General features: G+C 37.4%; 21 protein-coding genes across 31 annotated transcripts in view; 10 read left to right on the top strand and 11 right to left on the bottom strand.

Annotated features, from left to right (window-relative positions):
* LOC137717565 (large ribosomal subunit protein bL21c-like) overlaps positions 1–2,251 on the bottom strand; it is a 2,750-nt gene extending 499 nt beyond the window's left edge. The window contains exons 1-4 of the mRNA XM_068456971.1: positions 1,820–2,251; positions 1,511–1,591; positions 604–705; positions 393–467 (exon numbers count right to left, since the gene is read on the bottom strand). Coding sequence (XP_068313072.1) covers positions 393–467; positions 604–705; positions 1,511–1,591; positions 1,820–2,155 — 594 coding nt within the window. The 5' untranslated portion in view covers positions 2,156–2,251. The remainder of the gene's footprint in view (positions 1–392; positions 468–603; positions 706–1,510; positions 1,592–1,819) is intronic.
* A 3,100-nt stretch (positions 2,252–5,351) lies between these two features.
* On the top strand, positions 5,352–13,662 carry LOC137717535 (auxin response factor 1). 2 transcript variants are annotated; one of them, XM_068456931.1, is made up of 15 exons: positions 5,352–5,503; positions 6,211–6,299; positions 7,234–7,349; positions 8,674–8,769; positions 8,881–8,937; positions 9,104–9,256; positions 9,413–9,497; positions 10,065–10,155; positions 10,260–10,424; positions 11,182–11,301; positions 11,377–11,452; positions 11,717–11,882; positions 11,968–12,470; positions 12,884–13,074; positions 13,481–13,662. In XM_068456931.1, exons 2-15 carry the CDS (start codon positions 6,254–6,256, stop codon positions 13,647–13,649), a joined length of 2,034 nt encoding a protein of 677 aa, XP_068313032.1. In that variant the 5' UTR covers positions 5,352–5,503; positions 6,211–6,253; the 3' UTR covers positions 13,650–13,662. The 2 variants fall into 2 exon arrangements, with proteins under 2 accessions (XP_068313032.1, XP_068313031.1); XM_068456930.1 differs by having other exon boundaries at positions 5,365–5,508.
* Positions 13,663–14,968: 1,306 nt separating this feature from the next.
* On the top strand, positions 14,969–15,523 carry LOC137717224 (vegetative cell wall protein gp1). Its single transcript, XM_068456517.1, has one exon. The coding sequence runs from the start codon at positions 14,969–14,971 to the stop codon at positions 15,521–15,523; it is 555 nt and encodes a 184-aa protein (XP_068312618.1).
* Positions 15,190–22,456, bottom strand: LOC137717420 (DExH-box ATP-dependent RNA helicase DExH9). The gene is made up of 13 exons (XM_068456786.1): positions 22,037–22,456; positions 21,713–21,913; positions 21,059–21,616; positions 20,537–20,641; positions 19,942–20,052; positions 19,308–19,558; positions 19,059–19,182; positions 18,594–18,876; positions 18,361–18,515; positions 17,945–18,094; positions 17,616–17,848; positions 17,210–17,474; positions 15,190–16,206 (listed from the first exon to the last, which is right to left on the bottom strand). The coding sequence occupies exons 1-13, from the start codon at positions 22,322–22,324 to the stop codon at positions 15,928–15,930; spliced, it is 3,003 nt and encodes a 1,000-aa protein (XP_068312887.1). The 5' UTR covers positions 22,325–22,456; the 3' UTR covers positions 15,190–15,927.
* Positions 22,457–22,460: 4 nt separating this feature from the next.
* On the top strand, positions 22,461–25,338 carry LOC137717421 (NADPH-dependent pterin aldehyde reductase). Its single transcript, XM_068456787.1, has 2 exons — positions 22,461–22,835; positions 24,494–25,338. Exons 1-2 carry the CDS (start codon positions 22,623–22,625, stop codon positions 25,016–25,018), a joined length of 738 nt encoding a protein of 245 aa, XP_068312888.1. The 5' UTR covers positions 22,461–22,622; the 3' UTR covers positions 25,019–25,338.
* Positions 25,339–28,867: 3,529 nt separating this feature from the next.
* LOC137717940 (uncharacterized) lies at positions 28,868–34,634 on the top strand. Its single transcript, XM_068457450.1, has 12 exons — positions 28,868–29,004; positions 29,327–29,473; positions 29,582–29,758; positions 29,923–30,005; positions 30,141–30,339; positions 31,008–31,129; positions 31,675–31,741; positions 32,669–32,719; positions 33,159–33,211; positions 33,384–33,594; positions 33,960–34,130; positions 34,332–34,634. Exons 1-12 carry the CDS (start codon positions 28,933–28,935, stop codon positions 34,389–34,391), a joined length of 1,413 nt encoding a protein of 470 aa, XP_068313551.1. The 5' UTR covers positions 28,868–28,932; the 3' UTR covers positions 34,392–34,634.
* Positions 34,635–36,741: 2,107 nt separating this feature from the next.
* On the top strand, positions 36,742–39,352 carry LOC137718420 (probable small nuclear ribonucleoprotein F). Its single transcript, XM_068457967.1, has 5 exons — positions 36,742–36,836; positions 37,542–37,629; positions 37,743–37,780; positions 37,915–37,979; positions 39,068–39,352. Exons 1-5 carry the CDS (start codon positions 36,831–36,833, stop codon positions 39,135–39,137), a joined length of 267 nt encoding a protein of 88 aa, XP_068314068.1. The 5' UTR covers positions 36,742–36,830; the 3' UTR covers positions 39,138–39,352.
* Positions 39,353–39,798: 446 nt separating this feature from the next.
* LOC137717886 (chloride channel protein CLC-c) lies at positions 39,799–44,872 on the bottom strand. 2 transcript variants are annotated; one of them, XM_068457386.1, is made up of 8 exons: positions 44,660–44,872; positions 43,693–43,893; positions 43,198–43,375; positions 42,418–42,680; positions 41,987–42,256; positions 40,599–41,727; positions 40,344–40,447; positions 39,800–40,146 (listed from the first exon to the last, which is right to left on the bottom strand). In XM_068457386.1, the coding sequence occupies exons 1-7, from the start codon at positions 44,803–44,805 to the stop codon at positions 40,358–40,360; spliced, it is 2,277 nt and encodes a 758-aa protein (XP_068313487.1). In that variant the 5' UTR covers positions 44,806–44,872; the 3' UTR covers positions 39,800–40,146; positions 40,344–40,357. The 2 variants fall into 2 exon arrangements, with proteins under 2 accessions (XP_068313488.1, XP_068313487.1); XM_068457387.1 differs by lacking the exon at positions 44,660–44,872 and having other exon boundaries at positions 39,799–40,146; positions 43,198–43,380; positions 43,693–43,833.
* A 933-nt stretch (positions 44,873–45,805) lies between these two features.
* LOC137718264 (MLO-like protein 13) lies at positions 45,806–49,859 on the top strand. The gene is made up of 14 exons (XM_068457781.1): positions 45,806–45,994; positions 46,955–47,012; positions 47,157–47,374; positions 47,516–47,632; positions 47,806–47,860; positions 47,958–48,061; positions 48,204–48,278; positions 48,387–48,475; positions 48,650–48,699; positions 48,785–48,825; positions 48,955–49,173; positions 49,263–49,330; positions 49,422–49,482; positions 49,585–49,859. The coding sequence occupies exons 1-14, from the start codon at positions 45,872–45,874 to the stop codon at positions 49,825–49,827; spliced, it is 1,521 nt and encodes a 506-aa protein (XP_068313882.1). The 5' UTR covers positions 45,806–45,871; the 3' UTR covers positions 49,828–49,859.
* A 4,048-nt stretch (positions 49,860–53,907) lies between these two features.
* Positions 53,908–56,968, top strand: LOC137718417 (glycosyltransferase BC10). Its single transcript, XM_068457965.1, has 2 exons — positions 53,908–54,958; positions 56,146–56,968. The coding sequence occupies exons 1-2, from the start codon at positions 54,428–54,430 to the stop codon at positions 56,785–56,787; spliced, it is 1,173 nt and encodes a 390-aa protein (XP_068314066.1). The 5' UTR covers positions 53,908–54,427; the 3' UTR covers positions 56,788–56,968.
* Positions 56,969–57,900: 932 nt separating this feature from the next.
* On the bottom strand, positions 57,901–60,697 carry LOC137718416 (pentatricopeptide repeat-containing protein At1g10270-like). The gene has a single exon (XM_068457964.1). The coding sequence runs from the start codon at positions 60,614–60,616 to the stop codon at positions 58,100–58,102; it is 2,517 nt and encodes an 838-aa protein (XP_068314065.1). The 5' UTR covers positions 60,617–60,697; the 3' UTR covers positions 57,901–58,099.
* A 395-nt stretch (positions 60,698–61,092) lies between these two features.
* On the bottom strand, positions 61,093–68,888 carry LOC137717841 (general transcription and DNA repair factor IIH subunit TFB1-3-like). The gene is made up of 20 exons (XM_068457329.1): positions 68,491–68,888; positions 68,061–68,139; positions 67,773–67,837; positions 67,601–67,664; positions 66,950–67,076; positions 65,772–65,847; positions 65,481–65,576; positions 65,198–65,242; positions 64,994–65,050; positions 64,697–64,852; positions 64,527–64,592; positions 64,087–64,210; positions 63,855–63,911; positions 63,622–63,731; positions 63,322–63,513; positions 63,101–63,214; positions 62,833–62,910; positions 62,651–62,698; positions 61,813–61,872; positions 61,093–61,432 (listed from the first exon to the last, which is right to left on the bottom strand). The coding sequence occupies exons 1-20, from the start codon at positions 68,593–68,595 to the stop codon at positions 61,349–61,351; spliced, it is 1,803 nt and encodes a 600-aa protein (XP_068313430.1). The 5' UTR covers positions 68,596–68,888; the 3' UTR covers positions 61,093–61,348.
* A 158-nt stretch (positions 68,889–69,046) lies between these two features.
* LOC137717560 (membrane-bound O-acyltransferase gup1-like) lies at positions 69,047–78,320 on the top strand. Its single transcript, XM_068456960.1, has 19 exons — positions 69,047–69,335; positions 69,436–69,494; positions 70,200–70,381; positions 70,466–70,514; positions 71,306–71,409; positions 71,511–71,575; positions 72,447–72,517; positions 73,525–73,584; positions 73,715–73,828; positions 74,003–74,127; positions 74,241–74,292; positions 74,958–75,020; positions 75,193–75,302; positions 75,391–75,483; positions 75,604–75,685; positions 76,639–76,716; positions 77,371–77,446; positions 77,531–77,580; positions 78,005–78,320. Exons 1-19 carry the CDS (start codon positions 69,242–69,244, stop codon positions 78,044–78,046), a joined length of 1,569 nt encoding a protein of 522 aa, XP_068313061.1. The 5' UTR covers positions 69,047–69,241; the 3' UTR covers positions 78,047–78,320.
* A 126-nt stretch (positions 78,321–78,446) lies between these two features.
* On the bottom strand, positions 78,447–80,120 carry LOC137717223 (probable xyloglucan galactosyltransferase GT14). Its single transcript, XM_068456515.1, has one exon. The coding sequence runs from the start codon at positions 80,118–80,120 to the stop codon at positions 78,447–78,449; it is 1,674 nt and encodes a 557-aa protein (XP_068312616.1).
* A 6,316-nt stretch (positions 80,121–86,436) lies between these two features.
* On the bottom strand, positions 86,437–91,049 carry LOC137718057 (pentatricopeptide repeat-containing protein At5g65560-like). Its single transcript, XM_068457569.1, has 3 exons — positions 87,911–91,049; positions 87,222–87,471; positions 86,437–86,995 (listed from the first exon to the last, which is right to left on the bottom strand). The coding sequence occupies exon 1, from the start codon at positions 90,911–90,913 to the stop codon at positions 88,196–88,198; it is 2,718 nt and encodes a 905-aa protein (XP_068313670.1). The 5' UTR covers positions 90,914–91,049; the 3' UTR covers positions 86,437–86,995; positions 87,222–87,471; positions 87,911–88,195.
* An 8,144-nt stretch (positions 91,050–99,193) lies between these two features.
* LOC137717571 (protein ETHYLENE INSENSITIVE 3-like) lies at positions 99,194–103,073 on the top strand. 2 transcript variants are annotated; one of them, XM_068456980.1, is made up of 3 exons: positions 99,194–99,332; positions 100,501–102,402; positions 102,520–103,073. In XM_068456980.1, the coding sequence occupies exons 2-3, from the start codon at positions 100,695–100,697 to the stop codon at positions 102,576–102,578; spliced, it is 1,767 nt and encodes a 588-aa protein (XP_068313081.1). In that variant the 5' UTR covers positions 99,194–99,332; positions 100,501–100,694; the 3' UTR covers positions 102,579–103,073. The 2 variants fall into 2 exon arrangements, with proteins under 2 accessions (XP_068313081.1, XP_068313080.1); XM_068456979.1 differs by having other exon boundaries at positions 100,501–103,073.
* A 723-nt stretch (positions 103,074–103,796) lies between these two features.
* Positions 103,797–110,462, bottom strand: LOC137717885 (uncharacterized). 4 transcript variants are annotated; one of them, XM_068457383.1, is made up of 16 exons: positions 110,305–110,462; positions 110,143–110,177; positions 109,541–109,681; positions 109,367–109,426; positions 109,169–109,270; positions 107,902–107,985; positions 107,703–107,821; positions 107,487–107,588; positions 107,067–107,183; positions 105,674–105,739; positions 105,507–105,573; positions 105,170–105,223; positions 104,993–105,082; positions 104,689–104,736; positions 104,542–104,580; positions 103,797–104,395 (listed from the first exon to the last, which is right to left on the bottom strand). In XM_068457383.1, the coding sequence occupies exons 2-16, from the start codon at positions 110,152–110,154 to the stop codon at positions 104,288–104,290; spliced, it is 1,209 nt and encodes a 402-aa protein (XP_068313484.1). In that variant the 5' UTR covers positions 110,155–110,177; positions 110,305–110,462; the 3' UTR covers positions 103,797–104,287. The 4 variants fall into 4 exon arrangements, with proteins under 4 accessions (XP_068313484.1, XP_068313486.1, XP_068313483.1 ...); XM_068457385.1 differs by having other exon boundaries at positions 109,541–109,660; positions 110,305–110,460; XM_068457382.1 differs by lacking the exon at positions 110,305–110,462 and having other exon boundaries at positions 110,143–110,294.
* A 5,164-nt stretch (positions 110,463–115,626) lies between these two features.
* Positions 115,627–116,872, top strand: LOC137717298 (uncharacterized). The gene is made up of 4 exons (XM_068456608.1): positions 115,627–115,711; positions 116,245–116,316; positions 116,419–116,603; positions 116,777–116,872. Exons 1-4 carry the CDS (start codon positions 115,627–115,629, stop codon positions 116,870–116,872), a joined length of 438 nt encoding a protein of 145 aa, XP_068312709.1.
* A 602-nt stretch (positions 116,873–117,474) lies between these two features.
* On the bottom strand, positions 117,475–119,302 carry LOC137718815 (mitogen-activated protein kinase kinase kinase 18-like). The gene has a single exon (XM_068458352.1). The coding sequence runs from the start codon at positions 118,853–118,855 to the stop codon at positions 117,803–117,805; it is 1,053 nt and encodes a 350-aa protein (XP_068314453.1). The 5' UTR covers positions 118,856–119,302; the 3' UTR covers positions 117,475–117,802.
* A 773-nt stretch (positions 119,303–120,075) lies between these two features.
* Positions 120,076–128,229, bottom strand: LOC137718658 (uncharacterized). 2 transcript variants are annotated; one of them, XM_068458209.1, is made up of 20 exons: positions 128,112–128,229; positions 127,013–127,092; positions 126,320–126,424; positions 126,058–126,114; positions 125,872–125,942; positions 125,610–125,709; positions 124,975–125,045; positions 124,770–124,870; positions 124,592–124,695; positions 124,457–124,510; positions 124,270–124,325; positions 124,040–124,078; positions 123,783–123,927; positions 123,433–123,614; positions 123,287–123,354; positions 122,401–122,473; positions 122,270–122,331; positions 121,251–122,178; positions 120,832–121,122; positions 120,076–120,546 (listed from the first exon to the last, which is right to left on the bottom strand). In XM_068458209.1, exons 2-20 carry the CDS (start codon positions 127,085–127,087, stop codon positions 120,270–120,272), a joined length of 2,859 nt encoding a protein of 952 aa, XP_068314310.1. In that variant the 5' UTR covers positions 127,088–127,092; positions 128,112–128,229; the 3' UTR covers positions 120,076–120,269. The 2 variants fall into 2 exon arrangements, with proteins under 2 accessions (XP_068314310.1, XP_068314311.1); XM_068458210.1 differs by lacking the exons at positions 125,610–125,709; positions 125,872–125,942; positions 126,058–126,114; ... (1 more) ...; positions 127,013–127,092; positions 128,112–128,229 and adding an exon at positions 125,378–125,588.
* A 3,440-nt stretch (positions 128,230–131,669) lies between these two features.
* Positions 131,670–135,879, bottom strand: LOC137718250 (uncharacterized protein At5g43822-like). Of its 4 annotated transcripts, XM_068457767.1 has the most exons (9): positions 135,748–135,869; positions 134,633–134,857; positions 134,315–134,433; positions 133,867–134,049; positions 133,488–133,544; positions 132,898–132,962; positions 132,304–132,656; positions 132,133–132,194; positions 131,670–132,030 (listed from the first exon to the last, which is right to left on the bottom strand). In XM_068457767.1, exons 2-7 carry the CDS (start codon positions 134,762–134,764, stop codon positions 132,616–132,618), a joined length of 597 nt encoding a protein of 198 aa, XP_068313868.1. In that variant the 5' UTR covers positions 134,765–134,857; positions 135,748–135,869; the 3' UTR covers positions 131,670–132,030; positions 132,133–132,194; positions 132,304–132,615. The 4 variants fall into 4 exon arrangements, with proteins under 4 accessions (XP_068313868.1, XP_068313867.1, XP_068313869.1 ...); XM_068457766.1 differs by having other exon boundaries at positions 132,133–132,656; positions 134,633–134,860; positions 135,748–135,879; XM_068457768.1 differs by having other exon boundaries at positions 132,133–132,656; positions 132,898–132,956; positions 135,748–135,873.
* Positions 135,880–136,831: the final 952 nt, after the last annotated feature.

The raw sequence follows: 136,831 nt of genomic DNA, 5'->3' as shown, positions 1-136,831 counted from the left end.
CAATGATAAATCGAAACAATTGAGTTTGGTTGGGACACCGGCAAATTACATGTGATGATTCTGCAAGATTCAGTACCTTGTACTACATTTCATGCATAAATTATCCCAGAAAACCTTGTCAGGACACTACAGCGTTCCCAAAGCCTCATTGCTGTAAAATGCATGATGCATATAGCTGTATGCACTAACTTAGTTTCTACCAGCCGTATTAACCCAAGGAAAAGAAAAAAAAGGAATAAAAAGTTAAACAACTGAAACTTATTTTCTTTCCAAGTTTCAATATGTGAAATCAAGTCAACTGGAGTAACTAAACAGATAACACAAAGATAGTCATTGCACTTATGAATAAAATCAACTGTTCTCGTCGGTTCACAAAGAAATGAGGGTAATACCTGTCGGTGACCGATGTTTCTCCTATAATTTTTCTTCTTTTTATACTTGAAGACAACCACTTTGTCATTAAGTCCCTGCACAATGATATACGCAACAATAAGACAGAGAAAATATTAAAAAGATACTAACTAAACGCAAACAAATTTACAATTATATCGACATTCTTTACGATGGTGAAAGGGAAATATTCATTATGGCATAATGAATTACCTGCTCTTCAACGACAGCGTGTACAGCGGCATTTGTCACCACTGGTTTTCCAATGTACGTACTTGTTTTAGTCCCCACCAGCAACACTTTGTTGAGCACAATCTGCATAGGATCAAAATTAAACACCTTGAGGACAAAGCAAGGGTAACTTCTTAGAAAATAAAAGATCCAATACTGATAACTTTCACTGTTTTTATAAATAGAGAGAATAAATGATTTCAAAGCCTTTAAAGGCTAAATTAGAGGCGACCAGACACAGTATTCTCCAATTTTTCATGAAGTCTAGTACAGCAAGAGTACATTTATATAGAGTTAAAAGTACATATGTGCTGAAAGGGAAGTAGGTGAGGAACCGCTTGGCTTGGACAAAAACTAAACTCTTATTCAAGAAGTGATTGATAATTTGAAATCAGAATCCCAAGAATATTATTACGAAAAATTCCTTCATAACCAGCAAAACCAAGAATATTATTACAATTTGTCTTGAAACGACTTTTGTATGCATCATATCAACAATTTGCCTTGAAACGACTTATTGCAGCATTTCCAAACCACATTTTGTTCTAACAATGATTTCTAAATTTCATGACGTGCTGTAAGATTAGCAGGGAGTCACCTAATATCACAGGTTAACTCAACTGATGAGTCGAACATTGGAGGCCTATCGCTGGAAATGGAATGTTTCTCATCCAACCCAAGAAGTTAAAGCATATGAACTTCAACAAGACCATTCCACTCTGGCGATTCTCGTAACAGTGATGCATAAAAATACAACTAAACTAGGCCTTGCACTGGAACTACAATTAACGGCTTGATGAATCCATACAACTAAAACTACAGCCGAAATGGAGCATCAACGACAAGAATTTCAAGCAACGAATAGTGAAGAATACGAAGAATATAATACCTTGTCGTTGACATTAGCGCCTTTCAGCCGCTGAGTATAGATAAATCGTCCAGGAATGACAATGTACTGGCGCCCACCGATCTATTAGACATCATACACAAGCAACCAAGTCGGCAGTCATAAGATTAACAACTTTCGAGCTGATTAGAGAACCCCATCTTCAATTTTTGCTCTTAAATGTAATTACAAATCAAAATATCACCTGGGTAAACTGGTAATCACCACTAAACCACCAAATTAACGATCAAAAACGAAATTTGGCAGCATTCAATCACAAATTCAATCAAAGAAGTAAAATTGAATACATACCATAACAACAGCGAAAAGCTGCTCGCGTTTTGGGGCCTCCGACGAAGGGGTTTCCACGACTTGCAAGGCCGCCGGCTCCGAATCATCGGGTCCAGCCTCCGGCTCGGGAGATTGAAACTCGGCCTCGACGACCACGGCGGAATCCGACTCCGACGACTTGGTCAGAAGCGGGAACGTGGGTCGCCGTGAAGAGCAAGAAGACAGCTTGTGGGAAGAACACAAAGAGAGAGACGGAAAGCTGAAATAGGTTGACGGAGTTTGAAGATTTTGCGAGATTTTGCAATGGGTTGCGAACGAAGAGCATAACGAAAGAGTTGCAGTTGCAGAGGCCGCCATTGTTGCCGTCGTTTCTTTTCAGAGCTCACTCACTACTCGCACTCTGCGTCTCCGACTCACCAGCCAGACTTATCCTATCCGTTGGGGGATTCTATTTCGACCCAGAAATTTGCTACTTGTACCCTGCATCTGCAAACCCGAAAACCCAATTTTGCCCTCTCAGCAAATTTATAATAAAAACAAATTTGTTAATATTTCCCACCGCGCAGTAGGAATCCGTTTGAACCACGGAAAGGCATTACATCCCCTTCTTATAAATACTCCCCCTCTCCGCTCATCGTTTATGTTGCTTCTGTAATTCCTTTGAGATTGCCTTCACAAAACCAACCAACAAGAAGAAGTAGACTACGACACGAAAAAGATGAAACCAACAAAAAGCGAATCGTTGGCATATCTAAGGGAGGTGAAGGAGGTATTTGCAAAGCAAGACAAGATCGAAAACTACCACCACTTTGTTCAGCTCCTCCAAGACTTCCGGACCCAAAAAACTGACACCGAGGCTCTCACTCGCGCCGTCAAACAACTCTTCCAAGGCCACCCTCATCTACTCTTAGGTTTCAATGCCTTCTTGCCCAAGGAACATCAAATTACATCTCAACCCCGCCCTCATCCTCCTCTTGCCTTCCGAAAAGCCATTGATTTCGTCAACAAGGTCAAGACCAGACTGCTAGGCGAAGGCCGAGATGATGATATTGATGTTTATGAGTCTTTTATAAACGTTATGGCTAGTTACAGAACGGTCAGCCGGTCATCCAAACGAAAACGAAACGCTAGTTGTGGTACTAGTAGTTATGAATCCAGAGACGATGACCGCGAGGCTAGTGAAGTAATTTACCACAAGGTTGCAGCTCTTTTCAAAGACCACCCAGATTTACTAGAAGAACTCACTCGCTTTCTGCCCCCTCTTCGTCAAGATTATCACAGTTACCCTGGACCAACAACAGCGGTAAAAGATAAGGGTAACTGCACGCCAAGCTATTGCTTGCTGCCAAAGAATTCCTCATCAACACATTGTGATTCCAGAAGAAGAGGACTTGAGTCTCAAGTACTCAACGACAGTTGCGTACTATGCGTTACTACTACTACTTCCACTTCTGTGCCCAAATCAGAGCACGAACAAAGCCTTTTTCGCTATGAAGACGACATGTATGAGCTTGACATGTTTTTGCAGACGGTGAAATCAACCAGTAAACGTGCAGAACAGTTACTGGACAAGATCAACAACGAAACAGTTCATCAAATCCGTCTCGAAGATCACTTCACAGCGATGAATCTGAGGTGCATTGAACGATTATACGATGACATGGGGCTTGAGGTGCTAGATGTGTTAAGGGAAAATGCTGCGGTGGCTTTGCCGGTTATAATAGCCCGGTTGAAGCAAAAGTGGGAAACATGTCCCGATTTTAATCGGTTTTGGGCTCAACAATCTCAAACGTTGTCAGCAAATTAATGGCTACGTATTTTGTAGTAAATATATAGGAACTATCATTTTTCATGAAGTTTGTGTGACAGTTCTGCAGCAGTGTTTCACGCGAAGAATAACAAAAGATCATCGGGAACCAAACATATGCATATCCATAGCACCTTCTGTATTTACTAATGTGTAGTAGGATCTTATATTTCAAAATAATAGTATCCCTCTTAAACGGGGTTTTATTCAATTGGAATTTTGAGAGACTTTGATGTATTTATAAATGCATAGATTTTGATGGAGTTTAATTGATTTGTAGAGATTTTATGTAAAATTTGAGTGAGTACTCTCAAATTCTCATGAGAGAGATGAAATTTGAGAATACTTAAAATATACTATGAAATCTCTTTAATTCTCCAATTTTTTGAAATCCTTTAAAATCAATTTTTATTTAATACAACTAGAATATTATAAACTTCTTTAAAAAAACATTTTTAGACTCTTGAGAATCCCTTAAAACCTAATTAAATACTCCAAAATTTGTAAAAATAATTAAGATCCCTCAAAATCTCAATTAAATGGATCCCAAACTCTGTAAAGGGAATTAATAAATTTAGTATATTCTCAAATAAAAAAATAAAAAAAAGAAAGAATAGGGAATTAAGAATAATCAATAATAAGAAAACAAGTTCTTTTAATACTAACCATACTTTATACTAAAATAAATTTGAACAGCTACTTAGGTCTAGTGATATTAATTTTCACTTATAAGGTGAGAAGTCTTAAATTTGATTCTCGCCAACGACGAATTTAAATCATATTATTGTTAACCTATTATGGAGCTTACTTATTTAAATAATATCGTTTATTTAAAAAAATAATTTGAAAACAAAACGTAAACCGACGAGTCAACTTCCTTCTTTTTCCCATCAATGTCGGATTAGGACCCATCAAAGAAGATCCTGGTATTCTCTTAGTAAAAAAAGAAAAAGAAAAATCAACCACTCGCTCGGAAAAAGAAGGTTGAATATGAAATGAAAAGTTGAAGGGGATGGGGAAAGAGACGGCAGGGGGTAAAGTTGTACCAATTGTTGTAGGGATTTCAGGGTACCTTGAATTCCTTCATCCATAACCCGTGACTATATATTTTATCTTATTTTTTTATTTTCGTATGAAACAATTTACAAAGAGCGTGCGCATTACGCACCCACCCAACCAACGTCTGTCAGTAAATCCATCGAGTTGTCAACAGCTTCGTCAGTCTCTTTCTCTCTCTTCGTCTGCCGGTAGCCCGTTTCTTTGCCAACCTTGGACAAAACAACTAATTGTAATTAAAACATTAAATTATATAATAATTTATTATTTAAAAGGAATTGCTATTAGCATTTTAAAAGAAAAAAAGATCATCACCGGATCTTTTTCCTAATGATCATCGCCGGATCATTCGCCGGATCATTTTCCTAAGAATACTAGGAATTCCGTGATCATGATCGTTCATTGTACATCATACAGTTAGTTTTTGTTAGGTGTTATTTATGTTTAATTTTAAAATTTAAATTTTAAAATAATTTTTAACTGCACGATGTACAATTAACGGTCACGATTACAAAATTTCTAGAACCTTTAAAAAAAATATGTGACGGAAATAATTGAGATTATTGAAATGCTAATAATAATTATTTATTTAAATAGTAAATGTAAAAGAATAAAATAAAAAAAATAGCCAAGGAGTAAGAGAGAGAAAAGAGGGGCAGCGAAAGGGTGGTGTCGGCTTCGACCAAACACGACCTTAATCTTATCATCCTTCGATCCCAATTCCCAATTCCCAATTCCCAAATTCCCCCACTCCCACTCCCAAATCAAAACCCTAATTTACTTGTTTCAGGTCAGGAGGAGGATTCGTTTCAGCTGATCAGCTCTGCATCTGTTTCTCTGTGGTAAGGTACACTCTTATTACTGCTCGCTAAATCTGTTTCTCTGAATTCTTCAGTTCTTTTTGTACTGGGATTCCAAATCTGTGAGAGATCCAGAGTTTGGGGATCTTAGTTTTGTTTTTGGGAAAATGGTCCAACTCATGATATTAACTGCTTTAATTTTTTTTTTTCCTTTTTTTTGTTTTTTTCAAAAGGGAAAAAATAGTGAAATTTTATTAGAGTTGAAGATGGTACTGAGTTGGGGGTTAAATGAAGTTGCGTTTTTGGATCCGAAAAATTGCGAAATCGATGAAAATGCATTTTCGATATTATACACAATCGAAATCTACAAACATACAAAAGTGCATTTCATGGAATTTGTTCCGTTCTGGCTTTTCTTTCTTCAATTCTGCATTAAAGTGCGTTTCAAATTCTACTTTACTGAAAAAAATTGCCCTTTTTAGGCTAAGAAAGGTTAAGGACCCGAAAAGGTTAGTCATTTAATGCTTTATTGTTCACACAAGGCTAGCTGCTGGCATAGAAAGTGTGTAGATTTTAAGGCTTAATAACTACTAGGCGCTGAAGCTAGTTTTGCATTGATTATGGGTGATCATTAAGGGGATTTACTTATTGGGTTTGTCTTAGTTGGTAGTACTATTAGTTGGACAGCGTTGGGTGGCTTGTTTCTACTTTCTATACAAACAACTTGTTTAACACTTGGGTTTCCGCAGAAAAAAAGCTTCAGGGTTGGGAGAATATTTTCTCAGTTTTGTTATGGCATTCTCAGCTTCCAATCATCCCCAAGGCACTTCCAGGACAGGTTTGATTTTCTCATTTGGTGGAACCTCTTACTAATTTGAAAGTTGTGTTTTGCTTGCTGTTAGTATGCTATACTTAATTCGAAGGTGAATTATTGATGAACCTTATGATCATTAATTTTTACCAAAACATGAAGACATTACTGATTACCATTAAGACCATCTATACAAATCCAACTAAAGGTGCTTATCATATATGTTTTCATATTTTCTAGATCATAGGTGTTTTATAGGATGTCCCAAAGGGACAGATCACAGGTGTTTAATATGCAGAAATTTTGCTTATACCTTGTTACTGATGCATTCGCGTGGAAACAAATCTTATTGAGGCCATGGCTTAGTTAGAATTTAGGGAGTAATCATTTTACAAATGCTTTTACTAAAAATGTTTTCTGAAAATGTTTTACCATAATTGTATTTTACTTTTCTAGAGAAGTTATAAATTCATTGTTGTGCTGGAATGTATTTGAGTTTTTATAGACCTAAGAACTGGCTCACTTTGTAAAAGATCTTTTTAGTTTAAGGATTACCACAGGTCATGACTAACTAAGGGCATTGTTTCTCTTGTAATTTGATAGCCATATCATATGCTACCTAACAGGATACATCCAGGGCATTTATGTAGTTTAAAGTTAGGATGATAAGCTGACAACAAACCGTTGTATCATCTTATAAGCCAAGGAGAAAAGAATTGAAGGAACAACATTTATAGGATGCCTCTGTTACTGCAAATTTGTTTCCTGTTTTTAATACTTGTCTCTGAATTGTATTTTCTTACATCTTGATAATTAATAGATTTCTAATCGCTACAGTGGTTTCGAAGGGGCTAGAAGTATTTGCCTTTGTTTGAGTGGGTTTATTTGATGTCTTCATTTTGTGTCTATAGTACATCTTCCTTCTCCTCATTCGTGTGGCTAAACTTTGTTGATTTTATAGGGACACCTGGTGATGCTTTGTATAAGGAACTATGGCATGCTTGTGCTGGTCCCCTTGTCACCCTTCCACGTGAAGGGGAGCGAGTTTATTACTTTCCACAGGGTCATATGGAACAGGTATGTCCGAGCTTTAAGTTTATCTACAGGTAGCCAGTGGGTTGAATTGGTAACTGCATCTTTTGGAATGATGTTTTACTTAATAATGTCAGAAACCAATTTTGAATTATGTAAGCAATTACCGTTTAATACAAATAGCTGTAGTCAATGGACAACCTGTACAATGAAGAGATATATAGTGAGCTCTAAAGGGAGAGATGATTCTCCTTTACTACAGGTTTAAGGGGTTTTTTATTTTTATTTTAATATTTATTTTATTTTATTAAAACGTTAAGAGAATTGAAGAGAGAAGACAGTAGCTTTAATTGTTCATGCCAAGATCATTCTCAATTTTAGTCTGGATTGCACTATAATGAACTTGGGTTTACTGCTCTAATCGAAAGTGAGGGTTCTATGTTCCAGTCAATTTGGGGTGGGGTATATTCTGGTTGTGACGTCAATTAACGGAGAGGGGACATTGGCACATTTTAAAGGTTTAGGGGGGATCCGAACCAAATGGAAAGTTAAGTGGGAAAACTGGAACAAGACGCATGCTTTTTCCCCTTTGAATTAATATTAAAATATTGAATAGCTAGTCGCTAGTACCCCACCTCTTTTTTTTTTTTACTTCTCTCTAAATTTGGAGCTGCGGTATAACATATGTTGTGTGGACTCAGTCTGGTGTTGGATGTGCTTTGTGATCCTAGTGATGGTACTTACCGAAGTGTTTCCATGAACTTGGAGTCCCTAATATCCATGTAATGTGCTGTTGGTGTTGTCGATTAGTATGATTGCAAGGTCCAGGTTTTGATTGCCTTTGGTTGGATGCTTTAGATTGTCTTTACATGGGATGTGGGTTGTTATATGGTTTGTAGATATTGTGCGTTTTAGGTAAGGTTTTGATTGGTGGGCCTTGGGTCTTTTAGTTTGTGAACTGTACTCCAGCGCCACCTATGTTATATCAGTACTATGAACTTTAGTCCAAAGTTTTATTTTAAAGCTTGGTTCAACCGTGCAACTCACTTTAGATTGTGTATTCTGCTTGGCTTTCATATAATATGTTTTAGTGCATAATTTTAGAATTTTATATTACTTTTGTCTTCCATTTTTGTTTTCTTAATTTTTCAGTTTTACAATTTTTTTCTTGCTCTCATAGAAGTCAATTAGTTGATTTTCTTATTCACCTTTTTCTATAAGAATAATACGTTGTTACTTTTGCTGTTTGGGCCGAATATGACAACTGTATATTCATCGTTATAAAATAAACTGATCTAGAATAGTTTAATTTGCTCTATATGATCTTTGTCTATCTTACTGACTTTACATGTATTTTTCTTTATAATAGCTTGAAGCATCAATGCATCAAGGGTCGGAGCAACAAATGCCTTCATTCAATCTTCCATCCAAAATTCTATGTAAAGTTGTTAATGTTCAGCTTCGGGTGGGTGACCATTTTTTAAGTTTGTTATGGTATTTTTTTTCTTTTTCTTCTTATCGTGCATCAGTTGGCTCTAGTTTGTAGTTGTGTGATTTTTACTTAACGTGAATGTAGGCTGAACCTGAAACAGATGAGGTTTATGCACAAGTTACCCTCCTACCAGAAGCAGATGTGAGTTGTCTTCCCCTAACCTGTAAAAGATTAATTAACCAATTTTGATGAAGTATTTTTCTTTGTAGTTTCTGTTTGTACCTAGATTTATAATTGATTGCAGCCCTTGGCTTCCCCTTTTGCATTTGTGTTGTTTTCCTTAATTTGATTCTTCTTCATGGATCAGCAAAGTGAGGTAACAAGCCCAGATCCTCCACTCCCAGAAACTCCACGGTGTACAGTACATTCATTCTGCAAGACACTTACTGCTTCTGACACCAGCACACATGGTGGATTCTCCGTCCTTCGTAGGCATGCTGATGATTGTCTGCCACCACTGGTTAGTTTATTTTTTAACAAACTTTTAATATTTTTGAGTTTCTACCTTATTTATACCATATGTTTGCTTGTCTTTTTCTCCTATCCTATGCCTTGGGGTGGCCTGGTAGGGGTTGGCTCGTTTCTCTATGCATTGCCTGAATTTCAAATTTTTCAGGATATGTCCCAGCAACCTCCATGGCAAGAATTGGTTGCAACTGATTTGCATGGAAATGAATGGCATTTTCGGCACATATTTCGAGGTTGGCTATATTTTTTGAATGGTTTACTGGATACTCGTGTTTCTTATTGTAACTGCTTTAGCCAGGAATCTTCCTAAAATTGCATTTTGTCTATGTCACATTCATTATGCATTGAGCCACTTTTATGTTTGTAACTTTGTTTTAGTAATTAGTTAATATTTTTTTATTTTGAATGGTGAGTGGGTAGCTTACATGTGCTTGCATAAGTTTTGTTATTTTGGTTGGTCTGGTTGGCAATGCTTTGGACTGGCTTCCCCTTTTTCTTTTGTGGCTCGGCATTCTTTTATCTATTTGCAGTACTTCAGCATCTTTTTATCTTTTTATTGTACTCATTTCTTCCAAAATAGTGCAATACCATGTAGTTTCTCCTTTTCTTGTCTGTGAAACTCATGACTTCAGATCCAGCATCATGTTGTGGAATATTTGTATCCATATATTAGTCATGTTGGCTGGCATTATATGATGTTGTGTTGTTTTGTTGCCTTAATTTTATGCTGTTATCAGCGTGATAGTGAGACCCTACGCTTTTATATTTTTCTACATTTTTCCTCTTCTAAAACAAACCAGGGCAACCAAGGCGCCACTTGCTCACAACTGGATGGAGTGTTTTTGTGAGTTCTAAGAAATTAGTAGCTGGGGATGCATTTATATTCCTAAGGCAAGTCTGTAGTCAATAAAGAGGACTAATTATCTTTTCTTTGTTACCTTAACATTAAGTTGGTGTATTGTTTGCTTATATGTCGTTTTACATGTATGTTCCAGAGGTGAAAATGGAGAGCTGCGTGTTGGAGTAAGGAGACTCATGAGACAACCAAGCAATATGCCGTCTTCTGTTATTTCTAGTCACAGCATGCATCTTGGAGTTTTGGCGACTGCATCTCATGCCATTGCAACTGGGACACTATTTTCTGTATTCTACAAGCCAAGGTCTTGTCTCCTTTGCTTTATATGGAGTCGAATGAGTTCTTATCATATCTTATTTGTTACCAATGCCCTTCTAGTCTTATTATGTGTAATTTCTCAGACTATTTCTTATATATTGCACTCTGATTTTGTACGAGTGAATAATGGTGTTTAGACTAAAATCCTATTTGATAACCATTTCGTTTTTAGTTTTCACTTTTTGTGCTTGAGATATGGGGAAAGTGTATGGAGAAAGGATGGATAAGAAGGATGGATAAGGAGGGAGGGAAAGCAAAAAGAAGAATGAATGAAAACAAATTCTTGAAAGTAAAAACATCTTAAATCAGTTTTTGATTTAGTTTTCATTCTGTGTAACCATCCGTATACATTTCTTCTGCATATGTCCCTCCTTCCTTTCTTCCTCCATTCTTCTATATCTGTCATTCTCTCTTGTATATGCCCTCTATCTAACACAAAAAATGAAAACTAAAAACTAAAAACTAAAAAATGAAAAAGTTATCAAATTGTCCCTAAATATGTTGAAGAGTTTTGTTATTGGTGCTGGCATAATCATTTCTTTTATATTATATTTAAAAAAGTTTGGCAGCCTATTTGGTTGGGTTATTTCTTCTCTTGATGTTACTCTATTAGAATATACTTGCCTTATTGGAGGAATGAGACATCTCTTGATAAGTTAATGGGTAGCTGGGTCATTTGTTTTATTTCTCAAATTTATCCTGATTCCTGACAAAATATTATTTGCTGGGTCCATTTGTGCCAGAACAAGTCGGTCTGAGTTCCTTGTAAGTGTCAACAAGTACATTGAAGCTCGCAGTCAGAAGCTGTCTGTTGGGATGAGGTTTAAGATGAGATTTGAGGGTGAGGAAGTTCCTGAAAGAAGGTATGTTTTCCCTGCTTGGTTTTTCTGAATGGAGTCATTAGCAGTCTGACCTAATCATTTTTTACCACACTACAGGTTCAGTGGTACAATTGTTGGAGTTGGAGATAATACAGCACCTGGATGGGCGAATTCTGAGTGGAGATCACTAAAGGTATTTTTTCCAATTATGTTCCTAAATTGAGTTTTGAGTCAGTCCTACAAGAATCTATTTGACTCTGGCCATAGACATTTGGAGATAAATCACACTATGGTTTTGTGATGGGGAACCACATCTAGAGGCTTTATAATCATTTTTTTTTTTTTCAAGACAAATAACTTTTTCTTTAAGGTGTGTCACATGATTTAAGTCTCGTCAGTTGAAGATGAACTATATAGCAAAGATTTATTTATTTGTCGCGGTGTTTTAACTTTTCAGGTCCAATGGGATGAGCCCTCATCAATATTGCGACCAGATCGAGTATCACCATGGGATTTGGAGCCCCTGGTGGCAACTGCTCCCCAAAACTCCCAACCTGCACTGAGGAATAAGCGGGCTCGGCCTCCTGTTTTACCTTCGCCATCCCCAGACCTTACTGCGCTGGGTATGTTTGTTTACATAGTGACGTGTGATTCCTAATCTGTTTTGACTTTTTTATCCTTAAATCTTGTATGTTCTTTGTTTACTAGGTGAATGGAAATCCAAAGCTGAGTCTCCTTCGGCTTTCTCCTATAGCGACTCACAGCGTGGGCGAGACATTTATCCATCTCCGAAGTATAATTCTGCTTCAAAACCCAATTCTCTGTGCTTTACTGGGAATAATTCTCTTGCTGCTGTTTCTGGGAACTCGATGTTTTGGCCTAATCGAGTTGATGGTGTAACCGAGCCTTTTTCACCTGTTATGAACAAAGATTGTGGGGAAAGGAGACAAAGCACTGGGAATGGCTGTAGGCTGTTCGGAATTCAGCTACTTGAAAATTCTAATTTAGAAGAGACTTCTCCTGTGGTTACGGTGTCTGGAAAGTTGGGGGATACTCTACCAGTTTCATCATTTGATGCAGAATCTGACCAACATTCGGAACCATCAAATCTCAATCGATCTGATCTTCCTTCAGGAAGTTGTGATGCTGAGAAGTCATGTCTGAGATCACCACAGGAATCTCAAAGCAGGCAAATCCGGAGCTGCACAAAGGTAGTTCACGTTGTTTTTATCCCTCAAGCTAATAATATTTTGGGGTGTGATATCCACACACCCCTTTTTACTTTTCACACACCCTTTTAATTTTCAGCCGTCAGATCGGATGAAATGAAGATCAACGGACAGAAATTGACAAGGGGTGTGTGGATAGCACCCCCCTATATTTTCCACCCTTTTACTGCTTTTGTTGCAGTTTCTGGCTCTGTATGGTCTGAACTTGTAAATATCAATGTCTAAATATGACCATGTATTTCTTTTCTGTAGTGCGTTTATTATTACATTACTTTTTGAATTGGACATTGCACTGGTTCATGCCACTTTATTCCTTCTTTTTAAGTAGTCATTGGGCCTTAGGTGTTGGTGGTGACTATCTGACTGAGCTTTTCTTTCTTTTTTAAATGTCTCAGGTTCACATGCAAGGGATTGCTGTTGGAAGGGCTGTAGATTTGACACGGTTTGAGCGGTACGAGGATCTGCTTAAGAAACTAGAAGAGATGTTCGATATTGAAGGTGAACTCTGTGGATCTACAAAGAAATGGCAGGTTGTCTACACCGATGATGAAGATGACATGATGATGGTTGGGGATGATCCATGGCAGTAAGTTCATTTGACCAATTCTTTAATTCCTGATTTGAGTCTCAAACTTGAAAATTAACTGTTTTAAAGTGCTTCAATTGTATCTTATCGTGAATCTAAGAACTAGTAGCAGTCGGCATTAGGAGACCACTGTTCTTAAAAGAAACTTAATGATTAGATGGTGTCGGGACAATATAACTGAGGATTCCTTTTTATTTACATAATTTTTGGGTATCCTTCCCCTTTATGATATTGACCAGAAATAAATAGGATAATGAATCTAAACTTTGTTTGCTCCACGGTTCTTTGTTTGCTCTTGAAAATGAATTTAATTGCTGCAATCTGGTCTATGGATTACAATTTCTTTATCATTTATGTTTTGCCCCTGCGGATTTTCGTCCTGTAAATTCTATGCATCATATTGCAGTGAGTTCTGCAGCATGGTAAGGAAGATTTTTATCTACACATTAGAGGAAGTAAAGAGGTTGTCGCCCAAGATAAAACTTCCGCTGAATGAGGTCAAAGCTGGCCAGCCGGATTCTGAAGCAGCAGTCAACACTGAAGACCGATCATCTATAGTTGGACCTGCATACTGATCTCCCCCCTGCATAAAGAAAAATTGGAAGAAAAAGAAGATGAAATTGGAAGATGGAACTTGACCGTCGCAAGAGACTGAAAAATTGATGCTGTGCCGGCTATGACAAACTAGTCATGTTGGAACACATTGTGTAGTTTCCCTGCATGCTGAAATGGAGCGGGGCCGTAGTCTCTAATGCACATGCAATCCGAAGAATCATTGCTTGCGGCAGAGTTTGGGTGTTGTGGTTATTGTTTGTTCTTTTGTCGAGAGCTCATAGTGCTTGCTTGTTTGGGACCCAACTGGGCTACCAAAGTTTTCTACTGTGTACGGCAGGGTACGTGCTGTTCATCTTCTTTTTTTTCTTTTTTTAAATTTATTATCTACTTTTTGAACCTGTTGAGACATGTTGGATTGAGTTTTTGTACATAAATATATAGCCTTTATCTCTTGCTTGCAAGTGAATTGCGCCGAGTTTTTCGTACAGAAGAAGCTTTGGGTTTTCGGTGTTTACAGCCTTCTCTGTCTCTCATCAAAAGATGTGGCAAATGGCAATAGAAGGTTTTTATACTAGTTGCAATTTTTTTTTTTTTGTGAACAAACGATATTATCTATCGTAAGTGAGTGAGACAGTGAGTTAAGCCTCACAATGAGCTAGCAATTATGTGGCTCAAATTTACCTTGGACGAGAACCGAACTTAAGACCTTTTATTTACATGTGAAGGAGAATGCTATTAAACCGTCCGTAGTAATAGTTGCTGTACCAATTGCATTTGCCCACAAAAAATGTGCTATACCAATTGCATTTGAACCAAAATAACATTTTGGTTTATCCAAACCCATCCACAAAAAACGATTGGATTAAGGTTGGGTTAGTTTGGACTAATTTCAGCTAGTCCAATTAGGTTAAAAATTGGATCGAATGTAGGGAGGTTCAGGTTAACCCAACCTAAGTTGCACCCCTTACGCTTGATGAACCCCTTACGCTCTCATCAAGGAAGTTGTATTTCCGTGTGACGTCTAAGATGCATCCATCAACCGGGTTGATGATGTAATGTTGGGTTTTTAAGTTGGAGATCTGATGCTGACTAGCTACAAGACGACAAAATCAGAGCGCCATGAATGAATGGTGAGTTTGGTTTGAGTGGAAGGACAACGGTAACAAGGTTAGAAAATTAAAAAGCAAACCGAAAGCGAATCCAATGCAATGCAATTCAAAAGCAAATATCTTATAAACTTATCAACTCCTCCGGCTCAAGCTGCTGCTCTCACATCACATCTCTCACCCGTTTCTCCGGAATCCTACCAGCCTTCAACTGCTTCCAGTCCAAAGAGAACATGATCAAAGCTGTTAAGAAGCTCAAGTTTTGGCCAAGAAAGAAGAAGAAAAGGAAGACTCACCACCAACCCTATTGTCCTCATCCGCCACCTCAACGACCGCCGCCACCACCACCCCGCCACTATTACTGCTCATTTTCCTCGTCCTCCTCCTCAACTCAGCCCTCGGCTCCACCTTTACCACCATGGCTGGATGCCGAGTACACCTACGAGACTCCCTTGGCACCTCCACTCCAGCCTGCTCCAGAATTTTCCTATCATCATCATCATGATCCGGTTCCAAGCCAACAGGAAACTGCTTTCAACGACGGCAGCAGCAGCGGCACACAGTATCCCTATCCAATTCCGACCGCATCTTATCAGCAATATACAGATCCAAATCCTGTGTATGGAGTACCAGTTATACATACACAAACGCCCAGAGCAACAACGAAGGAGAGATGTTATGCTGCCGCCTCCGCCACTCGTGTCTTGAATTGCGTTGTTGACTGGGGCATCCGTTTGTTTCACTGCATCTGTCCCTGTCTTCGCATTCGTGAAGTGAACATCCAGTAGTGTAATATCTTACTTAAAGGCAGTGTATGTCAATTTCTGGTACACAATAATGATTCTGCTCATACATGTATGTGAACTTAGAATTATACATGTCACAGAAAGCTCCTGCATAAATTTATATCAGATAATGTTTCGGTCTTGGCAACAATTCTGTGAGTTTTTCCTACTACCGTTACACATCCTCGTACAATAACATAAACAAAATGACGATCAACCCAAAAATAAAAACTAAAAAAATGAGAGACCACGCTATGTTGGAAATAATACGTACATCTTCAGGCCAAAATTTTGTATATGCTCGTTCCAGGACTTAATCGCCAATTGCCATCTCATCTCTCGATTGAAAAATGAAATGCATCCACTTGCAGATCAACTGACAGTACTCTGTATGAACCCATAAAAAATTACAAGTATAGGGAAGCCGCAAAGACAATGTCCCTTTTGATCTTCAAAACGGCCTCCTCAAATTTTGACTCAAGCTCGGTTTCTCCAATAGACTTGGCTGCTTGAATAAGTTGCTGAAGGACTTCCTCTAATCTCCTAATTGCCCTGATCAAGCTGCCCTCAAAAACAGGTGTAGCTGACATGATCTCGTAGAATTTGGACCCTTTTGCCCAAGCATACACAGCCTCCATAATATCAGGCCGAAAAGAACTCACAAAGCTGTCAACATCAATTTCGACCTGCAGTGTATACAATGCAAAAGCATTTCAACGGAAGGTAAAAATCATCTATATAAGAATAGTGTAAACAAATCCGAGCACACAGATGTTCGACAAACAGTTTGGCCAATTTAGACCAATATACCCAGTGGACCAATCAATATATGGACACTGAGCAATGACCATGGATATTTGTATTATTCTTGTCCATAGGCAATAACAAATTCACTTAGTCAATGAATCGTAATTGCTTGGTAGGTTAAATGATACTTTACAAAGAAACGAATCTCAGCGTCTCACACAATTTTACTGCAGAATACGCATGCATATAATATAATGTCTTCGGAAATTTTGCACTCATTCTACTTTATGGAGAAGACGAATCTCTGGTAGACTGATGATATACAAGCTTTATCTGATATTCTGATCAAGTTGATCATAGAAAGACGACTGAATATTCTCACAGAGGCTATCAAATCATAATCAAACTTTCATTAAACTCCTATCCGTATGATACTATGATAGGATATTCCAGTTCCCATAGTAGGTACTTATGCTGCAAAATAGCAATTTGGTCAGGGTTCACAGTTCAGGATAACAAAATGGTAGAATGGGACTATGGATATGAACCTTAAGCTTTGGACAAGGTATAAGATGTCACTTTTCTACATGAACATTATTCAAATGCTTCGCAAAAATACTTTAGGGGCTTCTTGTGTCACATATTCTTCAAAAAAATATTGTTCAATCATTATGGGTCCTGCGTGACTGCGTCACCAGACTAGTTTGGTAAAGTAGTTAGCATTAACTTATGACTGCAATCAGGAAGGGCCAACATAAAATGGGTTTGCCACTTTTTTCGGGCTGTTCTTTATGTTCAAGTGGACATGCACTCAACTTTTCTTTGACTGTGACTTCCAAGTTCCAAGTAAGAAACATTTACGTACGAAATAATGTTCTGTTGTCCATAGTTGATGGAAGTTTCAAATAAATATTCAACTGTACCAGAAAGGAAGTTTTTTACCTTGCACTCGAGCTGAACCTCAGCAACCCTCCGAGCTGTATCTTGTAATTGTGAAAATAGCAGGTCAAGCTCTTCCCTTGGTTTTGTAGCTTCCTTAAGCTTCTCCTGCCACACAAAACATGAGAGAAGAGAAACCATCTCTTCCACGTTTATGTCCTTGAAAGCCCCATTGAACATGAGCTCAGTCAGGGTCAACTCTTCTGCACTACTGATTTCACAAGCAACTTTACCCTTCAACTCCACAACACCATCATTTGTAACATATCTGCATTCCAATCATTTCTAAGGCATCAAAGTGATGGAATTCCCAGTTTAAAACTAAAAGATAGAAAAGAATTTTATGGTTGAAATAGAAAATGACGGAAGGCCAGAAACAGTGAGATGAAAAATAACGAGAATTCATTACCCTAGCCTCCGAAGGACCCGTTTTCTTGCCTTCAGTTCATCTTTAAAAGCTAATGCAGTGGACGAGCGCATTGTTTTCTTGATTGACTTGATCTTGGCAGCCAAATCCTGCTTCATATGAAAAACCTTAAGCTTTTGCTCAATAAGTGGAGTTCTAGCAACTTCATGCCTGTCAAACAGGTTCTCTAACGCCTCGATCCTACGAGACACCTTTTTGTATGAACTACTTTCAATCTGAAGAACAGTAAAGTGCACTTGAAATTAGTGACACAGAATTTTAAAAAGAAAGTAATAAAATAAAAACTAAAAGTTCAAATTGCAGTAGCATACCTTCATATCTTCTTCTGGATCGAGAAGAGGAATCTTTCCTTTATCAAATCTTGACATAGTTTCAAGAACTCTCTTCAGTGTGTTTTCTCGAGCTGGTAGTGGCAAAAGATCCTTAGGAATGACCATACAAAGTCCACTCATACTATTTATCTGTTCAGAAAACATAAGTTAGCAAAATAAGAAGCTTTTGGGTAAGTGATAAACAATTAATACTTTACATAGCACAGAATGGAAAATGATCCCTAAAAGAATTGCCAAAATGACTTGTACACAAACTTAAACCCTATCAAAATAGAAGCGGAAATTTGCAAAAAATATTAATAAGGTCACTTAGATCAGTGAATCACTGCATCAGCAACCTAAGGAACATTGGTTACAGTTCATAATTTTGATGGTTCTCCTGGTAGGGCATTTACCTGAGATATGGAAATGGAGACAACAGCAGGTTCTCCTGCCTCTTTGAGAGGGATAATTTTGATGGTTTTCTTAGCAACTTCATCTGTACTTACCCTGCACCTTGTCAGAACATCCACTGTGTAGTTTGAATCTTCAGGTTTTCTACTTGCATCATCTGGACAACAGAATGGATTGTTTAGAAATTCGAAAACTCAAATCAGAATAAAGACTCTAAGCAATTCAGCATCCTCACCTTCTGAAGCAGTTTTCACCCGTTGAAAATTTAGTATCACTCCCCATGTGACCAGGTCCTCAATGGAAAAAGAAGGGGAACTTTCATCACTTTTAGCACATTGGATTGAGACAAGCCTACCAGGTTTCAGAAATGGTAAGCAGTACTTTGGAGAAAGCACAATATCATGAAGTTCCTGTTTCAAACTCTTGTATTGCTGTAACAGATTGTAATAATTCTTTACACTATCTTCTTCTTCAATTATAATTGAATCCCTCTCTTTCTCAAGATCCTTTGCTTGCTTCTGCAACAATAACATAATTCACAAATCAGAAACACAACAGAAGTGATCGTATACGTAATGTCTTAATAGATTTCTTTAGACTGTGAAGACACTTTCTGAAACACAAATCCCAACCAAGATACGAATAAAAGGCAGTCCAACTGCAATTACAAAATCACTATCCTCTATGGTAGCCAACTAACCTCAAGACTGGGGATGGCACGATCAGCTTGAAATTGATAGAACGAGTTACGAAGCAAATTTTCTGGATTACCATCTTCGCTGCGTAATTGATTCAGAAGCATGTTGTAGCTCAAATGAAAAGCACTGCAAAGCAAGAGAACAAAGGTCAATAGGAGAAAAACCTAACAAAACTAAAAGAGGAAATCTTCTCATTGTTCAAAATATATATTTTTTAATAGAAGTTCAGAGTAAAAGCATAGGGGATACACCTGTTCAAACAATCAGCACTTCCTTTAAGCATCATTTTAGCAGTAGATGGTTCCAGCTTCTCATCTACCATAAGTATACATATTCCACGCTTATCAATACCACGGCGACCAGCACGGCCACTCATTTGTATATACTCTCCACTGGATAGCCATCTGAACTTATCACCATCAAATTTCCGGACATTGGTAAACACAACAGTTTTTGCAGGCATGTTCAATCCTATGCTGAAGGTCTCTGTGGCAAACAAACACTAAAGAAATACAGTTCAATTTTTATACCACTTTGTTAAAAGAAAATATAAGCATAGATATACATAAAAATGTATGTAATTCGGCTGGAAGTGCGAGAAAATGAATGAAAATACAACTTATTGAAAAGCCTTTCTAGGCCAATATGTCTGCAACAGTTTGTCACCAGAAGAAATAGACCAATCTGGAGGTCGCTAAAAGTGGTCATAGTAGTCTAGCCAGAACAAAATCAAGATTTTTGTATGAAAAAAAGGGCCAACTGGCTGGTCAAGATTTGAACACACTGATTGGGATCACATATAAGTCCCAACCAAAGCAATAGTAGCCAATCAAATTTAAAGATTAAGCATACAACAAAATAGATGAAATAGAATTTAGACCCAACCTTGATTAGGCCTTCCTGAAATAATATCTCAATCACTTCCTTTAGAATTGGAAGCAAGCCAGAATGATGCACACCAATTCCACGCTTCAAAAGGGGTAGCATATGTGAAACCTGTTTAAGCAGTATACTAAGGAATGAACATCACTACGAAATAAAGCAAAATTCTGAGCAGCAGTGGGCACATATATAAAAAAAAATAGAAACATTATTTCAGATAAAATTAAACATCAAGTTATTTGAATATCTACTGAGCAAGTAATATTAAGTAACTTCATTGCAACTTTTTTGTTATCCTATTTGACGTTAACCGGAAGAACCCAACCATTAAATGTGTATTAGTTCCACTATGCTTTAACTAAACTGTCAAACCTCCACCTTGCTTACTCAACTTCAAAGTAGTCACGAGATAACACAAATACATGGAGGAAAAGAAAGACATACACACACACATACAAAGTCTAACTCGTGAATGCTTAAACATAGAAAAAAGTTACATCTGGCGTAATACTTGAAAGAGTATAACACTACTTCATGCAAACCAAACACAATGCTTAAACAGACATGCCAGCTTAGAAAGGAAGAAACAAAAGCTTGCCTGAGGTAACTTTTTATCATCATCAGAAAGCATATCCATAGCACTCCAGAAGATGGTTTCTACATTTTCTTTCTCATTGTCCCCATTTAGATCCATTTTTGCCATCTGTGACACCAAAAAGAAAACAAAAAATTGGAACCAAAAAACTGGTGCTGACAAAAAGATAAAGGAACTAAAAAATTACAACAAAAATATTTCTATCAAAACATTCAAATCAACAGTCAGACACAGCCACATTTAATTGGAACATAGTCCACAAGGATTCCCAACCAAGTAGTATCGTTTCGGAATGAATAACTAATACATGTATATTATACTTAATCTTTCATCCAAAAGGTTGACAAGGGTATTGAACAGATACTCAAAACATAGCTCATAATGTCTGAACCACATAGGCAACAGGGTGCAAAAGGTTCACTCTACATTAGACTAACCAATAGTAGTAAGGAAATACATTGGGCGGGAGCTTGGTAGCAGCTAACCTCATTTAAGAAGTATATTTTAAAATAGATAGGTACGTACCTGCATTGCAAGAGATTCGCACTCCCTTTTGCTAAAGCTAAAAAGTATTACAGGATCATACTGACGCTGAATTATCATTTTGACCATCTTGAAGATATCACTTTCCTCAGCAGCCTTGCCCATGATCAAACCCTTTTGCCACTTGCCATTTTCCTTCTTCTTAGCACTATCGGCAGTGGGAGCAAGAGCATTAAGAGCCTTCTGAAAGCTGTCTTCGCGAAATTTCCCTTTTTCATCTACTACCAAGTACAATCCATTCCCTCCAGAAGGAAAAATATAATGCTGCAGAGGAGTTGGCCTATAATCAGTATAGACAATGTGACAAGGCTGACGGTGAATCTTTGCAAGCCAATCAGCAAATTCCTTAGCATTTGGCACAGTTGCTGAGAGGAACACAAACCGAGCATTCTTTGGAGCCATAACAATGCTCTCTTCCCACACCACACCTCTCTCCCTATCACGCATATAGTGCACCTCATCGAAGATAATCCACGCCACCTCACGCGTTATCTCTGACCCTTTGTACTGCATGCTACGCCAGATTTCTGTTGTCATAACCTGAGTGAAATTCAAAAGTATCATCACCAAAAACCCAAAAGGATAAACACCCGAAAATCAAACACAAAAGAAAAGGCGTGCATTGCACTTGCATACCAAGCAGGAAGCATTGGGGTCGATAGTTACATCGCCCGTCATCAAGCCAACGTCGGAAAACTCCTCTTTGAACTCTCTATACTTTTGGTTGCTCAGTGCTTTGATTGGTGAAGTGTATATCACTCTCTGCTTGTTTCTTAGAGACATTGCAATCGCATACGATGCCACCACAGTTTTCCCAGCCGACGTATGAGCAGACACCTATCATAGCATACATTGAATTAAAAAAATGCACCAATTCACAAGTCAAAAACTTTCAATTAAAATAAACTCAATGCTAAAAGTTTCAATTGAAAAAAAAAAACCAGTAACAAATTTACATACCATGACGGACTCGGCTTTTTCGAGGCAGTTTATGGCCTCAGACTGAAAAGGGTCCAGAGGGAAGGGGAATTTCTTGGCAGGTTCAGAAGCTTCTGCTGCAGCTGAAGAAGAAGAAGAAGGGGGAGGAACGACATAGCCCTCAGGATACGACACGTCGTGCAAGCAGGCCACCGCTTCGTCGTCGACGCTTGCCCAACCGTTGTCCCTCTTTTGTTGTTTCTGTGGAGCTTCTTCCAACTCGGCCTCTCCCTCCGACTTCCTCTTCAGGGATGCCGCTTCCGTTTCCATGTTGGGAACCAAAACGCTGCGTTCAGAGGCGTCCTGCTGCTAATTCCTGAAGAATCGCTAGGGTTTGCAGCGTTCTGCTTCGTCTCCGGCGGCGGCTGTGAGCTTGGGGTCCCTAATAGCCAATGTAATGTGCGTTTTAGGCGAGGTTTTGGTTGGTGGGCCCACACATCCAACGTGACTTGCTCACGTGACTTTCTAATATTCACATGTACAAGTCCCGTCCACTTCACATTTTACAGAGAAGAAAGAGGCCACTCGCGGCCGAAACCGAGAGACAGAGAAGAAAGAGCAGAGAGGGATGAACGTGGCGAGCAAGGGAGGCGGAGGAGGCATGGCGGCGTCGCGGATCGTAGTCATAACGGGAGTGAGCAAAGGGCTGGGGCGAGCGCTGGCGGTGGAGATGGCGAAGAGGGGCCACACAGTAATCGGCTGCTCCCGTTCCCAAGATAAGCTCAACGCCCTCCAATCCGAGCTCTCCTCCGACAAACACCTCTTCCTCAACGCCGACGTCGTGAGTTTTCATTTTATTCGTTTAATTCTTTTACTTTAAATAATTACGGTTTCAGTATTATTTATCAGTAATTTGCATTGATTTGTTTGGTTCTTCTGGTGTGCAAATTGTGAATTGGTTTGCTCCGTCTTTCTGCAAAATTATTTCATTTGATATTTAATTTAGAGAAATTTCCATTTGATATTTAAATTAGATTGTTTCATGGTAACAATTATTATCTAAATACTAGACAAGTATCTGGAAAATCACGAAATCAATCACGATTATACTAAGGCATCGTTTAATCTCCATGATTGGATTAGAATGGATAACCAACTATGCTGAAGGTATATTTAAGAAGAGGCGACTCAAGCCAACAAGCTCCCGCTTTGCGAGGGTGAGGAGGTGGTCTGGGGGACGTCTATTTTACGCAGCCTTACCCTTGGTTTGCAAAAATGTCGTCTCTAGGACTATAACCCGTGACCTTTCAGTCACAAAGGAGCAACCTTTCTGTTGCGCCAAGGCTCTTTAAGAAGAAATGAAAAGTTGTGTCAAACTTGAAGGTAGAAGATGGATTATTTATTAAGGAATCCCAATCCCCCTCAAAATGGAGGATTGAAAGGGACAAATTTCCTTCATGTCTAATCCCCTTCTTATTCCCTCAAATTGAAAATTCATTCTCCTGCACCTTTAATATACCTTGAATTGGACAAGTTATCCATTCCAATCCAATCCTAGAGAGCCAACAAGGCCTAAAACCATCCATGACAAGACCACTGCTCAAAGTTCTGAAGCTACAAGCACCTGACAAATAACAGAAAGTATGCCCTCAACAAGAATAAATAAATGAATTAAGAGTAAACGAGTGAAAGAATTGATGAAACCTTACTCAACACATGGGAGCAAGACTAGAAATTGGGGTTGCGAAAAATTCACTATGAGCAGCTTATTCCTCAATGCTATTGCTCCGTTTTTAAAGTCTGAGTATTCTGTTTCTTGATTATTATAATTAATGCATTAGTTGATACTCTAGATCCTTTGACGAAAATACATGTCCAACACATGTTATCTCTTTATTCGATTGACGAGTTCTTCTTTATTTTCCTTTTGCTTCTTTTGTGATTGCTTTATTCTGACGGACTTTCCTTAAGTTCCATCGCATGTTAGTGATTTTGTAGTCTATGGATTGATTCATTGATATATGCAAATTTGAGAGTAATGTTGTTCCTTATTAGCAGACTAAATTTGTGTTAGTGGACATTAGACACTATCCTGTAAAGTATTAAGCTGAATGTCCATGGTATCTGTGGAGGTTTCTCTTAAGTACTAAAAAAGCTTTACTTTATTTTATTTGTATGCTTATAGGTATTGCGTTGTGGTTGAACTTTGAGGACGTGTAAAGGCATTTAGATATGATTGTGCTTAGGGAGAATTCAAGGCATAATAAATAAAATGACTAGTTGGTTTGGAAGTTTATTTCTTTTCGTAGGCCTCTTGCAAGCAAGGCTTTCATCTTGTGATATTAAAAATTTGTGTCAAGTGAGATTATTGGTTGGATTTTAATCTATCATTTGAAGGTTTCACAGTAATTTTTACATGGAAGATTATTTCAATTCCTTTGCGTTTTCTTTTAATCCGGGGAATTTGTTTCTGTTTTTTTTCAATGATATTATTGGCAGAGGTCTAATAACAGCATTGCTGATCTGGCGCGAGTTGTTATGGAAAAGAGGGGAATCCCAGATATTGTAGTGAACAATGCAGGCATGATCAACGACAACAAGAAGCTTTGGGAGGTTCCGGTGGAAGAATTTGACAGCGTGATAGATACCAACGTTAAAGGAGTCGCTAACGTGTTGCGCCACTTCATTCCACTGATGCTGTCGCGGAATGAGGGGAAGAACCCATCCGGAATCATAGTAAACATCTCCTCCGGGTGGGGTCGATCGGGTGCAGCGCACGTGGCACCATACTGTGCGTCAAAATGGGCGGTGGAGGGGTTGACCCGATCAGTGGCGAGGGAGGTACCGAGTGAGATGGCGGTTCTTGCGCTCAGCCCGGGTGTGATACACACGGACATGCTTGAGTCGTGTTTTGGGGAGTCTAGTATGAAGAATTATCCGAAACCTGATGCATGGGCCGTCAGGGCTGCTACCATGATTTTGAATCTTACGGCGGCTGACAACGGCGCTTCTCTTAACGTATGACATGACAACTCCGTTACATAGATGAATCTAGACATTCCTGTAGGATGGAATGGAGGAGTAGTTTTAGTATTAGTGCATGAATGAACAAAACTGAGTCTATTTGACTGTTGTTTAAATGATGCTGTATTATTTCAGTTTCGCTCAAATCTCACTGCTTATGGATTCAATCCACATTTGCTATGATCGATTTGAATCCGAAATCCAAAAAATCTGAAGAGTAAAAAAAATGGGATAGGAATTATGCTATTTTGAGTCTCTGTTCTATTTGATGTATTTTGAATGATGTATGAATCTATAAAAATTGGTTCATTTGAGTTAAATGTAGGGTAGTGTTATCCACACACTCGTTTTTATCTCTCACACACTTCTTGTTAATTTATGTTTTTTATATCTTCTTTAATTCATTTGATCTGACGGTCGGAAATTCAGAGAGGTGTGGGAGGTAAAAAAAAAAAGGTAGATAACATCAAATGTATTGTGTACCAAAAACTTCAAAAGTAATCTGTTTTAAAAATTTTCAAAATTTTTGAATTGGTCCGAGTTTTAAAGCTCCGAACTTGGCATTTTTATTCAATTTCAAAACCTTTTGAATTACAAATGGTAGCATGTGTTTTCGATTGGATCGAATCCAATCGAAAATCAAGCCTAACCATTACTCATACTATGCCACGTGTTACGTGGATTCACGTCGATCCAATCGAAAATCAAGCCTAACCATTACTCATACTATGCCGTGTGTTACGTGGATTCACGTATGCACATATGCGGTAGTAGGGACTTATGACGGCAGCAATACCGATATGGGCTTTGTTACGCAGGAAACTTGAAGTTGAAACTAGTTCAAGTTTTGCAGAATGCTCCCATCGAATATCTAGGATCCGACAAATGAATAGCAAACGTGACACATAAACTGTATATTACAATTTTGACTATTTAACTTGCATGTACAGATGTTCTGATGTCAATTTTGTTGTAATCTATTTTATCTGACAATTGACAAGGGAAAGGGGACCGGCGGCATGTTGATTAAACTTTTGAAACTGTAAATGCAAGCTTGCTGCTAAAGAGGTGGCTAAGAAGCTCTGAAATTCATTTACTTGAATGAGAAAAAATACAACTTAAATAAGAAAACACATCTGCTGCATAACATCCACTTTGTAGATTTTGTGGAACTACATACCACGATTTTTGCAAGTAACGTAAACCCTAACCATGACTCCTACAACTTAGGGGTTCTCCTGTAGACTAGGTAAACAAGTCTCCTAACTACATGTAACCACTTTATTGAAAATAAATAATCTAAAGATAAATCTTAACACCCTCCCTTAAACTGATTTCTGCAGAAAAACAGTTTAGGATTGATCTTCATCTTTCCTTCACTCCTGTGTGAGTCCCTCCCTTGAACAAACTCCAAGCATACTTCTGAGCTTCTCGAATGCTGGTTGTTTGAGAGGTTTTGTCTTGAGATCAGCAACTTGATCTTCACTCTTACAGAACTGCAACTCAATCACACCATCTTTGCATAGATCCCGCAAGAAATGGTATCTAACATTAATATGTTTGCTTCTTCCATGCATAACTGGATTCCTGGAAAGCTTGATTGCTGAAACATTATCACAATAAATTGTTGTTGAATCTTGTTCTGGTTACCAAGAACCTCTAGCATTCTTCTCAACCAAATGGCTTGACAGGAACATGATGCAGCTGCCACGAACTCAGCTTCAGTTGTGGATAATGTCACAATTTGCTGCTTCTTAGAGGACCATGAAATTGCACCTGAACTCATTAAAAACACATTTCCAGAAGTGCTTTTACGATCATCAATATCACCTGCGTAATCACTGTCAGTAAAACCAAGGAAACTTGACTTTCTTCCTTTCTTATAAAAAATCCCAAAATCTGTTGCACCTTTCAAGTAACGAAAGACTCTCTTGGCTGCCTTGAGATGCATCTCAGTGGGATTCTCCATATATCGACTTATCACGCTTACAGAATGCATGATATCAGGCATCGTGGAAGTTAGATACATCAAACTTCCAACTATCTGTTTGAAATAAGTGCTGTCAGTCCTTTCCCCATCAAGATCTTTACTCAACTTTAATCCTACCTCTGCTGGAGTTCCAACTGGATTGCAGTTCAACATCTGAAACCTTTCCAATATTTCAAGAATATATTTCTTTTGACAAATAAAAATACCAGTTGCCGATTGTACTACTTCTATGCCAAGAAAGTAGTGCGTCAGTCCCAAGTCACTCATATCAAATTCTTTCATCATAGACTTCTTAAAATCATCATACATATCAACACCACTTCCAGTATAAATTAGATCATCAACATAAAGGCATACGATGAGCATCTTACCTTCATCACCAACCTTAACGTACAAAGTATGCTCATATGGACACTTTTGGAAGCCTTGTTTGATAAAGTATGCATCTATGCGGCTATACCAAGCTCGTGATGCTTGTTTCAGCCCATAGAGTGCCTTCTTCAACCTTAAAACCTTCTTCTCTTCACCTTGCTGCACATAGCCTGGAGGTTGATCGACAAACACTTGTTCTTGCAATTCACCATGTAAAAAGGCAGATTTTACATCTAATTGGAAAATAGGCCAGGAGTTTTGAGCAGCTAGAGAGATTACCAAACGAATTGTGTCTTGCCTTGCAACTGGGGCAAACACTTCTTTGTAATCGACACCATATTCTTGCTTATATCCTTTTGCTACCAAACGGGCCTTGTGCTTGTCCACCTCGCCTTTCTCATTTAGTTTGGTTTTGAAAACCCACTTCAAACCAATGGTCTTCTGACCTTTAGGCAAATCAGTAAGCTCCCATGTATTATTTTTCTCAATGGACTTAATTTCAGCATTCATTGCGTTTTGCCATTTTAAGTCCTTAACTGCTTCCTCAAAAGTAAGAGGGGTAGAATCTGCAAACAAAGCAAAGTGTGCAGTAGTATCTTCATCAGAGAGTTCATCTCCACTTACATAATCAATCATCCAAGATGCTCTCTTCCTTAGACGTTGAATTTGAGGTGGCTGATCATCTGCAAGTTGAGCATTTTCTGGTGGGATTTCGTCAGGCTCAGGAGACTGCTCAATCCTATCGTCTGTTGCATCAAAGTTAGTTGGAATTTGCTGCTGCTGCTTGCTTTTTCCAGACCAAACCCAAGTCTTTTCTTCATCAAAAACCACATCTCTGCTGGTAATCACCTTCTCAGTAGTTGGGTTGTACAATTTGTAGCCAATTCCACATCTCTGTTGATTAAACTTTTGAAACTGTAAATGCAAGCTTGCTGCTAAAGAGATGGCTAAGAAGCTCTGAAATTCATTTACTTGAATGAGAAAAAATACAACTTAAATAAGAAAACACATCTGCTGCATAACGTCCACTTTGCAGATTTTGTGGAACTACATACCACGATTTCTGCAAGTAACGTAAACCCTAACCATGACTCCTACAACTTAGGGATTCTCCTGTAGACTAGGTAAACAAGTCTCCTAACTACATGTAACCACTTTATTGAAAATAAATAATCTAAAGATAAATCTTAACACGGCAAGGGTAGAGAGATTGAGATAGAGATATCTTTGTAAAATTGTAGGGGAATTGTGTTTAGGATTTGTTATTCTTCTACGCAATGTCTTTATTTATAGAAATAAAAAAGAGAGAAGAAATCCTTCGTCCCCAAGAAATACAAGTCTCTATAGAAAAAATAATTAGAATCAAATCAAATATAGGATTTACACAATTACACTAGGAAAGTTCACAACAAATTTTAATTTTTTTTGGGTTTTTCTTTAATATTGAAAATAAAATTTTGCAACGTGTCATGCAAAAGACCGTTTGCTCCTGAGGTTATCAGAACTTGAGAGACAGTGCTTGAGAACTCAAGTGCGCGGGCGGGGGTCAGCCATGGCAGTCGCTGCAATGAGCTACTGCAGGCCTTCCCCATTTCTGGGCAAATACCCACCTCATTTTCACTTGGTAAGTCACCTTTCTTTCTGTCTCCCAATTTCCTTTTTTTTTTTTCTGTTTTTTTTTTTGGGTTTTTGTATGCAATCATCATCTGGTTGGATTATTTTTGGTTTAATGTTCTGAATCAGTGTGAGGTGACAACTTGGGGTTTCTAGTTTACTGATCAAACCTTATTAAAATTACATTTGAGCTTCTGGGTTTTTGTTATTTTCTGCAGTCTTTCACTTTGTAGTTCAAGTATTGGTTGATGGATTGATTTTGCGATAAGATTATTTGATATTCTTGAATTCTTGGTTTTTTTTTTTTTTTCTTTGTTGGGATTGAATTTTAGGGAAAATCGCAACCCCTGAAAGCTGGTCAGGCATCGAGAATTAGTGCACTATTTTGGGGAGCCAGGAAGTCTGCAGAGCCACAAGAAATAGAGATAAGTCTTTCACTTGGGGATTTCACTTTGACAGCTCCAGGTTCACAGAAAGAGGTGTTTGTTTGTATTCTCTCTTCATTTCGATTGATTAACTTCAAGTGTGCAAGTAATTTAATCATGTGATATCATTGATGAATCTATGTTTGTTGGTTATATTTGCAGGGAATCTCAGGAGTGAAACCGAAAAAGATATCAGTTTCGGTCATTTCATCAATCTCTGAGGTCTCATCCACTGAGTGGGATGCATGCGCTATCGATGTTACAGGCCCTGAAAAATTTAATCCATTTCTTACTCATGCTTTTCTTTCAAGCTTGGAAGAGTCTGCTTCCGCCGTCAGGGTTAGGAATTGAGCTCTTCCTTTCCGTTTGTATTATAAGCTAATACATAATACCATTGTTTGTTTAGATTTTCTATTGTATAAGCAATTGAGATTTCTGGTTCTTTAGCTGTCATGAAGAGTGTCTATCAGTTTCAATGAGCCTGGACTTCCAATATTTTCCAGGAAACCGGATGGACTCCACGCCATGTCATTGCTAAGGATGAAAGTGAAAGTATTGTAGGTGTTGTTCCGCTCTATCTTAAAAGGTTTAGAATCTTCTGAGCTCTTCAGATGCAAGCTCTATTGTCATTTCTCCTAAATTATGTACAAAGGCTTTGACTTCTACTGTTTTTTTTTTTTTTTTTTTTGCTGTGGTCTGACCTTTTTTATTTGGTTTGCAGTCATTCCTATGGTGAATTTGTTTTTGATCATTCTTGGGCTGATGCATATTATAGTTTTGGGGGGAGGTATTATCCAAAATTGCAGTCTTGTGTACCTTTTACTCCAGTAACTGGCCCCAGGATTTTAATTCGTAATACGTCATTCAAAGATCAAGTTTTTGACATCATAGTATCCGCTTTGAAGGAGCTGACTGCCAAGGTATGCAAGTAATCAAATAGTCTTTCTTGTAGCATTTATGACCCTTTTGATCCTCTTGAAATTACTATGCTTGTTACTTAGTCCTAGAGGAGCAGTGTATTTGACCGGGCAATTTTTCATATAAATGCATAAGTGAGATGTATAAAAGTCAACATTCATATAAAAGAAATGATTAGATGTATAATTTTAAGAATTTTCTTTTGTTATGCCTTTTGCTTATAATGCCTTCATCTTATGGATATAAGATTGGAGTTGAGTGAGTTTCACGGACGGACTGGAATCTGTAAACTTCTGGTGTCAAAATCAAAATGGCATAAGCATGACTGGTCCTTGAAGCCAAAAGAAGATTCCTTGAGGGAAGAGTTGAATGAACTCTTAGAATGCTATTGCAGTTTTTGTCATTCTGTTCATTTATAATTTCCAAAGTAGTTAGTGGAAGGAAGGAACTTGCCTTTTCAGATTAATATTGAGGTATTATTTTAGAGTAATATTAAAGTGTTTTAAAGATAATGAAACTTAATTAGCTATGAGGCTGTTGTTATTTTTCATGTCACTTGTCTTGACCATTGGTTCTCTTTTCTGACCTTTTCTTGTTAAGAAGAATAAGACTTGTCCTTTTCTGAATGTCAGCGCCCTTACTACTTATTCTGACTTGTCTGTTTTGACAGTACCGGCTCTCATCACTGCACATTACCTTCCCATCTGAAACGGAGTGGAACAAACTGAGTGAAAGAGGTTTTCTTCAGAGAACTGGAATGCAGTACCATTGGAAAAACCACAACTACAAAAAGTGAGTAATGCATAACCTTTTTCTTATTTACTGGATTAATGTCAAATGTGGAGTATGTTCACATCCGTTGAAGATATAATTTTGATTGGCAATTACATTTGTAATGTATATGTGATAGAAAAGTAATATGTATTTCATAGTTTACTGTCAAGAAAACAGTTTAGTATAGATTGAAATGGCAATTCTTATGTATATGCTATGGTGAATAAATACGTATTTAATGTTCTAAGACTTTATAAACCGCTGGAATATGTTCAAATACCAGCTTTGTACGTATATGTGTATCTGTTTGTGCGTGCCTGGGAATGTATGTTTGTGCACTTGTATACAAATTGTTCGTTATATTTGAGGAACTTATTATCCATCATTGAAGGCTAACACAAGCTACTCTCTGAAACATATTTAAGCAGTAAGGAGGTTCATCATTAGTTTCCAAACCATATTAGACTAATACATTTCAAGCATTATTAGACTACTCTCATTTTGTGATTGAAAATTTGAATAGTTGAACTTGAATCTAGAAAATTCCTTTATTTGTGATACAGTTTTGACGAGTTCTTGATGGACATGAAGCAAAGTAAAAGGAAAAATATACGTCAAGAGCGCAAAAAGGTTGGCCCTTTAAAACATGCTTTCATATATTCCAATTGATATTCAGTTTATCTAGAAAATGAGAAACTAAGTTGTAGAAAATTTTATTTTCTGTAAAATGGATTTCCTGTTAGATTGTTTCATGACAAAAATTCGTTAAACAGAACAATGATGTGGTGTTGCTTGGAACCAAGAAAAGGTTCACGAATATAACAGAAATACAAGAAAAATCACAAAATCAACTAAGATAATGCTAAGGAACAAATGAATGTGTGGAAAATGAGAAGTTATTCTATATAAGAACAAATGAATGAATAAAGGTGAAAGCCATGACTTAAAGAATGGGAGAAACATTGGTCAACTCATGGGAGCAAGACTCCCTAAACCCTAAACCCTAAGTAAATATTGACCCTCTTGTATGTATCTGGAAACTCAAACCATGGAACGGTCTACATTTGACGAATTTCCTTAAGGAACATATTCCTTGATGTTTTGTGTATGACCTCTTCATAATGCCTCCTTTAGTGATCAGTATAATCTTTGAGTTTCTTTTTTTCTTTTTTTTTCTTTTTTTTATTTTTTGACAAATGATAAAATATCTACATTAAACTACGGCGAGGAGATTCGAACATGGGTGCTCGTGTTCAAGGCGAAGCCTCTTAACCAATTGAGCTACAAGCCATTCGCAGTATAATCTTTGAGTTGGCCGGCAGTGTAATGTTTGGCAAAAAGTACTTATAGAATACCTGATTCTCTTTATTTGATTAATGAATACTTCCATTATCTTCTGCTTGCCACTTGTGAGATTATTTTCTTATGATTGAGTTTATGTTCCATCATCCTCTCTCTCTCTCTCTCTCTGTTTGCTGGGTTAAGTCAGGTGGTTTATTATTTTTCTTTTTTTGAGACATGAGGTACCGGTTTTCTAATTGAACACTTGATGTGCAGATTGTGCAGCAGAATTTGACTATGAAACGGCTGCGGGGTAATGAAATAAAGGTATTTGACCGTGTTTCTTCTAATAATTGATAGCTATGATTGTTAATGATTTTTTCCACTTATATGTGATTATACACTCCTTTCAGTTGCTTTTTGCGCTGTTTTACATGATGAATCATCATTTGATATGGTTCAATCCATCAGCGATTCATGTTCTATAAGAACTTCATTCATTTTCAAAACAAATGGGGCCTGCTGAAAGATTTCTTTGGTTAAAATATCTAGTAATACTTGTACAAGTATCTGTTATTTGTGGATCTTTACTGACTCCAGTATGTGTAGTGCTTCCAATGCTACGATAAACTTCTCAAGCAATAGAATCTTGCAAGGCTTGCTGTCTTCTGTTAAGAAATTCTAGTTGGTTTATGACACTTTATGCTACAGAACAGTTAGAACATAAGCCTGACCATCCTCTTCTTTAATGATATTCTGTTGGCAGGCTAGGCACTGGGATTCGTTCTATAACTTCTACCGGAACACCACTGATAACAAGTTGGTTCCTCATAGATCTCTTTCTTAGCCATTTCCTGATGTTTCTGAGTTCGAGATATATGCCATAAATTATATTTTCATACTATAAATTATTGTGAAAACTTTTGAACAGAGAAGTTTGAGTCATTTCTTTTTGTTGTATAGTTGTGTAAAATTTCACTCATATCCACAGGTGGGGTACTCCATACCTGACCAGGGAGTTTTTTCACCAAATGGGCGAAAAGATGGGAGACCAGGTACTACTTGTTGTTGCTGAAGAAGGGGATGAGCTAGTTGCTGGAGCTCTGAATCTTATAGGAGGAGATACGTTATTTGGACGCCTATGGGGAAGTCATCCAAGAGCTTACTATCCAAGTTTGCATTTTGAAGCATGCTATTACCAGGTCTAGTTATATTTATTTTTATTTTTCATTCCTTCTGTCATTTTATTAGCAAATATTTAGACTTTCAACTCTTTATATTTAGCAGACAAATGTTTTAATTGACATATCTATAATATTCGTAAACGTGGAAGCAATTTGAAATGCTGTCATATGCCCTATATGATTAAGTAATTAGGGGCCATATTTTCTGCCCAGTGTCTCTGTACTTCCTTGAATTCCTTGATGGGAAACCGCATCTAAATTTAGATTTGTTCTGTTTTTATTGATTGCACCAAAGAGTAGACGAGCATAAAACTATAAATCAGCACTGTTAAAGGAAATATATACAACAAATATTCATTTCTTATGGTTTTATGACATCGCAGGCAATAGAAGCTGCAATCGAACTTAATCTAAACACAGTAGAGGCAGGAGCTCAGGGCGAACATAAGATTCAGAGAGGTTATCTGCCTGTGACAACCTATAGCTGTCATTACCTGGTGGACGAAGGTTTCAGGAAGGCCATAGAGAACTTTGTAGGGCGTGAATCAACTCAGGTGATTGCATTTATAATTTCTGTATTTATGTGGCAATGGCATCCTGAACTAATTCTTTTTTTTCTGAGGAGTCATTTGGTACTTTGTTACGCCGACTTATTTGTTCTTTGTAATCGTTCTAGTAATTTACCCGTTGTGTCTTTTTAATTCTATTTTTCGCCTCATTTCATTTCATAATAAGTACGTACTTGTTACATGCAGGTTGAGCTCGTCATGAAACTAGTACATGATTCTGGTCCTTTCAAGGAAGGTATACAATAATTTATTGGCAGATTGCCCTTCTAGACTACGAATAGAAGCAGATTGATTTTTTGTAAATTGTGGATGTCATATTTTTTCCTGTTTGTAAATTAAACCTGTGAAGTTTTACTTGAAAAGTATGTACATAATTACAATTACATAGTAAGCTTTATAGCAGAAAATTTCATGTATAATTTGTGAAAATAGCGTGTTCGTGGATCCTTTAAATAAATCAACGGATGAAATGAAACGCCCGGAAACGTTCGATATGGCCTCTCGTTGGCCGTTCCTAACCCATTAACCGATGGTTGATGATCGGTGTGTGTACTCTTCAAATATTGTGGCAATGCATGATGTGGGAATCTGAGTTTGAACTATCCCACAGAAATTTCTTTAGCTCAAAGGACAAGGCCTGATGCATGAATGTTGAAGCAGGAGGGCAGTAGTGGCGAAAGAGGAAGGGTATCAGTCTCCTAATCTAAAGACATCTTCACGTCCCCTTGCAACCACCATCATTATCTCCACCACCCCCATCACCCCACCATTGTCAGTATCACCGCTGTCACCATCATCTCCCACCACCACCACTTCCATCGACTCCGTCACCATCACCCCTACCACTTCGCAATCACCATTGCCACTCACCGCTATCATCAGCATCTCCATTGTCACTCCAACCACCATTGTCACAACGACTGCCGCTATTATTGCTGCCACACCATCCCCTCCCCACCTCCTCTTTCCCTCCTCCCCCACCACCACCACCACCATTGTCACTACTAACACCTTCACCACTGTTGCTGCCACCCAACTCCTCCAAGCTAGTCAGGGGACGAGTTAGGATCTAGTGTGGGCCTAAGTGAAATTCAAATAAATTTATTGCATGTCCAATAAATAAGTGCCATTTACACTAAAAAAAAAAACATATATGTGCACCTCCTCACCAACCCCAACTATTTACCTGGGTTGAAACACCATGGAAATAATGAAGAAATAATGATTCACTAGATACATGACTATACAAATTTGGAAGAGAAAAGTAATATCTTGAGGGATGGAGGAAGATTGTTACTCCTCTGATGAACGTGAAAAGAAATCGGGGGGAGGGTTGGATTCTTGATAACATTTGTTTTTTTATACCACTCACCATCAAATCCATCAAAATCTGCCACCCATTAAAATCCTAACATATCTTTGACATTTTTATTACACCTAGATGTGTGCGGACTTTTAAAAAATTGTAATTGACTACCCTAGATTTTGATGTATTCTTTAAAATCCTAAATCTTAATTTGACTACACTATAATTTTAAAATCTTTCAAAATCCTTTTTTAAAATCTTATTAATTAACTAGTATTCATCTTCACTTGTAAGTGAGAGGTTTTAGGTTAGATTATTGCCAAAGGCGAATTTGAATTACATTATTGCTAGCCCATTATGAAGCTAAGTCCATCCTTCTTTCTTGTAGTGTAGATAATATTGTTTGTTAAAAAAAAAATCTTATTAATTAACTACATTTGAACTTTATAGTCTATTCAAATCCTATAAAATCCTAATTTAAATGCACCTATTAATTTTTAAAAGAATAGTGTTATTCACACTCCCTTTTTACTTCCCACACAATCTTTTTAAATTTTATCAATTAATCTTCTTCAATTTATTCGATACGATAGTCAAAAATTTAGAAGAGTGTGTGAGAGATAAAAATAAATGGACTTTTTAGCCAAAATGGTTCATGGATTTGCATTACTCATCACTTTGGTCCCTGAGATTTGAAATCGATAGAATTGATCCCTGAGTTTATCTACAATCAATTATTTTCGTCATCTGTGCGAAATCTCCATAAAATAAGAACAAAATGACAAAAATACCCTCAACTTTTGTCAACTCATTTTGGCATATTGTTTATTATATTGAGGGTAATTTTCCCATTTGAATCCTTATTTAACATAATTTTTCACCGAATGACCAAAATGATTGATGATGAATAATCTCAATAACTACTTCTATTGATTTCATATCTCATATATCAAAGTGAAGAGTTAAACAAATCTCAATAACCATATTGGCTAAAAAGTTAAATAAATGTGTAGATAACACCACATTTTTCAGATCTCTTTCACCAAGACCACCAGATCAAGTGATCTAGACCTTTGAAATTTTATCTAACAACTCATCAATTTTGATTATTTAAAAGCTATAATAATTTTTTACTCTTGGATGAAATTTTAAAAGTCCGAATCACATAATTCGGTGGCTTTGATGGAAGAAATCCAGAGATCTCTTTCCCCTTTTTAAAATGACCCAAGACAACTCGCAGTCCAAATCTTTAAAAGCAAAAAAAATAAAAAAAAAATAAAATAAAATAAAAAGGTGTAAACCCTAAAACCCCCGTAGAGCGAAGAGAAAAACTTTATCTTTCAGCTTTAGCTTCCCTGAAGCTCTCCTCTCTCTCGCCAATGGCGGTAAGTAATTTATTTTCCATCTATTTTTCTGGGTCATTTTTTATAACTTCTAGCTAATTGGGGCACATACTCTAAAAATTTCTAGTTTCTCTTTAAAATTACGATCTCGACGAGTATTTGTTCGTGCTTTAAATTTCTTCTGTTGGGGGTTTCGGTGCAAGATTTTAACAAGGGGGTTGCGTTTTCCTTTTCTGCAACCAAAAGGTCAAACTCTTCCTTCCCTGATTTAATTTTGGTTAAAATTTGGAGATCTGTTCGGATACTGGATTCTGGATTTTTTTTAACTTTTCGAATGCAACAATATATCTGAGCTAAAAGCTTACCTTAATAATTTGGTATTTGAATGTGCCAGCCAATTTCCAATTACAATTACAAGTGGAGACGAATACCATTAGAACTTAGTGCTAAGTGCATTGCACTTCAAAAGTATTTCGTAGTATGAATGTATGCCCTATATGCATTAGTTTTATTACGTTTGTTTAAAATGCGTGTTTATTTATAAATAGGATTTGCTTCTTGAAATAGCATATCAATACTGAACTTGTAAAAATAGCACAATAATTTTTCTCCCAAGTTTAGTTAGTAGTTGATGAATAACTTCTGAGCTTTCAATCGTCGATTTGATGGGAGATGTAAATTCAGCTGTTGAATAGGTTAGATGGAGTTCTCTGAATTGTAGTACTTTTGTTTTTGTGCAAAATGCAGACAATACCAGTTAACCCCAAACCTTTCTTGAACAATCTGACTGGAAAGACTGTCATTGTGAAACTTAAATGGGGAATGGAGTACAAAGGTATATTTTTATTTACGTTTCTGGGAGAAAAAAAAATTGACTCCTGTGCTTCATAAATTTATTAACATGCCATTGGTGCATTTCTGATCCTCTTTGATCGTGCATCTTTCCAGGCTTCCTTGTCTCAACAGATGCCTATATGAACTTGCAGGTACTACTTTCAAATTTGAACTCTTTTTCTATACAAATTGTGAATAATTATCTTAGCTTCCTTTTTACGTTCTTTTTTTTTCGCGAAGAAAAATTCTGGTATAATGTTTAATGTATGAAATCTTATATGCATAGCTGGCCAACACCGAAGAATATATTGATGGACAATCCACTGGAAATCTGGGAGAGATTTTGATCAGGTGAGTTTTCAGGAATTCTTTGAACCACTTAACTGTAATTTTCCTTTAGAATTCTATTGTTGGAATGTGCCTTATATTTTTCTTTTCATTTACTTTTGCTAGTTTTTTTCTGACACATTTATAAGTTTTTGATTTTCTTGGAAAAGATATGTCCCAACAAATGTCTAGGATCTACATATGGCGTCAGGAGCAAAGTTTTGGGTAAATGTTGTTCTGTGTACTAAAGAGTCTACTGAGATAACTGTGAGCACCCTTGAATTAGGAAGTTGTGACCATATGATGATAGGATATAATGCTATGGAAAAATTTAGGTCGCGCTTGGCTTTGTTTTTTGCAGAAGTGGTTTTACTCTTTTTGACTTTGGCTTTTTTAAAGTTTCACTGAAGGCCTAAGTGATTCTGTTGTATTTCAAATAAAAATCACTTCTAAGGAGAAGCACCTATCATTATTAGTTTTAAACTTTTTCTACACTCTCTAGAAGTGACTTTGGCCAGCCATAATCACTCATAAATGAGCCCCTAACAGGTTCACTCTGACAAAGTTGAGGACCAGAGATTACCGTTTGTAGTTACCCATGGCCCTGAAAAGGTGCAAAAGCCTGGACCCCGTCATTTATTTTTCTAAGGTGATAATATAGATATATAACCAGCGCAACTTGGGCTAAAAGCCTAGAATTTACGAATTTTGAATGCTACTAGAATGTGTTTACTTTTTGGCGCATATGTTGTATAGCTGCAAATGAACTGAATATATAGTATAAATTGGGAACAGCTCCTCGATGGATGCATGCTTTAAATGCTATCTTCTCTATGTCATATTGGAGATTTCTGATTTTTAATTCTTCCTTTTTACTGGGTGGAACTTTTGTGAGTTTGGCGACGAACCACCACACATCAATACACAACAGATTATTCAAGTTCACAGTTTTTCTCTAGTCAATACAATCTGTTTCCTTTCATAAGTTTTTTATATGTTTTGTTGCATAGAAAAATGTTCCAAGCATCACATACCAATGATACCATGTAAACAAACGATGCATTCATTAAGGTAAAATACGAAGCTAACACTTCACCTGCTCTCTTCTACAGGTGTAACAACGTTCTGTATCTTCGTGGGGTGCCAGAGGATGAAGAAATTGAAGACGCTGAACGGGACTGAGACGAGCAGTAAGGGTTGGTTATGAAAACAGATATTTAAGTAATCAAGATTTTATCTCTGCTATTGTTGTTTAGGTGCATTGTATGGAGTGGTAATGCCGGATGTTTGATTTTTGACATATGGTTCGTAAAAGTTGAATGAACCATTCGTTTCATGTAACAAGGCTCGTATCGTTGGAAGTTGGAAACGAAAAACCTTTTTAGTGATTTACTGCACCCAACTGGCGCATTTGGTCGTGTTGATGTTCAGAGTAGCATTAAAATGGCATAATCCACTCTCTTCTTTCTTTGGATTGGAGATGAAGATTCATCCATTAGCAAGAGTGCATCATGGCAGGACAACTACCATTCCAATTAGGGACGGAAATTTAACCGTTAAACCCGTTCCGCGGTAGCTGCCCAGAATGGGACAGCTCCCGTAAAGTGGAAATGGTTATCTCCGCCAAACAACGTTTCCCATGCTTGTAGACCAAACATTGTGAAAAAATCGCATGCTTGCTTGCTGCTCAAGATATATTCCGAAAAACAAATGTCATGCTATCGCCTTTGTTTTGAAAACTGTTAGTCGTTGATGCACGTGGAATCCAAAACACTTGGAAAGAAATATCATCGATCATTCCAACTTCCTATCGAAAATCAAACTTTACTTCCCTGATATTAGGTTATTGATTGAACCAAATTTTCTAGCCAACAAGAATCTTTGCGGTTTGCAAGCGTCCCCAGCAACATCGTACGGAGGCCGAACATTTTTATTCAGTGCCATCCAAGTGCGCTTTCAGAAGGCAACATCGTATTACAATCCGTAAGGAGTTGATATTACACAATAGTTATCAAGCTTCTTGCTTGTCTGTGAGGACTATCTGCATACGTATCTCCAGGTTTGCTTGGTAACGTTGGCGAAAGATGACCTGGTCTGAACTCTGAAACGACGCGCAGATTTTTGAGATTGCAAAATGCCGGTGATGCTTGGACGTTGTTTGAAGGAGTTTTCATAACTAGTAAAGAATTACCTGCATTTCCCAGCTTCAGAAACTCAAAGAGATCTTACATCCTAATAGCAAACTTGTGTATCACAGTAATGCGATTGACTCTTAAAGGTTAAAACTTGATCAAACAAGAATTTGTATACATAAAATAGAAACAGTAATTGCCTATTACAGCATTGCATAAAAAAAACATGAGTTTATGAAAGTTTCAGATTGCTTACGCGGATTGTTACTTTTATTCGTGAGGATTCAACTGCGGAAAAAGTTCCAATATGTGCTCCGGCATGAAATCGTGCCTTGTCAAGATCCCAACAATTGGAGGCCTCTGCAAAATGTAAATGATTTAGAACAATGTTACGACATTATAGGGGAAGCTATGAGTAAGTTGGCATTTCACCTTCTTTTCGCATGAGAAGCAGAAATGGTATGTCAGAAGAATACATATCAGAGAGACAGAGAGAGAGATAGAGATTTACCCCTGGTGTCTTAGGCACCACCAGCAAGTGCCTGAGGCCAAGCGCCCGAAAGAAAATAGCAGCTTTAGCAAGGGACATTGTTTCAACTACGGTGTATGGGGAGGTATTAGTAATGGGATGGAGGTCAAGATACATTTCCATCTCTTCCTCCTGAATGTCCAAATCCTCCAGCTTGATTCCCTTGCCTAATCCTGCCTTTCCAAAATCATGTGCTCTGAACCTACTCGTAACATCTGACCCAATCAACACCCTTTGCTTTGTAAAATTCTTTCGTTTAAGCAATACAAGCAAATGCGATCTCAAAACCAGCCCACACAAGTCTGCAGAATTTGAGAAAGGTGGTTCATCAATCACGGGGAACCCATTATGCGCTGTTGTTTTGAGCTCGTGTAATATATTCCCCACTTTCTCAACCCTGGAAAATGAAATTAAGGGCCAAGAAACAACATCACTTGCAACCAAGTTTCTCATGTATGGTTCTGCATGCGCCTCCATATACGGTAATCCCTTCATTTTTATAATTTGGTCATAGACACCCTTGTTGAAACAATCCGCCACAGATTTCGAAATAAGCAGAACTAGCATCATCAGTGGAAGCATTAGAAGATTATTTGTAAGCTCAAGAAGTATGACACAGAGAGAAACAGTCATTCTCATGGTGCCACCAAGGAAGGATGCCGCTCCAAGGAGTGCAAAGAAACCCCCATCAAGATCAGAGTGAGAACCAAGGAGGGTCCCGACTACACGCCCATAGGATGACCCAGCAAGTATAACAGGGATGAAGAGCCCAGAGGGAACAGCAAGACCATAAGTAACAATGCCCAGGCAGTACACGGTAACAAAGAAAACAATGAGAGTGGAAAGCCGGAACTCCCCATCAGAGCTAGAGCTTAAAAGGTTGCGGATAGCATTATCATTGGTATTGAAGAAGAGTGAAGCAAGGCCATTGTAGTGGTTAGGTGGACACTGAAAATTCTTGTAGTTTCCAGAGCGACCTATGGTGGGGCACTTGTCCTCCAGGTGACGGGGACAAGGAATGCAGTGTGAAAGCCATGGGAGGCCGTAAGAGCAACAAGAAGTCAAAAAGGAAATGGCAACGGCGAGAAGAATTTTACTTGAAGGACCACTCCTGCATATCATTTGCAGTAATCAGAAACAGTAGAAACTACATTTTCATCATTTTAGGTGCATGTAAAGTTCCATCCTATAAAAATATTTGAACAAGTTTGAAAGCTAACATATGTACCACTAAGGAGAAGACAAAATGCAAACCTTTGGGTTATACATGATGTAATTGCTTTGCGCGTAACTTTCTATGTCAGTGAGTCGCTATAGTGTTGTATAGTAAGAAATTTAACGATCTTATAAATTGAGTTTTTAGAGCCTACTTGTTTATGATGCGATAAGTTTGAAGGACTTTGTCCACAAGGAAATTGTAAAGGCTTCCAAATATGCCCCCGATAACTCCAAGGGATATGACTGCCAGTAGATCGCCGCTGCTATAACTGACCTTTGCTGAATTGACATCAAACATTATAAGACCTCCTTCCCCGAATAGCCCACATTTTCCACCCTTGCATAACTGTATGAAGCCTCTTAACAGTACCGCTACTACAGCTGTTGTGAAAAATGCCCTCCACAGAAGAGCACTCCTCCACCTAGAAGTTTTTCATATAAGAAACAAAATTTACTCCTCAACAGAAGGATGAAGAAAACATCAAGTTTTCTACTGAATATATGTATATGAATATTTTATCTATACACACACACACACACACACACACATATGTACATATGAGAGAGAGAGAGAGAGAGAAACCATGAAGCTGCTTCTTCTAGCGCAAAAAGGACCCCACCAACTGGGGCACGGAAGGCAGCTGCAACACCAGCAGCAGCACCGCAGGTAATCAGATCCCTTCGGTCACGGTCATTTTTGTAGAACCTGAGACATTTCCAGGTAAGGTGATACTTGCGAGAGCCACCCTGTCCGAGCAAAGAGGCTATGCAAGCGCCAGAGTGAACCATAGGTCCTTCCTTACCCAAAATAAACCCAGCAGCTACTCCAAATATAGAACCAAAAATCTGCCAAGTTGAGACTAAGTACTTATTACAAAATATAATACCTAAACCATTAGTAAAATTTTACTTTCATTGCATCACATAAAAACAATAACGGATTTAGAAGTAGCTCTCCTTCTGGGTTTCGGTTCACTTCATCAAGAACTTCATATTTGTCCTAGTGATAAAAGAAAGTAGAACATCGCTCTGAGTAGGTAGAACATCTCTCTCATCTTCTAACATTACAAATCCTATATCCATTCAAGAACATTCTACACATGAGTAACGCTAAAGATGGAATCCATTTTGCAAAACCAAATCCCAGATTTTGGTACCAAATAACGTAGTAGTGTCTCATTCACCACATCACTTGATAAGCAAAACTTGGGAAACATTTTGGTAACTAGTTATATCGTTTACATTCTATGAAATGCACTCACACAAACCTTTATCTATCTATTGGATGTAAAAACTGCATCGTAGTGTGAGTGAGAGATTAAAAGAAAGAGCGAAAGAGAGCTGCTTTCAGTCTGCCACTCACCTTTACAAAGAGGGTACTTGGAGCCAATATAGAATGAGCATCGACTCCATTTAGATATGCTTTAACCTCAGGTATGCCAGAGCCTGCTGCTGCCGGGGCAATGTAAACACAAAGAGCTGCAGCAGCAGCAGCCAAGGTCATGTTACAACAAACGAATGCTGCAAATGCCTGATAATACCTGCACTGGAGTTCACATAAAAACGTAGTTACTCAGATATATAAAACATGTATGGAATATCACACACATCAATAAGGCAAGTAATCAGCAAAAGAAACATAAAAATAAACGTAAAGGATACATTTCAGCAGTAACAAATTATGTGAACATTGTCAGGGTCAGATTAACCACAATTAGGGAATCCCAAAAAAAACCCTGTAGATAGGCGCACCTGGAACGATATAAAGACTCTTTTGCAACGAAAAGCAAAAAAAAAAGGAGGGGGATGGGAGTGTGTGAACTCAAATAGTAATCGGGTGAGTAGAAGCCAGGCTTACTTGTCCTGAAGCATGAGGTTGTTGGTTAGCAGAAGTTTGAAACCAGCTATATTCTCGACAGCTAGGTTATTGAAGAAGCCGACTAACCCAGTGCTTAAACCAATAAGCAGCACAAGTGCCCATTTGAGGCAAACGTACTGAAATATCTCACCCTTCGTTCTAGACCTCCAGTCCTGCTTAAAAAGATCATTCTCAATAATCCTACAAGAGTGCGAAGATAAATAAGTGAGGCTCCTCGAGAATACACGATAATTTCAACAATTATGTTTTCAACAAGCCTTTATAATCCACAAATAAGCTCCAACGCAATTTAGTATGGCGTACGTCTATAAAGTTTTAAATGTGAACGAACTAGCACCGTGGCTTACAGGAAACTGTTCTTTGATGAGATGCAAAACGGTTCTTATGGTTGGCACGATGTTTTAATTAATTTAACAAAAACTTCCAGGTGAAATTGAGAATTTCATGCAATTGTTCTTACTTTCACAGTTTCTAGTTTACATACACACTCCAACATACACTGATGTGCTACATTTTCACATCCCTTTCTTTGAAGGTGATCAGCATCGGCATCGTATATTATTTCTTTCATTAATTGGTCATATTTTCAAAACCAACACCAAGGCTCAAAACCAGAATTTTCTGTCTTCTGCCAAGTGCCAACCAACAAAACATGATGAATGAATGTCACCAAAATAAACAAATAAATATATTATGTACAAGTGAAAACGGCAATATATCCCAAAACAGAAGATAGCATTGAAAAAAAAACACAATCCAACTCTATTTGGTTTGTGTTTCGAAACCCGAAACAACGCACAAAAAAAATGTAAGATTCAAAAGTTTGCTTCTTTCCCTTTCTGGAGATTATTTCCTGTCCATTTTCTCCCCTCCTTAACTAATAAAAAATTCTTATTTCCAGAAAACAGAAAGAGAAAGAGAAAGTAAAAAGATAAAAAGAACTCACTCGTAGTCAAGGCTTTCAATGGGAGAGAGATTGGCACCAACAATGGCAAGCTGAGAGGTCGTGTTTCTCCTCCTATTCCTCTCAAGCAGTGGCTCCCTCAACCCCCCTCGTTCTATTTCTATACTCTTTTCCTCCTCCAATTCCATCCTCTCTCTCTCTCTCTCTCTCTCTCTCTCTCTCTCTTCGAACAAGAAATCTCTCTGAGAAATGAAAATACTAGATTTTCTCGAAAATTTGATTAGATTTTGTCACGTAAAAATAAAAAATTGTTAACGTAAACAGACATCCAACATTGAAGAAGATAAGGACAAGGTTTTATGAGGTAACCACGGGACAGCAATGCTATTCCGTCTTTGTCATGGAGTTGCCAACCCTATCTTCTCTCTGTATTTTTTTCATCCGTTTCATTATGGACTGCATGAATCCATTGGCCCACGGAACCGGTGTTTCGTATTAGAATAGTCAAAACATATGAATTTGACAGTCATTGCCGGGATGTTACTTGTTATTCTACCGATGAATTTGTTCGACATACATGAATAACTAAACACTCATTAAATTGAGTAATTTTTTTTTAAATGATGTTAAAAATAATGAACGACAATGATTATCATGTTTGTCAAATAAAATGATGTCAAGTCGTTGTTATAAAGAGGAATGGCTCAAGCCGTTGCCTAATTAAACGATTGTCCTTTATATTAATTTTACTGCACCTAGTTTCGAGCCTCAATTTTAGTTCCAATGCAATTCGATTTTTCTATCATTCATATCACAATGAAGGTTGATATGAAATGATGTCAAATCAAAAGTGATATGTAACACTATTTTTTTCACCCAAAATTTTTCACACGCAAGTTTTTTTTTTTTTTTTTTTAAACAAACGATATTATTTACACTAAGGAGTGAGGGAGTGAGGGAGTGAGCTAAGCCTCACAATGGGCTAATACTAATATGATTCAAATTCTACACATTACTTGAAATGCACGGCCACCTCGAATATGAGTACCCCCAATTTATTTGCTTCTCCCTTTATTCTCTTCTTTTTCCTTTGCTTCGGAAAAGGGTATTCTTTGTCCCCAGAATCAAAGTTTCCCTATATTTACACATTTAAAGTTCGCAATCAATTAAAACAACATTCATTTCCGTCCCAACCTAAAACGCTAACCGCGGCAATCTTTGTTGGTGGATTGTTCATTTTGGTGTGACCAAGCTATGGCACAAGAAGAACTCAACAGCTCTTTAGAGTATGAGCCGACATGGGTGGTTGCATTTGTTTGCTTTGTCATTGTTCTGCTCTCTCTTTGTGCCGAGCGCGCTCTTCATAAACTCGGAAAGGTATCCAAACATTGTTCCCTCCTCTCTTATCATATTTGCAATCATTATAACACTTGAAATCTTTTCGTTTTTTCTCCCTCCCATGCTGGAAAATGCTTTCCACTCCCCATTCCCCCCGGCATGCCACCTCACCTGAACTGTTCACAACAAATCTAACATCACCAACAGTTCCTGAAACTATATTAGCAAATACAATCATTAACAAATCTGATAACTGAATTAGCCTAGATCCTTTAGTATTGGGATCAGTTTGATCACAAGGTTCATGATGATGATGATGATTCAGAAGTAGTGCTAACATCACCTACGTAAAAAGCTCAACATTGCTAGAATTCTACAAGTATTGACAGCTTGAATCAGGCCCCTGGGTAAGGAACATAGGTAATGGGTCAAAAGAAGTAATAGAACGATGATAAATTAGATTTAACTTAAGTGATCCCTAGCAGTAGCGGTGGATGGAGTTTGTCTTTCATTGTTCCCTCATCGGTACTTGGAGAAAAATAACCTTTTGTCATCGGTTCCACAATAATAAGTAATAACAGTAGGCCAGTTCTTCATCGTTTTCAGTCCTCACCATACTGCTCCTTATTCAATCTATAGAATTCTTAGCAGCTGGTGAATATGGAAATATGCGAATAAGCAGGAATGTATTGACAGGGGATAAATGCAATGCATATACGGAGGGCGGGAACTTATTTAATCGATAAATATTTGTCACAAAAGATGCACGTAGCATTGATAAGCTGCGAGACATGTCCAAAATCTTGAAAAATGAGGATTTTTCCTACTTTCAAATTATTGACAGACAGAGTCACAGAGTACTCTTAGCTCTGTTTTTGGAAAGTTGAACTTATCTATAGGACAATTCTTCAAGGGGTTATTTAGGCACATCAAAAAAATTTCAACTAGTTTGCTATTTGGTTTAATGTATTTTTTTTTTTTTTTTGTCTGGAAATTCAGTACTTAAAGCGTGAGAAACAAGATGCGCTGTTTGAAGCCCTACAGAAACTAAAAGAAGGTCTCTCTCCTTCTCTCTCTCTCCCTCCCTCCCAACATATCATTTCATTCTTGTATCTTGACCAATTAGATGTATGGATCATAAATTAAGAATGCCTATATACTTTACTAACACTAATCATTGTGTTTCCTATCATTGAAACAGAGTTGATGCTTTTAGGGTTCATTTCCCTTCTACTAACTGTATCTCAGCGTTCCATAATCCGCATATGCATCCCCTCTAATCTAGCAAATCACATGCTTCCGTGCAAGAGGGAAACTTCTGAGGGAAACAATAATGCACATTACTCTCTTGATCAATCTATAAACAATCGGCGGCGGCTTTTGTCTGCAGATACAAATTCAAACCATTGTCTGCAAAAGGTACCGTATTGTTAGTGCCTTATACATTTTACCACCACTTTTAATGCTTGTAATATGAGTTCGGTGTATGCGCGCGCGCGCATTCCGCTTTTTTGACAGAGAAAGTTACAGGACAATGCATGCTTTTTTCTTTTTCCTTAGGGGAAGGTTCCGTTGTTATCATTGGAAGCACTACATCATCTACACATCTTCATCTTTGTATTGGCAGTTGTGCATGTGATCTTTTGTGTCACAACTATGGTTCTTGGAGGGGCAAGGGTAATGCTTCTTTCAGAATCTTTTTACTATTTGGATGATTATCTAAATGTGCTTGATACAACATGGTGTCCTATTCCAGCTCTTTATGGTTTGGGACCTTTCAGTTTGTATAGTGCTGCAATGGATATGGTTTGTATCTCTACGTTGTAACACATACGGTTTACCATAAGTAGGTACGTCAATGGAAGCACTGGGAGGATTCTGCTAGGCAGGATACTACAAAATCTGGTAAGGGTAACTATGAAATTGGATTCCCAAGTATATTTTAGCCAATCCAAGTGCTTGTATCCGCTTTGTATGATTGAATATACGCTACCCTATGCAGATCCAACTAGTCGTGAAAATGTGCATGCTCAACGCCAACAGCATGAATTCTTCAGTAAACGAGGAGTAGGATATTGGCGAAGAGCAGCTATCATAGGTTGGGTGGTGAGTTTGCTATAGTTTTGTTGTTGGAGATTATGGACTCTTTATGCATGGTTCTCAACATTCCTTGTTGCTTTATATTATTTCCTATATAATATGAAGGATTAAGATACCTGATAACACTCAATTGAATGTACTTTCGTAGATATCATTCTTCAAACAATTTTATGGTTCTGTCACTAAGTCGGACTACATTGCATTGCGACAAGGGTTTATCAAGGTTAATATCTCCTCCTTGTTTCCATGTGGTTCACATATCAAGGTTAAAGTTTCTCCCGTGGGCATGTCATTACGAAAAATGTATGGGACTGACTTGGTTTCGTTTCAGGAGCACTTCCCTCATAATCGTCGATTTGATTTTCACAAATACATGATGCGGACACTTGAAATTGATTTTAGAAAAATTGTTGGGATAAGGTAATGCCTGGCTGTTGAGGTTTTGTTGTTGTTCTTGTTAAGCAGCTCAGCTGCGTATATAGATGAAGATCCTTTTGTGGCCGGAGCTGTGTATTAAGATTAGATGGAATTTGATTGTCGACTAATATAGTAATACATATTCACTCAACCGTATGTATGTGTGTATGTATGTAGCTGGTACCTATGGCTCTTCGTTGTGCTATTTTTGTTGCTGAACGTGGAAGGTAAGCTCTTGTAATAAAATCTCAATTTGAGCTGAATTAAATATCTGAGTGAAGTACTTGACAATCTATATCTTCGAATGTGCAGGATGGCATACCTATTTTTGGTTAGCGTTTTTGCCGCTGATTGTGAGTATTGCCTTAAGGTCCCTTAATTTTAAGTGGAACTGGAAATCAATAATTTCCTATTAATCTTGTTGAGTGACTTGGAGGAGATGATCGCATGTAAAATGATTAATGTTTGATATGGGATGACAGCTTCTGCTTCTTGTGGGCGCTAAGCTAGAACACATAATTATCCGTTTGGCTCAGGAGGTTACGCAAGGGACGAGAGTACAAGATGATCATGAAGCAGCCGCAAGAGTGAAGCCTTCAGACACACACTTTTGGTTTAACAAGCCTCGCATTGTTCTGAATTTGATCCACTTCATATTGTTCCAGAATTCATTTGAGATTGCATTCTTCTTCTGGATCTGGGTATGTGTGCACTATGCAATGCATATATCTTACAATTCTTCAGATTTGGATCTGCGTATGACTGACAGTCAAGATTCACTTGTTTGCAGACCACGTATGGATTTCATTCATGCATCATGGAGAAGTTGGGGTATATCGTGCCGAGACTTATTATGGGGTAATGGAATTCTGTAAGGAAACAATTCGACATAATATAGCAACTTGTGTACTTAATTACTCTCATCTCATGCTTCCATCACCGTATGCAGTGTGATCGTTCAAGTGCTTTGCAGTTACAGCACACTACCCTTGTATGCAATTGTCAGCCAGGTAAGCTCTCTCTCCGTCTCTCTCACACTGCTTGTTTTGTTTTTCCTTGTCTTTTTCATTTCATTTGTACAGTAAATAATATCTTCCGTTTGGATGATTCAGATGGGTAGCACGTACAAGGAAGGAATGTTTGATCAAAATGTACAACAATCTCTTGGTTCGTGGTTGGAAGATGCAAAAGACAAGCAAAATAAAACAGACAACGACGAATCTCTATCACAGAGAACACAAATGCACAACATGATGAATACAAAGTTATCTCAAATTGATATTGTACAACAAGAAACAGCTGCTAACATAACAACTACAACTTCGCCAGTTTCATCCTCTCAACTTTGTTCATGATTTTTTTTTTTAATTGCCTCTTTTGTTCATTTAATTTGCATGTAACCATATACTTAACTATGTGTACAAACAACATATTTCATTGTCGAAATTTACTTCTACGTACAAATTCAAACCAAGAAAATGTAAATTAGTATTTCTAGCATTAAACTGATCAAAGAGAAAACTAAAAGCATATTCCTTCAACCTTACAACGGCAATCTCACTATGCTAAAACAACCATCAATTTCTTGAATAATGTCCATAGTGCATACCGAGAGAATTGAACTATAGAACCTGGGACATTTGATTAATTTCATCTGTGAAAACTAATCTTTCTTTGATTAATAAATATACCAATGATAAGTCAATAGTCAAAATCCTCATATCATAATTTTTCATTGATAATAAGCCAAAAGATAGATACTCAAACGTATAATGGGCAGAAAAGTGAGTAAAAAATATCCAAACCTCAAGAATAGAATTGTATTACACCAAAGATGCATGCTTAATTAAAAGTCCTGCCAAAGGAAAGTCAAAAACTAAAATTTGAAATTTAACAAAAGATTTAGTGCTTAAAGAAGTAACGCATACAATTAACCTATTTTATAAGAGTGCATTTTTGCTCACCATCATTTAGTGTGGTGTATGCTCGTCACCATATTTATTATTATTATATGAGTTTGAATTTTGAGATTTGTGCTTATCCACTACATGAATCTCGAAATTCAAATTCATCTAACGATGTAAATAGGGTGGGGAGCATACACCACACTAAATGGTGGTGAGTAAAAATGCTCCCATTTTATAATGAATCCAATTCATAAATATTTGGAGTGTAGGTTCTTCCCAACTGATCAGGATCCTCTCCTGATCTAAGGATGAGGATCCTTCTGATCAAGGAGTGTGAGCCGTTGGATGAAAATCCAACGGTTATAAACAGGGAGTCCCTTTAAAGTTATAATAATTATAACCGTTGGATTTTCATCCAACGGCCTACACTCCTTAGTCATGAGGATCCTCATCCTTAGATCAGAAGAGGATCCTGATCCCTTCCCAACAACACATCCAAAATATATTCTTTAATAGATTTAATTCATTCCATACATAATCGTGCTAGAATTATTGTGTTGTCCTCTTTGTGTTTTTCTTCTCCGAATAAATATGGAACCAAACCTATATATGAACTCTCGATCCAATTCAATACACAAAAACCAAATGGGTAAAACTTAGACATTGCTCATATGCAGAGCAAAGTACAATTTGCCCTACCAACTTGTCGAACACAAAAATACACAGATTTGAACTTTTACCTCGACGAAAGTGAAAAATCTGAACAATCTGCAGCAGAATGAATAGGGCCAGCGACGGAGAAAACCCAGTTGAGAGAGAAAGACTACATAAATACCGCTAAGAAAACCATAATATTTTCAGATAGTCCATTAGCTAGAACAAATCATAACACTCATGGCAGACAAATCCAGAAAAATACATATTAATGAGTTATACCAGAATTACTAAAACTTGACAGTAAAAGATTTTATTTACATGGACAGTTTGTATCCGGAAACTATATAACTTTACGTATGTTTTAGAAGGTCAATTTTTGTTCTTATCCATAATGTAGTACAATGTTTGAAATCTCGATGTGAAATTTTATCTGGGCATGTAATCACAAATTTTATAGCCAAACAGCATATATAAAAACAAAAAAGTGCAGAAATTTTGAATGACACCACATCTAATTCAATTATAATAGCCTTGCATCTCAAATGATTCAGGTATGGCTTGCCACCTCTAATTCGATTGTAATAGCCCAGCATCTCAAACGATTCGTGTATGGCTCACCACGTCTACCCAAAGTGTTCATACATTTATATACTTGTAATGTAATTCCAAGCCAAAAAAAAAAAAAAGTAATAAAATAGCAGCAGATAGAGAATATAATGTCCAGATCTCTCAACGGTCTGCATAGCTGGTAGAGCCTTCAGCGATAAAGTGTTTAGATTTCTGCGTACAATCAAATTTTCCTCTGTATTTAAAGTAATTTCATCCCAAAAAGCAACATAACAAACCTGCATCCATACCGTCGTACTCATAAGAATATATAACTTCTGTAGCTAATTAGTAATACGGCTACCATTTAAGGAACAAAAAAGAAACTTTTTTCTCATGTAAGGGACCATACCAGCACCCGAATCAATCGAGGGTTTTTACAAATCCAAAACTATAAAAAATGAGAAATAAATTAAAAGTTGAGATCGATGAACAAACGGTGAACATGCAGAGCTCTTCGAGACCGATCCCAATTCGCTGGCCGTAGACTAACGACACAGAAGAACATAACCTTCCATCCTAGTTTTATAAGTTTCTCAGTAAACAAAAAAGGCAAAAAGATTGAAAGAAACGTCATATGTCAGGTATCTTTCCTTTGAGATACAAATAATTGACATTAGCAAAAGAAAAATGGACTTGCAAAAATATAAACCTTCTTGAGCTGAGGTTACATTCTTGATTTTCTCTTGATGACTTGCACGTTCAAAAATCAACAGAATATGAACATTAAGTAAGATCATAGCATTAAGTTTTCTCTATAGGTTTGGAAATATATGTACACCCGTATGTACTTATGAATGTAACAGATCGGTTGTCCAGCGCAAGCAAAGGCAATGCCACCACAGGTTGCAGATACAATAACGACCACCAAATCTGACGTTAATCTACAATGAAACCAGTAGATGAGTTCAAATCGGCATTTTTTTGTTAAGAGAAGACCAATGAACTTAACGAAACTGTAATGAGCCAGTAAGTTTACCTGAAGTCTAGTTGCAGCATTGGATATTTTGATTTAAAATTTGATATTATGAGGACACTGTCCTAAAAATATTAAAAACAAAGTTACATTTAGGTCTGTTAAGATAAATAACCGGAGCAATTATATTTTCCATGAAAAACTGTACTGAATTTAAGTCAGAAGCATCTACTTTTCTTCCTTCGTCGATTTTTTCTTCGACTTTACTCTCGCAACTGTTTCCAGTACCGCCTAATCCACACAAAGATAGGTAAACAATGAAATTAGAAAGAATTACAACATATCGCATTTGAGACCGAATCAAGTATGCATCAAAACATTATATCGCACTATATTTGCGCTAGCAACCCATGAATTACGATAAGAAATGGTTCAACGTAAAGGTTTCAAATTCCTTAAATAAAACTGAATCAAATCTTAAGAAATGGTTCAATGCCAAATAAAATTTGCTTAGTATTCAACTGCTGGCCAGCGACGCTGTTATTGAAACTTCCAGGATCAGTAAAAGCAAAATTACCCTTCTAACGTTTCATAATTACCCTCCCACACCCTTTGAACAAAATTACCCTCCTAATGTTTCATAATTACCCTCCCAACCCATCTCCATTTGGTTGGCATTGTTGTAAATAAGATGAAATTGAATGACAAAGTTTTGACTGTAGCTAAGCTACAGTCAAATCATTCCTCAATTTTAGAATAGATAATGTAATTCGATTTTTCTATCATTCATATCATGATAAAGGTTGATACGCAATGATGTCAAATCAAAAATGATTTGTAACGTAATTTTTTCTACCCAAAATTTTGTCACACGTAAATATTTGTTTTAACAAATGATATTATATATACTAAGAGGTGAGGAAATGAGTTAAGTTTTACAATAAACTAATAATAATATAATTCAAATTCACATTTGAAGAAAATCGAATCTAAATTCACCTTTGTCGCACACAATTTTCTTTAAGAAATATTTATCGGGGCCTACTAAATTAACGTACTACGACTAACTTGATGTTTTCACAACTAATTAAAAGGCTTTATGTCTTGACAGATAAGATTGAAGAGGCGAGACACGCTTTTTTTTCTTTCTTGGTGCTGTTTTTCATGGGCACGTCATGAAAACATGAGTATCCTACGACCGTGTCGTGTCCAAGTTTCCACTTTCCTGGTGCTGTTTTTCTTTCTTTTAACTGTAAACAGAAGCACTCCACTTTATATGCAAATAACAACAAACAAACAAACAAAGCACTCGGATTCAGACAGAGTCAGCCCACAAAGTACAATCTCTCTCTCTCTCTCTCTCAACACGCTCACCACAAACCGACGTACCCACAAACATTCTCTCTCTCTCTTCTCCCAATCAAAACTCATCACCGACCCCACTTTGTATATGCTTTGATTTGTAAGGTTCTTGTCTCCAAACTCCCTCGCATCTTCCTTCTAAACCACTCTGTATGTTCTTCTCATCACCAAATCGAATCTCTCTGCTTTATTTACTTCTTCCCCAGAATTTTCCGAGCAAGTTTATAACTTTTGGATGATATCTTCATCATCCATCATTCATCGATTGAGTTAGAGGTACCCAAATGGCTCTGATTTATGTTAATTTCATTTGAGTTTCTAATTATGATTTGAGGCACTATTTGTTCACAGTTTGAGTAATAATGATGCCAGTATTTGTTAGAATTAAGTAATTAATCAGTGCTGATTCTCCAGAATTGAAGTGTTTGTGTGTTCATATATAAATGGTAGTGTGAATTTAGACTTGGAATTTGGATTTGAATTTGATTTTCTGGAATCTGGAAAGCCATGGCAAGAGGCAGAGAAGACTATGAGAAGCACCCGGGTTTGCTCAAACTCTTGCAGATTCTCTCGTTCTTGGTAGTTTTCGTTGTGGGCGTCGTTATAGGATTAGCAACGAGCGCCCATATTAACCGGCATTTTGGCTCACAAACTGAGATTTATTCGTTTATCAATCACTTCTCCGCCAATAAGCCGCACAAGGAGAAGAATTGTACTACTGTGCAAGTTATTGACAAGGTTGATTGTATAAGCATGGAGACGTTTCTTCAGCCGAAGAATTTGACGCACGGTCTGTCTGATGATGAGCTCTTTTGGAGAGCTTCAATGGTGCCGCAGAAGCCAGAGTTTCCATTCGAGAGAGTGCCTAAAGTGGCTTTCATGTTTTTGACTAGAGGACCTTTGCCCTTGTTGCCTTTGTGGGAGAGGTTCTTCCATGGCCATGACAAGTATTTCTCAATTTACGTCCATGTAATTCCGGGTTATGAGCTCAATGTTTCTACCACCTCTCCTTTTTATCAACGCCAAATCCCCAGTCAGGTACAAGGCATGTTTTATGACATTCTATTCTTTTTTCTTGTCACTGATGCTCTACTGCTTCAATATTTCTCGTTGTTTCTCTTTTGATTTATACGATTATGTTATTGCGTACTTGTAGCGTCGTATCAATGTTGTGAGGGAGATTGGCATGAAAAAAGATTATCTAAGTTTGTGGGGGAGGGAAGTGAACTGAATTTCGTAGCTATGATAATTTTATTTGGCGTGTAATTGTTTATTTGTTTTTCTTCGCTTAAGAGATCAGAAACTTGTATTGTATCAAGGGAAGTAGGGTAATTATCATGGACTCTTTGGCTTGGTGTCCTGCAAGATTAATGTTTTCTGAATTTCTTTAGGGATGTTTCCTACCACCACCTAATTTAATCTCTAGATCCTTTACTTTTCAAGATCCAAGTTATCAAAGTTTTTTATTCCTTCCTTCATCACGCTGACTTAAACTTAGGTACTCATGAACTAATTTTAAGATTGCTTTATCATTAGCAGCAATTTTTGCGTTGGCCATTGTTTCTGTAGACCCGTAACATCCTCTTATATATTGAAATTTCACGGATATGCTTTGTCGTTAAGTTAGGTAACTGATTGCAGTAGCTTCTTGTAAAATCAGACGTAAGGCAATTGCTAAGTGCTGCTCAATTTGGAAGAAATACAGATCAGTAGCCTCACTGGAAGTGAAATAATCATTATTGCTTTGGTGAAAAACTTCTTTTCCTGAATTCGGGTCTTGCTATTTCCTCTTCATGGTCCTTACAGTAGATCTGTTGTCTGTCATCGCAACACTAGGTTTTAGCATGGAACCAATTTTGAAGATTTGTTAGGCATTGTTGTTTATCATGTGCCATGTAAACTGTATTTCTTTTTTTCTTAATAAACCATGGTTGAAGAAATCTACGCTACATGTTTGCGTATGGTGTTGTAATTCCTTCTTCTTAGCTTAAGAGAATTGCAATGGGCGTTATGTCCATATATCAATTAGTTAGTGCTATCCGGTATTGTTAGATCACTTAGATTTTGTCTTAAACTTGTATCACGAGTGTGTTCTGAATTATTGAGTAATCTGAGATGAAAAAAAGACCCGAGAGGTGTGTGCATCTATCATTCGTGAAGATAATATGGTCTACGTTCTTAATGAATTACGTAATGCTTACCCTTAAAAATTTTCTTCTCTGCAGCCTGTTTCATGGGGGACAGTAACATTGGTTGATGCAGAGAGGCGGCTTCTAGCGAATGCCTTGCTTGACTTCTCAAATGAGCGCTTTGTTCTTCTCTCTGAGAGCTGCATCCCGATCTATAATTTCCCCACTGTCTACAAGTATCTCATCGGTTCAAACCATAGCTATGTTGAGTCATACGATAATCCTGGGCGTTATGGGCGTGGGCGTTACAGCCGCGAAATGTTTCCTGATATTCAACTGTATCAGTGGAGGAAAGGGTCTCAGTGGTTTGAACTTAGCCGTGCGTTATCCGTGTATATAGTGTCGGAAACAAAGTATTACACAATCTTCAGCAAATATTGTTTGCCTGCATGCTACCCGGATGAGCATTACCTGCCTACTTACTTCAACATGTTCCATGGATGGCTGAATTCGAATAGGACTGTGACGTGGGTAGACTGGTCACTGGGAGGTCCGCACCCTGCAACGTACGGAGGAGACAATATTACGGAAGATTTCGTACGGTCTATAAGGAACAATGGAGCGCTGTGTCAGTACAATGCGGAGATGACATCCATATGTTACCTATTTGCTCGGAAGTTTGCACCAACTGCACTGGGGCCTCTGCTCGAGTTCGCCGCGTCGGTGATGGAATATTGACAATTTCCGATCTTTTGAGCACAGAATTTTGGTATCAATTTCTTCCCAAATACGAAGATGTAGAGGGATGTAGTTTTGGATAGAGAGACGTTATTGAGTTGGTTCTCTGTGTCATTGAGTTGAGAGAATGAGTTGGTTCTTAAAATAAATCGTGGAATCAGCAAAGTCCTTCGAAGAAGGATATTCACCAATATATTATACAAAAGTTCAATTTAGAGAACTTCAATGAAAAATTCTCGGTACTGTTTACTTTAACGAAAAATCATATTTTTACACTAAAAAGTCAATCATAATACTATTCATTTTACCATTTATTTTGTCTTTATTGTTAAAATTCAAAGTCTTTAAACTATTTTCATTAGTTTTCTTTTTAATTTATTGACGGCTTCAAAATCTTTTTGTCGTATGTATTTGATCTAACTGCTCTTGTCGTAATGAGTAACTTAAACATGCACTTTGGAGAAATCCTCGCGTTTGGCTTGTGTTGTCGAGGTGAAATCAAATAGCAACCAATGAGCCGTTAAGTGAGATATTTATGAAACAGAGACTACAAACGTAATTTGGCTTATTTTTATGGGAGTTTTAACAAAAAACCACATTTTTACACTACAAAATCAATCTAATACTATTCACTTTACCCTTTATTTTGTCCTTATCATTAAAACTCAAAGTTTTCAAGTCCTTTTTCATTAGTTTTCCTTATTTTTATTCACTTGTACGCACAAAAAATTAACAAACTTAATAACACACTCAAACAAAATTGTATATGAATCGTTGAATCAAAATTGCATATGATTCATATACCATTTGAAACACATAAGCAATGCGAGGAAAATTGATTTCAACCGAACCAACGACACAGCACCATCTGCCGAATCGGCCCCAAATTACAATGAATCCGTCGTCCCCTAGCCACCACGAGGAACCAGTCCAAAGAACAACAATCAAAGTACTAAACTGAACCATTCACCAGGATGTATTCACCTACCGTACAACTTACGGAAGTCAGAAACTATAGGCCCCTACGAATTCATCTCATATATTTAACATGCACAATACTTGATAATTGTATTATAAGTCATAGTAATCTTCATCAACCATGCAGATGGCCGAGCACAAGAATAAGTAACTTATCATATTAATCACTATAGAAAATATCAAAGAGAATTCAGTCACAAGAGCCCTTATACACCCAGATGAACGCCTTAAGCTTGTGGCATGGAGAGACACTTAGCATAAGTTCAATGTAGCATTGGCCAACTTAAAAATCAAGACAGAAATTTGCCGGCGTTTCAATCACTTGATATAAGGATCAAGCAGCTGCTACCTGTTCTGTAATTTGAGCGGGTTCTGATGGTGATTGGTCAGATCCTGTCCCTTGAGCAGCTCCTGACAGAGGGTGTTGTGGTCCTAAGCTCTGAAAATCTTCAGATGGCGTGCACGAAGCTGTCACATGAGGGAGTCTGGACGGAGGGTGGTGTGGTACTTCCGTTTGGGGGGCTCCTGATGGAGTGTAATATTGTCCAGCCATTTGAGGGGATTGAGCTGTGGGGTGCTGGCTTGTAGCCATATGTGGAGGTCTTGGTGGTGATTGGTAAGTTCCAGTCATTTGATAGGGTCCAGAAGGCAGCTGATTGGTTCCAGATGGTGGCTGATAGGTTCCGGATGGTGGCTGATAAGGTCCAGAAGGCGGCTGATTGGTTCCGGATGGTGGCTGATAGGTTCCAGAAGGCGGCTGATAGGGTCCAGAAGGCGGCTGATAGGTTTCAGATGGTGGCTGATAGGTTCCAGATGGTGACTGATAGGGTCCAGAAGGCGGCTGATAGGTTCCAGATGGTGGCTGATAGGTTCCAGATGGTGGCTGATAAGGTCCAGAAGGCGGCTGATTGGTTCCAGATGGTGGCTGATAGTGATAGGTTCCAGATGGTGGCTGATAGGGTCCAGATGGTGGCTGATTGAGTCCAGAAGGTGGCTGATTGGTTCCAGATGGTGGCTGATAGTGATAGGTTCCAGATGGTGGTTGATATTGTCCAGTCATTTGGGGCGGTGCTGACGATGGACGATATTGTCCTGCCATTTGAGGCGATCTTGGTTGGAATTGCTGAGGTGGTGCCTCTCTAGGTAGTGATCGGTATCCCCACCTATTCGTATTTAATACTCTCTGAATCTCTTCGCCACGCCCAGCTTCTCCAAAAACCTCATTTACAAATTGCTGCAATTCTGGAGGAACACCAATGCCATATCTCAACATCTCTTCCAGTAAATCACAGCCTGTATCAAGCACACCTTCATTGCAAACCCCCTTGATCACAGCATCATAAAAACTGGCATCTGGTTTTGGATCTTTTTCTCCCATTTTCTTCAAAATCTGTGCACAGTCTACTGCCTTCCCGTTCTTAATCAATTCATCGAACACCCTTTTACCAAGACTAGCAACCACTCGCAGACCAACCTCCACCATCCTGCTAAATATCTTAAGAGCATCATCTATCCTCTCTACTTTCAAATATGCATCAATCAGAGTCCTATGAGTCGTGACATCCGGGGTCAATGACTTTGAGGACAATTCTGCAAACAGTGTCTCAGCCTCCGGTAACATCCCATTCTCACAATACCTCGCAATGATATTGTTATACCCCGCAACGTCCATAGAAAACGGCTTTGAATTCACCTTTGTCCCCACCTTCTTAAAGGTGGCAATTGCCTCATCGCACTTTCCAAGCTTAAAACACTCGTTAACCATAATGTTAAATGTTTCCGAATTCACAGCCTGGAAATTTGGCGGGGTGTGATTATCCAACATCTGATCGAACAAATCCCAGGCTTCCTTCTTCTTCCCATGCTTAAGCAGTACCTCCAAGAGAACATTACAAGTTGCCGGGACCATCCTAAACTGCCTATCAAGCAAGGACTTGTATGACTCCATCGCCTCTTTCTCTTTCCCCTGGTTGAAAAACCAATCCATAAAGGTTGAATTCACAACCCCATCATAAACCAAACATCTCTCTTTAAGCTCATCAAACAGCTCAACAGCCTTATCCATATTCTCCAAATGTAAGAATCCCTTAATCAAATTATTAAAAACCAAAGAATCCGCTCCGTGGCCCTTATTCAACATCTCCCTCAACAAGTCCACACCCTCACCTATCCTCCCAGCATCAACCAACCCTTTAGTCAAATGCCGGTATGTCACTGGCGAGGGACTGTAGGGGCAATTTGCAATTATATGCCGATAAATCTCCAGTCCCACATCGACACGGCCCTCGTCGCAATGAGTATTAATCAAATTATTATAAGATACAATGTTAGGAACAATGTTTGATTGATTGAAGAAGAAGTGGAAAAGGGCAATAGCGTCATTGTACCTCTTGGCGCGATACATTGCAGCCACAATGGCGTTGCAGGTGAAGACGGTGGGGCGAGTGTTGGAGAAAACCGAGTGGCGCGCAACCTCGGACGCGGCGTCCAAGTCTCCGGCTCGGATGAGCGACTGGACGCGGTTGTGGAGGTTGAGGCGGGGGCCGACGAGGGCGGAGGTGGTATCAGGTAGGCGGGGGGCGTTCGGGTCCCGTGGGGGTGGGGGGCGTGAGTCCCGACGGAGGGCGTTGAGCGGGGGCTCGATGCGGAGGCGGCGCTTGCGACGTCTGCGCTCAGCGGCGGCTTCTTCGGCGGAGGAGAAAGCGAAGGTGCGGGTGGGGGTGGTGAGGTGGAGAGGAATGTTTGGGTTAGAGCTGTGGAGGTGGAGGTAGGTGAGGGATTGGGTTAGGGGTAGGGTTGTTGGGGTAGAAGGGCGGCGGAGAGAGCGGAGGAGCAGGCGGTAGAATGACATGGCTGTGAGACTGACTGAGAGAAAGTCGAAAATGCTTAAACCCTAGCAATTTGGGAAATGAAGGTGGAAGAAGGAAGAAGGGTTTTGGTGGTTATCAGCTTTGCTCTGCCTCTGCCTGCGTTATGGTCCGACCAAAAAAAAAAAAAATCTGTTTGGGCCAGACCAGACCATTAGACTTGTTGGGTTGGATTGGAAACTCGCCCACTAAGCCCAGATGCTTTTTATTTTACTTATTTTTTTTGGTGAAATGATATTTTTTTTTTCTTTCCAAATTAACGCCCTTTCAAAGAATTTTTAAAAGAACTAAAAGTGCCCCCACAACCCAACCCCCTTCATTGTATTAGGTCCCTTTTGGACGATGATGTTTTAGGTGTTTCTAGGCCTCGTGCCATCTTGTGTACTAGTGACACCGAGTATGCTATCGCAAACGCAAACTTGGAGTCGATTGAGTAGAGAGAAACGTATATTATTAGAAAAACCTTTTAACTGAGGTTAACATGCATAATACAGTCTACAAGCATCACATAATGCTGTGCAGAAGCCGCAAGTACATACAAGAATAGTTCCACCCAATTTTGGCGAATAGTCGAACATCAACGTACATTTTACGTCAAAAAAAACTCGTCAATCAAGCACAAGCTCATAGCAAAATTGATTGGATGTACAGTTTCATACGATCGCAACAAGATAAAAGGCAGGACACGGGTGAACCAATCAAGGGCGAACTTTCTCCTACGCATTTCGATTCGGCATCGTTGCAGTTGCAGCTCTTTTCTGTAAGTCCGATTCATAATGTTGAAAAGCCGCATCAAGTGCCTGTACCAAAATGGTCTTTGTCCATCAGTACCAGCCATCGTTAAGAAATTTCTGTTCCCGTTTCCTTTAACTAAGATGAAAAGCCTATAGATAAGTCATAGGTCCACCGATCGCAACAAAAACAATCGAATACAAACGCTGAAGTAAGCAGCTCAGCACAAGTGGACACCAAACAGAGAGCGCACTTTTCCGACAGAACAAGCGGCAAAGCATGTTACAAGAGGTTTATCAGTATAAAGTACGATACAGTTTCAAACTTAATCGGTCATCCATAACATTATTGTAAAAATCCTTAAAACATAAGAGATACGTTTCTTGACATTAAGATTAAGATGAATTAATCCTTTCAATTAAACTGAAAATTGAATAGAGGTATTGACCTGATGCATTGGCCGAACAAGGAGAGAAACCTGGTGCCGGAAGTCTGATTCCTTTATCTCCTGGAAAATTTCAATCGATACGTGAACAAAGTAGATCCTAAACCCTCTTCCAAAACAATTAAACCCGATTAATATGGGGTTTAAAACATGAAGAAATCAATATTGCATATGTGAAAACAGAAAAAAAAGAGTTTTGAGAAGATGACCAAATGACATTTTCTGTTTTTCCAAATTTCATGAAACAGAATTAAGGTGGATGTTGAACTGCAAAGGTGGAGCACTAGCTAAGAATCTTTAGACAGTCAAAGCAGTAGATAAAAATATGCATCAAATCCAACAATAAGAAACCAATGTCTCTCTCGTCTCCAAACCTCTTCCCATTGCTCCACTCCAATGAAGATCCACCACACACAGGTTGCCACAAACAAGGCAGTTTGATATAAGATACATTCACAGAAAATCCCCAATGGATTGTCATAAAGCTATATGGCGACCAGATTTTAATAAAGGACTATGTTAGCAATGAGGCAAAGAAGGCACCAGGAGCACAACTACTTTTGAGGTGAAAGAACCTCGAATTGATGAGGCAGACAACACTACTGGGCTGTTTTCAGCACTTCTTATAAATTACTCCACATTCCACATGAAAAATTTAAAACAGCTCAACATCAATAATGACACTATGAAGGAGACCAAAAATCAGTTATAATTTTGAGCTTTTGACAACTATTTTTATAAAACACAATATGGTGATTCATATGCTTAGAAAATGCATGTGGGGTATCTTAAAATAGCCAAGAAAACAAATGAGAAAAAGATAAAGTAGCAGGACTGATACCTCTAGCTGTCGATAGATTTGTGACATGGCATCCTTCAGTTTGCCTACCTGCGTGAATAATTTAGTGAAATCACAGAATAAAAATAATTTTTTTTAGAACAAAGAAAACCATGTTGAAGAGATTCAAATAGTGATGTTAATGAGTAATGATTTTCATATAGCATAAAGGAAACAGAGCTAACCTTTGTAGAAAGATAAGCTGTGGTAATTGGATATGTAGACCAAAAATGCCTCAGTAATTCTTGAATGGACATCGAATGCTGGAATAAAAAACATATCCCTAAAGTCAAAAGAACTGTGAAGTAAACAAAACCTAATGCAACTTGATCAACTCTATGTCAATGAGAACTGAGCAGCAGTAATTAACTTTTTCTATATTATTTATTTATTTTACTTACAAAGCAGCTAATAGTATCTAGAAAGTAAACAGACAAGTTGTTATTCACTCACATGCAGCAGTTCCTCTTTCATTTTGTTTGGCAAACTGTCCAGAATACCCTCCCGAGGATTCTTTCCGAGTTGATACTTGGTACTAGAAATATTCTGAGTCAGTCCATTAAGAACCTATACCACAGAAATGGGTAGTAAAACTTTCTGGCAATTGAAGTATACAGTTTTATAACTATACATATCATATCTAGAAAAAAGACCTGCCAGTAAGACTATATTACCATAAGAGCAATTTCTGGTGCAACTGTGGAATTTTTCAATCCAATGCTCTTAATTTTAGATATAGACTCCTTCAAGGAGCCATATGCTTCCTCAGTGGTCATGCTGCATTTTTTTTGTTCAGTTCCTATTCGTGATTCATCCAAAGCTTTAAGTGCATTAGCTTGTTGCGTGTCAAAGTAGTCTCGAGGATCCTGTATTCATGACACATGAAAAATCTCCAGCATCAGAAGAAAACAAAAGGAGTGTGCACCTTCTGCATTAAACTGTTGGCCTTTTGGAAGAATGATGTCAAAGTGAACCTTAATACATAATTGAGCAACAGGATGATCGTGAGGTTCTCGAAGGTCATCTATCTCATTCATCCGAGCAATCCTATCAAGTCTCTCCTGCACAGCACTCTCATCAGGCTCTGCCAAAACATCCGGCGAAAGTTAAGCACAGATCCTGACTTGCCATCGGACAAAAGAGGAAATATTGAGGGGAGGAAATCCCAATGGATAAACCAAAGGGGGAAACAAAGGACAATGCTAACCCTGTCTTGACCGCATAAGTGCTTCTGCAACATTATTTGGATCTTCTAAATCCCCATCTGAAGTCAGGTTCACAAATCAAAGTTATCTACTAAATTATAGATGAAATATAGCTCAGCCGGTTCATCAAAAAACATCAAAATCACTATACTAATATATAAGTAGATAGAAGCAGCTTACGACATTTATTAATCATAGGAAAGAAAATAGAATAGATTCAGGAGAAACTCTAACCAACAGTTCTTCCTTGAAGAACAACAGCCCCTTGCCTGTTAAGGTCTTGTGATAAAGTCCTCCTGTATTGCTCATTCTGTAGTTCAGTGATGTCCTTGCCACCATCACGAAAGATCCCATGATCCTGATTTTTAAAACATATCAACCAGATCAGAAACGGTTAAAATGAAATCAACTGTATGGCATCCCTAGAGACGTTAAGCATGATAATTAAAAAAAAATTCATTGTGGATCAAAGGCATAAGTGGGTATCCAGAATATCAGAATATAAAATACAGGAACCACTGAGGAATGTTTCTCCAATGTGCCATATCTATAACTGCAAATCATATGACAACCACCCTTAAATTTGGGGGTATCAGGAAAATTAGAAGACTGCTTTTAGGATAAGATAGAGGCTACTAGAATAAAAGACTCAAGATGGGTTCTAGAAAACATACAGGAAGATGTGTATAATCATCCCCTTGGTCAGCTTCCATATCCAAAGTTGGATCAACCCGTCGAATCTGCCAAAAAAAGGCATAAAAATAAGAATATAAACATATGCACCGGAAGCATCCAGGGTATACCAAAACTTATAGGGTGAAGAAAACAATTTTTTTAAGAGCACCTTCTGACGAGCTTCCCTTGCCAATATTTCATCCTCCTTTAAAAAAATTGCCAGTTCCTCATCCTCAGCAGCTTCTGCCGCAATTGCAGCAGTATTCTTGGTACTGTGAAGGAATTCAGCTCTGAAATATTTTGTCCAGAAGTCTTTTGCTGTCATCTGGAATTATAAACAGGGAAAGCTAGAAAAACATGATTTGCGCGAAGTAAGAAAGCAAATAGCAACTTCTCAATTCTCAACTTATCACTAACATGGAAAAGTGTCTGATTATGTAAGGAATTGTTTGGATATCCTCACTACCTTACTGGGCACTAGTTCAAGAAATGCCTGGTGAACAGCTGGTTTGAGAGCAAAGATCTGAAAAGGAGTGTAACAAAACTTAAGCATAAGCACCAAAGAAAGCTTTCCAAGATGGATAACCAAACTCTCGTTCAGAGTACTTGCATTTGTTGAAAATGAAATGAGTATTATCTCAAAGAAGAAGTGAAAAGTGGAGAAATATGCCTGATATTTAATCTCTGGAGTGAAATTAAACGTAACCTTGTTCATCTAGACAATTCCCAAAACAAAAAACAAAAAAATTTAGTTTCCGAACCACGAAGTTGATGAGATAAAAAAGTTATGGATAAGTAAAGGAATCCTTTAAGATCCACAAAATAGTTTTATTAAATGTCATCAAGGAGGTGCCAACTCTACAAGCAACCAAAGTAACTATTGGCAAGAAGAAACAAATGAATCATAAGATCAGAGAGAGAGAGAGAGAGAGAGAGAGAGTTCAATGTTCTACCCGACCATCACTTGTAGGTTTGGTGTCCAAAATCATTGAATTTTTAAAACCAACCCGTTGTTTTGGCTTTGTACGGCTATCTCCATCAAGCAACTTCTGCAATAAATTTCAGAAGGCAGACATGTCACAATAACAACTATACACTTTCAGTTAAAATTTGTTTCAATTGTCAATGTAGCACTATGGGTGGGGAGGGGAACCAACACTATGTATAGGCTTGCCGTTGAAAAGAAAAAGTAAACACAACTTTCCAAACATGATCAAGAATCTGTCTTCATTACGGTATCTAACCTTCCTAGTTGCCCAGAACTCAGATTCTGTCAAAACACCACTGATTACAAACTGCATATGAAGGTTCTGCAGTTCACTGTGAAGAGTAAAATTAAGTGACATAAAACAGCAGTTATATGCGGAAAGCTCAGAAGCAAACAATCTAGTAACAAGAAATAGCAAGTAACTCACCTTCTCAAAACCTCAGCTCATCATAAACATAAATTACAAAACTATGATTACCGTCCAAATTTCCACCTAGAAAACAAAGGCAAAAGAAAATAACTTGTAGACAAAACAAGGCAGCAAGATAGTTGGGTATTTTTGTTTATGCAGAGTTGCTTTTGTTGTTTTTTTATGTTTTATTTTTCTGGTTTTTTTGGTGGACTGCTTGTACCAGGAAATGGCAGTACAGAACACCACGGCACCAAATTGTTGGCAGAAAAGACAAGAAAGCAACCAAATGTTTGAATTCAGCAATCTGATACTGAAAAAGGAAGGGACTGAAGCACTTTGAAAGTGGAGGCCATCCAGATTTGGTCTTTGTGTGAGTATTAGTTGTACATATCAATGCTAGGAATCAAACTAATCAGAATCTGCATTCAATTATGTCAACATTAACTGTTATTAATTCATTTTAGGGGAATGCATATGACTAGAAAAACAGGTGGGAACTTATAATCCACGAGTTGTTGGTGTGTGCTTTTGTTATTCTTCACTGGCTTTTATTAGATTTATTTCAACATTTTTCATTAAAAGTTGATTCTAGGGGAAAGTTAATACTAGGAAAACGTAAAAATTATCAATTATCATAGAAGTACATAGAGTATTAAAACAAGCGGCAAACTTGATGGTGAGTATTGTCCTGATTCTTAAATAGCTATCATTAGACTTTGTCATTCACAATCTTTACTAGTTTATTCTGGGCAAAAGTCTACAACTAGAAAAATATAATACGTACTATGGTATGAATAGAAAATAAAAACATGTGAACTTGTAGAACGGGTGTGGTATCCTGATTCTTTCCTGCTGAGAGTTGCATTAAGATGAAAGTTAAAATCCAAATTATAGTTCAACCAAGAAATATTAAAAATAATACATCTCCATAAGGAAACAAAAATTGATTTTAAACTATTCCAAGGAGCTACAAAATGTGAAATGCTGATGTTAGCTATCTGATAGGGAGGAGACAAAGTAACCTGTCTTCTTGCAATAGCTTCATACGGAGCTCCATTTCTGCTGCACTGAGTTGTTCATCAGGCAATGTAACTCCATCTTTCTTAGGAGCAGTTTTTGCAGCTTCTGCAGCCTTAGATAGGGCATTGCCTATTCAAACACACCAAAGAGCACAATCTAAGAGAAAATAATTAACTAAAACACGCAAGACAAAAGTCTAATAATTTAAAAAAAAAAAAATACAATTTAAATAAAATTTTAGTGCAACAAAGCTTGTAAGGAAAGCAGTGGCACAAAAAAACAACGGTTGGCACTAAATGTTATTTAGAATCTTGTAGATAACTGAAAAGGTAAAGGCATTAAAACACCCCTCACACGATCACAGCTACAAGCAGTATTTGAATGGAAAACTCTCAAAATTCAACTAAAAAAGAAGTCGAATTATATCAGCAGAATGTTAGATTTGTAGACAAATGAGTAATCAAGTGGTTTCTAAAGAAATACAGTGGCTACTGGCTGTCTCTTACGATGCAGTCCATTCCAGTAAAGGCGGTCCACATCAAACATTTATACCAACAGCAAGCAATATAGAGCAAAAGAAGAATGTGAAAATAAGCCTTTGAACACAATGAACATAGAATTTCATACATGTTCTGGATATGAATGAGATTTACCTACAAAATCTCGGCATTCATGAAGATCGGGAAAACTTTGAAACTCAAAAATGTAACTTTTAACCTGGGGCATAACAGTTGCAGAAATCCAGTCAATAAAGAATAAGAAGCTGGATTAGACTAGCTCTAAACTAGTGGTAGGATGTAACATAAATTACAACTAAAAGAAAACCTCACGACTGCTGCTGAGATTAAGCAAAGGTGCTTGCTTGGATCCCTCCTTGGTGTTTTTGTGACCTGAAAGTTCATGAGCAAGAATAAAAAACAAAAAAGGGGGAATTATATATATAACTCAAACAGGGAGCACGTAATCCAGAGAAATTGAATCGTTGAATATCAAGATTAGTAAAGATATGGTCTTTTAGTTTGGCTTACTAAGACTTTTTGAAGGAAACAGGTAAAAATGATAAACAAGGTGCTTACTTCAAAGAAATAAATCCGTTGCCAATACAAGGAGTACCTTTAATATGTCTAAACTCCACATCAAGGGTTTGGGTAGACGTGGGATCGTTTGGCTTGAACACAAACTTGTCCTCAACCTGCCCATACCAACACATTCGCAAAAACAACATTACACAAATGCAATCCAGCAGTCGCATATTTAAGGAATTTGACATACAGATCCCCGAAAAAAACTTTGACTTAGCTCAAAACTTGTAGCAAATTTATCCTTACAACCAATGACAAAACTCATTAATACAAACCATCTGTTGGTGCATGATTTGCAAGCTATCCACATGAACTATGTCCTTAATCCCATAAATCTTACCGATAACCGCAAATTAGCAATTGTAGAATATACAAAATGTTTGCAGAATACTTTGTTCATACACGAAAAGCAATGGAATTGAATGAGGGAAAAATGGAAGAAATAAGCAAATGTTGGGTACCATAGTTAAAACGCCGGGAATGCCAGGGTTCTTTAATCTTGCCGCATCCTTGTATTGTGCACGCTTCACCACTCGCCTCGACGACGAGGACGATGAAGAAGACATCTTGTTCTTCTTGTTCGCAAATGGTGGGCACACGATTTCAAAAAATCAAAAGAATTTCGAATCGATCAATCAAAATTGTCAAAATCTAATATATCGGATTAGATTAGGGGGGTTAGAGTTGTTGTTAGGGTTTTAGAATTGTTGCAGATACAAACGGCGCGCATTTGTACGGACCGAGGGAGAGGCTCACTCTCTCCCAAGCTCCTTCCTCTTTTCTTTGGGTCTGTGTGAGCGACTGTTCTCCGACTGAAGAAGGAAGCGGAAGGTCTTACTCGTTTGGATGCGTTTTTGAAATGCTTGAAAACGTTTTCGGTGAAAATATTTTTAAAAACAATACGTAAAGAACAAATCTTCGCTGCCAAGATTGGGACTTGAGCGTGTAAATGGAAATGAAATATTTGCAGGAATTTCCGAACTTTTGGTAGGGACATTAGTGGCAGACTTGTAATTATTGGTATTATTAGATCTCTTTTGTTATAGGTGGCAGGAGAGTCGTCAACCAAACTGTCCCTTTCGTCAGAAGCAGAGAGAGAACAGAAACGAAGTGAGAGAGATGGTGTCGTTGGTCACCAAGAACAAACCACACAACAAATTCAAAGTTTGAAATTCAGTAGAGAGAGAGGAAGCAGAAGCAGCAGCAGCAGCTATGAAGTTGTTGAAAGGAGAGGTGGGATTTTTGATTCTCTACGCAGCTGCTTTCTACGCCTTCATCATCCATCGATCCCTCCAAATCTCTCGCGGTATCATCCATTTCTTAATCTCTTTTCTTTCTTCTTTTTCCTTTTCGTTATTTATTTATTTATTAATTGAAAATTGAATGTCCATTTTACTGATACGCAGATCATTATGCTAAGCTTTTCGGTTTGCGTCCTGGATGGCTCATTCCTCCTCGCCTCAATGTGGGTTTCTTCTTTCAATTTCATTCATTTCTTTTTTCTCTTTATAAATTCAGTTTTATTTCAATGATAACTAGCGAAATTCTAGTTTAGATAGTTGGGACAACGCTCTGCTGTTGTTAACTGTGTGTGTGTGTTTGTAAATTCCGAAGCGGACTTTGACACGCTGCTGTCTTACTTCAGTGTTTTAAGTTTTCGATTTGTTGTTTTATGGTGTGGAGTCGGGTTTTAGGGATTAGCATTCAGCTCTTGAGTTTTGAGCTGGCTAAACATGGGAGTTCGACAAAATTTAGTGTGTTTCCCGAAGGGCTAGTGATGCTATTCAAATGGCATGGTGTTTGAAGATATATGTGTATATGATGCACGTATGTACGTAAATTCTATTCCTTCACAATTATCATAGAAAATAATGGTTTGGAAAATAGGGGATAAGAGCAGATTAATGCTGAAAATGCGAATTAGATTGAGGCAGAAGTTATCACTAACGGAATTGTAGTGACTTAAAATGTGTATCTGATGGCAGAAGTTATCATTTAAATACTAGAAACATTGCTCCGTTTCTATATGTGACTCTTGTTCGTGTGTTGAGTTACTGCAGTGCCATGGTGTGAAAAACATTGGATGTACTGAAAACTCAAAAAACTATACAAATTATGTTCTCTGATATACCTGTTCTTACCTGAAAAGCACCTGTCTTTTTCTGCTTAGGATGTTTCTGATGCTCAATGGAGAAACTTTCGAGGAAATTTACCAATTCTTACCGTTGTTTTCACAATGTTCACGTTGATCGCTAATTTTTTGAGGACAAGCTTTCATTTAAAAGCGAGAGGGATGTCCATTATTTGGATTTTGATTTCTTTCACATACCTAGCATATCTGCATGGAGCCTGGTATGTCTTACCTTCATAACAATACTTGGATTTTATGCTCTTTCTAAGGAGGTGCTGTTCTCTGACTTTCATTGTTTCTGCAAGCATTCTATTTATCCTCTCAATCGCTTCAATGAATTTTCTCTTGGTAAAGGTGAGCTCCATTCATGCTTGGATGCATAATGCAATGCATTTTCTTTTAGGGAATTGTTAGTGGCACTCCAAAAATCTAAATGTGCACTTCAAACTTTCTATATTTAGAAAGAAAAATACTCTTACGAGGAGTTCACAGTTAGATTTTTGGAGTGCCAATAATAGTTTCCTTCTTTTATCACCATTATCATTAGTGTTTTTCTGTTTATATTTATGTTGCAGTATTTTCCTTCAGTTAGGTTGGTTTTCTGATATATACAGGTCCTACATGAACCTTTAGTCTTAAAGTATGTGTTATGATACATAAAGAATATTGGCCAGCTTCCGAAACAACATGATTTCATGTGAAGAATTTGTTTTGCAACATATTTAGACTTAAGAAGGGCAAAACTTGATTTCTATGTATTGTTGGCGTAGCAATTGATAGTTTGTGCACTTTATTCCACCATGCGCTTTGAGCTTCCAGGAGTTAAAAGTTCTGTATTGTCCCTAATTGCGTTTCAAATGTTAACTGTTTATGCATGTGAAATTAATGGTGCAGGGTAACTTTGACAGTCAGGTTTGATGAAAATATTCTATTCCTTACACCCCCCCCCCCCCCCCTCTCAAAAAAAAACCCCTAAGATTTGATTTTATAATTGCAAACTCTGTTATTGTATGCTTTATCAGATTAATCATATGGGCTACTGTTTTGAGTCTATTTGAAGAGTTCATTTTGTTACTTTCTTTGTCAGAGTTATGCGCTACAGTTTTGAATTCTTGTCATACATTACTGTACCTGTGTTTTTGCAGATATTTGCACGAACAAAATATTTCCCTTTTGTATTATGGATTTTCAACATATTCTTTCTTCTGTGCAATCGTGTTTATGAAGGATATTCATTCTCCATAATTGGGTGAGTTTTGTTGGCTAGGCTAGGCTAGTTAGCGCTTCTTTGGGTACTTAACAAATGAATTGTGATATATCTGCTTACTGGTTCTGCATATTATTATGTAGGCAACGCTGGGCATATTTGGACAACTTTCGGGGCACCTTTAGATGGCACATTTGCTTTAACTTTGGTATTGTGCTTTCCTCGTTATTGGTTTGACGGATTAATTCCAGTTATCATACTTCCATGATTATGCTTTAATTATATATAAATATATATGACATTTCGTCAAATACTTGCATACCTATGTAGACACAAATCTATATATGCAATCCTACAAAATACCCAGATGGGTTTACCAGTATGATCTGTGAGACAGAACAAGCAGCCAACTTTCTCAGAATCGAATGACATACCAAAAGAACCCATCTCTACAGTATGAGAATCCTCTAATAGTTGAATAATCTTAGATATTAAAAGATGGACATGAAATAAGTTGGCTGCTTGGAACAGCTTGGAAGTGGGTTCTCAGACTGCAGAGATGGGTTTGCATAATTACCAAATACAGCCAACTTATTTCATGATTACTGCAGCTTGGAGCAGACCCACAATGCCACAGATTGGAGCTTTGTGGATGATAGGTCAAGGGTGTCTAAGGAATAAGGATTGTTATATGAGAACCAAAATGGTGGATGAATATGTTTGAAACTTTGAGTCGTTTCAAGGAGTTATGGGTCTATTTGGTAATTAAGGATCTCTGCCTTGTCTGCTGGTGTAAAATTGTGGTTTTGGTGCCCCCAATTAAGTTATGAGGTAGGCAGTGGAGAGATAACTAGTTGGGAGATGAGTTCATTGTACCTATATTCTTATTCAGTAATTGCATGAATAGAAATAAGTAAAAGCTTTCAATTGAGATAATAGGAATGGAAGTTAATAGGAAAAAAAAAGAACGGATTCACAAAGCACAATGAGTAATGCTGCAACCTGCTATTGTACATTAGTATATATTTGTGATTCTATTATATGGTGTTTTTTTCTCTAATTCTGGTTGTTTGTGACAGTTGTTTTGCGGATGATAAGCTTTGGTTATGATTACCATTGGGCACATCGAGATTCTCGTTTTGACCATAAGGTATTTGTGTTCCTTTGAGCTGTGATCTGTATGCTCTCTTCTTTGTTTGTGTCCCTCCCCCTTCTTGTCTAGTATGTGTGCTACAAGATTACTGCGTCGCCGTGTCTACATGGACACGATGTTTCAAACCTTCCAAGGCTTCTGGTAATGGTGATGATGCAGGACAATAGTAAGAGAAAGGAAGAAAAGAGTGATCTGGACTCACTCTCTAGCCTTTGGCAAAAACTATTGGTGTATTGGATTCACTACAATAGAAATGAGAAAAAAAGTCTAGCCTCACAGCTAATACACTCTAAATTCTAAAAGACACAATTCACAACACCTATTCATGTGACAATAAGAGACTTAAAGACATTTGAAGTGAGACTCCAAAACAATGAACCTAAAATATACCGTGTAATTAATACATCACAACCTTTTCAGGAGATTAATTTTTTTTGTATATGCCAAACTTGTTTGACTTCCTACGCCCACCGATGATTGTGGCCTGAAAGAATAACGAGCATGTGTTACTTATTGCTCTAGAACTTTATGGTATTTTTCTTTCCAGCTGATTCTATGTATGAGAGTCAAGAGTGGTTATTACTTTCACATCACTCAACCCTGCATTTTTTTCAATGTTCTTGCTCTGCGGCTTGCTTTTGAAGTTGATATCTTGTTAGTTTTCTGTGGTCACACTCAAAATTACTTTAACATTGTCCTTCACAGGCTTGCCAATTACTATATTAACAGCATTTAATCTAGTATTAACAACAAATTCTTAGGCCAATTCATGTACAGTATCCATTAGCATATTTTCAGCAAGCCTCTTTGGTTTACCGTAAACCTTATACAGCAAATCTTGGTGATTCCTAGTTCTTTCTGATGCTTATACAGTGAATCTTGGTGATTCCTAGTTCTTCCTGATGGAATTTCACTGCTTATTCATGTTTGCAGATTATTGTCAAGGATTTAATACCGTGTTCTTTATCTATTTACAAAGTGGTGATATTTGTTCTTGTATGCAGAAACACATTCAGCGCTGCAATATTTGTAAATTGGGGAAAACTTGTTATCATGTTTTACAGGTTAGCTTATTATGCCTTCTACTTAAGTGCAGGTCTAGTATTCTACTATTATTGCAGTTGATGGATCCTCAAATCAACTTTCATCCAAATGGATTTTCCATGTGTTCATAAATGTGTTTGTTATACCCAGGAGAGAGGTGTCCAGAATGACAAGTATGCCTTTACGACATACCTCGCTTATTTGGTGTATGCACCTCTTTATCTTACTGGGCCAATTGCTAGCTTCAATGCATTTGCCTCACAGGTCTGTCACTTTCAATATTCGTACTGTTTTGTTTTTTAAATAATTTGAAATATTTGGTCATATCTGGATTGTCAAGTTCACTGGATGTGCTTCCCATATCGTTGGAGAGGATAGTCCGTGCTTGTATGTTACTGCAGAGCCTCAGTATTTGACTTTATTGAAATATTCTTTCAGTTGGATGTTCCTCAAAATAACTTTTCAGCTAAAGACATTGCTTGGTATGGTTTGCGCTGGGTGTTCAGTCTTCTTCTGATGGAACTAATGACACATCTTTTCTATTACAATGTGTTTGCAATCAGGTGAGTCTCTAGTTAAAGGTACACCATGTACTGTGTATGTGAGTGACCCATGCATGTGTATTCTATCTTTTGGATACTGTATTAACTAAGTTCTCTTTTTCTGTACCTATTAGTGGCATGTGGAAAGAGTTACATCCTATGGATGTGTTTATTATTGGATATGGGGTAAGAGATGATCTTTACAGTATCAACGTCTTTGATGATTAGAATTTCAATATCTCAAGCTTTTTATATGATTGAAAGTACACTATGAAGCAACAGAATGTACTTTTCATTTGAGGTGGTAATGTAGTATTTGATTCCAGAAAATACAAAAGACACACGCACCTTAGACTCTATGCATGGACTAAATGTTGAATAATTTGATAGTTCCGATTTATGAGAATATAAAAAATAATGAATATATCTTAAAATACATGATATCGATAAGCTTCTTTGGACAAAGAAAACCGCATGAGAGAGTTAACTATTACTAGTTAAAAACAGTTCTCAAATTGTTATTTGTAATAAGTTCATTTGTAATAGTATCAAACATTAAATTGTTATCTTTACATTCCTCATAGATATGATGTAAGAATTGCTTATGTAAGTATTATCGTTCCTCACCATACTCGTACACTCTGCAGTCTGCCACAAAGTAATTTTAATGGGTTACTTATTTCAAATGGATTTAATAATTTTTTTGGTGAAATTTTATATGACCCTTTTTTAAATTGGGTCTTTTAGTATTTTCCTTTCACTTTGTTTGGATCTCCATTCTATTTGTTAGGTGACTTCATGGATTTGTTTTGGCTTAGGTCAAGGTGATTTACTTTCTTATGATGGTGCAGGTCTTAATGTTCATGTGGCTAAAGTTTTTTCTCATATGGCGCTATTTCCGGTTCTGGTCACTGGTGTGTATATGCAAATAAATTTTTATCTCCATTTCTTCTGAACTTTGGCGTTTACTGCTGGGTTGTCCGTCTACTATAAATTAGTTGTAAACGTGATCTGCACTGTGGTTTAACAAGCTTTTAGGATTAATATTGTTTTGCAGCGGGACCATGACTTTTCTAATTACTGCAGATATGTGGCATTGAGGTCCCGGAGAATATGCCGAGGTGTATAAATAATTGCTACAACTTGGAAACTTTTTGGAAGAACTGGCATGCTTCCTACAACAAATGGCTTGTGAGGTGAAACTTTCAACCTGTTATGCTTTTAATTTCTCTTGTAATCCTTTTTCCATCCCTGACATGTTTGTTTGGGAAATGAAAACAATAGGTATTTGTACATTCCTCTTGGGGGCACTCGGAGAAAGCTTCTCAATGTCTGGGTTGTATTCACATTTGTTGCCATTTGGCATGATCTAGAATGGTACTTGTTGCTGCTGTTGAATTTTTCTTCTTGAATACATCTTAGCTTTCCGTCAAATGGGGGTAGAGCATTATTGAAACTTGTTCCTTACTCTATCTTAATTTCCGTCTTTGTCATTAGGAAGCTTCTTTCATGGGCATGGCTGACTTGCTTATTCTTTATTCCGGAAATGATACTGAAATCAGCAACCAATGCATTTCAGGTGACCTCAGTGTTCCTATTCTACATTTGCCGTTTTTCTTTTGTTTGGTTTAGTTTATAGGAGGATGATCATTCCAATTCTCGTACCTCCCATATAGCCAATCAGTTAGCTGTTGTTGGCTCGAAGGTATTCAGTGCTGCACCCCTGAACAAGGACATCCCCAAGTTTTTAAATGGGATACCGCTGAGAATGTATACTCAGATGTTGTAGTGGATATGAGTTGTGGCTTTAGAACTATAAGTGAGGTAAAAAAGAATTTTGTCAACTTGGGTTGGGCTGTAGCCCAACCACTCTTGTGACTGGCTCCATGCCTGCCCCTGAATTTTGGCCCATGTCCACTTTAGCCCCCGTATTTCCTTTTCTGCCACATTGCCTCTTGAAGTCACTGTGTGTGTGTTTTTTTCCTGTTTAGGAAGCACCAAAGGTTCAAAATTTTCAGAAACTTCTTCCCTCTATTCCCCCTGTTTGGTTTAATCACGTTAGCTGATTAGGTTGAGATATAGCACAGAATTTTGGAACATCAAGATATAGGAAAATTTCTCAAAAATCTTGTTTGGAGTCATGTGTCTTTGACTATCTTAGGAGTTTGAAAGAGCATCTTATAGACATCAAAAAAATAGATTTGTTTTCGCTTATTATGGCCGCTTGATGGAGTAAGGGGGAACATTGTTGCTCAAGAATTAGAGGTTTTCAACCCTTAGGGGAAAACATCAAGGACTTAATCTTGTACTTTGAAGCTTTTGGAAGAAAATCACAAACTTGCTCCACAACCCCTTTTGCCTTGTGATTTCTCTCGTTCTAGTTCATTACATTAAAAGATACTTACATATATACGAAGCTTGTTTGATGAGAAGGGGAGTGAGAGGAAGAGAAGAGGAGTATATCAACCTTTATCTTCTCTCTTTTATCTGACAAGCATAACATTTTCGATTTTGTGATGTATTTTTTGTCAGTTCAAGAGTACTCATGGGGAGTTTGTTGTTCGTGAACTTAGTGCGGTAGCTGGTGCAATCACGATCACTTGCCTCATGGTCTGTATCACGTACTTGATTAAAGCATATACCAATCATAATAATTTTTTATATTCATGTTAATGCTGTATTGACTTTTGATATTTGCATGTTTATAGAATAGTTCTCAGGATCTTTAAAGTAAAATCAGATGATTAAATTGCTAGTTCCACTAGGAAGGTTTTAAAAATTTACTCGAGTGAAAAGGTAGTAGTAATAAGGTCTTTTTGCTGGGTGATTGGTTTTTTGAGACTAATTCGATGATGTTTATATATCTGAAACTCTCTACCTTCTCAAATTTAAACATTTAGGAGTTTTTTCCTACCCTCTGGGAAAGCTGTTTGACTTTTCTCCTTTGAAGGGCTAAATGATTCGAGCTGCTTAAGGCCTTTTTACAGTGACAGTTTTTATTGATTCTTATGCGTTTAAAGAGCAAAGTGTAGGCCTAAATTTTTTGTGAGGGTTCTTTTGTGCATCCCACAGGTATTAGTGTACTTAGCACTTAAAAACGTATAGTGTTATATGCATCTGCCAAACTGATACGATAAATCACCTTATGTGTTTACAAGAATGCATAAATGCTAACAATACAAGGATTCAATTAAAGTGCTAATCCTTCTACTGTTTATTTTTAGAATCTGCCTCCAATTTTCATTAAATCCAATGTTTATGCAGGTAGCAAACCTTGTCGGTTTTGTTATTGGACCATCTGGGATTAGTTGGTTGATTTCTCAATTCCTTAAACGAGAAGGTAATTTAAAATTTCATGTCCTCAAGCTTCTTGTTATCCTTATACAATGCTGCTTCTGGGGGACTTATGATTTTCTTTGTACAGGACTCCCCGTTTTGGCTGGCATGCTTTTGACATTTTATGTAGGGACAAAGGTAATTTCACAATGATCTGCTTATTTCTATAAGGGTACAGTTTAAATATATCACCTTTTAGAATTAGTTTCACAGAGTTAAGGCACGATGTGGATATGTTTTTAGATGAAAAATGCATAAATTTTGTATTTTATAGTAATTTTACGATTTCTTCACTATTAATGCCTAAATATAGTGGAACAAATGACTAGATTTATATGTAGGCCTAGTCGTAGGAGTTCAGATATTTTCTTATATATTCTGGCTTATATTTATCTTGTACCAACATGACGTTTCAGGCTTTCGCTCAATTTTGTTTCTGATATAAACCCTAAACCCTGAACATTGTATAAAAACATAAGCAGACATGGGACAATTGTATGCATATCATAGTGGGTGTGTGTCTGCTATTTCTCTGAGTGGTCTGAAGTTGCATTTCTTGCAGCTTATGTTCCACATCCGTGATGCAAAGCAAAGTAGCAGCTAAATTGGCTCGCTGTAAGGTTTGATTTGTTGGCCCCCGTAGCTAAATGCTGGTGTGGAAACCAAGGTCCTGAAGTTCCGAACTGGAGAAAGGTTTGCCAACATTGTAATCTAATGTATGCTGGCTCACGCCAAGGACCTCAATTTCACTACTGAGATCTTCTTACATGACTGGCAGATAAAAGTAATCATTCATCGCTCTCCATTCTTTTGTTGTATCCAATTAGGACAGGAAGATACTATACATTCATAGAGAAAGTTCCTACATTTTCGATAGAGTTCATTGTTTTCTTCTTGTTTTATATTAGGCGGACAGATATGACACATAACGCGATTGTTGGGTTTAAGATTAATGCTCGGGATTCAAAGAGTTGATGCGTCTAAGATTAATAAACGGAAACACACTAAACACTCGTTACAATTCTGTTTGTATTTTTCTCTCCCTCTTTCGCGAGCTTAGGCATATTGAATTTTGTAGGGTTTATTTCCCAGAAAGCATTGCCAGGATCTTGACCCTCCTTCATGTCCTTCCTAGTTTTGTCTACTTTTTCAAGCACTCCTTTTACTGCTATGTCAAATGCATCTTCAACTGTCTTTAATCTAGGTGCCCTTGGATCTGCATATATTACTTTCGGAATCAATCTTATGACTTCCTCTCTCATTGCCGCCACCTGATGCTTCGGAATGCGAAGCAACGTCTCGTTGATGATCGCCTTTTGATCCTTGATATCGTTTTCTGATATGAACACGGAGTATTTAGATGGAGTGTTGGGGAAATGCCACAAGTACTGTGCATAAGCCGAACCGGGATGGAAGAATACTGGAATGCAGCCTGCCAAGATGGAATCAAAAGTTGATCGCCGAGTGTAAGAATCCCCCGGAGGCTGCAGGCAAAACACTGACTCTTGGAACACCTCCATCACATTTAGAGGGTCATCACACCTAATTGCACCTTTGTAACAACCAACAAGTTTGCATTTGGATGAAGACTTGCATTGATCTATGATCAAATCCCTGATTTTGAGATCAGGTCTTGGAGCACCGGCAAAGGAGAAGAGATGCCGCCTTTTTCGCTTCCTCATTCTTCTCTGCCACTCGAACACTTCGCTGTCCTTTGAGGGATGGAAGTATGTCGGATATGGTATCGCGTGGTCATTGTTCCAACAGCTCGCCTCAATTGACAACATTGTCATGTTCTTGGTTTCAGGCAAAAGCATAAGCTTGGAACCCCAGTCAGAGTCGTCGTCTGTTTTCCTCCTGAAATCCCAACCAATCCTCCCTCCGACTAAGAAGTGGTCTCTTCCCCACATTGTTTTCCACTCAGGTCTACGCGAAAGCCACTTCACCAATTCGAGAGGAGAAGCGTCTCTCACCGATGTGTTGTAGTCCCAGAGGTATCGTCCCACATCAAGGCCGGCATAAAAGGGTACAAAAACCGCAGAGGCCAAGGAGGAATCATTGGTTAAACACTGGTACTGCTTCATCCTGTTATGGAAAATAACTCCCAAAGAAAACTGGTTTGTAGCAAACCAACCATTTCCCACTAGTTTTCCTGTAGAATTGTGAATTTTAGGACCAAGTCCCATGTTTGATAAGTGGGGGCACATATCAGTCCATTTCATAAGTGAATGGCAATTCTTGAGCAGGTCCTGGTTGAACTTCTTAGGAAGATCATAAACATAAACATACCTTCCCGAGCATGAATCAGAATCAAAACCAGCGTCATTCTTCTCAATCTCATCAGATATTGGTTGTACTGGCGCTTGTGTCACACGGCCGGAAGATTGTGCTTGAGTAGTAGTAGTAGTAGTAGTAGTAGAGTTTGTGGCATTAAGCGTTCCATTGAGAGGAAGAGAGGTAGAATGAGGTTGTTGGTTGAAAATAACATTGCCAAAGTTGTTGATGAGAAACGTGAATCCACGAGTACTATTTCTTCCGGCACTTAGATCCGAAAAGTTCAATAAAATCAATACAAAGAACGAAAGAAACGAAGTGGTAAGTGCAAACCGAAGTTTTTTATGGCATTTTCCTGCGACGGATGATTTCTCCATGAAAAGCTGCTGCTGCTTGTTCATCATTGTCGAGATCATGAACACATGTAAGAACGAGACGAGATTAATAGAAATGCAACAACCAAGCCTTATCCACTAACAGAAATGATAAATTAAGGAGAGATTAGTAGTTTATGATATGATCATGATCACTCTTGTAGTCTATGAAAAACAAAAACGAGAGAGAAAAATAGTGTTAAGAAATGATTAAGGTAAACTAATTAAGCACTAATTCTGAGTATCTTCACAGGAAATACATGGATTATGCCATTAACGCAGACAGAGAAAAAAAAAAAAGTTGACTTGAGCTACAAGCCTTTACTTTGCACTTTTTAAGAGATAATATGCAATATATAAAAAGATACTATATTTAAACAGATTTTAATCGAAAACTAATATGGCAGTGCTAGGATTACATATTTCCATATATATTAAATTAGGATTCGGATCCTGATATTCATGATCTCCTTCCTTGAAAGCCAGCCGGTAAATAAATAAATAAAAATTACAAGCTAGAAAATTAATGAAAATAGATTGAAAACTTTGAGTTTTAATAAAAATGACAAAAATGTGTTGTAAGTAAATAGTATCATGTGTGACTTTTTAGAGTAAAAATGTTTTTAACGTTAAAAGTGAACAGTACTAAAAATGTTTCGTTAAGACTTTTCATAAAATAAAAGGGTAAATTTTGATAAAAGTTAAAAACCACTTTCTGGAAATTTCGAATTTCCCTTCGGGGAAACTGTAGAGACCATCCGTGCAGTTGTAGGAATGCCCTAAGGTGACCAATGTGCTAAAAAATATGTGAAACATAGTTAGCCTGTTACCAGTCTCAATCATACATTGGTATCCTTCTGATCAAGCTCATCGGACCGTTGAAATTTTATTCAACGACTACAATTATTATAACTTATGGAGGGACCCCCTGTTTGTAGCCGTTGGATAAAATTTCAACGGCCCGATGGGCTTGGTCAGGAGGATCCTCACCCTTTGCTCAGGAGAGGATCCTGATCCGCATGTTTTGATATGGGTCTAATGTATTGCACAGTCATAGGTAGGGTCTAATAAGTAGAGCAATTAAAGTGTCCATAATTTGAAAACAAAATTGCACCGACTATCGTTGAATGTTTTATCATGGCTCTTCCAGAATTAACATGGAATTTTAAATTACACATCAAATCTCATCATTTCATAAAAAAAAAAACTATCATCTTTTTTAGTGTCAAATATATCGTTGTATAAAAAAAAATTAAAAAAATTAAAAAAAGTGTTACTCATCAAATCTCGTCGTTTCATCAAAAACTCTATTCGACTCCTGTTTTGAATTTTCCTCGCAATTCCTGCAGATTAGTATCCAAGGGTGGAGCTAAGTACAAGGCTCCCCTAGGCTATAGCATAGGGAGAGTTTGGTTCTTCAAGCTTACAAATATTAATTTTTAGATTAGTTGATGATTTTTAATTGTCATATTTCCCATAAGAAATGAAATTTTTTATTAGTAAGCCCATTTTTAAGAATAATAAGAGCTAATAGATGTTAAATAAACTCATCACTTTAACCAATATTATATTTAATAGTAATAAATTAAAACTTCCATATCACAAATTGTGACATCCCACATCGCCCTTAGGGGCCCGACGTCCTCGTCGGCACATTTTCGGCCAGGGATTGGCTCTGATACCAATTGCCACATCCCGGCCCGGGGCGGATCACTTCTCGGGCCCGCTCCACCACCATAGCACGATATTGTCCGCTTTGGGCTTACCATTCCCTCACGGTTTTGTTTTTGGGAACTCACGAGCAACTTCCCAGTGGGTCACCCATCCTGGGAGTGCTCTAGCCCCCTACTCGCTTAACTTCGGAGTTCCTACGGAACCCGAAGCCAGTGAGCTCCCAAAAGGCCTCGTGCTAGGTAGGGATGTGAATATACATTTAAGGATCACACCCCTGGGCGATGTGGGATGTCACAATCCACCCCCCTTAGGGGCCCGACGTCCTCGTCGGCACATTTCCGGCCAGGGATTGGCTCTGATACCAAAATTGCCACATCCCGGCCCGGGGCGGATCACTTCTCGGGCCCGCTCCACCACCATAGCACGATATTGTCCGCTTTGGGCTTACCATTCCCTCACGGTTTTGTTTTTGGGAACTCACGAGCAACTTCCCAGTGGGTCACCCATCCTGGGAGTGCTCTAACCCCCTACTCGCTTAACTTCGGAGTTCCTACGGAACCCGAAGCCAGTGAGCTCCCAAAAGGCCTCGTGCTAGGTAGGGATGGGAATATACATTTAAGGATCACACCCCTGGGCGATGTGGGATGTCACACAAATGGTTCCTTATTTTATTCACTTAAAAACTTTGAAGGCTAGAAACCTAGAAAACATAGCATAAAATTCTTGCTTCAAATTACTACATTCAATTTTTTACTATTATATAACTTTATGAAGGCAACATAGGATTAAAAACTTGATTCTGTAGTAATAATTTTTGCTTAGCTCACCCACCGAATAATTTCTGGCTACGCCATTGTTAGTATCCAAATTTGAATTCGCATGAAGCTATGAGAACTACAAGTAATCTTACTGTTAGAATCATGTAAAATTACTTATTCCACCATGATAGGTAATTACAATATGATAGGTAGTTTAGCTTGTACAAGTACTTATATGACAGGTAGTTCAAACTGTAAAAGTACATATAATGGGTAGTTTAGATTATAAAAGATCAGTTGAAATCTAAATTTATGCCGACTAATATTATAATATGATAGGTAGTTTAGCTTGTACAAGTACTTATATGACATGTAATTTAGACTGTAAAAGTACTTATATGATAGGTAGTTTATATTGTAAAAGATTAGCTAAAATCTGGGTTTATGCCGACTAATAGGATACCTGAGTTGAAAAAAAAAATAGAAAAATAATATAACTAATAGCGAGGCCCTCCAAGAGATTTGTAGGTGTCCAAAATTTTGAAAGTGTCCCAAATTAATTTTAGGAAATATGTGGTGCGAATAGAATAACTCTAACTTTGGCTTATAGCACAGTTTTTTATGAAAAAAAAAAATTGAAAATTTTAGCTTTAAGAAATATCTTGCGCTGGAGTTAAGAAAAAATTGCAAAACCTTTGGATCTGATCCTACCGATTATTAGGTCCTAAAACTATTTTTTATTGATTCTTAAAGTGAGAAAATAGAAAAATATCTTTAAATTTAGGTTTTAAATCATTGATTATAAGTGTTTAAAAATGAATTATAATATATTTTACACGGAAAAAATATATTTTGAAAACACGAATATGATAGTTTGTTGTTATGGTCAGAGAAATAAAAGAAACATTAACAAAATAAAAAATAAAAATAAAAAACTGAAAAAAAAAATTGAAAAGGAAAGGATCGGTATGAAAATAGCGACTACTTTACAAGATAATCGCTATCTTTTTAGCGATTATCATCAAAGAGAATAAATTGTAAAGTACCGATCGTATCTTTTTTTTTTTTCTTTCTTTTTTTTCTTTTTCCATCAAATAGCTATAGTAGAGTAAAATAGTAATCACAATGCAAAGTATCAACCTAACAACAAAAAGTGCTGACACATGAAGTTCTATTCATGGACCTATATAAAAACAATAACTAAAAATTGGACTAATCTAATTGTTAGGCCATAAAATTGGGAAATGGATCATTTCCGAATCTCTTCCACCAAATCCACCCAATCACCTAATTTGGATCCTTGAAATTTAGTCCAACGACTAAAATTATTATAACTTTTAAAGGCTTGAAATTTAGTCTAACGGCTAAAGTTATTGTAACTTTTAAAGGGCCCCCCTATTTGTAGCTATTGGATTAAATTTCAATGACCTGAATTGATTAATTGGGTGGATTTGGTGGAAGGGATCTGGAGAGGATCTCTTTCCATAAAATTGGACCTATTTCAAGTTAGTTTATTTACACATAACAGATTTGTAAAGAAGAAGTTAATTTAAACCACATATTAATGAAACTCTTTCTGTCAACTATAAGAGGGTGAAAAAACATTTTTGTCTTCTATCACAAAATAAAATTATAGACAATAAAGTAATTTGCACAAACTAAATTTTACAGTTGTTTTTAAAAGTATCATCTACATGTAATCCTAACAAATCACCTACAAGAACTTCAGATTTTTATGGGTGTATTGTTTTATGAAACTTCGAATTTCTATGGCACTTATTTTCAAAACTTCAAGTTCGAGTTTAAGTACGAACTCTAGGTTCATGATACCTACAAACAAACACAATATATACTTGTAGTGAACGGGAATAGTTTCGAGACCTATGTGTGAAAAGATTGAGTAACGACCCAAAATATGGGGTTGTCGTGGCTTGCAGGCTCAAAATAGTGGTTGTTGGGTTGCTGGGCAACAAAGGAGAAGTAAATGGGTTAACATATTATATACTCAATTATTGGGCTAAGAAGGAAAAGTGAAAAACAAAGTCTAACCCATGGGCTTATTATTTCATGCGAGCCAAAAATAAAACAAGGCCCAAAAGAAAAATAAAACAAGTGGGACGGTTTGGTGCATATGCCCAATTGGGTTGCAGGTCGACGGCAGACAGCCCAGGTCCGTAAGAAAGGTGATCCAAAACGGCTTTGTTTTGGACCTTAGACTTTTGGAGCACGAACGACTTGGTGGCTTGGGCAGCGCGGCTTCAGACTGCAGCTCCCATGCATGTAGGGTTTGAAAAATCTCATTTTTTTTCTTCTCTTATTCACGCATATTCAATTCACCACAATTATAAGAACAATAAATTTAAGATGAGTCTATAATTTGAAAAAAAAATAAAATGCAAAATTAGAGTTCATGCTTCATGGTGAATGTTTCATGAAATCATTGCTGAAAAAATATTGAAATTGAAACCATGTTTTATAGATTACTTTGGATTGCTTGATGAATATTGTGAACGACTTTGTAGTAAACAAGCATTCAGCTCCTTAGCTTAGTGTCAGGAGCGTATTTAACAATGTGTTGTGGCCTAAATTTAAATAAAGGAGAGAGAGAGGGGTGGAGGTGGAGCTGCATAAAGAGAAAAGATAGGCTTGGGAATTACTGTGATGATATTTCTTCGTACCTTGTGCCTTTTTTAAGAAAAATAATGGGGTTAATTGCCTACAAGTAATACAAATTTGTGCCTTTTTGTTTTTTGTAATTAATTATTGAATTGTTTCTCACTAACATTAGTAGTTGTTGAGACTATAAATACTCAAGTAATGATTTCAGTTGTGAAATTGGTGTGAATACCTACATAAAGAAAACAATCACATATGGCTAAGGATGGAAAATGGAAGAATAGAAGTCAAAATTATATTGCTTAAATAGTAGAAGTTTGATTTTTATTGTTTTGGTGTGTAAGCCTTTTACATGCATTAAAAGAGACGTATGCTTTTATCGTATGGGTAGTACAAAAAGATGAAAAGCATAAAGTAACAATCATGTTTTCCTCATTTGTCCCTTTCTACGTTCATTTCTCTGATTTGATACCAATGAAGAAAATAAATAGAATAATACGTGGCTCCCGTTTCACTTCAATCTCTAACAACTCTAATAATATATATAGGTACACATCATCTGATAAAATGTTTCTAAATGCTCAAGGTAATCATAATCTTGAATTGGTCAAATCTTCAAAAGACTCCAAAACAAAACTGTCGAAAAATCTAATGTTTTAGCACATTCAATCACATATATTAAATACTAGTCCGTTCCACCAACTATATTTTTTTTCTGAAGTAAGGCATAAATATATATATTATATTATATGACCCTTTACAACCAAATATATCTCGAGATACTAAACATAGTTAGAAACTAATTATTATTATTATTTTTTTTTTTTAGTTTTACATATATTAAAATAAACAGTTAAATGGGTATCTGTTTATAACCGCGGGTAATACCCATAACCGTTCATTCAAATTTCACGGATAAACGGTTATACCCATAACCGTAACCGTCAAATTTAAATAGACAGATAACCGCGATTACTTATAACTAATGGGTATTTACCCATCCTAGTCATAATTGAGATTTCCATTCAATTTCGTCTCAAGTTTTGCACCAGAATGCCACGCATGATCAAAAATATAATTTTTTTTTGGTTCAAAAAAGTCGTTTCTTAATTCAAAAGCATCATTTCGTAGATATTTTTGCTCGCATTTGTGTGAGCCTAACGTATAACTTTTAGACAAAGAGACTCGCACATCAACTATAATCAATTATTACTTCAGTAGGCTTTAGGGTTTAGGGCCAAAATTGAGAGAGAGAGAGAAGGTGCGGCGTAGAGAAGAGACGAAGAAAGGTTTCAAGAGGTATGTGTCTAGCCTTGTGCCTTTATTTATTAAAGAAAAGAGAATAACTTGCTCTCCAAATAATACAAGCATAAAAAGAAAGATATTCTACATCCCGAAAGATTCCTAATTTACCTAAACAACAATCATACGTCCTCAAGTGAACAGTCATTTTAGACGGGATTGCTACGTGGGAATTTAACACAAGAATACAATAAATCGTAAATTAATTGTTCATCATACTTGAAATATTTGTCATCTGCTGTTTGAAATCACCAGAAAATGCTATACACTGTTTGAGATATATCATGTCAGCAAGGCTGTCGATCGAGTAAATACCAGCACTTCCGTCCAATCTCCCCCAGCTCAGCTGGTTGGTTCTGCACCCGATAATCTGCACGCACAATCACAGCCGTCCAGTACTGATTTCTGTTTTCCGATGAGTATAAGAATGGCCACCTGCTGACCTTGCGTTCTTGCATTTGGTTTGCTAATATAGTTGGCACATACATGTAGCAACCAAACACTGATAACTCCTTTTACAGCACAAGATCTTCGTTGCAATACAAGATCAGCATCCTAACAAGCAGATAAGTCACACTCACTATATAAGTGGTTGCAGTGGAAGAAAATGAAACATTGAGGCTTACTTTTGGCCTACCATTGACTATAAGGGGACCGAGACAGTTACAGAAATTACAAAAAGATGATGTGATTCCATTGTACATGCAATAAAACATATGTACAAAGAAATCAAACACACATGTTTTTGAATCTTTTTCTGAGGAGGTAGGGCATTACTCACCTATGCAAATGGACAGATGGAATGAAGGGTGAATAACATCGAACATCAGCGCCAAAGCTTTTTTTGGTCAACATCGAACATCAGGCCCAGAGCTGAGCTCATCCTTCCAGCACAAAATAAGCAATCAATTATCTCCCAAACAATCTTTGCCAAGCACGGTGAAGTCGACACTCAAGCAGCAAAGGATTTGAACTTTCCCCGTCTTTTTTATACATCAAACATCCTTCAATATCCCCTTCTTTATTTTGGCCTAACAAGGAAAAGGATGATCAAATGTGAGATAATTTTGGAAAAACTAAGATGGTGCATTTGAGTGGACTTTTTTTTTATGTGTGGGAGATCTATCATGTCTTTGTGTACGTAACATTTCTCTCTGTGTCGTATCAGGCCAGTGCCCAATTTTCTTCTATATAAACCGTTAATTGAATGGCTTTGAAACTGTAATTTGACATTCCACCATTTTAGGTCTTAACTTCATGGGCACCAACATTAAACAAATCATAACATTCTAACATTTCCAATTCCCAATTTGCAGTTAAACCCTAGTGAGCAGGAAATAAGCATGCATAACTCTGTTAGTATTTCATGTATCGTTAATCTAAAACATCAAATCAGCCAAAACAGTGAAATATAACAATCACCACAGAGATGCCAAGATCATTCTACCAAAATGTACCAGTCATACTTACCATTTTGAGTCAACAAAGGCAAGGTCCTCGTCCCAGAGAAACATATTGTACTTGCTGAAGAGACTGCATATTCACAGCGCAAATAAAGACTGCAAAGACTACAAATCCAGTATCATATTCTCCTGAGACATCAATAACGAGCTTTTGTAGCATTTTATTGTGTAAACGCTCAGTATTCACAATGCATAATGCTTACACAGATCTCTGGGAATTTAATGTTTTAAAATCACTTCCACTTGTAGTAGTGCTCACAGATAACGAATTAAATACCAGAAACCAACATTTTTACGGACCATCCATTCCCTCAATCAACATTGAATATGTCTGAGGATGAAGCTGGCAACCCATCTTCTCCATGATGCTTATGAGCTCAGAGCATATATTGACAAAACCCCTCTTAAGTAAACCATCAAATAGAACTTTCCAAGCTACTTCATCGTAATTATATTCGCAAAGAAGCAAAGTACGAAAAATTGCTTTTGCCTTCTCAGTCTTCTCTTCATCAAGAAGCCCGCATACAAGCAACGTGGAGGACTCCAGTGTCGGTAAATAACCATCCTCAATCATCGCATCCACCAAGGTTGCTGCCTCTCCATACTTTTGCAATGTACAGCAACAGTTAAGAAGAGAATTATAAATATTCTCACTTGGAGAAATTTTCTTTTCTCTCATATGACTGTATAACCTCTGGGCTACTTCCAAGCGCCTCTCTTTGCAAAGACCTACTATAAGTTTTTCATAAGTGTTGGTACTGGGTGCACAACCATGTCCAGCCATTTTTTCAAAGAGCTCTAAAGCAATGTCAAAATCCATTGTCTTCCACACATCACTAATATCAATTAAGGAGACTTTTGGGATCAAATCAATTTCCACCATATTATTCTTTGTCTCCGTCAACTTTTCATTCGAAAGATGTTTGAGCAGAAAGGAATATGTATAATGCGAAGGATCACAACAAGCATCAAACATGCGCTTAAGAACATCAAATGCACAATCAATTAATCTCATACGCCCATATCCATCAATTAGCAATGTGTAAGTCAACGAATCTGCTATAATTCCTTCTTCATTCATCTTCATCATCAATTTCTCTGCCTCTTCTACATTTCCTATGCCGCAATATGCATGAATAAAGGTAGTGTAAGTAAACAGGTCAGGTTGATTACCAGAACTAACCATCTGGTTTAAAAGCCTATGAGCATGGTCAAAGTCCCCTTCCTTCAACATTTGTTTAATTAGAATTGTATAAGTATGTGTTGTAGCTTTGACGCCAATACTTAACATCTTTTCTACCAGTGATAACGCTTCCTTCAGTCTTCCTTCTTTGCACAACACATCTATCAAGGTATTGTAAGTGAATGAGTTCGGCAAACAGTCTTCAGCAAGCATTCTATCAAACAAAGAATGGGCATCGTCAATTTTCCCAACCTTGCAATAACCATCAATCAAAGCAGTAAAGATCACGTCATTTGACTTTATGCCTTTCTCATTGAGAGAATCAAACAGGGCATGAGCTTCTTCCAGTCTGCCCCTCTTACAGAGAGTGTCTAGGAGAGAACTGTAAGACCATCGGTCAGGAACCAAACCACTTTCTTTCATCAAATTAAGCAACCTGTAAGCACTCTCAAAATGACCCATTTTACACTGCCCATGGATTAATGAGTTGTATGTATATAGGCTTGGTGAGAGTTTCCGATCAAGCATCTTACCAAGCAATGCCATTGCCTGGTGTATATTTTTCCTTTTACAAAACCCACAAATCAATTCATTGTACGTCCGAGCATTTGGATAACAATTACTCGATTCCATCAAAGCCAAAATACCAAGTGCAGCCTCAACTGCTCCCTCCTTGCAGTACCCATCAATCATTGCGTTGTAAGTGACAACATTAGGAACCAACCTTTTCTCCAACATCTTGTTTAGCAAGTTTCTTGCCTCGTCAAGCTTATTTTCCTTGCACATGCTGTCAATGAGCACAGTATAAGTATGAACATTTGGTTCACAACCCTTGTCCGTCATCTCTTTGAACAGATTCATAGCTTCTAATTTCCTTCCCAATTTACACAAGGCGCAAATAAGAACTGTGTATGTCCGCACAGTTGGAAAACAATTATCCTCCCCCATTTGAGAAAACAACTTTAGAGCCTCATCAATCTGATCAGCCTCGCAAAACCCATGTATCAAATTAGTATAGGAAACTTCATTTCTTTGACAACCCTTTTGCGGCATTAGCTTAAAAACCCTGTAACCACTATCCACATCCTTATTCCTACAATGTCCCAGTATCAAAGAAGTGTAGGTAAATGTATCGGGGTGGAAACCCGCCTGCCCTATCTTACTGAAATACAAGTCTGCCTCAGCCACATTACCCACTTTACAGTAAGCATTGATCATGGTATTAAAAGTATGCAGATTTGGAGAAACCATATCGTCTAACATCTCCAAATACAAAGCTTTCAAATCTTGAAGCAGGGAAAACTTAGACAATGACATAAGAAGAAAATTGTAGCACCTGAGGGTGAGCTTGAACTCGAACTCTCCGGCACCATTCAACTCCCGCAAAAACTTGAGCACGAAAAGGGCATCTTGAGGGGAACTGGAAGCCTTAATCATGGAAATTCGGATCTTTTCTGCGACCTGGAGAAACCCATTGGGGAGGAGAATGTTGAGGAGAGAAGAGTGGCAATGGACGGTGTGCTTGTATCCGGGTTTAAGAGCTATCCAGTTGAAGAAAGCGAGGGCGGTTCGGGGGTCGAGGTTGAGAGCGAAGACGGAGGAGACATGGGAAGGGGATATGGAGGGGGCTAGTTGTTTAAGGGAAGGGTGGCGCTGCCAATTGGGGCGGGATAGAATGGCGAAGAGCAGGGAGGATAGATCGTGCGGTTCATTGGAGAGGGGAAAAGGAGCGGCGGCGGCGGAGGAAATGGAAGAGAAGGGTTTGAAGAGGAGGAAGAGGAAGGGTTCAGGTGCGTGGCAGATGACGGCCATGGGTTTTCTCATCATCTTCTTCTTCGGGCATTGAAGGAGGACCCGACCCAACTCACTTCATCGTGTACGGACCAAGAAGTGGTGTTTGAGTTGCAGAGTGGGAAGAAGAAGAGGAGGAGGGAGATAAGAGTAAATAGTTGGTTTGTTTGGGTTCGTTTTGGAATTTGGAGAAATCTCTGCGAGCTCAAATCAATGAGTGGGCTTTTTGAAGGGTTTTTATTTTGGGAGTTCTTGTCACCGTTTGAAATCAGACTGCTGAAATATTATAATAAGAAGGCATTTTAGGGCTCATTTGGAAGTTATTTTAAAATAATTGATAACGTTTTTTGTGGATTGATTTTAAATTTCAAAAGTATAATAAGCATTTTCTTCTTACAAGAAGTATTTTAAGTGCTTTTTTGAAATCCACTTGGATTTTTTGTTCAAAAATATTTTCATCAAAAACGTTTTTAATCATTTTAAAAGCACTTCCAATCGAGCTCTTAGTCAAAATAGTCCATAAGATTGACATTACTCCTCACTCTATTTCATGACAATGAAAATCAATATAACTGGTCCTTCCGTTTGTCTACCTTAAATCATTTTGGTTGTTTCGTATAAAATTGTCAATATCCTTGTTAAATTGTCACATGAACAACTAGGAATTGTCGAGGGTAAAAGGTTCCAAAAAAAATTGGAGGCAAACAAATCATTTTAGATAATAGACAATATTAAAGTCATTCATTTATCAATACAAACAAGTTGTAATTGTTGTTTGCGATGTTTCATGTAATCAAAATATCGCATAATGGGCTCATTATCAATAAAAGGAAAATGATCTATCTCTCTCTCTCTCTCTCTCTCTCTCTCTCTCTCTCTCTCTCTCTCTCTCTCTCTCTCTCTCTCTCTCTCTCTCTCTCTCTCTCAACCATGCTATCACTCACCATTAATCTTCCATTTTGTTACGCATGACTGTTTTTACAATATTCATAATAGAAAACGCTTTATCCACTAAAGCAGTCGTAACTGCTACCACAAAAAGTTAACGTAAGAAACGAATACACTAACTTTTAGCTTTCACACCTCCTAGCCTTCACCAATTCCTTTGAAAAATCACTAATTTCTTTTGCTGATGAATACTCACTATGCATCTTCATATCATGAATATAATTGTCAAGTTGACTTGGAAGATTCATAAGGTCTACACAATCAAAATTGTGGATGCAAATTTCTTCCTCCTTGATCTTGAACAAAATTGCACCTACAAAACAATTAACACCTTAGGGTCAAGGCCAAGAGCCTCACTTGCCCACGATGAATGGGGGGGGGGGCTTTGGCCAAAGAACCTCCAATACCAAAGTTAGAACTTAGAGAGAAAAGTGTTTAGAGAGTTTTTGGAGTTTTGCAAGAGTGTGGACTTAGGTTTTTAGAGGAAATGAGGTTGAATATGTAGTGAATGGCCGGTCCCCTTGAGAAAAAGTAGCCAGCCCTTTGGGTTATTTTTGTGTGAAATGAGTGATTTAATTGGTAATTAATGGATTGATTAGGAATAAATCCATTAATTAGTCAATTAACTCAATTTATATGGAATGTTTTGAAGGTTATGAAATAATTACCTTGTGGAAAATATAGGATGAGGATGGATGAAATAACTTTGAATTTGTTACCTATTTTGGGCACTTTTGACTTGATTGTGAGATGTTTGTCCATTGCTCGCGCATAGGAATTCCGGTGCTCCTCAAGGGTAATTTTGTCATTTTTGCCCAAAAATTCACATGTCACCTCCTGATTATTTTTTGCTCCACAAAAATCTTTAGAATAAAATTGAAAGAAACGAATAAAAACGTTCAATTTATCACATACACAACGTCACATGAATGATCACCAATCTAAGCACATTGTTGCAGATGCCAACAACGCCTAAACAATAGAAACCTTTGCGTGGGCCTTAAAAACTGAAAACCAACAAATTTTAACTTCTTACCTGTGTGGGCTTCACAAACAAACAGCCAATTATTTTCCTTTTTCTTTTTCCTCTCTTCTTTTTTCTTTTCTCTAGGCATTTCTTCAAATTTGCGTACAACAAATTGCAACAAAAAATTAACTGCGGTGCAAGGTCAAATTGAAAAAAAGGAACTTTATACGCATTACTGACAGATTTGACTCACGTAGTAGGAAAGATTTTAAAAGCAACTAGGTACTGATTGTAATCGGACATCAGAATGGTGCTAGTCTTAATAATTTTTAACTTGGAAATAGTTTTTTTGCTTTAATTTTTTTGCATTAAATTTTTAGTCTAAAATTATTAAAAATAAATTTAGGATAATTTTTTTGTTACAGTATTTTTTTCTAAATAAAAAATTATGTAGATTATTCTAATTTAATTTTACGAATATTTTAATCTAAAAATATTTAGCTTGCGATAAATATTAAAAAAATCATTAAACCGATACCATGAAACTGATAGATCATTATCAAAGAATATAAATGACACACCCCGACCCGAAATGTCCACTTGGACTCCAAACCACACTGTGTTGGCCGACACTTGGAATTTGACGAAACCATAAAGGGTAGTGATGTGGAAAATGTGTATAAACTTAAAACCTAAAAGTGCCTAAGTAATAGAGTGCGCAGTGAGTGGAAATGAAGTCATTTCACATGTGATGTTAAAGCACAAGTACAATACAGTAAAATAAGGTGAGAATTATACCATCGAAGGTAATCATCTACACCAAGATTTGCCAATAATCCTTGTTGACATGTAAACTCAGCAATAAAATTTGGAGGGGCAAAAAAACAAGGATGAGTGGGCCTAGAAACAAATCTTTGTAAAAACCTTTTTAAAAACATAATAACCTTTCACTATAAAACTAGTATAGTTTCTAAAATACACATATTACGTATAGTAAAAAAATATTTACCATAGCCTGCAAAATCTCATGAATTCATTACGGCACAATATCTCGTAAATAAGGGCATGACATCCATAATCACAATATCTGACATAAGCAACATATCATATCAGGTGCTCATCGACACATGCCGACACACGAGTTCATGCAAAGGTATTCTGACATGAACATGATTAGGTGTAATAATAATATACGCTCTAGTACTACAATCACATGAAAACTGGCGTTATGCGCAGCACATATGAGTCAGAGTTGCCTATGGCAACCTATATGATAGGACTGACACCTACAATGGATCCAAAGTGAACGTAGGTGCAATGTGAACATACATGTGAAGGACTGGCCCTGGACTGGGCGAGTACCAACACCAGTGTAGCAAACGATGAGCAGATAACATCAATATGGTCATACCACAGCCATTCAACAATTCTAATCAATATCATACTATTCATGACCATAAATATAATCAAGGCAATCGCATAAAGAATTTATTAATGCTTGTATATATGGAAACTAACCTATATATATATATATATATATATATACACATTTATATATTTTATATCTCTATTAATTAATGAAACCTTTTTTGTAAACTAAAACAAGGTGAAAAGATAACTTAGTATTCTATTACACAAAAAAAATGATGGGCAATAATGTAATTTCATAAGTCCAAATTTTACTGTTTTTTATTGAAACCTCACTTACAGGTGATGTTAAAATATCTCTAATATTAAAATAAATAAATAAAACCAAAAACAAAAACCTCCCACTCCCCCTACGTTATCTCTCTCTCTCCCCCTCTCCTTCTCATTTTCTAAAACAATGTGTTCATACACACAAGGCAAATGCTAGTATATATAAAGAAAAGAGCCACTCACAGATCATGTAGCTGAGTCAAACTCGCCTCATAGCATCGAGAGTCCTTGTAATCCTTTTCACCTAGAAATGGAACCATTTAGGTAAATATAACATGCTAATGAAATTACGCATTTTCGTATAAAGTACTGCTAATAAAGGAACTATCCTAAAATGGTCGAATTTCAAAAAAAGGACGGCGGATTCAGAATAAGTGCATCGAAATACGCTAAAGAGGGTCCCCGTCAAATTTTACAAAAAGTCAACGATTAACTCTAAAAGTCAAACAATGTATATATTATATGGGATAACTCACTAATCAATATAGGCATACTAAGCCCTACAAGCTGTGTTTGTTGCACCAGACTATATCGGACTGGACTGGCTTAGACTAGACTAAGTTGGACTATCTTTGTGAAGCGTTTGATGCAGTGTCGGACTAAAAAGCAGAATAATGAAAATAATAATAATTAATTTTGTTTATTTTTTTTTCTTTTTCTTTTTCTTGTTCTAGAACACTTTCTCTGGACTAAGAAACCTCTCTCAGCCCTCAGCCTTTTTTTCGTCTAAATTCCACAATTCTGGACTAAGAATCTCTCTTCCCTTTCCCTTTTTTTTCGTCCAAATTCCACAACTTTCAAGAATCTCATCTCTTTGAGAGAGAGAACCTGCACATCCAGGGAGGCCAATTCAGCAACCAGATCAGCTCCAAGTTCTGGGAGGTCATCTGCGACGAGCACGGCGTTGACCCCACCGGAAGGTACCGCAAAGATGTCGGCTTCGATTTCCAGCTCAAGAAGATCAACATCTACTACAATGAGGCCTCTGGCGGCAGGTACTTCCCTCGTGCTGTCTTCATGGATCTTGAGCCCGGTACCATGGACAACATCCGATCCGGCCCCTTTGGCCAGATCTTCCGCCTTGACAACTTTGTTTTCTGCCAGTCCGACGTCGACATGTCAGGTCAGTTTATGCTTGTTCTGGTGGTGTGATTTCGCAGGATAGAGGATAGAATAGAGGACGCGAGGAGAGGGATATGACGTGATTCTAGGACGTGAGCAACCATGAGAGAACGAGAAAAGTAGATAGAGGAGGTGAGAATAGAGTGAGGTATCATAGCTAGTCCCATGATTTTGGAGGGGACACGCTAAGGCCAGCTAGCCCCATTGTTAGTCGAGGCGAGTCCTCGCTAGTACCATTAATGTCAGACCAAGCGCCGCCCCGACTCGCCAGAAAAATTAACTATTTCCAAAAATTACCAAATTTCACAGAAATGAAGATCTCAATGAGTAGAGAAAGTTTTATACCTGTGGCCAAGTCCAATTTGGCCAGGAAAATCCTCATTTTCACTTAAACTCGCCAGAAACCCTAGAAATGGATGGCTTCAATCCAACACCTCTGGTGCTCCGCTGCACTCAAACCTATTTGGGCTTTGTTCCTGACCTCTAGAGGAGTGTTTTGGTGGTGGTAATTGAATTAAATTGTTTCAGAATTGGTGGATCTTGGGCAAGGGTTTCAACGTCACCCACGGGTTCAAACTTCGTGAAATCATAACCAAGTCTTGTCGATTTTGGCTAGAATGGGATGATGGGAGGTTGTGATGAGGTTTAGTGGTGATGGGAGGTTGAGGAAAGCCGGAAAAATGGATGGAAAACTGTCGGGAAAGTCGCCGGAACTCGGGTAGGGTCGCGGGTCTTCAAAGGGATCCATTCCCTTTTTTTTCTCTCTCTCTCTTTTCCCCTCCCTTCTCTTGTTTCTGATAGGGCAGCTCCCTAATCCCTCATTTTCTCTCATCTCCCTTTCATCACAGCCGTCAATCTCTCTCATTTCTCTTCTTTCCTTTCATCTCAGCCACACACATGCCACATCACATGGTTCCATAAATTCTGGAGCCTTCTAGAGTGAAGGTTAAATTTACTATAATGCCCTTGACTTTAAACGTTAGTAACTCCCTCATTATAGCTCCAAATTACGTTCCGTTTATGCTCACGCACTCATATCAACAAGTACTACGCAAATATGCTATATGCTATATATATATATATATATATAAAAGGAGTCATACATCTCTGTAAATGGTCAACGGAAGTCAAAATCCTTGCCTTTAGGGGCATTTTCATCAATTCACACTTTTAAAATTTATATTATCGTAAAATTAGGGACGGGTTGTCACAATGAAACACATGAAAGATTTTTTTTTTAAATTACTTTAGCCGTTGGATTTAAATTTGAACCGTTAGATCTTTTTTTTTTTTTTTTTTTTTATCGTTGGATTTGATTATGTTAGATCTTAGTAGTTGGATTTAATGAATTTGAAAATATAAAACTAAAAAAAAAATGCACATATATGGTGGGTCAGTCCACTAACCTAGGGGCAATCTTGGCTTAAATTTGCTCCAGAAATGAGTTTTGGGTTAAAACTCATATTTGCTCTAAGGGTTGGAGCAAGTTAGGGGAGGTTTAGAACCTAAAATTTGAGTTTTACTCCAAGGGTTGGAGTAGGTCTTAGGATGTATAAATTGTAAAAAAAATAATATATATTAAAACATACTGAAAACATGGGGAATAAACATATAATAAATGTTCATCCAAGTATTCAACAAGACCCTTATCTTTTCTTAAAAAAATAAATAAAATGCAAAATGAAAGTTATTTATTTTCTGTCGAGGTGAAAGTCGCAACCTAAACAGGTTAGGTAGACACATAAGCGGGTCTAGGCGCACTTTACTAATTTTCAAACATCTAAAAATTAATCGGGATGGTAACCAACAACCTAACACTTAAGGGGCACTAAGGAGGATTTTCAAAACAATGGTAGTGGGTGTTGAGTATGGCAGGTTGGTGCGAGCAGCAGCAGGTGTTGCGTAGCCCAACAACAAACGACATTGCAAGTTTTTGTGCAGGTTCAAAGAAACCGGAGGGACATATTCTCGCTCTCAAAGTTGATTTCAACTAGTGGAGGTGTGGACGCACCTCCTCTATGGCTTCATCATTACCTAATAACATCATATGGCATAAATAATTCAAAAAGGACACATTAGTGTCACTTCAAAGTATAAAGTGCTAAGTCTATAAAGCAATAACGAGACATCAAGCAAAACACTGTAAACATTTCGATAAAATCTACGCAATTTCCCCAATAAATTATTAGTGAAATGATGTAAACAATTTCTATTCAAATTCCATAAAACAACTAACATTTGATGAGGAAAAGGGAAAAAGAAAACATCTAAGTGAAACCTTCAAAGTAAGTTCAGAGTCAGACCCGACCCACACAAATAAAAATGAAGTCAATTAGAACATCTCTAATTGATATGTTAAAATGTTTAAATCAGCATTAACAGTTATAAAGGACAGTAACAAATGATTTTCAACCGAGAAGCCAAATCTGATATGATATGATATGTAATGACAGCTATCGCTCTTGCTGTCAATCGCTGCAATGAAATAAACAGAACGTTGTGATCTTCGATGGAGACTCCCTTGCCCCCATTGCTGCAATGAAATAAACTGGGAGGATTACCCTCTGCTGGGGCCAATCATTAACGATGTTAGAGCTCTTGTTCAAGACTTCCCTCAGTATGATTTTTGCCATGTCCGACGGGAAGCAAACTAGGCGGCGCATAGGGTTACAGTGCAGGTCTAGGTGTTCAGCAGGAAATGATGTGGTTTGAGAAACCACCAAACTTAGTAATGGTTTGGTATTGAGGTTGTTTTATAAAAAGTAGGTATAAAAAAAAAATTAAGCTTAAAAATGTGTTTGGTAAATACTTAAAAACAACTTATTTTCACAGTTTTGGATGAAAAAAAAAGCTGAAAACATGAAGCAGCAAAAATGAGTTTATTCTCACAATACAACAGAAGTAGTTTTTTTTCAAAGCACATCAATACCAAACTAATCTCCCAACAAACTTGATTCTAGAGGATAGCTCAAGTTTAGCCTAATTTTCACCATTTCCAGGATAGCACCGACAATAGACCTTGCGTAAAAGAAATTTTTTATTATGACCAGAACATGGGTAGTACATCACATATTTTCATATAAGTGGTAGAAAATTATATTTTTTTAAGTTATTAATTTTTTAATACACATATCTCACTATTTATATAATAAAATGTGATGTACCATTATGTATTTCGGTCACATTCAAAAATCTCTCATTGCGTACGGCTTCTTGGTGGCACATCTCTTCTTCTTCACAGCTTTTGGTATTCCGTTGTTAAGTCATATGCATTTTTATACATGTAAAACTTAAAATATAAGACAGAAATTATAAAAAGAAAATAATTTAATAAAATAATAATTTAATTTGACATATCGAATGAAGAGTATAAATGATATCAAAGTGACATGTAAGCCGTCAAATTTAAACTTTATATTTAAAATTTAACATTTCCTTTGGAGATGTTGTTATCTATTTATTCCTTATCCAGAAACCAAGAGTTTACCCCACGCCTTAACCACGGTTAAAACCTAACCTAACCACTGTTGCTTAGACTTCGTATCCTTGTCCCTACGCCCTATATCCAGCCACCACTTTATCTTCTCTCTCGTTTCTTCTTCTCTCCCCTCTGACTAGAAAAAAAAAAAAAAAAATCTCTCTTCTTTCTCTCTGTGAGCAATCAGAGAGTGCTTGAGGAGCCTCAATGCTTCCTACCAGCTCATGATTTCAATCAATCGGGTACCTTCATTTTCCGCTTTTTTTTTTTGAATTTGAATTTTTTTAAATGAAAACTAGTTGTTTCATTTCTGATTGTTCTGTTTATTGGTTAGGTTAATCTGTTCTTGTCTGCATAATTAATAAATTAATATATTTGTTCTCAATTTTGTGACTTTTCAAGGTTTTTGATGGTTGATCTGTTTGCCTCTGCCGTATCTTACACTCTAGGGTTCTTCTCTTATTCATTTGCAAGTGTATGCAATGGATTCTATCTGAGTTTTGTTTGGTGTTTCTTGCTGTTTACCATATTTTTTAATTTTTGGTTTGATTTTTATTACCGGTTTTTTTTGTTTTTTTTTTTTGTTGTGTTTAATATTTGGTTTTGCAAAATTTGGAAATGATATGTTTGGATCTGGATTGATTGATGCGTAAACAACGTTTTGATCCGAAAAGACGGCTACTCGCAATTTCCGGGTTTATATTAAATGATGAAAACGGATTAATAAGTGAATCATGTTGCTTAGATAGGTGTTATGTTTGCTGTAAACCGGCGTATAAGCTATGTCAGTTTGTGTAAACAATAATAAAAGACCGGAAACTTGGTTCTGTCAATGCTCGTTAATACCGTGTTATTGTAAAGAAATTCAATCTGGAAGATGGTAGATCTGGAGGTGCTTGGCTCTGTTCTTTCAGCTTTAGTCCGTTCGCAGTTGCTGGGTATTACGTGGAACTTAAATTTGGTTTTTATTGCTAATACCTCGTGATTTTCATGATGCTGGTGGATATATTTTTCTTCTTTTTGTTGTTTTGTTGTTTTTTTTCTTGGATATTCGAGAACCACATCTTTTGTTGCTTGTAGTAATGATGTCCATGCGTTGGGATTATCTTTAGTTCTTTTATTTTCTTTTTCATTTTGTATGTGAAAACAAGGAGTTCCGTTACGTTTCTTTGTTTGCTTGCTTGAATTAGTTGCGGGTTTGATACCCTTCTAATTTATGGTAGCAGTTTCAACTTCTTTATTGTGCTACTTTTTACGTTTGTGATTAATCGTATTTATGAAATTATGTACTTTCCTTGGTTTTTACTTTCATCGAATTTAAGTCATTACTTGCTAGTTCATTGTACCTGATCTATGATCTGCTACAATTGTGGTATTAACTGAGTTATTTGAAATTTATTTCATTTGCAGAAAATTCGATTTTCTTTACTTTCGGGGTTTATCCTTTATTGGTGAACCTTGGCTCTCAGAAATTTTAAAGCTAATAACTGTGCACAAGATTGGAAATCTTCTACAGAGAGAGAAGGGCAGAGAAGTTTGGAAAAAAAAAAAAAAAAAGAGAGAGAGAAGGGCGGAGAAGTTGACGTGGTTTGTATAAGTGCTTGATGGGGATCTTTGAGGAGCTGGGTTTCTGTGGTAATCTTGACTTTCTTTCTGCTCCATCTGGGGAAGGGGATGCAGCTCCAGAGCATGAACTAGAGGCGACAGTGGAGGAGGATTATAGTGATGACGAAACGGATGTTGATGAGCTCGAGAAGAGGATGTGGAGAGATAGAATGCTATTGAAGAAGAAGCTTAAAGAACAAACTAAGGGAAAGGAAGAAGTCGACAATGCAAGACAGTGTCAATCACAGGAACAAGCTCGGAGGAAGAAGATGTCACGGGCACAAGATGGAATCCTGAAATATATGCTGAAAATGATGGAAGTTTGCAAAGCTCAAGGTTTTGTTTATGGAATTATCCCTGAAAAAGGAAAACCAGTGAGTGGCGCTTCTGACAATCTGAGAGCATGGTGGAAGGAAAAAGTAAGATTTGATCGTAATGGCCCAGCTGCCATTTCTAAGTATCAGGCAGATCATTCAGTCCCTGGGAAGAATGAACACTTCAGTGCGGTGGCATCCACTCCTCACACCTTGCAGGAGCTCCAAGACACCACTCTTGGTTCACTTTTGTCAGCTTTGATGCAGCACTGCAATCCTCCCCAAAGACGTTTCCCATTGGAGAAGGGTGTTGCCCCACCTTGGTGGCCTACTGGTAATGAGGAATGGTGGCCTCAACTAAATCTGCCCAAGGATCAGGGTCCTCCCCCATACAAGAAGCCTCATGATCTGAAGAAGGCTTGGAAGGTTGGTGTTCTCACGGCTGTGATAAAGCACATGTCACCAGATGTTGCCAAGATCCGCAAGCTTGTTTGTCAGTCTAAATGTTTGCAGGACAAAATGACTGCTAAGGAGAGTGCCACTTGGCTAGCCATTTTAAACCAGGAGGAAGCTTTGGCCCGGAGGCTATATCCTGATAGATGTCCACCTCCATTTGCTGGTGGGAATGACTCTCTAGCAATCAGTGGAACTAGTGATTATGATGTCGAAGGGGTTGATGATGACGAAAATGTTGAAATAGAGGATTGCAAACCTCTTGTTAATCACTTCAACATTGGAGCCACTGGACAAAGAGAGAGGCTGGGACCTCAGATTAAGAGAGAGCTTATTGAGATCAACTCCGATTTTGGTCAAAAGAGGAAGCAGCTGGCTGAAGAGCCACAAATGATGTTAAATCAGAAGGTTTACACCTGTGAATATCTGCAGTGCCCGTATCATGATTATCGCCTAGGCTTTCTTGACATAACTGCAAGAAACAATCATCAGTTGAATTGTCCACACCGGAGTAATTCTTCACAAGTGCTTGGAATGTCAAGCTTTCAGCTTCACAATGAGAAACCTGTGAGCTTCTCTCTACCCATTGCTCAACAACCTACACCAGCAATTCAACAACCAGTGAACCAGTCAAGTATGTTCGATGATTCGGGACTTGGAATTCAACAACCATTGAACCAGTCAGGTAGGTTTGATGCTTCAGGACTTGGAATTGCTGAGGATGGGCAGAAAATGATATCGGAGCTTATGTCATTCTATGATAGTAATATTCAGCAGAACAATAACTGCAATCCTGGAAACCTCAATGTTATAGATGATCGCAATCAGCAGCAGGCGAACTATCAATTTCCAGTGAATGATAACTTCTTTGGTCAAGGAGTGGACATAGGACGCAACATGAACATGTCGGAACCATCCCCCGTGCTTATGCTTCATCCAGGTTTGTCATCCCCGGAAGTTCAGTTTGATCAGTTGATAGCATTTGAGTCTCCATTTGGAAACAATTCCAGCGAAGATGTTGACATAAGATTTGACTCCCCCTTTCACTTGGCACCAGTTGGTTATAATGCTATGGACCCGCCGGTGAACCAAGATGCATCACCCTGGTTCCCATGAAGTGGGGTTTCTTATATTAACTGCTCCAATCTGCGTGTTGGAGTTACGCTGTTTAGGTGAGAGCTTCTTTTCAAGTTTAGTTGCTCTTTTTATCTTTTGGACGTGTTAGATGTTTATATGACTGCTAATATGTTACATCCCAAATCTGTGTTTAGGGGTGGCGTGGGTGGGGTGGGGGTTGGTTTACACAGTTCTTGAGCAAATAGAGAAGCTTCGTTATGTTTGGCTGGGTATTTATCTGCCGGACTTGTTAGACGTTTAAAACCCTCGAGAACTTGGGGGTTTCTCGTACTGCAACTTTGTCATCTAAGTATAGGTATATATCTAGTTGCAGTATCGAGTAGAGCCAATAAAGGACCGGAAAACCCAATCTGATGTTCTGTGCTTTTGTCGAAGTGTTGGAAACATCTTTCCGGTTGCTAAAGTCGATGTTGGCATGTGGTTTTTGTAATGTATACACACAAGACATCTATATATATGGTGGTTTTTATATAACTAGCTGTACCTGTTGCTTGTTTCCTTGGAAGAGATTGATTTCAACTGTTCTTGCTATCAACTCCATTTATTTTGATCTGTTGCACAAAAATTCTACAATGCACGAGTCACCAGTGTATGGGATGCCACCACTTCAATGGCCGGCTGGATTTCTGTGCTTTAAACCTGGAAAGGGATCCTCTTCGGATCCCTTCCTCCTAATCCACCCAAGTTCAGGGATCCGGGCCGTTGAAATTTGATCAAACGGCTATAAACAGGGATCCACTTTAAAAGTTATAATAACTTTAGTCGTTGGATCAAATTTCTTTGGTCTGGATCTCCGGACTTGGTGGATTATGAGGAATGGATCCGAAGAGGATCCCTTTCCTTTAAACCTCATACGTAGAGCTCATCATCAGAATGATACGCATTAGTAACGGCATCCGTTAGGAAATTCGTCTCCCTAAAAAACATGTCCGCCAAGAGATCGAGTCTAACTAGCCCAGTATGGTGTCAATAACAAGTTTGGAGTCACCCTGCCGTAACTTTCGCAACCGGCATCTAGTACCACCCAACCCAAGTTTCTAGTCCCCGCAACAGTCGGAGAACCAAAATGCATCTCTAATAACGAAACCGCGGCAGCATGATTATTTATAACATACCCATCAAAATTTATCATTACAGACGTTACGTGCCCCTAAAGATTTGCTTCTGTATATCAAAATCATGTCAATCGGTGTTGAGATATAATCTTATATCTGCATTTTAATTGAGATAAACTAACAACAAACAGACAGCGAATTCGCAGAACAAAACAGAAGCTCTAAACCTCCCCCACTCGAAATACTATTCCGAACAGCCTTACGCAGGTTATAGGTCTTCACACATCGACATGAAATTTACAATGAATGGATGATACAATCACAAACACGAAAGCCGGTCCTATCTTTCCTGCCTGGAGTACAACAATGCATTGTGTCACCATGGACCAGCTATGCAACATTGGTGAGTCAATTTCACATCACAACTTCCATTCGGTCTTGGAATGTTTGTCGTCAGCTGTTTGATATGAATTTGCGTCACCACAAAAATCTATACATCGCTTGCAATGTATATCCTCACAGGCTAAATGTATGCACAGTTACGCTTTTCTGAGTTCTGTTGTCTGTACAAGGATGGCCATCGACCTTGCATGTTGCGCGATGGATGTCCTATAAATATAATTTACGCTCGCTTCAGTTTGTTGATAGTTGATACGGGTCAACCCAACATTTATCCTCCTTTATTGCAGCACTCCATCTTTCCTTAAAGATCTGCATGTCAATAAAGGACTGCATCCTAACCTGCCAGCAAATAGCATTCGCCAGATAAGTAGTTGCAAGCAATGTAAATGAACTGATAAAATGTTTACATCGTCTACAAATGTGTATGGGCATGCATGGAGGAGAAATACTCGATATTAATAGGACAGCAGTTTAAGAATGCTTACTTTAGATCGATCATTGACTTTATCCGAGGAAGATGGTGCCTGAAATTACAAATGATGAACTCACATTAGAACTCACGTTATAGGTCAATAAATAATCTAATACATTGAACGGAAAAAAAAAGTAGAGAAAAAAAATGCAGAACACACCAATGCTTTCGAGTCCCCTTTCTGAGAAGGATCCGGGCCATTGGTCACCTATGCAAGTGAACAGAAGGAAAAGAGAAAAAGGTCAGAGAATAATATGGAACGTCAAAACCATAGACGAATTTATCCTGCTAGAACAAAATAAATAATCACGTTTGAAATGTTTAGAAACTGCATATTGCATCAATCCAAGTATTTCACACTAATGATGTTGCATCTGCTATAGATGTATGGAATAACAATCAAGACAAGTCCTCAACGTTACTATTTTAAATAGTTAAACGACCCAGGATGCCATGATGCTTGCCTTATTGCCATCTGAGACACCGAGCGTAGGAAGACCAAGATGAACTATATACTCTGAGTCAACCACACCAACGTTTTGTGTTCGATCTCCCTGAAACATAAAGTTCTGTTATCACAAAGTACGTGTGCACAATAACCAAGAGAATAAAAGTAGAAGCTATAAGGCAGGAAAATTTACTTGTGCACAATAACCAAGCTGCACATCCAGGCCCCATGCATGGACCAGATCATTCTGTAAGGATAATAAATAATCATCAGAAAGTTCCTTACAAATAGTACAAATTCTCCAAAATATTCTTCTGCGTTTAATGGTTGTTTCTACTACAAGGTATTCTGTTGTGTTTAAATTACATGGATCATTCAGCGTCACCATTAATGAAAAATTTGGCGGGCATAAATGATGAAATCTATTTTCACATACTCATTTATATAATGTCGTAAATAGTTGTACGCTACCAAAAATAAGTAAACACACTGCGAAGGTGGTTGGTATTGGTTTACTAAGGATTATGTACCTGGATCATGTACCATACACATTGCCAGGCAGATCTTGAGAATACAGGTGCCATCATTTCCACCCAACTGTTATAACAGAACATACCAAACACCCGAAAGGAAACTATTCAGAAAAATACTTTATCCGAGTTACAACACAGAAAATAGCGGACAGGAAGTTTCTTACCCAGCACAAGGAGGAGCAGAACTATGGTCGTCACACCTTGCACTGCCTTTATATTTATGAAACCTTCTGTTGAAAAATTAGGCGAAGATCGATCAAACTCAATTCTATGTATGTTTTGATATCCCAAATTGAGGAAAAGAAAATTTATATTAAGAGAAGTACAAGTTTATACAAAACGCCAAAATGGTTGCTATGCCAGAAAGCAATTGATGAAAGAAACCATAGCAACAGTAAGAGAACAGAAATCAACAGTACAAGAACACAAAGCAAATATATATGGTTTGGCCATTCCTCTCAATTCAACCGCAGTTCTCCCTCTACAAAACTCCAAATGAAATTTATGTATACTAGATAATTACACAGAAATTGCACAATGATTACCCATCGGGCCAGTCCTGGTCTAAGCCAAAGCAGGTAACCAGAATGGAGAGGTCCTACAATATCCATTCCATCACTGAACTTATTGAATTCAACATATCACCCAACTTTAAACTAAAGAAAGTGTGCTACAATATTTAAAAGCGGTCTTATGACAATAGCTGTTACTGTACTGCAGAGCACTAAGATTTGGTGCATATTCAAGGAAATACAAATTTCTCTCTACACTGACGAGAAAACAGCCATTTCTCCGAAGGGGTGTAAATTTTATTGACTTATTAAATGAAATAACTTAGCCTCAAGTAAACCTGATGCCTTATCTAGTATGTTGCAGCAAGAGAGTAGAAATGATACTCCTTGGTCCTATAGGGAACTGTGACAATAGATTAATCTAACGGTTCAAGGTTTCATACTCTGTCATCTACCAAGGAAGCAAAAAACAAGTCAGTAGACCGTGTCAAGGATTTTAACCAATAGGGAAGGAGCAGCTGCTAGCTGTTAGTTATGGGTAGTCTGTGGACTTTTACATAGGGCAGTAAGAGAATAGTGAGCTACATATAATCCAGAATCCTACTAGTGTTTCATGGAATAAGTAAATACAGGATGAGGCCTCGTTTCAGAAGATCATTGACTTCCCTATACAATTCCTAGAGTGTTAGACAAAGAGTGACGTGTTGCTCAGCAACTTTTCTTCAAGGAGTTAAACAATATAATGCTTTTGTGTGTGTTAGCCTAGCTGAGCTGTAGTACATTACATATATTATTCAAGTAGGAAATTTAGTTTCTGAATTAAGATGCGGATGGATAAAAAGTGAAATTTTTATTAACAAAACCCCAATCGGCATTTGGCATTCTTGTTCCTCGACTTTCAAACAATGTATTTAGAGATTGGCACAACGTTTAAACCAAGGATGGAATCAAGGACGAAGAGTCCTAAACTACATTGGTCTCTACATATATTAGACAATGAAGTTACCACAGGAAATCCACATTCAAGAAAATATACTACACTGACCTGTGCACTTTTGATTTCTTCACACGTGCAGTGATTGGATGATACACCTCTGACTTGTCAGGATCAAGTGCTGGCTGTGATATTTCAAGTCCCTCTTCCTGAATAATGGATACATATCTGCAGGACATGTTCCAAACACAATGCATTACGTCTCTATGTGATATCAAATCAGTTTCCTATTTTCTTATCTGTGAAACATTACTACTGAATGACTTCGTGATTACAACATTTCATATTCCAGTTGCTACAATAGCTCTGCACCGAGTTTATAATTGAAAAAAACATATATTTTAATATTTGTGAATGGAGGGCTCTTATTTAGTTTTCATTTGGCATTTGTAAAGTCAAAAGTGTAAACGCATGCATAGGTGCTCATAATTCCAAGATTATTCTAAAAAAATAAAAAATGCCATTGGTTACCGTTTTGGGTTAAAATTCTCAACTCCAAGGTCCTCATCCCAAAGAAAAATATATTTGTACTCCGAAACTATATCTGGATGCAGGAAACGTTTGGCAAACCACCTATGTCATCATACAATATGTTTCATTAAAATGTTATCCACAAATGTATAGAGTATTCCTGCCCAAAGGTAACTAGCTACAGTTCAAGTGACCATGTGAGAGAATAACCCTTACCATTTTGTTTGATTCATCACAGACACGTGTATGGCACGATCACTCCAAGGTAAATCCCTCCATTTATCCACCGCACCATCATAATGAAAAAGCATAACAACAAAATCACTTGATAGAAACTGCAATACAACAGCAGATGTTTAAGATAATATGGATAGAATATTGTAATGTGAAGGGTATGAGCCAATTATATCACTACCTTTTTGGCAATTTTGTCCACTATTTCTTTCTGCCTTATTCCAACTGCAATTGCCAGCAAGCTCTTAGAAGGTTTTGAGTTTTCCTGAAACAAGAATTTTGCAAATTTTAGGCAGTATGAACACCCTAAAAGAATAAAAGAAACATATAAGCGCACAAACACCTTTTAATGTATACCATTGTAGATAATGAATATTAATAGGAATGAACCAGGTGGAAGCAAGAATTTACGTCCCTAAACTAGAAATTTCGAACTTTCTTATTTGTACAAAAAGTCCCAAAGAAATTCTATGGGGCTAATATTTTCATTTCCCATCTCATGGAAAACCCTTTTCGCTCCTCTTAGCCCTATCCCTCTCAATATTTTGCAGTCTATTGAGAATGATTTGCATCAAAGCAAACAGATGCAAGAGCATGTTTAATTTAATAGGACAGTAGATGCCACAAGCAATTTTGTTCAGGAAGGAAATAGAAAACACAACAACCAGTCAAGCAAAACCATTTTAAGCTGGTAGAGATGTAGAACAAATGCAAAAGGCATACAAAACAAATGCTAAGTTGTTTTAACTTTAAAGATTTGTTTGCATTCGTGCTTCTTTATTTCTTTCCCTCTCATCCCATCATTCTTCTTCATCCCTCATTTTCCCCATATCCGTCCCTCATATCTCAATCACAGAAAGTGAAAACTAAAACTAAAAAAATGAATAATTATCAGACGGGGCCTTTTATCTGAGGTTGCTGAGCAAGGTATGATGAGAATTTGCATCTAAAACCAAGGTACGTTACCAAAATGAATGAGTAATAAGTACGTCGATAGTATACACCCACCAATATCCTAGAGAAAAAAAGGGACCTGCAACAGTTCATTTCATTTTAGAGCTATGTCTTCACATGTGAAATTACCATTTTGTAAACAACAACCTGCATTACATTGACAATGAAACTTACAATAAAACAATGTTCAGGACTTCAGACAGATGCCAAAGAAAACAAATTTCACTAGCTTTAGGACCATGTAAAATTTAACAAAACATGTCAATCCAATTAAGATGCTTCTAGCTTACTACTATGCTCTCGACTTAGTTAAATGATACATAAAAGACACACAGAAAACAGGGGATAAAAAACTACTAAGCAACATGAACCCGTGCTTCTCATACAAAGGATAAGTATGCATTATCATTTATCAATTAACAAGAAAGAACTATATAGTTTCATAAATGGAATGAATCTAGTATTGAAGTAAAACTCGCCATAGCCTCGCGTACATTTTTCACAGATGAACCCCATAGAGGCAGCGGTTCCAAGTCAGATGTTTTGGCAATAATTCCTTCCGGTAATGCCTCACTCCCTGAAGGTTGGCAACGATTCTGAGGATGAAAAGGAAAACAAATTCAGCAATAGAAGTAACTTCAAATGCCATAAAAAAAAAAAAAAACACTTAATATTCCCGGTAAGATGCAAACCTTGCACGTATGAAAATTTGTATTCTGCCTATTGTAGACCACTTTCCATCTTGTTAATTTCTGCAAGAAAGATTTCCGTGACCATTTAATTGATAACAGGTAATACAGAACTTGCAGAACAAAAGTAAAAGGCGCACACAACTTGAAGAACAGAAAAAAAAAAAACAGACATACTTCCTTGTACTCGTGAGCAATGGTTGCACCACCGATGAAGTAAGCCCCGCAGATCAAAGAAGCTACAATGAAGAGACTGCAGTAGAATGACCTATTCTTCGGCTCAGACAGCGCCGCGGCCTGACAAAAACAATGAGGAAACTAGCCTTAAAAGTTAGTCACATTGTATCACATTTGATCCCATCAAGCCTTCAAGGGGGTCGATTAGCAGATGAAGTAAGGACGAAAATAAGAGTCATTTCACTGCGCAACTAGCCATAAACATTCGTCCAGAATCCGAAATAAAATCGATGCAAAACAATTCATTTCTTAGCCCAAGAAATTATTTTCAAGTCTAGGCAGTTAAAAGACACGAAACAGTAAGTTTCCCCCAAACATTGTCGATAAGCAAACAGAGAAAAACAATTTAACCGATTCATCACTCCAATTTCAACATAGCAATACAACTGTCGCTATCCCCAGTAACTATTCAAGTTAATGTGCTGCAAGCCTACATCTTTAATCCAAGAGAATCACAACCCCGTCTCAAAAACTCACAGTTAAGTAGAATCAAACAAGAGAGAGAGAGAGAGAGAGAGAGAGAGAGAGAGAGAGAGGCTTACAGGGTTGATCATTTGTGCTGCAACTTTAGGGAACTCTGAGAAGAAGAGGAAGAGGAAGAAGAAGAAGAAGTTAAAAGGACAAGTATTCTGTAACACAAAAGTCTGAAGGTAAAGAAAGGAATAGGGAAGAAAAAGATGGAGTCTTTGGACAGCCAAACATACAGTACAGTAATATGCCAAAAGACACGCGTGCCAGCCTTATGAAACGGTGTCGATATCCCAGAAGCAAAACACCCAACGCCTTCGCTTTTCAAATCAAAACCCAGTGAAGAAGCAGACAGAAAAGTTGGACACTGACGGAGACAGAGGACCGATAAATAAAAATAAATAATTGGAATTAATTATTGTATAGGAAGAGAGGAGACGAAGAGACAAGGAAGTGGGTATAAATTAAATTAAAATAAGAATTGTACACATGCTAGCCATGTGCATTTTAATGTTTAAACAAAATTGAGAAAATGTTAAAATATAAAGTAGCCGTTAAAATTTTTCCATAATTATTTTAAAACGATTTTTCTTCGTTGAAAATGTTGTATTTTTTTTATAACTGTTTCTTAATACTATTTTATTACTAAAAGATTCGTAATATGCAATGTATTGTCCTATAGAGCGATGCTCTGCAAGTCGTTCAAGGGGTTGGGAGCTTGAGGAGGGGGCCATCCTCTTTGGATTTGTTGGTGGATGATGTCCGGGAGAGTCCGTGAGGATTTGGTTACTCTACAATTTGTCATATTCGTCGTTTCGTTAAAGGTGCGGCTAAGATCAGCCAAGTTGGCCTTAGATTTTACTTCTAGTTTTCATTGGTTTGAGGAACCTCCGGATCGTTTCCTCTTTTTTTTTTTTTTTTTTTTTTTTTTAAAGTTTATTTTATTTGAGATAAATATGTGGAAGAAAAAATATAGGCTAGTGATATTATTCGGATATTATTCGGCTGTGAACCTTAAAAAAAATTAGTAAAATTATTTTGTGTTTAATTTACTATATTATTATTATTTTAAATATTTTTTTTACAGTTTTTTTTGCAGGGTCGTCAAAATTTTTGTTAATAAGTGGTTACATATGATCACTTAGTATTACAGTCTAGTGATATTTTTTTTCACTTTCAAATTCGATTCTTACTAAAGCAAATTTAAATCGTATTATTATTAACCCATTGTGAAACTAAACCGCTCACTCCCCTTAGTATTGTTTATTAAAAAAGAAAAAAAATGTTAGATATGAGTTTTTGTTGTTAAAAAACCTGATTAATGAATTATAAATTTAATTAAATTGAGGAAATGATGAGTTGAAAGACCCGGAAGCCGAACACCGCCAGACAGTGCTTTTATATGCGGGAATGTTTGCCGTGGGAAGGAAAGCGCGGCACCACTTGCCAAAAGTCAACTCGCTCGTCTAGCTTTGCACTTATATCGCCTTACCTTGCTAACAAGTACCATTCTCTTTTCTGTTTTCTCGGAATTAAAAGAAACGGTGCATAAAGAATTCGATTATTTCAGGGATAGAAATAATTTATTATTTAAGGAAAGAAAGAATTCGATTATTTAAGGAAAGAAAGAAATCGATTTAGAAAGAGAATTATTGTTAAAAGAAAGTCGAAAAAAATTTGGTATTTTAGTATAGTGTTCTAAAAATCGATCTAGGAAGCGCCTAGGTGCTGGAAGGTAGTCAACCGTTGCGCTTAACTCTTAATCAGCTAAAAAATCGAAGATCAGATTAGGCGGGCGTTGGACGGGATTAGGCGGGACTAGTCAGAGAAATGCAAGTTTGGGCGGGGCTAGGCAGAGCTGGGTAGAGACTAATCAGGCTTATATGAAGATGCCAGAATCTGCAATTTTTTTTGTTGCAGAGTAAGCTCCGCGAAGAAGAAGATTGTTCCCTAACCTGATTTTGCACGATTCAATTAAAATGGTCCCACCATCTTTTATCTATAGCTGCAACGTTTTCTTTGAAATGGTCCCCACCATTTTTTACAACTTTTTATACTCTTTTCTTTTTCTACTCTTAACCTGTTATTACTTTTCATTCTGTTTTTTATTTTATTTTTTTGTTGTAATGTTTTATTATTATTATTTTTAAGATCATACCATTTGTATTTTTATTATGTACCTAAAAATTATTATCCATAGATTTCATTCAATTATGATTTTTTGTAAGTGTCAATATGCACTTATTTACCAGATATATAAGAAATTTACCTAAATCCGCCTAGCCTGCCTAGATCCAGCCTAAGCGCTAGGCACCAGTCCGCCACTCGACTAGCACCTAGCGTTTTTTAAAACCTTGCAAAAAATTAAGTTAGTTGCTATAAAACTATAAATTTTAATTGATACAAAATTAGTTGAGAATTCACGTGTTATAGTTTTATTTTGATATAACGATATTTCAATGCTCGAAATAAGGGGAAACACCACATGTCCTTAAACAATTAGAGGACATTGAAAAAGAAAAAAAAAATCCTCCAATTGTATAATGACATGTGGTGTTCCGTCCCGTATTTCGAACACATTGAAAAATCTTTATAATAGACCAACCATAATTGAGTGTCGAGCTCACCATCTATAAAAATGGGACCTGAGAATAAGTGGTAGGGATTTGAGCAATCATAAACTATAGTACAAATGAAGCAAAGAAGTAATTATATTTTTGTTGGTAATAAGTGTGAATAATGTAATTTGTGTATCATAATTTTAGTTTGGTATAAAGGGGTCAACTCGAACAAATATCACATGCTTAATGGACAGGTTAGCCAATGAATGACATGGGATCATCTTATCTACATTAACAATGAAATTGACAACTTCATTAAGTTGGGATGACATGAAATTCTCTAAACAAAATAACTACTAATAGTTACTTAGCACTATAGTCTAATCATACACATATTTACGGATGGTTTTGGTACGATTACCGTACAAAAACTCCCGTTTCAATTACAATACCAAACTTTTGGTATTGCAACATTGATAACCATTATTGCACCAAATTTTTGGTATTACCGAAGTTAGGTATGCCAAATACTTGGGTTGACATAATATGGTAATGATAATTACCACTTTATTTTGGGCCACTACTTTGAGCCAAAATTTGAATTTTTTTTCTTCAACCCAATTCAAAGCCCACTTTTTTTCAATTTTTTTCATCAACTCTGTAGATAATTCTTACCTTTCAGATTATTTAATCATACTTGAAGCCAGCAGGTAGCAAGCACAAGCAGTAAAAAACTGCAGGCAAGAAGCACAGAGTAAAAAAAGCACAGGCAGCAGCACACCAACACAATCCCAGTAGATTTCATATAATTGACACTCATTAAATATATATTATTTTATATATATACTTCATGTACTGAAAACTAAATATATATAATAATATATATTTATATTTTTCCGATACGATATGGTAATGGTATCGAATACCAATACCATACTGAAAAACTTCGGTTCGGTACATTACCGTGCCATTACCGATTGACACAAAATCGGTATGGTATCGTTGACAATTCGGTTGACATAGTAATTTGGCAAAAAAATCCACCCCTACACATATTCACTTATAAATAAAAGGTCTTAAATTCAACTTCCATGGATGACAAGATCCACACAAAATATTATGGTTATCATTGTCTACTTAGCTCAATTTTCCATCCCTTAATGTAAATATATAATTTTATTTAAAAAAAAAAAAAACCGAATACAAAAAGAGAGATATTACATGAATTCCAATCGGGCATGAACCATCCTACGAATAATTTTTTTTTTGTTTATCGAAACATTAAGGTAAACCAACTAATGATTTTAATTTGTTTTGATTATCAAATATGTGAAACCATTATTATATCCAGTGGTTGGGGACGAATTCCAAACCCATACTCCACACGGTATGCTCTGAGTTTGATTCTTAGCACATGTGAATACACGATGGTGATCAGAAGATGCTGAAATACTCATATAAGTCTTCTTAATCCCGAAAAAAGTAAACTGCCAAAATCACCAACTAATCCCTTTGCAGCAATTATTATTATATCCACTCGTGGTTTTAATCATGGGCAACAAAACATGCCATCATTTTCGCGTTAAAGCAACTTTTTAATCATGGCCTCTATTTGGATTTTTTTTAAGATGCGATATTTGTTTACATTAATTTACATTAAAGAGAAGAAAAAGGATTGAAAGAAGAACCCTAACCACTAAATCAGTATACCACCATTCAAATCTGGTGCAGGTGCCATAACTTCATCGTTTACATCTTCATCATGATCGCTTAACTCAATTTACTCATCTTTGGATGCGCTTGCATTTTTCAAAAGCTATTCTTCTTTAATTGTAACTAAGTAAAAGTTTTTAAGTTCAAATTTCAAAAATAACGAGTTCGTAATTAATTTGTTCTCGACTCTCTTAGTGCATATAACCAAAGATATTGTTTAGAGATATCATTCCAATCCAACTCCTAATTTGGGTGGATATATTTATTAATTAATTAAATAAATCTAACACGTGTTAATAAAATGACTAAGAGAGAAACTAACACGTATCCTTGTATTGAGAAATACTAAGGGGACTCTCTCAAAGTGGATTCTCTGTGGAATCTCTGCCACCTCACAATTTAACGTCAATTTCCGTGCCAATATCATAAAACATTGTGTCAAAAACATGAAGTACATAAAATTCATGGAGAGTCACACTTTTGAAAGTTTCCTTAACATTTCTCTCATGTACTATTGGTTGAAAATAAAGGGTTTAGGATAAATTAAAAATCTCTACAATCTCACAATTCTCAAAATACTACTTCAATAATTTTATTTATTCTTCTCCATAAGGAGGTATTTATAAGATTACAAAGAAGCAATACTAGAAAATAAATAAATAAAATCCTTTATCTACAAGACAAGGAAACCTAGACTAAATCAAATCATATCAAAACCTTAATTAAATCATATAAAATCACTAATTAAATCAAATCCTAAAATACTTTCTTTTTTATTATCCAACATTATTGACACGAAACACTATCAAAATGGAATAATCGTATCATACAAATTATTCTCGTTCTTTACACTAGAGACTGACCAATTTTCTTCTTGTACAACGCAACATGCATGCTCTTTTTATATGTGCAAGGAATTTTTTAAAATTCGGATAAACAATCAACCGGACTGACCCATAATCCAGTTTGATTATTTTTTTTTAAGGGAAAAAGAAATGATCCATATAATCCAGAAAACTTAACAATCTCCAGCCATTTCGGCTGGGAGGGCGTTTCTGAATGACCCATCTCTTTGACAACGAGTTTCCGACTCCTCCAAAGAATAAAACTTGGACAAGAAGTTTAGCTCTGGTCATGTGTGTGTTTATATATATATATATATATATATATATATATATATATATATATATATAAACACACACACGTCAAAACACAAAAAATGCACCTGGAACTACATCGAGTAAAAACCTCTTCTTCCAGATATTCGCCAATTTGCTTGCTTCCATGCCTCGCCGAAGCTCAGGAGGTCGATCTGCCCGTGCAGCTCCCCGCCGTCATGCACCAGCACGCAACCCTCCTCCTCAGCCTTGTACGTACTTATGTGAAACATATATTATCGGACTTGTTTCAAACTGCTTCTTTCGCTCATAAACACTTATATTAAAAGCACATTGAAATTTTGCTTCCTAGAAAGCATTTGAAGTACTTTAGTAGAACTCAAAAGCACTTTTTAACTTTTTTTGTCAAACATGATTAGAAGCGCTTCCAATAAAAGCACTTTATAGAGATGTATCTCCAAATGAACCCTAGGTCACTAGGAATGGGATCAAGTAACAAGACTTAAAACTGAGAAACCAATTTCTTCAAATAACGAAGGAAGCGAGGTTCATCATAATTCATAGAAGTGCCACACACAACATATCAAAATCCTTCCTATATCATCTCACTCATGCATAACTGCAAAAAGTTTTCTAAATAGTTTTGCATCCATAATCAAGACTTTCAAGTACTCCTCTAAAAGCGGTTTTAGTCATTTTAAAAACACATCAGAACCGGCTGATGCAATGTTCTCCTTTCCACCTCTAATTGGATTGTTTATGTGTTGCCATGCAGTTTATGAAGCTCGTCGTTCTCCATCTCCAGCTCCAGCTCCGACTGGCCGTGGTGGATCTATGTTTTCAGGATTTGTTCAGGGTACGTACGTACGTGGATAGATAATGTTTTTGTTCGTTTAGTTGCTTCTAATTATTGTACATTATAAAATACAATCATTCGAATTGGTCTTGTTGCATGCAGGTATGGCTTTGGGGATTGGAGATGCCGTGGCACACAGGGCTGTGGATGCTTTGATGGGTCCTCGCCGCGTCACTATTCGAAATGAAGCTGCCGCTGCTGCTGCACCAGTACTAGAAACCAGGGCTAGCACTAGCAGTGTCAATGGTTCAGATGCCTGCAGTAATCATTCCAAGGCATTTCAAGATGTATGCAATCCTTTTTCTTTTATTATTTTCCCCAAGATTTATTGTGAATTTCAGGGACCGTTTGATAATCATTTCGTTTTCACTTCACCTTTTTTTTTTTGAACCTGGAAACTAATTATACGATGACCTTTGGGTTTTTTTGGGGAAATTATTATATGACCACCTTTGTGCAGTGCATCGACGAGTTTGTAAGTGATATCAGCAAGTGTCAGTGGTACATGGATAAGCTGTACGAGTGCAAGAACAACTCCGGCATGTTGAGTGCTTAACTAAGCACTGCTTCCTGTGCCTGTCAAGATAGTGAGTGAATTAGTGGTCTATGTTTGGGGGAATGATTTCTTTAAATAAATCTTCATATAAGTAGTAGTACTTCTTCTTATTTGAACTTGATCCTACGATGCTTGTTTCGTGTATTCATGCTCGTAAATAATGATTTTTGTAACTATTTGCTGGATATATAGTTGAAGAGTTTGAGCATATGATATACTCACATATCAACTGTTAACACTGGGTTCAATAACAGTTTAAGTTTGGCGATTAAGTTTTTTTATACCGGTTCCTTGAACTGTTTTCGACTATGAAAGGGAGACTGGATGGACTTATTTGCGAAGAGCCCAAAAACTAGTTGGAGTCATATTTGACAAGAAATGTTACGACTTCATCAAACTTGAATTCTTTCTTTTAACTAAAAGAGACGAGAAGAGAGGGAACTGTGAGCAGGAAGAAATTCTGAACAATGCATTCAAATTCTTTGTTTACAACTATGTTATGTACAAACTGTTAAGAAATTAAGCAACCCTAAACCTCTCTAAATGAGCATCAGAGACGCGTTTTCTCAAGTTAAATTTCAAACGCTGCAGAGGAATGTTTATGTTGGAAAGGAACAAAATTCATATACATCGTGTTTGTTTATGATTATAATTTCCTACCGCTCTCATTCTGTGGAATCAAACCGATTGGAAGACGGCTGAGAGCAAGTTACATGAAGAGCGATTGAAATTAATCTGAATATTTTGCTTGCAAATCTATGGGTGTACAAAGGCAGGAGATACCTCCACAAAAATAACTATCATGGAAAAACAGACAACCTGTCTTTTTCTCGCTACTGGCTAGATGTCTCTACATATTTTCACAAAATTCTGATCATGTACAAATTGTGTTTTACTTCTTCTGCTGTGGTGATGTGATCTCGTAATCATTTACCTAACAGTAATCCAATTTCCTGACGACTCCAAGTGATTCTCAGATATCTGCTGCCTTCTTGAAAAAGGGTTTCTACTTGGGCTGCTGGGGAACTCATCGCGATCGCAGCTCTCGATTCCCTGATCTGAACAATCAGAACCCTCTTCGTAAAGTCCAATGTCTAATGTGCTCGCTGGTGAGTACGCCACACCATTTCTTGAAAATTGCATTGAGTTTCCAGACACAAATGGATGGTTGAGCAACTCCTTAGCAGACCACCTCCTTTTGGGGTCTCTCTCCAAGCACCTTGCTAAGAAATCCAACCCTTCGTCCGAAAGCTTTTGCGGGAACTGAGGCTTCTCATTGCCACAAGCAATCTTCAAAACAGCAGCAACCGGATTCCAAATCTCATTGCCCCAAGGAGGCCTCCCGGTAACCATTTCAATCACCGTGCATCCCAATGACCAGATATCCGAAGCAAATTCTAGCCTTTCGTTTCTCAAAACTTCAGGAGCCATCCACAATGGAGTCCCGCCAATACATTGCAAAGAGTGCTGCACTGAAACCCCGTCAGCCTTTGAGCCCTTTAGCCTCTTTGCGAAGCCAAAATCCGCCAACTTGACATTCCCGGAGGATCCCAAGAGCACATTGTTGCACTTGAGGTCACAATGCACAATCCCACTTTCATGAAGATACTCGAGGCCGTGAAGAATCTCCCTTGTGTACAACCGAACCACTTCTTCCTCCAACGCCCCGCCAAATATCTTCGACACATCTGACAAACTACCCCCTGCCATGTACTCCATGAACACATTAGTGCATTTCCCGTCACCATTTTCCCTCCCCATACATTTAACAACATGTGGGGAATTCAAACTCTCGAGAATCTTAACCTCGTTCTCAAGAGCCTCAGCTCCATCCCTAGACTGAGCAGATTTCACAACGAAAAGCGCTCCTGTGGCTTTGCTCATGGCCAGATGAACACTCCCATAAGAACCAGAACCGACCATTTTTCCCTTCATCCACTCACCCGGCAGAGGAGATGTGCACTGATCGGGATTCGCAGCCATTTCTTCTTTGATATTTTGAATCGGGCAAGAAAACCCAACTCAAAACACGATGCTTCTGGTGCCTCTGAAAGCATGCAGATAAAAGCACTATGAATTGTAGGATATCGAAGACCGATGTGTTTATAGAGGATTTTAAAAAAAAAAAGGAAAAAAAGAAAACAGGTTGATGGAAAAAAAACTTGCCAACAGTTCCAGATTGAATCGAAATCGGAAACATAAACAAAACAAGGAGTTATTTTAGGATTAAACTGAAACTTCAATGACAGAGTTACTCTCTTACTTTGATGGTAATCAGAGTTTCCAAAAAAATTAAACAAAGTGCAAGAAAAAACTATAATGATGGTAGAGCGGTTTCCCTTTCGCACGGAAAACCGCTCCAGCAGCAGGAGATTTCTCCTGAAGTTTTTAGAAAGCAGAAAACTTTGATGATCTCCTTTTTCCCAGATACAAAATTATGGCTAGGAGGAAAAGGAAATGAAAATTTGAGGAGGAATTTGGAATTTATATGAAGTCTGATGGGGGAGGAAGAAAACGGTTGGCCATCCTAGCCTTGTGGAACGCCCTTGAGTCCTATGGGTACCTGCCACGTGGCAGAAACTATAATCTAATTCGTGTTTCCTCACACAGAACAAAGAATGGCTATTGAGACACTGAATTTCTTGCCGTTCATTTCTCTCAAGTTCGAATTATGTCCCTGCGGATTAATAGATTATAATAGTTTTATGTCCCTGCGGATTAATAGATTATAATAGTTTAGAATGCGTTTCTAAAAATAGAAACAAATAACCACTTCTTACCAAATTGGTTTTCTTATTGAATGTCCAACATCACTGTGGTATATGTTGAATTGTAATCTTGTTTTGGCCCAAAGATTATTGATCCCGCCCATACACAAAAAAAAGATCCATGCACATGCTAGAGAATTCTAGCAAAGTTCAAGTTGGTGGAAGAGTCTAGAAGAATGGTGAGGATTCCACCAACTTACAAGATTAGTGTAGATAATTCTAGCTTAGGAAGGTAGTGGAATTATCTAGATATCTCTAGCATGATGCTTCCATGCTTCTCCAAGGTTCCATCCATGCCTATAAAAGGAGAAGGCATCCACACCATTTGTAACAACCAAGAGAGCAATTAGTGAGAAGTGAGAGTGTTAAGTGAGAAGTGAGAAGAAGCAACAAAGCTTCTACGAGTGTTTGAGTGTATCCTCTTGTACTAGTTTGTGAGTGAATAAAAATTTGTATAACACCTAGAGTGTTCTTTCTTTCTCTTGCCTATCAAATTCCGCTGCATTACATTCTCCTTTGTGAGATAAACATCTCCAAAGTAGTGAAGCATTTTTTAAACCCCAACAGTATATACATCAATTTATTACAAAATCGAGATTCGATATTGTTATACATGGGTAGAAATTCACTCATAACCACATCCTCTTGCAAGTATAATCGAAAACAGTCTGCAAAATACTTCTTGATGAATCGTCTTCCGGCAACTTTAGAAGCTGAGCAACTTTTGAGAATCCAGCCTCGTGCCTAAGCGAAGAAACTTCAGCTGCTTCTAACTCCGTCTCCTGCTTGAACAGCGGTGGTTTTGATAATGCCCACTGCATTGACCAAATGGCCAGAGGGCGCATGTAAGTTAAAGATCTGAATTCTCCGCTGGTGGTCCAAGCTTCGGGAGTCTGAAAAGAGTATCTGTTGATAAAATAATAAAGGAGTTAGGAAGCGAGAAACGGAGAGCAGATAATATATACATCAATAGGTTGAGTTAACAAGAAATTGACTGTGACCGAGTCAACATTTAACGGATCACATCCCTTCGATGAGGTTGTCGACAATCTTCAGTATGTTTGCATCTCAGAAACTTGGAAAAGAAGTCATTTATTGGCATTTGTTTAAGCTAACACCCGACATACACTTCACACAGATATTTTATGTCCAAACATAGCTTGCAGGTTAGCGATAATAAAGTTAACTCACCCAAGACCTTCTTTAGACCATGCAGCTTCATAGACTCCAGCCGCAGTACGAAATCCTATATCAACCATATCTTCCTGAATCATCGTTGCAGCTAAAGCGTATGTAACTCCAGACCATATTTCTCTTGACTGCATTGCTGACATGTCAACCTTTCCATCAGGTAGCATCCCATTAACTGCTCCTTGTCTCCCGTCCTTAAACTTTAGGACGTTGTAATTATAAACCGTTTCCAGCGCACTCCGTGCCTTGTCTTCATCAACAATTGGCAACTGACCGGATGCTCTTGCATACCTACAAAGTAGCTAGATAGTAAGTTTTATTTCATCGCCATAACTACATAGATCAGACTGATAATTTTGTGAAAGAAATCTTTCGATTGGCATGAATAGATGACATTCAAAAGTTGAGTCACAACAGACCATTGTCCGGCCAGTTGATCAGCTTGGATTGATGAACTTGATGTTTGACCACTGTTGTCATAATTAAAGTAAGATCCATTCCATAATTTCGCATACACAGATTTTGCCTTCTGATACTTGTGCCAAAAATAAACCTCTGAACCCTTGTCACCTACTTCTCGTGCCATGGCTGATGCAGCCTGCAATGCTGCAACCCACAGCCCACCACTATATGCACCCACACCAGAGACCGACCACGTATCATAAGTCTGATCTGGGGAGCCATCACTCTCAACCATTCCATCGCCATCTTTATCAAATTGTTCCATATAAGCCATTGCAACGTAAACAGCGGGCCAAACGGCTTCTGCAAATTTCTTATCACCAGTGGCAACCACATCCCTGTAAACTTGGAGAACAAACTTAGGATTCAAGTCTTTCCACCTATCCGTGTCATACAGGTTATAAGCATTTACTTCAAACCAGGGGTCATGGAGGCCGATATCATGAGGAACAGCTCCAAGAACCTTTCTTTGGACCCATTTTCCATCAGATAGAAGTTTCATCTTAGAGGGGTCGTGCATCATTACTGCTGCCGCAAAGTCCCGTTGGATGCTGAGCTCAAGTTTTGGGAATAGCATGACTAGTGCAAACGAAGAGTAGAAATGGACATCGTAACTGTTCCACATATGATATTCAATTCCTTCAAGACAGAGAAATTGGCCAATGTTTTCTTCTCCCTCCTGAAGGAGATTTGTTCCAAATGCAGAGTTTGATGCTATGGGAGAATGAACTTGCTCAAGTATTGATATCATCCTTCCAAGAATGTCAATAGCAGTATCATTTTGTTGGGATGCATCAATGACGCTTTTCAAACCTAATGATGACTTATCCAGGGAAAACTTCCTTTCTCCAATGCTCGTTAAGCTATGGACTGGCAGTGATCCATCTGCAAAACAATTTATATGAAAAAAAGAGGAACTAATGTTTCAATATAATTGTCCAATTTCACTGCAAAAGAATTCAAACTTAAAAAATACCTGTCCAAACTGTGCCCCCGGAATTCAGAATGTAGAGCTCATTGAACAGAGTGACAGGGTACCTGCAGAGAACCTTGACAAATCTTAGAAATCTGACATGTACTTGAATCAGATTAGACATCTACACTCACCATTCAGGAAGTCTCTTGTCCTCAAGAACTGGTCTTTGCCATGCTTCAATCTGGGATTCCCAATGGTGATGCTCTATGTTTCAAGGAAAATAGAACAAAAACAAAGGATGTAAGGCGACCGATAACGACCAATAGATAATATAACAAAGAAACGGTGAATTAGGGTTTCATAGTTAAAGGAATAGGAAAGTTTCACACTCCTTCGTATGACCAGACAATAATATACTATGTCACCATTTCCTAGTTTAATGAACACACTAACTTGGACCAATGTTCCTTTATGCTATGTTTTGATGAGGGACTTTCAAAGTCCCAAAGAACTTTAGACTTTGTACTTAAAAAAGAACTATAAGAAGACTACCAATGAACTACTCCGACACTACAAAGCTACTTTAGAACACTGAAAATGCACTACAAAGAAGCTAAACAAAGGAACTTCAAGGTGTCATTTGAAAGTTCTCGTAGATGTATAGCACTATTCATTTCACAGTCCATCCAAACTAATTTAGCCTAAGTTCCATGGAATTTCAAAGTCCCTCACATAAATGCACCCTTGGGGTTGGATGACGACTCAAGGATTCTGTAAGAGTGCATTGACCATAAAACTTACAATCTCATTGGCAAGTAGGGGTCCAATACCAAAATTGGTGTCATGTATCATGTTTGAAATGAAGATTCTGAAATCGACTCAGCTAACCAGAAGTGGAGGAATGAATATCATCATCGATGAAAATTATTGTCTTATCTAATGACACAAAAATGACAAAGAACTGTCATATGATTTACGCTGACCGCAATATGTTAAGGGGTAACGGCCCAACTTTGACCACCAAACAAATAATCTAAAAAAAATCATCAACATGAAGTTTATGAAATCAACCATTACCAAGAATAGCATCATGAGCAATATTTGCAGCTGCATCCCCAAGTTTGCCATAGAATTTAGTGTACCGCCTGTTCATAAAAAAAATTGCAGCATTTAAATACTGTTCCACTGTATCGTATCTTTCACCCTAGTGTTTCTCCACCCACCTGTGATATGTCTTCCCACCCATAAATTTTACTTCTGGGCAATCCCATGCCAATGAAAATGTTACAGTGCGTACTCCATCAGGTGGAACTGCCACAGAAGCAGCAATGGCTGCCCCAATAGATGATCCAGGTTCTGAAGGTAATGGCGTTTCTGCAGAATTAAGACTGTCAAAGGATCCATGCTGTAACAAAAGAGGCACAAGTATCAAGTTTTATGAAGAATAAGAATAGTTCAAATGTCCAAAATAAAATGGGTCTCCAACCCTTATAAATTACTTTCTTGCAACAATCAAAATAAAGCAAGCTGAAGACACTTCTATGACATGAAAATGTTAGCATAATCTACTGACCTCTTTTATCTCACTCCACATGTCTTTAGCTGTGATACCTTCGGAGTCGCCAGAAATCACAAAGCAAGGGCACTCTGATACGTGAACACCATCAGTCTCCTGTGCTGCTATTGCAAATGTCACTGGGGGCAGCCCATCTGCAGTCCTGTATTTTCAAATAAAGGGTGTTACATGTAGAGAAAAATAACAAACACATCGTAAATTGAGGAAACGATTTCAAGAATCTTTTTCTATCTATATCAAGAAAGGGAACTTACTTGTGATGTAGAAGTACGCCATGCACGCCATCCTTCATCCTAAAGATGTTAAATGATACTGAGAGTTAGAATAAATTGCAAGTATGGTGATAAGCAATCTTTCATAAGGGCACATGTAGATATACATGTGTTGTTATATCAAAAGTCAAAGGTTTGATTCTCAAAAGAAAAAATTCAAAGGTTTATGTTAGAAAATCCAACGAGAAGTCAAGCTAAGGACAAGATCTTACACTGCTCTTGAATTGGAGTGATGACCAGAAAATTCAGAAATCCCTCCAACAGAATTCTGAATGGGACATGCCAAAATAATTTCGAATTAGTTGTAATGGCTTCCAATGGGATAAGTCTTCGATTCAAGATTGCCAAGAAAACATACAAAAAGAGACGGAGAAAATATTTTAAACAAAAAGGACTTACTGCCCAAGTGAAAAGCAGTGTGACATCAGCTGCAGTCTTCCCAGAATTATATATCTGAAAAGAGAGAAAAACTAAAACTCCAATACAGCTGCGCCAGATTTTATGAAAACATATTTCTCACAGAATCATTCTTACCGTGTACGTAAAAACTGAAACAGGTAGGCTGCTCTCCTTGTAATTATGGGGAATAAAAGGCGAAATTTGACGACAGACTACTTTGAGAGCTGGATCAGGTTCACCTGCATCAAAGAGAAAAATATGACCCATGAAGGACATAGTACCACTCAGATGTATAACATTCAATGTATCTTACCATCGTAAACAGACCAAGCCCTTGGGAAAAGGGCATGATATGTAGAATTATCCCCGTTCAGATTCCAGTCCCAAGATCCAATCCCTGAAACTTGACTTTCTCTGTTCATGCACACAATATCAGTAAATTCATTCATTCATTCATAGGGATTCCATATTACAACGAAAAGTAAACAAATTGTCTTGTTTCATGTCTAGGAACTTACTTCAGAACGTCTGGGATCCTCGGACAGAGCACAGTAGAGTATTTTTCACCATTCGTGCGGGAAACAAATACCTGGCACAGCATTTGTATCCAGTTTAATTAAAGAATGAAACTTTTACATCATCTAAAAAAAAGTGTAATAAGTTTTACATGATCTAAAAAGAAGTGTAATAAGAAAGGCTATTGCAAACTATTTGGTTAAAATGATGATGAAATATTATCAGAAGGTTCCAGAAGGGAGAAGAGCGAAGCTAAAAGTACGTCTATTGAGATTGTATCAGACATTTATGCATCTTATAACTAAAGGAAAAACAAATGAAGGTTATGTAATGAGGTAAAACTATTGATTTTTGTCAAAGATTCCAAAAGAAACCATGGACTTAAATTTGCAGGTTCTTCCGCACACTTAAACTGAACAACTGTAGACTCTTTTGCGAGATCATCAGTCTCTAACACATGAGGAGATGTATTCCGCTTCTAGAGTGTTGCACTGCATTAAGTACATAATTCTCCGCAAGAGGATGTGTATATTAACTAACTTCTGATTGTTGAAAGCATTAATGAAGAAATGCCTTGGGATGGCAGGCAATAAACTTATATAATTTTCTATTTTTCTTTCTATAAGAATTAACTTACAGAAAATTGATCTGCTAAAACAGGTTTCTCTTCACATCTTCCAGGGAAGAGCTGCCACCGCTGAAAATCACCACTATAACTTCTTCCGATGTTTCCTGCCCTAAGAAAGCAAACAAAAGGATTATATACTATGCAATTGGTAACAAAAGGATTATATACTATGCAATTGGTTATACTTCTTAGTAAGATATATATACATACATATATAGATAGATAGAGAGAGAGAGAGAGAGAGAGAGAGAGAGAGAGATTGATGAGTTACCCAATTCCACCAAGTGGGACACCATGATTAGATGTCAAATGGTGCTTAACAAATGGATTAATGAAGCCCTCCTGCAGATAAAATATAAACAGGTGCATCCGTGTTTGGAAGAAATTCAATTAGATGGATCCCCTAAAATAAGCAATCATCAAAGTAATTAAGCTCATTTAACATTAAGAAGATTACCCTTCCGTTAGCAGCTTCTTGTCGTAGATGACGCCATAGCCGAATACCTATTGGAGCCTACCAAAAACAAAACAAGCAATATTGTTGACAGAAACAATAAGAGAAGGTAAAGGTCAGATACTAAAACTGCAGTCAGTAATATGCTGCATCACCAAGGCCTATGACCAAAACTTTACGCGAAATATCTCCAGTCGGTATGTCATTTGTTCATTTTCATATATGGTGTACTTCAAACTTCATACATTCTATGTTTCAAACTTACCAAATGAATGATCTCTTTTAAATATAGATTGAATGGCAAAGGTGCGTTGCCCGTGCTGTTTAACTTTCGTTGCCATGTCAGTGATGCAGGCTTCCCAGGGTCAACCTTAATCCAGATAAACAAAAGAAAATACATATTAGAGAGCACCAAAAGGCAAAAAACTTTCAAGTCTTAAACAAATTTCAATGAACAGTCTCAGGTCACTTGTCAGATCTTAAGAATTACATCACACAGACTATGTTAAGTAATCGAAAACCCACTATTTTTATTGGCGAAACCAGCATTCCCCAGTGACAGATTCTAAGCCTTTTCTTCAGTTTTCATATTTAAAGAGTAGAGACATTTCTTGACCAAAAAAAGAAAAAAAAAGAGAGTAGAGACATAAATACAGTGGGTCTTCAATATACAATCATGCAACGTTGCACTGTCACAGTTATCCGTCTCCTCTAAGATGCACAAGAAACAGTGATGCTGAAACTAAAGCCCTCTAAGACATTCAGCACAAGTTAAAACTCACAGACTTTTCGAAAGAGTATGCAAAGTCAGTGATTAGCCAAACAAGTACCCGAAATTCATCTTTCGAAGAATATAAGCACGAGTTCAATGTCGAAACCTTTACTTGTTTCAAACAAAAAGGAAATGCTGCCAGGTTACTTCTCACATTTAAGAGTATATAATCTTGGTTGAGCCTACCTTTTCAAGTGAAGAATCGGAATGCTCGTTATCTCTTTCAGCAAACCCATTCTCGAATATCTTCTTCTCAAGCATACTTCCTGTATCAAACAAAACATTACTTAATCGGGCAGAACGCAGTTCCAATGTTAATTAATAATGTTCTTCCTCTTATCATGTTCCATCAGTTTACTGGAAGTTAAGAACATCAACAAAAGTATTGAAATTACAGCTACCATGTTACTCCGATAAGTTGGTAACTAAAGAAAATGCCCTTTTCCATACTCTCATCCACCAAATAAAAAAACTACTGCATATAATTTGAGAGAATTCTCTGCAAGATTATCAAAATTATAGTGGTAAACCAGATAGTCATGTTTTGAATCACTGTAGGAACCACATTAATCACTTTGCAATGCTTATGTTGCACGGACACTCCGAAACCATTGAGACTTGAATCTTGTGTTTAACTATTATGTTTAGTGAATGAATTTGATGAACACGAGTATTTTGTTATATTATAAATTTAAAGTATTGTTTTTAATATATGTAATATTAATTATAAACTAGTCATATTTTAATCGCCGTTTCATATTCTTGTTTTATGAAAATTTCGGTATAGCTGCGTCGCACGTCACTCCATATTTTTCCAACATATTGGTTTCTGATTCGGCAGGATTATTGACATTTACAATTCAGACAACCTTAAATTTTAAAACAAAACAACAACACACAAGTGAAACAAAACCCAATTCGCCAAACAAACAAAAATAAAAAATAAAAATATCAAGAAGTGTTGTGACCTATATTTAACTGTTGGGTGAGGCATGGAGAGAAAAAGAGTGGAGAATAGGCTTAAGGAATTGTTCGGTAATTCCCAATCATTGTGTCTTTATTTATAAGGATGAGAGAAACTTGTTCTCCAAGTAAAACAAAGTTTATTAAGAATGATCTTCTAGATCTCAAAAGATTCATAATCTATCTTTACATTTACACAATCACAATATGTATTAGAATTTAGGCCACAAAAAGAAGAGAAATTTTGATGACCCATTTGACTGCATATTCATCTGATCTCACTCACCCAACAAAAATATCAACTGGTGTAAATAATTCAAACCTGACAGTTATCAGACTGCAACTCCAACCAACAACTGGGTTCACAGAGACAGCAAACTCCCGCAGATTACAGGGGAGAGAGAGAGAGATAGAGAGAGAGAGAGAGAGAGATGGACTTGGTGAATTATGTTGAATGTTTTGATCATACAGAAGGCCCACCCCTTGACCGGTATGCATGTCCGTATACTTCCTTTATCCTTACGCTATCTAATTTTCAATTTACATTTTTCTCTCTGTCAAGCTGGTTGGTGACATGTGTCTCTGTGTGTCGGGTTTTCTTTCTATTTTATCTTATCTCAAGTTGAAGAATGTTTAATTTTGTGTAATAAGAAACTTAACGCAAAGAATTTTAACAAAAAATTATATTTTTATATTAAAATGTCAATTCTGATACTATTTATTTTATTTTTTATTTTGTTCTTATCTTAAAACTAAAAGTTTTAAAGTTATTTTAATTAATTTTTTTTTGTTTGATTGATTAACATTTTAGTCTTCTTTTAGTGTTGAGGTATTCATCAATTTACTCTCTAAACTTGTAAGAATTAGTCAATTTCCTCTCTCAACTTTAATTTTAGTTAATTTCCTTCCTCAACTTTCATAATTAGTCAATTTACATCGTACTCTTAAATTTTTTAATTTTTCATCTACTCTTCAGTAGCTCAAGTGCTACCCGCAGACTGCCATTAAGTGCAAAAAATGTCATTTTCCCTCCCCCTTCTATCTTTTTCCTCTTCTTCGAACTTTCTCTTCTTCTTCATTTTCTCCAAGCCGAGCCGTTGCTGGTTCCACCGGTGCTCCACCGGCACAATTTTCCGTCGAACACTAAAAGAAACAGCGGGAGAGATCTGAGCTCGTAGATCCGCGTTCACTTCTGGGGTGTAGTCACTGCGTTGCTACTGGTCGAGGTCCAATTTCTCTTTGGCTTCGAGAAAGGTCGCGTACCAGACATAAAGCAAAGAGTGGCCAACACAAATCTCCCTGTGCAACATTTCTAGAAAAACGCTTTCGAAATCTTCACTGGTATCCATCTGCAAATCCACAAAGACAAGTAATTAAATGTTTCATATCAATCACATTGACAAACAAACTAAACAACCTCCTCAAAATTTTAACCCAAAAAATGTACCAAATTTGATGTTTATTAACATAATCAAAGCAACTAAACAAAAACCAAAATTGAAAGTAATAAAAATAAATTGACCCATAAAAAATACACAAGCAAAATGTATGAAAATGTCAGAAATTAGAGAGGAATCTTGAGAAATCTGATGTCGTCCCTGTACTGAGCATTGTCCTTGAATGCGGCGATGCGAAGCTTGGTGAGATCCGACCCGGAATCCTTTCTGGAGTGAAAATCTTCCAGGGGTTGCTTCACGGACCTGGTTCGGTAACTAATTGCAGTAACAATTTGAAGAAATTGAAGGGTAAGAGAGCGTGAGAAAGAGTACCATCCACTCCTCAATCATGTGGCCGTCGTCTGATTCGTCGGAGTCCACGTCATCATCGGGGAGGGTGGTGATTGAAGGGCAGTCTTGGGAGTTAAAGAACTGAGATGCTTCTCTAACAGAGAAGAATCTGGAGAGTACAAAGTGTGGGTGGAGAAAAGGGTGTAGATGGAAGGTGTCGGAAAATGACTTTTTTGCCCTTTAAAGGTAGTCATGTGGATAGCACGTGACATACTAAACGGGAATAGATGGAAAATTAAAAAAGTTAGCAGTAGGGTGCAAATTGACTAATTATGAGAGTTAAGGGGAGAAATTGGTCAATCTTTATAAGTTCAGGGGGTAAATTGATGAATACCTCTTTAGTGTTATACTAGTAATTGTAGATATGCATATGCTATGCATGTACTTATTAAAATATTAAAAATAATGTTTACCGAATTGACACATTCTAACACAAAATGTTCACGTGTCTGTTCGGAACGTGATGTGCTAGCCGACACTCGAAGGGTAACGAAGCCATAAAGCATAGTTGATGTGTAAAAGTGAGAATAAATTTAAATTTAAAATTTACAAATAAGAGTGCACAACGTGATTAGGTGGTACTAAAAAGATGAAATATAAAAGCTAAAGTTTTTTTGTGGCAACCTTCAAACGATTTTTTGTTGTTGAAGAGGTTGCTCACATCTTTAGCGACTGTTTTTTGAAAATTATTTCGTTACTAAAAGTTTATTTTATTTGAAAAAAAAAACGTGAAAGAAAAAATTGTGGCAATTGATGTGGTTAACTAACTGTGAGCTTTGAAAAAAAAAAAAAAAGTTTTAAAAAAATTTCACATCCCGGCCCGGGGCGGATTACTTCCCGGGCCCGCTCCACCACCTTAGCACGATATTGTCCGCTTTGGGCTTACCATTCCCTCACGGTTTTGTTTTTGGGAACTCACGAGCAACTTCCCAGTGGGTCACCCATCATGGGATTGCTCTAGCTCTCTTCTCGCTTAACTTCGGAGTTCCTACGGAACTCAAAGCCAGTGAGCTCCCAAAAAGCCTCGTGCTAGGTAGGGATGGGAATATACATTTAAGGATCACTCCCCTGGGCGATGTGGGATGTCACAATCCACCCCCTTAGGGGCCCGACGTCCTCGTTGGCACATTTCCGGCCAGGGATTGGCTCTGATACCAATTTTCACATCCCGGCCCGGGGCGGATTACTTCTCGGGCCCGCTCCACCACCTTAGCACGATATTGTCCGCTTTGGACTTACCATTCCCTCACGGTTTTGTTTTTGGGAACTCACGAGTAACTTCCCAGTGGGTCACCCATCATGAGATTGTTCTAGCTCTCTTCTCGCTTAACTTCGGAGTTCCTACGGAACTCGAAGCCAGTGAGCTCCCAAAAGGCCTCGTGCTAGGTAGGGATGAGAATATACATTTAAGGATCACTCCCCTGGGCGATGTGGGATGTCACAAAAAGGTTTAATTTACTATATTGCTCCTAACTTTTATTTTGGTTATTTTTTTAGTTTCATTGACATGTTAATTTTTGGTTTTTTCGTCTTCTTCTTGTTGACAAAGAAAATTTTGTTAATATGCAATTTAAATTTTGTAGATGTTTAAGTCTTGTAATGGAAAGAGAAAACTTAGCAATGTGCTTAAATTAATTTTTGGTTTTTTCGCCTTCTTCTTGTTGACAAAGAAAATTTTGTTAATATACAGTTTAGATTTTGTAGATGTTTAAGTCTTGTAATGGAAAGAGAAAACTTAGCAATGTGCTTAAATATTCTTTTGTTGTTGGGAAAGTGATGTGCTTAATTAAAATTTATTTTGTTTTGTTTTGCCGCGATGTAGGAGAGTCAAGAGTGACTGGTGTCGGATCGAAGTATGGTCAGTGAGCTCCGGGAATGAAAGTGGAAGATGCGTATTTCAAAGTCCTAACTCGTACAGTAGAATTTCTCCCCCTTATCAAAAGAAAATTCCGACTCGAATAATCAAGAAATTACAAACTAAGAGAAGTGACTTAAGGTTTTTTTTGTCATAGTAGTATTTCTGCTCCTTTGCATTAAGGTTTGAATCAGTTGTAGTTTAGAATGTTTGTCTTAAAAAAATCAATATGCTTTCATTTCTGTCAATGGGGGCATAGAATCCCAGTGAAATCTTCATATTTATACTCCAAAGTTTATACGTTAAACCTGCAACAGTAATTCTCAAATAGCACTTAATTCTCGAATTTGAATCCCCTCCAGACTTTACTGTCCGGAGCCTAAGGATCAGGAAATTCTTATCCTTGGCTTGTGTGAAAGAGAGATTGTAGCTTTTGACTTGTGTAAGATGGACCAGCGGAATGAGTTAATGTGGACCATCGGATTCAATTTGAATGGTCTGGATTGTCTGGCTCTTGAGCTCCGAACAATGAGGTCTAGAAAGGATCTCTGTCCTTAATTCTCAATGTTCCGCGGCAACAAGTAATAACCGCCAGAGGCCTGAAAAAAGAATGAAAAGTAAAAAAATAATTGACAGTTACAAGCATATACTCATTTTGTATACCAGAACAAGGAACACCATTTCAAAATTATGGGACTTACTCAGATAGAAAAGCAAAGGGTAGTTGATTCCCAGCCATCCGTGTGCCACTGGACATACAGCTCTTACACGAGGGCCCGAAAAATCACAGTTGAATCCAAAGAAATGTTTGTAAGATTTGATAAATTAATTCCGTTCGCTATTAGTATATCAAACAGGCACAAAATATATACCTCAACTCAACAAAACAAAATGAAAAATCCAGAAGGTTTCTCCGGAGGCAAGCAACTTCCACATCCCCACCTTCCGCTGCATCACTTCCATGAATATACGGGTACGTTCAAGTTTGCAATGAATTCTCTCTCTTTTGCGTTTATATGCATCAAATGTTGCAGGCACCTCTCGCAATCTCAGCACCACAGCACAAGCATCCAACTGTTATCACTCACGAGTCATGACTCAAACAAAACCAAGAGGTTTCTGTTTTCCAAACTGTTTTCGTCCAGAGCTCAGAAAGCTTGCAGCCAATGTTCCACCGAATGTCATTAAATGTCTTCGGCAAATATGATATCAAAGATGAATTGGACTGCAAAAAGAAAAAGAAGAAGTACCAGTGAGACTGAGAGCATGATTTTAGTACTTCAGTGTCATGCGTTAAAGTTGAAAGAAATGACGACTACATAAAAAATAAAAAAAACAATATGGAAAAGATAAATACACAAATTAAATAATTATAGACGAGAAAACATGATGAGATAAATAGAAATCAGGATGTTTTAATCACATGGATGATGGATCACGAATGTTATAGATGATTGGTATCTTACCTTCCTCCTTGGGGATGTTAGGCTGATCAACCAAGAGCTGCTGGAGTGCACCCAAATCACTGGCACTGGGAAATTGATGAACGAACATCAAGTACATAAACTTAATTCTTAAAAGAAGAAAGAAATATGTGGAAATATAACCATGATAAGAAATGGCTGACACATCTGCAGGTTGCACCTAAGCTCCAAAATGTATCAAATTTATAGTAAAGTAACCGTAAAATAAAAGGTTATAGCATACTGGAGGTTGAAATATAGTTCAGTCTGCTAATCTCAATGCCCAAAACCCCTACCCGGAAAAGATAAGAGTCGAAGCTCAGAAAATGAGAAATTCGAATTATAGAAACAAGTAAATAAATAAAAAGGGCGGCAGCAAGGGGGTAGAATCTCAAAATAGATGGCTTTTGGTATTAACAGTTCATTCTCCCTCGATGTTATACGTTAAAGAAGAATAAGAGTAAGTTTATAACTTGTATTACATAACACCTTCCAAACTAGAACAGACTCTCTTCACATTCAAAAGGATCAAGTTCCTAAACAACCAGGAAGGTAAAATATCAGTTCGGTCAAAAGATAAGTACTTCGCACACCTGGGTTTCAAGGTAAGTTGTGAGAGTGCTGTAACCAATGATGACTTCAAAAGGTACCTGATAACGGAAGGGGAAGAAAGAAAAATATTCACAAACTAGGTTTACGTGAACTCGACCCATATATAACTAGAAAAAAAGGTTTAGTCACATTGATGTGTGTGTGCATGCGCGTGGGCGTGGGTGTGTGCATACATGTGTGTGCGCGTGCGCGTGCAGGAGAGGACCAGATACTTTTGTAAGAATTTAGATGACCTATCTAATACACCGAATTACCACTAAGTCGCCGAATTTATAGGAATGAAATCTGGCAATACCAGATTTGATATCTCAAAGCTAACACACAACAATTTATCACTTAAGACATAGAAAAGTTGCATACTCAGAGCAATGCATGTCCTGAAGAAGCATAAGCCCATCCAAGCAATCCGCAAGACTGGGTTTTACACCAACTCGTTGCTGCAGTTGTTTTACACTCAACTGACTAGAACCACCGCCCTTTACCATCTGCCTACCATCGCGATGAATCTTCCCAAGAGACAATACAATAACATGAAACTCTTCCCTGAAATTAATAACAGAAATTCAAAAAAATTCCCCCTTTTTCCACCTAAAAAATGCTAAATAATCATTATAAAAATTGAAATGCTAATCTATAAAATGACTACTAACAATAATTAATATGCAAATAAGCACCAGCTGCTATGCTTACAATTGGAATTATCATGGTTTAGGAATAAAATGGATACAATTGCAGCTCACCCAAAATTAGCTACTATAAATAAATTTCAATTACAAGAAAGAAAGAGAAATAAAAAGAGGAAAATTACATGGTTTTCTTCATGGAGAGCAAGATGTTTTGCAACGAGTCCATCTGCTTTGCCAGTAGTGCCTCTTCAATACCGACGACATCTTTCAAACAGCCGTAATTCTTGGAATCTTGAAGCACCTGATAAAAAAACACACACACAAACAGACACAACTTGTAAATTAGCACAGCCAAATTAAGAAATGAAACCCAAGTTGTAAACTAACGAAGGCATGTTAAGAAATGGTTTTTAGTGGGGTTTGTTTGTTTGTTTAAATAATAGATAAAGAATTATTGTGCCATATGGAAAAAGCAATTGGATGAGAAGGGGGGTCGAGACCTGCAACCTCTGGATGATGGAGGAGGCGTTCCTGAATTGCGAAATCAAGCGAGACTGAAGCACGGCCCAGCTGTTCATCTCATCCCTCACCTTCCTGAACCTCTGCTGATACTTCTTCACCATGGCCTCCATCCCCACGACACCAAACTCCACATAGAGAGTCAGAGACAGACTCAAAACAGGGTAGTCAAATCCAAACTAGGACTAAAAGGAGCTTAAATTTCACTACTACAACACAATAATATAGCACAAGATTAGAACAGCACACCAAAAAATCACAAAACTAGTGGTAAAGCAGAATCGATTCTAAAATTAAAAGAGAATAAAAAGGAACTAGTGCAAAGTGTATGGGAAATGAACTGAAGAGTTTTCAGAACTCCATTTCAATGTACAGAGGATTTAACTTTGGATGTTCGAGTACAATGCAAGTGGCAAGTGGTGGATTGCCCTGGAGATCAGGGCTTTCTTCTTTAACCCACTGGGAATTGGAGAGATTTTAATAGATAAATTCATGGATTTTTATGGAGTTTAATTGATTTGTAGAGATTCCATGTAAAATTTTGATTCAATTCCCTCAAAATCTCATGGAAAGAAGTGAGATTTGTGGATGCTTAAAATACACTTAAAATCCTGATTGAATACACATTTAATTTCAGAGAATCATTTACAATCCTGATTGAATACCCATATATTCATTAAAAGAATTAAAATCCTTCAAAATCCCAATTGAATACACCCCGTCTCGGGTTCAAACCCCCTTAGTGTAGATTAGAGTAGAATATCGCTTGTCCTCAGGTAAATTGCAAGTATATTATTGCACTAATATTCTAGACAAATGCAGAAAATAGGAACAGAAGAAACATGCCACAATTGAACAAACCCAGTCCAATTCAAAGTACATCATAGAAACAGAGAAACCAATTCAATAAAATGCATCCAACTGAATGAATTTGACAAGAAAATTCAACAAAAGTTATGAAATTAATAAACTTCGAAGAAAAACCGAAAACCCCAGCAAAATATTCCAAAACAGCCAAAACCCAAGACCCACGATCAAATGAACAAAATCCAATTAAACAGAGACGGAAAAGGACGTGGTAAAGACGAACCCTAACCTCAAGAGTGAGTTGTTGCAACACTGAAACGACAGGTAACGTGGGTTCAGTTCCAGTTTTCTGAAAGAGTGCACGGGTTTCTTCTCCGGTTGTATAAGTTTTCCTTATTTATACAACTACTAGGGTGCAAACCCTTGGTGCATGTGACCAATTTCTCTTAACAAGCGCATTTTTTTTTATCTGTTTTGTCCTTCTTACTTGGTTGAGCAGGTAAAGGAACGAAGCGAGGAGCAAAAACACTTTACATTATAGGGGGAGGTAAATATTGTGTATAAAAAATAAGAGTAAAATAGGAAAAATAAGTATACGATTGTCATTTTGTCAAAAAATACAAAATTACTATTTTACCCTTATTTTGTCAAGAATGTATCAAAAATGAAGGTAAAATAGAAAAAAAAATGAAAAAAAAAAAGTTAATAATGAGAATTCTCTTGATAATATAGATTATTATAAATCACATTATAACGATTAATTTTAAAAAAATAATAAAATATGAGATTATAGTCATTAAAATTTTCAAATATTGTTTGTTTTTAATTTTAAATGAAAATATTTAAAATAATTTCTGATCGCACGATTTACGATGAATAGATATAATTCACGAATTTCTGAAATCCTCACAAAGAAGATCCGACAAGAATGTGGATTCGTCAGTGATCGTTCGTTACTCGTTGCGTGGGCTGCACGTGGCATTTGCAAAGACAGCTCCCTCGTTGATTTCGATTTTGGCAACACAACTCTTTGCGCCGAAGGTTGGGATCGATGTCGCATCCATAGCGGGTTTTGTTCCGTTGGCGGTGGGAATCCGATTCTTTGAATGCGGTCAATCTTATACTGCAGGAGGAGTGTTGGGTTGCGGAAGGTGCAATTGTCCATGTCGTCCGTGACTCCTAGCTCTTCTACATCAACTCACTTCGCAGTTTGTGCTTCGAAGTGCCAATCAGTAACACAGCGGCCAAATAAGATAGAACTTATTTGAATATGTTTTTAAAATAACTGAAAACGTTTTTAGAAAAAATATTTTTAAATACCAAAAGCACTTTAAATGTTTTCTACAAAAAACATCAGTTATATACCTCTTCCA

This window comes from Pyrus communis, chromosome 15 (genome assembly GCF_963583255.1).
Source record: "Pyrus communis chromosome 15, drPyrComm1.1, whole genome shotgun sequence".
Taxonomy (NCBI): Eukaryota; Viridiplantae; Streptophyta; class Magnoliopsida; order Rosales; family Rosaceae; genus Pyrus; species Pyrus communis.
This window is presented reverse-complemented; position numbering and strand designations above follow the sequence as displayed.

Excerpts from the sequence above, each read along its gene's own strand:
- LOC137717535 (XM_068456931.1), top strand. The coding sequence starts at position 6,254 with ATGGCATTCTCAGCTTCCAATCATCCCCAAGGCACTTCCAGGACAG. Across the intron at positions 6,300-7,233 it reads CCAAGGCACTTCCAGGACAG|GGACACCTGGTGATGCTTTG; the intron begins GTTTGATTTTCT and ends TTGATTTTATAG. Across the intron at positions 11,453-11,716 it reads CTGAGTGGAGATCACTAAAG|GTCCAATGGGATGAGCCCTC; the intron begins GTATTTTTTCCA and ends TTAACTTTTCAG.
- LOC137718658 (XM_068458209.1), bottom strand. The coding sequence starts at position 127,087 with ATGCTTGAGAAGAAGATATTCGAGAATGGGTTTGCTGAAAGAGATAAC. Across the intron at positions 125,710-125,871 it reads GTCCCACTTGGTGGAATTGG|GGCAGGAAACATCGGAAGAA; the intron begins GTAACTCATCAA and ends TTGCTTTCTTAG. Across the intron at positions 122,332-122,400 it reads GACAAGAGACTTCCTGAATG|GTACCCTGTCACTCTGTTCA; the intron begins GTGAGTGTAGAT and ends GGTTCTCTGCAG.
- LOC137717560 (XM_068456960.1), top strand. The coding sequence starts at position 69,242 with ATGAAGTTGTTGAAAGGAGAGGTGGGATTTTTGATTCTCTACGCAGCT. Across the intron at positions 70,515-71,305 it reads TGAATTTTCTCTTGGTAAAG|ATATTTGCACGAACAAAATA; the intron begins GTGAGCTCCATT and ends GTGTTTTTGCAG. Across the intron at positions 75,303-75,390 it reads TACAACAAATGGCTTGTGAG|GTATTTGTACATTCCTCTTG; the intron begins GTGAAACTTTCA and ends TGAAAACAATAG.
- LOC137717223 (XM_068456515.1), bottom strand. The coding sequence starts at position 80,120 with ATGATGAACAAGCAGCAGCAGCTTTTCATGGAGAAATCATCCGTCGCA.
- LOC137717571 (XM_068456979.1), top strand. The coding sequence starts at position 100,695 with ATGGGGATCTTTGAGGAGCTGGGTTTCTGTGGTAATCTTGACTTTCTT.
- LOC137717886 (XM_068457386.1), bottom strand. The coding sequence starts at position 44,805 with ATGGAATTGGAGGAGGAAAAGAGTATAGAAATAGAACGAGGGGGGTTG. Across the intron at positions 42,681-43,197 it reads CAAGTACCCTCTTTGTAAAG|ATTTTTGGTTCTATATTTGG; the intron begins GTGAGTGGCAGA and ends TCAACTTGGCAG. Across the intron at positions 41,728-41,986 it reads ACTTATCGCATCATAAACAA|GAGTGGTCCTTCAAGTAAAA; the intron begins GTAGGCTCTAAA and ends AATGATATGCAG.
- LOC137718420 (XM_068457967.1), top strand. Across the intron at positions 37,630-37,742 it reads ATGGGGAATGGAGTACAAAG|GCTTCCTTGTCTCAACAGAT; the intron begins GTATATTTTTAT and ends GCATCTTTCCAG. Across the intron at positions 37,781-37,914 it reads ATGCCTATATGAACTTGCAG|CTGGCCAACACCGAAGAATA; the intron begins GTACTACTTTCA and ends TTATATGCATAG.
- LOC137718250 (XM_068457766.1), bottom strand. The coding sequence starts at position 134,764 with ATGGAGGCCATGGTGAAGAAGTATCAGCAGAGGTTCAGGAAGGTGAGG. Across the intron at positions 132,963-133,487 it reads CAACTTACCTTGAAACCCAG|TGCCAGTGATTTGGGTGCAC; the intron begins GTGTGCGAAGTA and ends TCAATTTCCCAG. Across the intron at positions 132,657-132,897 it reads TAACATCCCCAAGGAGGAAG|TCCAATTCATCTTTGATATC; the intron begins GTAAGATACCAA and ends TTCTTTTTGCAG.
- LOC137718815 (XM_068458352.1), bottom strand. The coding sequence starts at position 118,855 with ATGGCTGCGAATCCCGATCAGTGCACATCTCCTCTGCCGGGTGAGTGG.
- LOC137717885 (XM_068457383.1), bottom strand. Across the intron at positions 107,184-107,486 it reads GAGAATTTTAACCCAAAACG|ATATGTATCCATTATTCAGG; the intron begins GTAACCAATGGC and ends CATGTCCTGCAG. Across the intron at positions 105,740-107,066 it reads AAGAAATCAAAAGTGCACAG|AAGGTTTCATAAATATAAAG; the intron begins GTCAGTGTAGTA and ends ATTTTTCAACAG.
- LOC137717421 (XM_068456787.1), top strand. The coding sequence starts at position 22,623 with ATGAACGTGGCGAGCAAGGGAGGCGGAGGAGGCATGGCGGCGTCGCGG. Across the intron at positions 22,836-24,493 it reads TCTTCCTCAACGCCGACGTC|AGGTCTAATAACAGCATTGC; the intron begins GTGAGTTTTCAT and ends TATTATTGGCAG.
- LOC137718057 (XM_068457569.1), bottom strand. The coding sequence starts at position 90,913 with ATGATGAGAAAACCCATGGCCGTCATCTGCCACGCACCTGAACCCTTC.
- LOC137717841 (XM_068457329.1), bottom strand. The coding sequence starts at position 68,595 with ATGTCTTCTTCATCGTCCTCGTCGTCGAGGCGAGTGGTGAAGCGTGCA. Across the intron at positions 64,853-64,993 it reads TTGAACTAGTGCCCAGTAAG|ATGACAGCAAAAGACTTCTG; the intron begins GTAGTGAGGATA and ends TTATAATTCCAG. Across the intron at positions 63,732-63,854 it reads ACTTATGCGGTCAAGACAGG|AGCCTGATGAGAGTGCTGTG; the intron begins GTTAGCATTGTC and ends ATGTTTTGGCAG.
- LOC137717420 (XM_068456786.1), bottom strand. The coding sequence starts at position 22,324 with ATGGAAACGGAAGCGGCATCCCTGAAGAGGAAGTCGGAGGGAGAGGCC. Across the intron at positions 20,642-21,058 it reads GCGAATCTCTTGCAATGCAG|ATGGCAAAAATGGATCTAAA; the intron begins GTACGTACCTAT and ends TTGGTGTCACAG. Across the intron at positions 17,849-17,944 it reads ATCCAGAAGAAGATATGAAG|ATTGAAAGTAGTTCATACAA; the intron begins GTATGCTACTGC and ends ACTGTTCTTCAG.
- LOC137718417 (XM_068457965.1), top strand. The coding sequence starts at position 54,428 with ATGGCAAGAGGCAGAGAAGACTATGAGAAGCACCCGGGTTTGCTCAAA. Across the intron at positions 54,959-56,145 it reads AACGCCAAATCCCCAGTCAG|CCTGTTTCATGGGGGACAGT; the intron begins GTACAAGGCATG and ends TCTTCTCTGCAG.
- LOC137718416 (XM_068457964.1), bottom strand. The coding sequence starts at position 60,616 with ATGTCATTCTACCGCCTGCTCCTCCGCTCTCTCCGCCGCCCTTCTACC.
- LOC137717224 (XM_068456517.1), top strand. The coding sequence starts at position 14,969 with ATGATCAAAGCTGTTAAGAAGCTCAAGTTTTGGCCAAGAAAGAAGAAG.
- LOC137717298 (XM_068456608.1), top strand. The coding sequence starts at position 115,627 with ATGCCTCGCCGAAGCTCAGGAGGTCGATCTGCCCGTGCAGCTCCCCGC. Across the intron at positions 115,712-116,244 it reads CAACCCTCCTCCTCAGCCTT|CTCGTCGTTCTCCATCTCCA; the intron begins GTACGTACTTAT and ends CAGTTTATGAAG. Across the intron at positions 116,317-116,418 it reads GTTTTCAGGATTTGTTCAGG|GTATGGCTTTGGGGATTGGA; the intron begins GTACGTACGTAC and ends TGTTGCATGCAG.
- LOC137717940 (XM_068457450.1), top strand. The coding sequence starts at position 28,933 with ATGGCAGTCGCTGCAATGAGCTACTGCAGGCCTTCCCCATTTCTGGGC. Across the intron at positions 29,759-29,922 it reads AGTCTGCTTCCGCCGTCAGG|GAAACCGGATGGACTCCACG; the intron begins GTTAGGAATTGA and ends AATATTTTCCAG. Across the intron at positions 34,131-34,331 it reads TAGGGCGTGAATCAACTCAG|GTTGAGCTCGTCATGAAACT; the intron begins GTGATTGCATTT and ends TGTTACATGCAG.
- LOC137718264 (XM_068457781.1), top strand. The coding sequence starts at position 45,872 with ATGGCACAAGAAGAACTCAACAGCTCTTTAGAGTATGAGCCGACATGG. Across the intron at positions 45,995-46,954 it reads CTCTTCATAAACTCGGAAAG|TACTTAAAGCGTGAGAAACA; the intron begins GTATCCAAACAT and ends CTGGAAATTCAG. Across the intron at positions 49,174-49,262 it reads CATTCTTCTTCTGGATCTGG|ACCACGTATGGATTTCATTC; the intron begins GTATGTGTGCAC and ends ACTTGTTTGCAG.